General features: G+C 44.6%; 6 protein-coding genes across 17 annotated transcripts; 3 read left to right on the forward strand and 3 right to left on the reverse strand.

The window, feature by feature from the left end:
* The first annotated feature begins 5,747 nt into the window (after nucleotides 1-5,747).
* On the forward strand, nucleotides 5,748-10,976 carry opn3 (opsin 3). Of its 4 annotated transcripts, XM_076169253.1 has the most exons (5): nucleotides 5,748-5,858; nucleotides 6,084-6,143; nucleotides 7,840-8,159; nucleotides 9,896-10,147; nucleotides 10,293-10,976. In XM_076169253.1, exons 1-5 carry the CDS (start codon nucleotides 5,825-5,827, stop codon nucleotides 10,563-10,565), a joined length of 939 nt encoding a protein of 312 aa, XP_076025368.1. In that variant the 5' UTR covers nucleotides 5,748-5,824; the 3' UTR covers nucleotides 10,566-10,976. The 4 variants fall into 4 exon arrangements, with proteins under 4 accessions (XP_076025368.1, XP_076025367.1, XP_076025369.1 ...); XM_076169252.1 differs by having other exon boundaries at nucleotides 5,748-6,143; XM_076169254.1 differs by lacking the exon at nucleotides 6,084-6,143.
* On the reverse strand, nucleotides 10,801-17,209 carry kmo (kynurenine 3-monooxygenase). Of its 2 annotated transcripts, none has more exons than XM_076169250.1 (15): nucleotides 17,086-17,209; nucleotides 16,558-16,627; nucleotides 16,327-16,424; nucleotides 15,797-15,886; nucleotides 15,587-15,635; nucleotides 15,388-15,475; nucleotides 14,535-14,700; nucleotides 14,370-14,441; nucleotides 14,039-14,160; nucleotides 13,439-13,586; nucleotides 13,297-13,354; nucleotides 13,132-13,214; nucleotides 12,413-12,514; nucleotides 12,257-12,316; nucleotides 10,801-11,817 (listed from the first exon to the last, which is right to left on the reverse strand). In XM_076169250.1, the coding sequence occupies exons 1-15, from the start codon at nucleotides 17,146-17,148 to the stop codon at nucleotides 11,668-11,670; spliced, it is 1,419 nt and encodes a 472-aa protein (XP_076025365.1). In that variant the 5' UTR covers nucleotides 17,149-17,209; the 3' UTR covers nucleotides 10,801-11,667. The 2 variants fall into 2 exon arrangements, with proteins under 2 accessions (XP_076025365.1, XP_076025366.1); XM_076169251.1 differs by having other exon boundaries at nucleotides 17,091-17,196.
* Nucleotides 17,210-18,121: 912 nt separating this feature from the next.
* On the forward strand, nucleotides 18,122-38,496 carry ide (insulin-degrading enzyme). 2 transcript variants are annotated; one of them, XM_076169260.1, is made up of 25 exons: nucleotides 18,122-18,247; nucleotides 19,245-19,429; nucleotides 20,139-20,346; nucleotides 21,572-21,741; nucleotides 23,260-23,382; nucleotides 23,579-23,691; nucleotides 23,787-23,949; nucleotides 24,091-24,183; nucleotides 24,337-24,428; nucleotides 24,776-24,856; nucleotides 25,243-25,346; nucleotides 25,534-25,636; nucleotides 25,715-25,837; nucleotides 26,028-26,110; nucleotides 26,454-26,598; nucleotides 29,210-29,320; nucleotides 29,526-29,646; nucleotides 31,100-31,191; nucleotides 31,939-32,050; nucleotides 33,627-33,794; nucleotides 34,315-34,587; nucleotides 35,578-35,639; nucleotides 36,586-36,658; nucleotides 36,756-36,823; nucleotides 37,483-38,496. In XM_076169260.1, exons 1-25 carry the CDS (start codon nucleotides 18,150-18,152, stop codon nucleotides 37,576-37,578), a joined length of 3,060 nt encoding a protein of 1,019 aa, XP_076025375.1. In that variant the 5' UTR covers nucleotides 18,122-18,149; the 3' UTR covers nucleotides 37,579-38,496. The 2 variants fall into 2 exon arrangements, with proteins under 2 accessions (XP_076025375.1, XP_076025376.1); XM_076169261.1 differs by lacking the exon at nucleotides 26,454-26,598 and adding an exon at nucleotides 27,344-27,488.
* A 1,564-nt stretch (nucleotides 38,497-40,060) lies between these two features.
* On the reverse strand, nucleotides 40,061-55,156 carry marchf5 (membrane-associated ring finger (C3HC4) 5). Its single transcript, XM_076169269.1, has 6 exons — nucleotides 54,733-55,156; nucleotides 47,639-47,841; nucleotides 42,212-42,342; nucleotides 41,928-42,111; nucleotides 41,619-41,785; nucleotides 40,061-41,407 (listed from the first exon to the last, which is right to left on the reverse strand). The coding sequence occupies exons 1-6, from the start codon at nucleotides 54,774-54,776 to the stop codon at nucleotides 41,291-41,293; spliced, it is 846 nt and encodes a 281-aa protein (XP_076025384.1). The 5' UTR covers nucleotides 54,777-55,156; the 3' UTR covers nucleotides 40,061-41,290.
* Nucleotides 53,663-86,683, forward strand: cpeb3 (cytoplasmic polyadenylation element binding protein 3). Of its 7 annotated transcripts, none has more exons than XM_076169264.1 (11): nucleotides 53,663-53,719; nucleotides 57,568-58,517; nucleotides 64,092-64,245; nucleotides 70,771-70,827; nucleotides 73,191-73,214; nucleotides 74,328-74,495; nucleotides 75,788-75,877; nucleotides 82,122-82,240; nucleotides 82,318-82,432; nucleotides 82,805-82,986; nucleotides 84,450-86,683. In XM_076169264.1, the coding sequence occupies exons 2-11, from the start codon at nucleotides 57,579-57,581 to the stop codon at nucleotides 84,675-84,677; spliced, it is 2,076 nt and encodes a 691-aa protein (XP_076025379.1). In that variant the 5' UTR covers nucleotides 53,663-53,719; nucleotides 57,568-57,578; the 3' UTR covers nucleotides 84,678-86,683. The 7 variants fall into 7 exon arrangements, with proteins under 7 accessions (XP_076025379.1, XP_076025378.1, XP_076025381.1 ...); XM_076169263.1 differs by lacking the exon at nucleotides 53,663-53,719 and adding an exon at nucleotides 55,768-55,880; XM_076169266.1 differs by lacking the exon at nucleotides 53,663-53,719 and adding an exon at nucleotides 55,768-55,880 and having other exon boundaries at nucleotides 64,092-64,176.
* A 5,104-nt stretch (nucleotides 86,684-91,787) lies between these two features.
* btaf1 (BTAF1 RNA polymerase II, B-TFIID transcription factor-associated) lies at nucleotides 91,788-106,888 on the reverse strand. The gene is made up of 38 exons (XM_076169276.1): nucleotides 106,474-106,888; nucleotides 105,349-105,472; nucleotides 104,864-104,978; nucleotides 104,438-104,581; nucleotides 103,758-103,957; nucleotides 103,196-103,329; nucleotides 102,918-103,047; nucleotides 102,739-102,807; nucleotides 102,489-102,578; nucleotides 102,314-102,409; nucleotides 101,976-102,152; nucleotides 101,719-101,859; nucleotides 101,462-101,586; nucleotides 100,874-100,994; nucleotides 100,669-100,773; nucleotides 100,373-100,519; nucleotides 100,121-100,263; nucleotides 99,723-99,897; nucleotides 99,416-99,619; nucleotides 98,772-99,189; nucleotides 98,463-98,647; nucleotides 98,213-98,369; nucleotides 97,929-98,038; nucleotides 97,536-97,737; nucleotides 97,217-97,365; nucleotides 96,831-96,983; nucleotides 96,054-96,175; nucleotides 95,419-95,586; nucleotides 95,261-95,338; nucleotides 95,053-95,182; nucleotides 94,795-94,936; nucleotides 94,540-94,670; nucleotides 94,280-94,402; nucleotides 93,946-94,098; nucleotides 93,474-93,685; nucleotides 93,220-93,379; nucleotides 92,949-93,119; nucleotides 91,788-92,862 (listed from the first exon to the last, which is right to left on the reverse strand). Exons 1-38 carry the CDS (start codon nucleotides 106,485-106,487, stop codon nucleotides 92,713-92,715), a joined length of 5,568 nt encoding a protein of 1,855 aa, XP_076025391.1. The 5' UTR covers nucleotides 106,488-106,888; the 3' UTR covers nucleotides 91,788-92,712.
* Nucleotides 106,889-110,307: the final 3,419 nt, after the last annotated feature.

Consider the following 110,307-nt stretch of genomic DNA (forward strand, 5'->3'; position numbering starts at 1 on the left):
AAGAGCGTTTGTCCCAGCAGCTCTATTTGCTTCAATGAGAGGCAGAAGCAGAAAGTGTCCACCAGGTGGATCAACAGACACTCTTAGCTGTTCAGACTCATTATAAAATGGTATCAGTTTAACACAACCGGAGGATAGATTTCCTGTGTGCGGACTGCACCTTAATTGATTTTAGTTACTTCACTGTGCCTTCTGTGTTGTTAAAGTTTGACTGTTATTCAAGGGCTGCAGACGCCCAGCCCCCCAATCAATGATTTAAAATGGTCTATCGACAAGAACAATCAAGTGTAACAGCAGGAATAATAAAGATACATTGATACTTCAAATTTGCTGTGGTGGGTGCTTACTCAAACAGGATTTCTATTAGATAATTCAATTGTATTGGGCAGCTTGCATGGAGCAAAGAAGAGTCTGTGAACAGCCCCAGAGGAAATGAATTGGAAGAGCACTGTATTTTTCTTTTCTTTGTTCAAGACCACAGGAATGCCGGTCTGATAGATGTTTGTACATAAGATTAAAGGCTCAGTGCCCTGTAGGCCTTCAGGTTTATACAGTACGAGTATCTACCAGTACCAGTATGTCTCCATTTGTGGTTCAGTCCTCGCTCAGCAAAACTGTAAAGACGGTCACAGAAAAATACCTTTTTAGTTGTAGTAAATGACAATAAATAAAGTAATAAATTCAAATGCATCAGCAGTGCTTTGCACCCCTGATAAGCTCTGCAGAGACATTGCACCTGAACTCTGTACACTTTAAACCCCAGGGTGAGGCCAGTTTGTTGGCCATGGGGACATAAGCTGCACAGGCATGACGCACTACTGTATTAGGAGCCACACGCAAGATCGAATAGCCAGTAAGCTGTCACCATGTGTCCTCTGATCTGACTGTGCGCTCTGGTTTCACCCCCCCAACTGGCTCCGCGCCTTTGGGTCCCTGTGGGGTCCACTGAGAGAGAATGGCTCTGGTGTGCTTTTCATCATCTCTCATCGGCCCTCCGCACCGTAGCCTCACTTTCATATCATATAGCACACTGGTGTCCATTTTGCCAGCTTGATGTAATTTCCATAGCATCTTCACAGTTCTTCAATTCATGATTGTGCAGACAACATTGCAATCTCCCATCTAGTCCCATCAAGTCTGTTCCCAATGGTGCTGTTGAAGGTATATTGAAGACCTTTCAATTTTGCTGTGGCACGGCTGTATTTTTAATGCTTACTTTAAAGTACATGCATGAAGGGATTGTAAGACAAAAGGTCAGAGCAGAACAGAATGGCCCTGCAAAATCATGAAGGGATCTTCCTTTAGAGCCTCTGGGATTATGTCAGTGTCTGACCATTCAACCAGGATTCCAGAGGGAGAAGAAAGACATATGCAAAATCAATTCAGTGAGTGAGGATTTGAAGTTTCAAAAGTCATGCAGATGTCACACATATATTGAAGTGAGACGTGCATAGAATATCTCATCACACTCTGGATTCACTGTAAAGCCTCAGAAGCCTGAAAACCCTTAAACCCAGATGTCTGTAGACCTTTGTAACTTTTATTATTTCAATAACAAACTCAAATCTCAATGCACAACATGTTTGATTAGATATGATATTTCCAGCACATAGGTTAAAAATGTAAAATGTCAGATTGCATTTCTTTTCCCGCAGTATACCACATAACACACCACTATTTTTCTAAACACGGACGGTTTAACTACATATTATATAGCCCTGAATGAATAATAATGAAGTGCAAGGCCTCTAAGGTATTGGTGCCAACTAAGAAAAATAAGTATGTAACCTTCAGATAGCTGTGCTTATCTGTGTACGCAAGGATGGACATTAGAGTTCTGCACGAAAGCACAGGACCTCTGAGGGAGGACACTATATGCAATGTGTGTGTGTGTATGTGTGTATTTGTGTATGTGTGTGTGTTAGAGATAGTGCTGAAGTAGTTGTGTCTCCTGAGCCAAATCGTTTTTGTCAAAGAGCTGACGTCAAGGGCCGAAGCAGAGCGCCATTAAGAGCAATGGTGTAGTGGTTGAGAGGAGAAAGTCCAGTCATCATGGTTTTAGTGCCCTTGTTGTGGTTCTTCTATCGGGAGGCATTAAATTATGACGATATTATCATACTCTTTTTATTTCTCTAATCTTTGTTTAAGTAGTCTGACCAGATTTACCTTGTATCAGATGAAACCTACAGCAACTGCAGTGTTATCTAGAACCGTCTGACATGTGACTCTTCCTTAATCTACTGCTCCTTAATCTTCTCCTTAATGTGATGACTCTGCTTGTGCCTCCTCGTTACCTCGACCATGTCTCTCTCATAGGTGCTTGGGTGTTTGGGCATCAACCTATTATGAGGCCAGCGGTCAGACAGCCCCTGAAGCAGAGTGGAAGACGGCAGACAGACAGCTGTGGCGAGACAGAGGGTGGTGGTGGTGGAGAGGACCGAAATCTGTGAGCAGAATCCTCTTAAGACTGCAGCTCCATCATCTCTTCCTTAATGTGGTGACTCTGCTCAGCTTCCTCATCGTCTCATCTCTCCTTTCGCAGAGTGGAGGCCAGGGGGACGGGCTGGAACAGAGGGGAGAGAGACAGACTGCTGTGAGGACAGAGTAGGGAGAGACTGTTGCAGTGAGTGAGGCTGGAGGGAAGACCGATGGGTCATGAGGCTGCATGGCGAGTGAGACGGTAGGGGAACTCAGGGGGGGACAGCTGGTGCACTGGTGGGGAATTAATTTATCAATGAAGCATTTACTTTGAAAAAGGAAATTAACAAATGATGCAAATAAACAATGTGAAGGAATGAAACCAAATTAATTGAATTTTACAGCACATTTGATTTCACATTTCACAAAGTAGTAAAAAATTCATTCTACAATTCTACTGACTGAACCCTCTTAAGCATCCATCTATGGAGTGTATCCTAGCATCCACTGGGTTCATTGATAGCAAAAGTCACACCCCTGACAATTACGTTCCCCCTCCGAATTAAATATTTAGCATTTTGGAAATTACATCTTCATCCTTCTGCAAGGCCGTGTCCAGGGTGCAAAACCAGACACCACCCTGACAACAAAGCCTTTTTGGATGCGTGCCTCAGATGAAGGAGAGAAACCTGCAGGGGTGGAAAACAGATACGTAGAATTAAAGAAAGCCTCCTTCTCTTCTTCGGTCACCCAGAGAAAACCAAACCCCTGCTGCCAAGAATGAGCTTTTGTGTGTTTTAGTTTGGCGCGTCAACATTAAATTGCCTTTCAGTACAGCTTAATGTCCGACTACACTGCTTTGATACTGCTTTTCTTTACCTGTAATTACCTTGAATGTATTTTTATGGGTCAAACAAGGTGATGCCGCAGAACTCAAAACACATTTTTATGCCTCAAACACTTAAGGTACTTTGAATTTCACTACAGACTATTAAAAGCAATGTGAAATATTCAGCATAACAGTGAAGGTCTCCATCAGTGAGCACCAAATGTGATAAAGCCAGAGTTGCTATCCTTAATGAAAATTGTTGACCTCTTAGATTTCGGTTCTGTAGATTTCTTGGCATTATGAAACAGCTTGAATTTAGTAGTAAAGCTGAAAAACAGCAGAGACAATGGATGACATTGAGATGTGCAAAGTCCAAAGCACACTGAGAATACTAAGTGCTATTTTGGAATTTAAACTCTAAACTCTGTTAAATGTAGTTTGATGAGTATGATAATGAGTATTTCTCAAACAGCTGCAGCATCACATGATTTTAGTACATATTGTTCTCTCCTTTAGTCCATCAAAGAGAGCAAAGAACCACGCAGCACAGAGCTTTTTGGGATGCATTAGTTGTTTGTGCTGTACATTAAGCTGGCTTAATGTACAGCACATTGAAGAGGGAATGGACAGAGAGAATGAAGAGAGTATGGGTTTCAGTAGATGTAGCAATAATGCATGATAGCTTTGCATCGGGAGACCTTTGACAGCTTCGATACACTTGAGACGTGTCGAAGCTGTGTGCCTGAGTGAGGAAATCAGAATATGTGCTTTCAGAATAACATTAAAAAATGTTTTATTGCTATTATCATGTGACTGATTTAAGGTAGAGATAATTTGAAAAAACCTTTTGCATTTAATACTGTGTCAATCTACCTCACCGCGCACTATAGAGGAGTGCATATTTAAATTCCATGTTGTTTTCCTGGTATAATTTGACATGTCATCATGGGTGAAGAAAAAGTCAATGTTCATAAATCAGCACACCGTCTACCCTGCAGCAGTGTGGCCATGCATTAAAATGGCTCTAATGTTTGAATCGACTGGGAATATTCCCTCTGTGTTGGTCTAAACCACTGTGAGCCACAAGCTGCACAGCATGAATGGAGAATACCACTTCAGCTGAAATACCAAGCAAATGAAGAGACAAGTGTGTAAATGTTTAAGGGGTTTACAGAGCTTTGGTGTGTCTGAAGTGGCAATATTTGCTAGTGTGACCTTCAAGCGTATCAGCGGGGCACAGACGTGTGTGTGCTGGCATGTAAACAGAAGATAGAGGGTGGCTGGTGTAATTAGGGATGACCTAAACTCCGCCCTGCAGAATCTATAGTGTTAATTGCCACTTATTAACATAAAGATGAGATGGACAAATAAGGATAAGCAAAGACAGCAGGGGAGGAGATGCAACTGCGGTGAAAATCACTTTGGATATGTGACCTACTTTCAGAAAGTCAGATCACGGATGAATGGCATAAGGAGGGGATCTGTTCATACCTGTGTCAGCAAAGGCTTAAGTATTGTATGGTGGTACATGGTGGAATACTTTAGGTAAGGATATATGGATGACAGTGACCTAGTTGTCAATTGCTGTGGTTAAAGTGTTACTGGCATGGCCCTGTTCTGCTACTAAAATCGTTACACTCTCAGGTCAATATTCATAATAAAAAAGTGACAAATGAGAAGTTCCTCTGGCAAAATGAGACATTGACCTCAGCACATACATAGATCTGAATCTCGCAATGTCCTTGAAGTAAATGGGCATGGCTGGAATGCCAGATTAGGGGAGGACTGTGTTTGAAAATGAAAATGAAGTTAAACCTTTATCTTTAATTAAACATCTTTAAACTATGAATGAACTGACTCTGTGCCAGACTTGAACATACTGTTTCAGTTAATTAGTTGATGGCTCTATATTCCTTTGTTAATAAACATGTGGGCAAATTGTGAGTCACCTGAAGTACTTTGATTTGACTATGTTTTGATTTTCCACCATGTGCTGTCTTCCGTGTTATTTCCATTCATTTATCATTTTTGCTTCTTTTCAGCCAAGTAAATCACTGGAATAGGTCCAAAATGCCACAATTAAATGTATGTCACAATTTAATGTCACTAACAAGGTTGCTCAAGTTGTCTTAGCCAGATGTACAGATGATGAAGAGATGTCATTATGACAGACAGAGGAGCCTGTCAGCTTCAAGTTAGCCATAGTTAGTCAGAGTAAAACCGGAAATGAAAGGTTTTCGGCTTCGCAAGCAAATAATCAAATAAATTACAGAGGATAGAATATTTGGAGTACAGGCAACATAAAATCAAAATTGAAACACTGCTGCATATGTTGTTTTAGTAGCATCTCTGGTTCACATGCTGTATTTTTGAAGTGTACTTTGTCTTACTTCGCCAAACACGTATGAAAAAGGGCTTTTACTTTGAAAGCTTACCCAGATATGTGATATTATATTCTGGCTGACTTGACGCTGGTACATTGACCCACTTTCATCACACATCAGCTGCAGGTTTATTTGAATTGACGGCGGCAGCAGCGAGCATCACCATGCTGGAAAACGAGTTAATGTCCGCGCAATGAATCCTGTCAACGAAACAAGAGCTGACAAAAGTACTGAACAATTCATTTTTACTGTGGGCACCTACAAACTTCTTGCTGTCACCATTGGGGCTATTGGAGTATTTGGTTTTTGCAACAACGTTATCGTCATCGTACTTTTTTGCAGATTTAAGAGACTTCGGACGCCAACCAATTTGTTACTGGTTAATATAAGTTTAAGTGATTTTCTGGTTTCTGTCATCGGAATTAATTTTACGTTCGTTTCGTGCGTCAAAGGCGGCTGGATTTGGAGCCCGGCAATATGCGTCTGGGACGGATTCAGCAACAGCTTATTTGGTGAGCTAAATAATAACGAGGCAACATTTAGTTTATGATTATTTCAGCCTTTTCGTCAGCTTTCCTGTGCCATTTATTGAGAATTCTACCTTTAGAAACAATTTAAATGAGACTTTTCAAAAGGTGCAAAAAAATAAGCAATAAAATGAGGTCTTTATTTAGATTTTTTATTTTTTTATTTTAGATAATCGTGCATACAATAATTCCCAAAGTTAACACATCCTCTTATCAAATTGATTGCTGTACCAGGCATGGAGCTTTAACATATGTAACACTCAATTTGGAACATCATTTTTTTAAATTATAAAGTCTATTGTGCATATTTCTTCTGTATATTCATGGAAAACTCTTGATGAGTGAAAGGGGACTTATTCAAATGATATTAATGGTTTTTCCAAATACTGTTTAGCATCATTTTTCACACCAGATTTGTTATTTTAACTGTCACCATAAGAGTTTTCAGCATCATTGCACCCACAGCTTCCGTTTTGCAATTATGTTATTATTCCTGTATTGCCAATTTCCTCTGCAGTGATGTGTTACAAACTACTCAAGGATCATTCTCCAGGTCACAGTCCTGCTGGAATTTTGTCTGAGAATGAATATCTTATAATGAGCTCATTAGATCTCATCTTCCATCTGTGGCCACTTCGACACAAGGATGCATTGATTTGTTTTCTATATATAACATGGACAGGTGCAGGTCCGCATCAGCAACAAAGAACAATAACACTGTGGCAATGCTACAATTCAGCAATGGTGTTGAATTGTGCATCATTGTGTTTTGATCTTCTGTCTAAATTTCACAATAATGATGGATGAGAAGTTAAACTGGAGGTTCACAATGTTGACCCTAATCAATCCAGATTTAAAGTTTATGATTTGTATCCCCAGTTTTGGAATGACTGACTGAAATGGTGTCCAGACTGAGATAAGCAGAACAACAGATGACAATGACTGTGCACTGCTGCATGACCTTCTCACATGTTAAACCCCAGCCCAAAGCCCCAAAGCAGGAGTTGGGATCAGCTCACACAATATAAACACAACAACTCTGGTGGTAGCTATTGTTGTAAAATCCCTGGATCACCACCCCCCTGATGCAATGATCAAAAATAAATTCCATGACAAACACCCACTCTCTGTCCTCCGCAACAAACAAAATGTCCTCTGCAGAGGAGTGTGCCATCGTCTTCACACCTTTAACACTGACGCACGTTATTCTCAGTGGAGTTTAGTGACCGTGTGACTGACGTGAGCACGTGCCACATAGGCTGCGGTGATAATAATAATTGGCAGCTCTGCCCAAGCAAATCAGCCCTGCTTAGCACTTGCTGGGCTGCTGGGGCTGAAGGTGAGCACGTACACACTGACACAAGTCCCTGTTTCATGTGTTTATGTGGTGCATGTCAATCATTGTTACTCTCCTTCTCTGTTCCTCTCATGAAACAAGAGATTAATGCATGCAGAGCTGAAGATGATATTGGAATATGTAATTGCAGCATAGACTGTGTGTTTACGTGTGATGTTTATCGACATTTAAGACTCTTGTTTTGTGAAACGGCATTCATTACCATCAAAATGCTTCCATTTGAGAATACTGTTTGTCTAGAGAGCTGATGAAAGAGCTGCTGAGTACCTACTGACCCGGATCCTGCAGTGATTGTTCTGATTGTCTCTCTCCCTCCACTGCCAGGCATTGTTTCCATCATGACTCTGGCAGCCCTGGCTTATGAGCGCTACATCCGGGTCGTCCATGCCCAGGTTGTGGACTTCCCCTGGGCCTGGCGGGCCATTGCCCACATATGGTTGTATTCCCTGGTCTGGACGGGGGCTCCTTTGTTGGGGTGGAACCGCTACACTCTGGAAATCCACCAGCTGGGTTGTTCCCTGGACTGGGCTTCGAAGGACCCAAACGATGCCTCCTTCATCCTTTTATTCCTCCTCGCCTGTTTCTTTGTGCCTGTGGGTGTAATGATCTACTGCTACGGGAACATCCTCTATACAGTGAAAATGGTACACTTACATACTGTGGCTTGTGCTTGATTATTGCTCGTGTGCAGAATGAATTCTGAATGGATTTGACTGAATACTGAACTGAGTGAACTACATAGGCTTGCTGCTCACCTCACATAGCAGGGATATTTTTAGAAAACCATCAAAAAGAACTTTCACACTTTTGGCACTACAGGGAGTTTCACTTGCCATCTTAAGCCTCATTCACACATGTAGTCTTTGCTCGAAATGCCCTGGGACGCTTCCTGCACTGGGTCATGTGTGAATGGGAAAAGGGATCAATATTCAGTGAAATCTGCACCTCCAATTTCCCACCATAAGACCAAATATTCCAGGGGAGATGTCTGTCAGGCCAACGGATGTAAAGGTCCATCTATTGCCTCCTCTAGTCAGGCATTGCTGTGCCATGTGTGACAAGGCGCAAGACAGCAATGTTCTTGAATGTAGCTGAATGTATAAATACTGAAAATCAGTCAAAGTACCTGAAAGATTATCCAAGGAATTTACGGGGGAACTATTTTTGAGAAGGATTTGACCTACTTTTCCACAGCAATAAACTTTGACTTGACATTTTGAAAGCGCGCAACAGTAGGACATTACAATGGAAATAGATCTTTGCTGAATAATAAATGTAGGTTATAAATTCTGAATGAGAATAAAAGCTTGTAGCTATTTGATCAGCTGCTGTTGCTTTATCATCTCATCATTCTAACTCACCCACTCAATCATTGTGGAAATGTCTCATGACGTATTGAATTTGTTGTGTGAGTAACTTGTACGAGTTTTCGTGTTAATTAATGAGGGTTACATTTTGCCAAGGCTGAACTAAGGTTTGTGACACAGAAATGCGTAACATACAAAACACGTGTAGGTGATGGAGTAAGAGCCAAATATTTGAGTTATGTAAATATGAGCTACGGAACATCCTGTAGCAAATACAAATTTCAAGTGTCCATAAAAACACAAGATGAAGTGGTTTTCCCAGATTTTCTTTGCAATGAAAAGACACTTCACCAAATTTTTATTATTGTGAATGCTTGTCTCCTAGTTATTCATGTTTGTTCCCTATCTAGTTCCTTATCTACAGTTGCTTTTGCCCCAGACCATAGTGCATTGGCCAAATGATGTAATTCTCACACACACTCTTTGCCCTCGATCAAACATGGTTGTTGAGGTATAAATTGCCTATTCGCACATTTATAAAGTTTCAAATGAAGTCTGACTGGTGCTGCCCCAAGTGTAAGTATGAAAAAGGACGAGTTTTGTGTTAGAGATCTCACTTCTTAAGCCAGTTTCTGTGCCCCATATTCCTCACAGCCCCAGGGAGACAGCTTTGCCCCTTGTCTGGCCAGACATCATTAATTCTCCACCCAAACACTGATGATAAAATGAGTAGAGTAATAAACCTAAAACACCTCTGTCAATGAACATGGACATAAACATCACTAAAACACCAAGTATAGCTTTAAAATCGATGCTCTTTGCTCTCCATTAGTGCAGAGTGTCAATGATTGGACCGACTCCTCCCATCACCACAGTATTCTGGCTTGTTGGCTTTAAATTGTGTCAATAGTGATGTGAACTTTGTGCCTGTTTACTGATTGATCTACCTTCCTACGGTCACCTCGGGTCATGAAGTCATGGTTAGTGACCAAAAGAGATTGTAAAAGAGAAGAAAGAAATTGTACATTAAAGCAGTCCCTGTCTTTTACTCTGTACTGTTTACATTCTTATAGCTGCGCTCAATCGAGGACCTCCAGACGGCACAGATCATCAAGATCCTGCGATATGAGAAGAAGGTATCCGTGACGTTTCTCCTGATGATCTCCTGCTTCCTGTTGTGTTGGACGCCCTACGCTGTCGTGTCCATGCTGGTGGCCTTTGGCAGGAAGAGCTTGGTCTCGCCCACGGTGGCCATAATCCCCTCGTTCTTTGCCAAGTCAAGCACAGCCTACAACCCCCTCATCTTTGTCTTCATGAGCAGGAAGGTTTGTTAAAATGTGTTTGAATAAACTTCACTTTCAAATGCTGTCAGTAGCTGTAATGTTTGGGGCACAAGGTGTAACAGAGGATTTTGTTAATAACCAGTTTCTTAACTAACTAGTACTTTTCTTCCATCTCATCCTCTGACAGTTCCGTCGCAGTTTGCTGCAGCTGCTGTGTTCTAGGCTCTCGTGGCTGCAGCAGAGCCTCAATGAGCGCCCGCTGTCTCCGGTCGATCGCCCCATTCGTCCTATCGTCACATCCAACAGACGTGGCGGCAAGGACCGACCCAAGAAGAGGGTCACCTTCAGCTCTTCCTCCATTGTCTTCATCATCACCCGTGAAGACGTCTACCATCTTGATGCAGCCTGCAAGCCCAGCAGCACCTCAGAAGGCAACATCATTAAAGTGAGGCCGTTGTGATGCGGGATGACAAACTGACTGAACTTTTCATTATGCCTTAGAGCCCGACATGCAACTCCAAGCCAAAATAAAACTCTCTGACCTCCCAGGACATCGAGGCTGTCTTTTACAAATGTGCCTCTGTTACAAACTTGTGACAACAAACTCCTTCTGACAGCAGCAGATTAACTTAACGCCTCAATTTAACATTTTTCGTGACAGTGTTTAATCCAAGCAAGTAGTTTGAACGCTGATCTAACTTGAATTGTGGTGATATTTATTCATTGTTTTGTAGTTAAATGTTGTTTCTCATACACAAACACACATACTATGGTAATGGTAAGAATACATCCAGTGATTAGAGACCAGTGTGTTGTGGACCTGATTTTGGATTAGTTTGTATAAGCTTTTTAACAGGTTGGTACCCAACTGCAGTGTGTGAAATGGAGGGGAAAGCCTTGGTGTCCAAGCCATAAAACATAGTTTGCAATCATTATTGTGTATAGATTCAATAAAGACATACTATTTTAAACTACCTGCATGTGTGCTTTCTCTCATTTCATCTGAATCAGCAATGTAATGAGAGCGGTCAGTGTAAGATGCAATTAAGAGGAAGTTCCTGCACGAAGTGTATATAATTAGGGGAGAGCTTAAACACTTATTGTGTAACCTCCCTTGCTAATTACATATAGAGTTGATGAAAGGAACATATAATAGCTATAATGGCTGCTTGAATAGCTGATAACAAGCTCATTCAGTGTTGATGTACCAGAGATCGAGTGATTGTGCTAGTGGCCCTCCTGCTGATCCTGTTTTGTAAAGTACTTGTTAATTAAAAGGTTGTGTTTGAATTAGCCTAGAAGATCAAAAAGAAAACTGACAGAAACATAAAGGTAATGGAGAATCTAAGCATGCACCAAAATATAATGGAACATTTCTATTTCGTTCTTCATGAACAATCAGTTAGCAAGAACCACTTTCAGTGAGAACTTATTCATATAATTATTTCAATCACCATGAAGGGTTTGTGACAATTAATATAATTTTTCTTTTTTAGAAGATTTATGTAATTTCAGATCAATCTGGTGTGAAATACTCAATGCGTTGTACAAAGCCTTCCAGCTCAGAGGGTGTATAAGGCTCCAAGCCTGTCCCAGATTTTCTCGACGTTGATGCTCAACATGTTGGATGAGATGGGATATTTTATCATGAGGAGGTAACAGCCTCCAAAAACAGCTCCTGTGGCACAACACAGCAGGCCACTGTTGATCACCTGTGGAAAATACATCAAAACTTCAAACACAAATACACACTCTTAAGTGGGATTCGAATTGTGTGTCATCGGTTTTACTATTTAAAGGCTGGACTACTTATTGATCAAAGTTTCACATAATGCTTTGTAGCTGTGAGGTGCATCACATATGTGTTCATCACATCTGCAAATAACGCATTTTAATATTCTCTGATATTGATGTCAGAATTTGTCATAGACACTGAATGTGTTATATGTGAAAGGAACCACATGCTGAACATTTCCCTCAGGTACCTCGGGAATTTTCAAAAAAATTCTATAGGTTTTAAAACTCCTTACTAATGCATCCCTGTGAGTAAGATGCAGTGAGGGCTCTGTAGGTCCATCTGACAGTGAAACATTGCAATGGTTAAAAGGAAGAATGAAATGGATAAATACACATTTTATGAAAGTGTCTTACTCTGTTTTGCCAATGCCAGCGCTCTACTGCTTTGTGGTACCTTGTCCTGGTGAAGGTGACCTAAAGACAGAGAATGACAAAATGAAAGGAAGTTTGTCATAGTAACAGTGCTTACAAAACTAATACTTTTTATTGTTTGCTTGTTTTTAAACTTGCCATGGTATAGAGAGGAATTATCTTCTTTGGCATGAGGAAGTGGAGGAAGTTATCAACATGTTTTCGGAAAAGGAACCATTTGGAGTTGACGTGTGCTCGCATCTGCAGAATAAAGTAGTTGCTGTGTTTCATATCAGATTTACATGGAATGAATCTCAGTCATAGGTACTTTCAAGTGCTCTTTCCACAGAAATAACACATATTTCACTTCTGCGCTTCATAAAATCAGAAGAAGTAAGAGTGTGTGGGCGCAAGTGATTTTCTCAATCAGGTGATTTAAACGACCTAATTTGACAGTGATTTGTAAGGACAGCCAAGAATAACCACCGGGCTGAGACCAATTAAACTGTAAAGTGTGCATGTGCAATTTAATGGACAGTAACTTATAGTTAAAGAACCATGAGCCTAAGAAAGTAAATGTCTTAGCTAAAGTGTGATGGTCAGCTGTCTACATACTTCTGGCCATGTAGTGTACTGTGTCACTCTCAAGCAATCTTGTCCTTTGCGTGCTGGGCAGTAAGTGGACAATAATTAACAATTAAGCAGAGCGTCTGCTGAAGATTGAGACATTAACTAAACTGCGTCGTGATGGACAGAATGTCATGCTACATCAAAAGTGATGACTTGAGGGACTGACCAGGTACTTCAGTCCACAGATGGGTGATGCAATGAAGTACAAGTTTAAATAGGATACTCTAAGCAGGTATACGGTATATTACTTCAATATAGTTGTACATGGCCAAGTCTGCAATCGCGTGGTCGTCTGGAACTCGCACTCTGGTATACTCGGGCAGCACAGCAGCTGGGTAGATACACAAGAGAAGTTAGCATCATATAATGGTACAATGGAGTACTGTCAACTGGCTCACGTAGCGTGTACTTACAAAAATCCTCATTGAACTGATCCATAAGTTCCTCAAAGACAATGCAGTCCTCAAAGCCCTACAAGGAATACATTGGATGGATAAATGTATGATTTCTTTCTGCGTTCATGAGGTTTCTCTTGCTGTATTTAATATTACTCACAGCGTTCATCCCTTGCCCATAGAATGGCACAACTGCATGGGCTGCATCACCCATGATGACACATTTGTCGCCGATGTGATAGAGGGAGCACTTGACAGACACCATAGCCTGTGCAGGCAATCGGAAATAATCCCTCTTGAGAGCATCACTGCAAGGAATAAATGGAAAAGAATAATTATAGAATCGTGTGAACTTTTCATTGTGACACCTGCACTTTTCTTTACAGCATACATGAAGTTGTTTATACCAAATAGTCAGTCAGGCGGAAACAAATGCGTCAGAGAATCGAGCGTTTCTACACATTACACCTCCCTAACACGCCGTCACGGTGAACATGTGGTTCACCTCGAATTAAAACCACACAGCACCAAGTCATGTTACGGCAGATCTGTAATTTCACACTTCACAGACCACGGCATTGGATGTGGCAGGAGTTGACAGGGTGACAGAAAATGAGTTGAGAATGGCTTGGGAAGTTACATGAAGAGATAAAAGAGGAAGAGGGGAAAAAGGCAGAGGCAGCAGTAATACACAGCGGAGAGAGGCAGAGGAAGGGAGAGGTGAAGGGGCGGGAGGGGGGAAGGTGAGAAAGTCACTCACACTCCTATTAATGGTATGGCGTCAGGGAAGTATTTCTGGAAAAATTCAATGACTTCGTCGCCTGTGGTGACCTTCTCAAAGTCCTCAAAGGGCATGAAGAGGGTGCAGGTGAACGTCTTGTCCTACAGGGGGAGAATACAAACTATGTGGTGATCGTGTCTACTATTCATTACCGCATGATTCATTTCAAGTTAAATCTTTTATTTTCAATATACAGTATATTACCTCAAATTCAAAATGTTACAGCTAGACAGTCGAACAAAACAAGCACCAAGATCACATTTGTCAGATGACACAAGACAAGAGGAAGTCAAAGAGAATGCAGACTCACCAAGTTGGGCAAGGCGATCATCATGAATGCGTTTCGGGGCCAGATATGCAGAAAATTTGGCTTCATAGCAAACTGGGGAAAAGGAAACGCACTGGTCGATTAAAGAGTGGTACTAGGGTTTGTTCATAAGCCAGATGTGAGGTCCTGGGCAGATGTTGGACTGACCTCCCCATTGATGGGTGGCATGGTGAGCTCCATGTAGCCGTGGGGGATGTAAGTCTGACTATAGTCGAAGCGGCTCCGTCGAAGGAATTGCTTGCGGATGGCAGAGAAAGCTCCATCACAGCCCACAATGAGATCTACTGCGATCTCCTCCTTGGTCCCATCAGGCCTGAGACACAACATCCACACAACAACAGTGAATTTTACATTCTGAGCAGACTATGACTTGTCTTGACCTGACAGGTAATTTTCAGTTTTGGTCTGCTATGCCCAAATATGGAAGTGCGGGAGTGAGCGTGAGCAAAAAGATCACTCGCTCGGCAAGACACACTTTTTAACCACTGCTGCAAAACACGTTGGATTGGTAAAAAAAACGTTGTGTAGCAGGTTCAATCATTTTTAGATTTGTGTTTTGACTATTTAACTTGTTTTGCCATGTACAACATCTGAAAACAACGAATGAGAACTTGGTGATCAGAGTTAATTTATTCACTACTCACATTTTAATCAATGTGTGTAAAAAACAAAATAACGTAAAATAAAGTACAATAATCTATAGTGCAATTATCTAATTTGATTTAATTAAAAGCAGGGCTAGTTTTCTAGTTTTCAAAGAGTCTACAGTTGTAGATGTAGTAACTTTGCCTTCTTAATCTCTAAAACATAATCTCTTCTGTTTAATATGTTAATATTTCAGCACACTGCTTCATTAAATCCCCCAGACTCAAAGTGTTTCCTGTTATTTGGGTTGTAAACTGTGTCATATTTACCTGTGTCATTTATTAACATGTGTTTTATTACACATCTTGCCCCTCAGACATGTCAAAATGAGTGTGTAAGATCAGTAATTATTTACTTGACAAAGGTCATCATGCCCGTTTCAGCATTCCAGTCCTTCAGTTTGTGGTCGAAGTTCAAGTTTGCGTTTGGATATGTGCCTGCCTCTAGGAAAACAAAAATGACAAACACAGGCGTAACATAACAGTTTGCTGTGACAATGTATTTGCCAGTGCAAATATTACTGTTGGCGCTCTAAGGCACTCAGGGGGTGTTACCTGTTAGAAGCTGTTTGTTAAGATTTGCTCGGTCCACTGACAGGATGTACTGAAAGGACCAAAACACACAATATTGCAACAGGTATTGCAGTTTGCAAACTTGCCATTGTTAATCAGAGGCTGTAGGCTAAATGTCTTGAAACGGCAACTGCCATTTTTGGGTGACTTCTCAACTTTGAATATATTTCTGTGACTCAATCATAGGCTTACCTGGCCTGTTTTGCCATAAGGGATTGGAGACTGTTTCCCACTGGGAGAATGGATCATTCTTGCATGCATAGGGATTCCCTGTGAAATAATCTGAGAAGAAACAAATTATTATTATTGATAAGTGTGTACATTAGATAATATGGTTCTGTAAGATCTTAAGAGTTGTGATGGCTTTGTCACTTTATAAGACGCATTGGGTAAAATGGGAATCATGTCTTAGCCATGGAAGGACACCATGTCATACAAACGACAAATATTGCAAAGACACCCTGTTCAAAGTCAAGGCAAGCGTTAAAAATAAATAAGCATCCAAGCGTGAATAACATGCCCAAAGGAGCAAATGTGGGTCAAGAAAAAGTATTGCTGACCCCAGATGCACTGAAAGACAGAAAGCAGGATGGATCACCTGAAACATGGCCACATACTTTTAGTATTAAGGTAAACAGATTGTCTACAATATAAACCCCAAAAACATATCAGACAACATGTCACATTTCTGGCAGAACTGCAAAAGTAAACATGTCACATACCTTTTCCTCCATTCCAATCCGCTTCAGGGCTTGTCGACCCCTGTGGGACAAAGCCAGGTTGATGCTTCTTCCCTTCACAAGTTTGGCTTTGCGGATATCTAATCAAATACAGACAAAATGCTCAAATAATATGTTCCGTTCATTTAGAATCTCTGTTTACTTGATTAGTTACACACATGCTTTTACATATGCCAAAATAACCACTGTGAGAAAAGTACATTTGAATACTACCTTCTCGTGTCTCAAAGACCTCCACTTCAAAACCCCTCTTGGCAAAGTAGCAGGCATTCAAGGCTCCCACCTAAAGGGAGGTAAGGTACAAGCTGTGTTATTGGAGATTTTGTTCAAATCAACCTTACTGCTACTGGAAACTTTTACAGTCATTAATGTCAGTGACCCATTGTAGTCACAGCATTGGCTCAGCTCCACCACCAAGAAGAACAAGTCTATGATCTGATCCAGGTTATACTCAGCAAATCAGTCCCCAAGCAATAATTTCAAATATGGATGGTCGATAAAAATGAAATTCTGATCATTTTCTTCATATACCAACTCACATGGACAATTGAATTCTGTGACACAATAGCTCAACATTACATGATGAAATGACACAAGTAAGTCTTCAGATTTTACACAAGACACTTTAGTTTGACACATGTTTAAACAGAGGTGCTCTATGCATATACATAATACTTCATGCCCAGCCTAAGGTTGAGATATCACTGATAAATCTGATGAATTCTTGTATTTTTATCTTACCAAACCTCCGCCCACGACAGCTACAAGTTTTTTCTTGGCTGGTTGTTTGCCTAAAGTCTCCATTTTTCACAGCTCTCTTCCGATCTGCGCAGATCTAAGTGAGCAAGACCGGTTAGCTAACCTGCAGAGAAAAGGAGGAGGAGCATGTCTGCACGTTTTGTTTGTGTAAATTAGTTAAGAGGTCAGATAGGTCCTACTCTTTAGTCGACCTTTGGATTAAGATATATATTTGTGGTACTCATTGCTTATACTGCTTACCTGTTAAACTAACTAAGATAATTTAATAAATATATATTGGTGGGGGGAATATATTGTTGCTGAATTAATCATTGTTATTATTATTACTCCTAGTATTACTGCTACTGCTACTACTGCTAGTTTCTATTTATTTTTTCAGTGATATGCGCAGCAATAACTCCATATTATTATTGACATGCCTACTACAAAATCTAAATACATAACGGCTGGATTTATAATCAGTATTAGTAATATCATCGTCAATCTACGCATGCAGCAATAACTATAACTATACAATTATTATTTCCACGTCTACTTTCAAACATTATTAACGGAAACACAAGTTCGTAAGTTTAGTAAATGAGTTAAAAAAAAACTATATTTAATGTAAACCGTAAAGAAAATGGTGTTAATTAAAACTTTGAAAGTCTGGACGTGGATGCTAGTTCGCGCACGCGTGGTCCAGATCAGGTTTTCGGATCCAAATCGGGTAGCGACCCATTCGTACTTGTCTGTCTCCATCTAGCGGCCGTTCAATGTCAGCAATTATTGCAACAAAGCATCACACCAAATTGGACAGACAAACTTAATCAATAACAGAACTGATTCACAACGCAGTTATACTACATACATACATTGTTTGCATTCTGTTGGTCCTCTTTAATTTAAAACATCAAGCTATCTTATAGAATTTCCGTTAATAAAAAGTGTAATCGGATAAATTAATTAATAGGGAAATTATTACAATATTCCACTAAGTCTTTGTTCTGAGCTCGACTATCGTGTCTGTTCAAAGATGGCGTTGTAAAAGCAGGGGTTTGTTTTTCATGGGTGCAAAGTATGTTTCGTTCTTTATCCGAGCGGCCCAGTTTAACAGGTACCTCCGGTCAGCAGGGAAAGGGTTCTTCTTTCAACAAGACTTAAGGTGCGCATACTTAGGAAAACCTTTTACTGTTTTTGTTCAATGTTATAGAAATATTTATATCTGCGTTGTCTTCGCCCGAATCGACGCGCTAGTTAGCCACAGCGAGTGCTCCGGTTAAAGCCGGCTTATGTTAGCTTCGCTGCTACATTAAGGGCTACACAAGCGTGTCACCCGAGTCTGTAGAGGCAATTGCCCTTAAAATTATCTTCGCGGGTGGCTGTTAAACCTAATGAGACAAAATATAGTTAGCCGCCAACTCTTTAACATGAATTATTACTAACTTTTCAAATATGTTGCTCGGACTGCTAGCCGCCTACTAGCTAAAATAAAATAAGCTAACACCGGGTTTATTTAGTTTGATGTCATTTGCTTGTCATCGGTAGAAAATCAAATCTATAGCTCTGTGTAAAACAGCGAAAAGTTGTCGCGTTCTCAGACAATTAGTTGGTAATAAATGGCGGAATTAAGGATGTTAGGACCGGATGCTTGTGCTCCTATTTGACAGCCATAGATCGCAGGATTGCTTTTAAGCTCTATTAATTAGTTTGATTTTTTTTTAGTGAAACGTATATATGCCTGCGAGCATGGCGAAGGGTTGAAAACCATTCAAACCTACGTCATGTTCGCATAGATACACATAAATAATCATACATGCTCAATACAAACAGTTAAGATTGATCTTTGACCAGAGACGACCTGGTTTCGTCAATATAATTTTATACCTAATATGGTCGAATCAGCGAATCTGTAGCATCTGTTGCAAGTGTGAGCATTAGGGTGTGTGTCTGTGTGTAACTGTTAAATGACTTCAGCTTTTTGTCTCTGCTCAACCATGCAGAGACATTGGAGTTGGACAGCTTTAAAGAGAGAGACCTTGAAAGAGACCATGGCCAGTCTGAAGTGTTGAGACTTGATGGAATGTGAACTTGGCTGGAAAGACTGTTCGATAAATCACACAATAACACTTTGATGTCACGTTTGAATCCCTCCTCTGCAGGTTCGTGTCATCCTCGCCCCTCAGAATGACCGATCCGGCTGAGCAGCGGGTGGTGAGTGAAATAATCCGCTCTCCAGAGGACAAGCGGGTTTACAGGGGACTTGAATTTTCCAATGGTCTCAAGGCCATGCTCATCAGTGACCCCACAACAGACAAGTCCTCAGCAGCTCTGGATGTCCACATAGGTAAAGTGCTTTCTTGACAATTCTCTAGCCAGCTGATGGTGTGTATTTTTGCATTGTTACATTCCTTCAGGTGTCTCACACAGCTTTGTAAAATTCAGCTATTCAGCACAGGATGGACATTTTTAGTCCGTATGTTGTGGGAAATGCATATTCTAAGAAACATTGTGTTTGGATACATGTTGACTATTCTGTGGCTGGCTGTGTGTAGATGCACAGGAAAAAGTCTGAACGTAATGTGAAAATGTATGTATTAGTATAAAAGTGAAAGAGAAACCAGAAAGCTGTGGCTATGTGAAATGCTCTTTCTCGTGTTCTGCCTCATCAGAGTTAAAGAGTGATGCAAATTACCTGCTTAATTCAAAACACAGCATAAAAAAAAAAAAAAGCATAGCCTCAGCCTTAAGAAGCTGCTGCGTTGTAGCAGTATGTGTGAACATTATCTGAGCGTGTACCCTCTCCAGCTGTTGGCGGATGATATAAATATGTTGCTTAACTAAACAGATAAGTCTGTAGACCTGCTTCTTGCAACAGACCTCAATTTCCCAATCGCTTATGAAGTTGTTTTGGCTTTGACATGTTCACAAACAATTGACTTGCAGACACATAGCATGTGCATGCCATTGAGGTGTCGTTGACTTACAGAGTCTTTAGAAACTACTAAGCAAAGTCAGAAAGTATACTTCTCTCAAATGTAAACTTGTATTCACAGGTTCATTGTCGGACCCAGTGAACATCTCAGGTCTGGCACACTTTTGTGAACACATGCTGTTCCTGGGAACCAAGAAGTACCCCAAGGAGAATGAGTACAGCCAGTTTCTCAGTGAGCATGCAGGCAGCTCCAATGCCTTTACCAGCGGAGAGCATACCAACTACTACTTCGACGTGTCTCATGAGCATTTGGAAGGAGCACTAGATAGGTAATTTTTTCCATCTTTATTGGACTTTATTGTAGAAAGCACTTTCATATCATCCTTTACCCATTAGTGCATTCTTGTACAGGTATATTTTATACTTATGTATGTCCTTGGCTGTGCACAGCTGGACCCAACATTTGGTGTAAGCTTCTCTGATGTAGACACATAAGTGATGTAAGGATTTGAGCCACTGTAGTAGATCGAACCCGATTTCTTTTCCACTATTATGTTTACTTACAGTTAACAGAGGTACTTAAATGGTCCTTAATACATAGACATACATATATGGTCTGGTTTACTAAGATTTAGTTAAAGGTGTTAAAGCCACCAGAGCAGAAGATCATTTTCTTTGTTCGGTTGCACACCCAGCCTCAATGCGCTTTGTTGTGTAACCATGATAGTATTGCCCTCCCTGAAACCACATGCATAGGTTGAGACTGACGACCTCAGCTTTGCATGGGGCTCAGTTCACATGTCAGCTGCGGTGGCTCGGAGAATACGGTGGGGTGGTGTCAGAATTAAACCTATTGAGATAAGCTTACACCCTTTATAAATGAATTATAGGCCAGTGAGCAGCTGCTTGTGCCATAGGATAATTGTTTTCCTGTCTCTGTGAACTGTGTAGACCAGCTGAACTTAAATGGCAGGAAAGGACAGTGCAGAGTGTGTTGAAATATTGATGACGTTGCCCTTTTGAAAATACTAATTAAGAGCATTGTGTCTTTGGGGATCATCTGTGTCATAGCTTGGCAAGGCTGGGCTGCAAGAAATACTCAATTTTCAATATATATATATATACAATTTTCACCCAACATATTAGTGGTATCCCTCAGGGAGAACTGACATTTCAACTAACCTCCTATTATAAGGAGCTTTTTGTAGGCAAATAATATATGTTTGTCTTTCCCTCCTTTGCATGGCAGTTGCACACACCCGACACTCATGCAAATTGATTTGCATCTCAGCTTCTTGTCCTTTTCATTTCTTTGTCCTCCATAGGGTCAAGTAGACAAACACGAACAATGAAGATATACAGACTGTATTTTTATTCTTACCTTTAAAGATGATATAATTTTGCTCAATGTCGCCACCAAATCCTACATCACTTTTAAAAAATTGCACAGATATGAAGAATGTATTATTATCATTGTGCGTCTTATATGGTTTGACTGCCTAAACTATATTCAAGTGTTTGTGTCAATCAACAATACTTTGTATGTCTCTGTAGGTTTGCTCAATTCTTTCTGTGTCCACTGTTTGATGAGAGCTGCAAGGACCGGGAGGTGAACGCTGTAGATTCTGAACATGAGAAGAACCTGATGAACGATGCCTGGAGGCTGTTTCAGTTGGAGAAGGCCACTGGCAACCCCAACCACCCTTTCAGTAAATTTGGAACAGGTATAATTCTCAAAGTGCTATCATCACTAAAGCAGCAAATGGGTCATCTCATATGATCCAAAGTACATTTTGTATCGGCCTGCTGTCCTTATTTGCATATTAATGTTGAAAGTGGGATTTGTTGAAGCTACTATCACTATTTTTTGTTTGATGTGCACTTCACATGAACTATTGACACTATAAAGTTAAAAAAAATATGCGGACACCCTCCCCAAATATGTAGGTCAGCTGTTCCAGCAACACCTATTGCAAACAGGTGCATAAAAAGGTGCAGTGTACCAGCCACTGGACTCTGGAGCATTGTAAACGTGTTCTTTGGAATGATGAGTCACGTTCACTGTCTGGCAGTCTGACAGACGAATCTGGGTTTGGTGGATGCCAGGGGATTACTACCAACCGGAATGCATAGTGCCTACTGTAAAGTTGGATGTGGAGGGATAATGGTCTAGGACTGTTTCACTATGAATGACACATTGGGCTAAGCTGGTCTTCTGTATTCGTCCCTAACAATGTTGTTATATAATGTAAACTCAAAGAATCTAATGTTGTGAGATCAAAGTGGTCCACAGCTTGTTGAAAGCTGGCTTTCTGTTACAGTGAATTTTCAGACTTAGGCGTAGAGCAGCTCCTACCTCAGACTTACCAGTTGGTGGCAGTCTTGAGTTGTATAGTCTTAGACTTTTCACCCTCCAGCTAAGAGTAGACGAGGATCACACAGACCTGAAAATCATTCACTCTGGCAACTAGAGAGAAGTAAAATTGAGCCTCATTTGTACCAGATTCAATTTGTAGAAGTAGGTACATAATCATCTCCATATTGTATACTTTGCTTTTTCTTGCGTGATTAAGTGAAAAGAAACCGAAAACCAATTGGAACTCTTTTTTCAGAGGTGCTAGATGTAGGCTGTGGTTGTATTCGATAGGAGACACATTCAGAGAGAGCAGGCAAGCAGCCCAGTCATATGCCTGACAGGCTACTGATAATGTATCATAGTAAGCTCTGGTTCAGTCTGTGTACTGACAGCGTTCTCAGAGAGCGATCCAAGACGCTCTCAAGAATATGCTGGCATTGTTCTGCAGCTCACAAAAGAAGAGAAAATCAATGAGCAAGATGGAACAATTGTGCTAACACGACACTCACGATAATGCACTATCCACCGGCTGCACAATAAGATCCTCATATTTGTAAATCTAATATGAAATTGATTTTGTGTTTTGTTGACCTATGGCTTTTGTGGTCATGTGGAACTTCAAGGCCTGAAAAATTTTATAAATAACTCCATGTTTTATTTCATTGATGTATTGTAACTGTTCTGTTCAAACTTGCTTCAGTGGTGTTTTTAATTATTTATTCCTAATTATGGCTGTTGGTCAATGTTTGATGTATGATGCATCTGATTGGTTGTTCTGTGTTTAGAAATGGTGTATACTGGAATTATAAATAACAATAAGCACTAATAAGTACACATATGCACTTCTACCAAACATTTCTTTAAAGTATATGCTTTTCTTTCCAAGGTAACAAACTGACCCTTGAGACCAGGCCATCCAAAGAAGGGATTGATATCCGTCAAGAGCTCCTGAAATTTCACTCCACATACTACTCCTCAAACCTCATGGGACTCTGTGTATTGGGAAGAGGTATGAGTTCATCAGCCACAAATGTAACATGATGAAGTACAATGTCGTGTTACTCATTCATCATGAATTGTTTGCACTTACTCAGCTTCTGAATGGCATTGAGCTTTGCCATGCACAGCAAAAATGTCTCTGTATCAACATCAAGTCAAATTAAAAGTGTGTCCATATGAACCCCTTCCTCCCTCTTTTTCTGTAGAATCACTAGATGACTTGACCGCCATGGTGGTCAAGCTATTTGGAGAGGTGGAGAACAAAAATGTGCCTATCCCAGAATTCCCTGAACACCCCTTCCAGGAAGAACATCTCAGAGTGAGCCACTGACTAATTTCACACACAATTCCTCATAGTTGAGCTGTAATGAAAGCTGTAATTGTATGTGATTATGTTCTTGTTTTCTTCCATAGCAATTCTACAAAGTGGTTCCTATCAAAGACATCAGAAACCTCTACGTGACGTTCCCCATCCCAGACCTACAGAAGTACTACAAGTCTAATCCGGGACATTATCTGGGACATCTTATTGGTCATGAAGGACCAGGAAGTTTGTTATCTGAGCTGAAATCTAAAGGTATTATGTTTATCAGACTCTTGCAACTTTACATGACATGTTAGAATTGTCTTAGTAGCATTTATGTAAATGTAATAAGAACCAACCAATTGCTTACCCCACCCTGTCAAATTTGATCATTTTCATAACTGCTGTTTTCAGGCTGGGTAAATACGCTTGTTGGTGGACAAAAAGAAGGCGCCAAAGGATTCATGTTCTTCATCATCAATGTGGACTTGACTGAGGAGGGCCTCTGTGAGTACTGCATGTTATTACTTTTGCTTGGTTATCGTATATAGCTGTGATTTGCACATCATTGTGAATATTTCAGTGTAAAGAGACTTTTATTTGTTGTTTAATTAAGATTTAAATTATGCCCACTAAGATATGATTTTCTTGTCGCTGCAGTACATGTGGAGGACATCATCTTTCACATGTTCCAGTACATTCAGAAACTGCGTACTGAGGGACCTCAGGAGTGGGTGTTTCAAGAGTGCAAGGTAATTATTACTTTTTGCAACACTGGATAGAATCTTGACCATTTTATTCATAGGCAAGACTATTTTTTTTAATCATTAGCAACAGAGGCTGATGGAGTCCGTAATACACCATCTTCTGCCAATCATAAACCAAAGACCATTTAGCTTGTTGATATATTGTTGTATTTGTCTCCCTTCACTGAGCTGATGGAAAACTAAGGGATCAAAATCATATGTGGGTTTTTAAGTCCATGACATTTCCCTCTTTAGATTTTAAATCTGCATTGCAGACAAATGATTCCTTGTGACTTGATAGATAACCTTTTCTTTTCCACGTGCTGTCTTGGTTTCTCTGTCCTTCACTATAGGATTTAAACAAAGTGGCCTTCAGGTTCAAGGACAAGGAGCGACCCCGTGGCTATACATCAAAAGTTGCTGGTTTGCTACATGTAAGTCCCGTCTCCATATGCAAGGGGGTCACACTGTCTGTACTCATCATCAGGCTGCATGGTGGGGATTGAGGGGATGCAGGCACAGTGAAGATAAGGCTGTCATCATACTACAGTCTCTGTAGTGCTGCCCTCCAGAGTTCATGTATAATCTGTTTGGGTAATACTGATGAGAGGAATTCTGTTGTATACATTGACGATAATGTTACAAGATTTCGCCAATCAAAGATTGCAGTAGAATATCTGCAGACCAGGTCCATATTGTGAAGATACAAGTAGATTTTGTAGTAGTAGAAGTACAATTCACCCCTTAAACCACTTCTCCAATCCAGTCACAGTGCCCTCAACTGCATCCAGTTTGATGATGAAAATGTTGTCCGTTTCAGTACTACCCCCTTGAAGAGGTTCTTGCAGCAGAATACCTTCTGGAGGACTTCAGGCCAGATCTGATAGAGATGGTGCTGGATAAGCTTAGACCAGAGCATGTCAGGTCAGTGTGAGATCATTCTCTCCTCAGGTGCAGCTCCTGAGGTGAAAGTATCTCTTAATTTCAGTATCACAGTATTATTCAACATCAATCTGGACATGTTTAATACCATGACAGGCTATCAGACTGCTTCTGAGAGGATTTTCTATCCATATAAGTTGACCTGGTTCTATCTGTACTCTTCCTCCAGAGTTGCAGTGGTGTCCAAGTCATTTGAAGGACAAACGGATAAAACAGAAGAGTGGTATGGCACACAGTACAAACAGGAGGCCATCGCTGAGGAGTCCATCCAGGTGACTGACCAGTATCATACTGCTCTGTATATGTGACTACTGCTTAGATTTTCCTGCTGATTGTGTGCGTGTTTTCAGAAATGGGGCAATGCAGACCTCAACGGAAAATTCAAATTGCCTATGAAGAACGAGTTCATCCCTACCAGCTTTGAGATCTACCCTATTGAAAAAGACACTCCAACCACCCCAACTTTAATCAGGGCAAGTGTTTGACGTTGGAGCAGCTTAACCAAAATATTGTCTCTCTTGATTACATGGTAGCAATGGGCAGTCATTGGTCAATTGCTTTTTGTTCTGATTTTGATCTTTGCTTTTCATTGATCATACCAGTTTACATTCCAATTTCTGAACTAGTTAATTTAACATATATCATATTGGCTGTCTTTCTCAGGACACTGCAATGAGCAAGGTGTGGTTCAAGCAGGACGACAAGTTCTTCCTGCCCAAAGCATGTCTGAACTTTGAGTTCTTCAGGTGAGTAACTAAGAGTGACTTTTTTTTACGTAGATATTTTGGCCACAACTAGCACTAGGGCTTGTAATCCAAAAATGTCTTCATTAATTTATCTATTAGTTACTTTTCCAATATTAATACTTGAATTGGTTGAATGAAATGGTGTTTTTTATTACAATTTATGAAATATTGAAAAGCTATTTAAAAAAAGAAGCTAAATTGAATGTTCGTAGATGACGTCATGTGCCGGCAAAGACCCATTAACGACACGGTGCCATTCATTCCTATTGGAGTAGAATCGGTGCAAATTCTACCTGTGGTTGTTCCATTATGCCTTCTGTGACCACTGTAATTTTTCCTGCAGCCCGTTTGCGTATGTGGACCCCTTGCATTGTAACATGGCATATTTATACCTGGAGCTCCTCAAGGACTCCCTCAACGAGTATGCATATGCAGCCGAGCTAGCTGGCTTGAACTATGACCTCCAAAATACCGTCTATGGGATGTATGTAAGTATTCAGTGTCTCCCCCCCATCGTTCTCATGCTGCATCCCAAACCTCAAGTCCCCTGCCCTTGTTCATCCTCAAACTGGGTCAGCTTTGAGTTGAAAGGGTGTGAGCCACACACCGTATGGGACTAGATTGGAAAGGTTTGTCACATTGGACAATACAATGTGTGAACAAAAATTCCAATAACAGACAGAGAATGTTACTTGGTCCATCACTGTAATAGTTATCTAATGTGGTAAAGCTCGCCCACCTTGGTAGTGGGTATACATTATAATAAATAACCTTAGAAACCATCTGACCCAGATCTGACTGAACGCCAACTACCCTTTTTTTTCTGTCCACATTTTCCTCTTCATTCTTCATCGACCCTTTTTTCACCTTTGCTCATCCACCTCCTACAAAACTTCGGGAGTATTCGCGAGGTGTTAAGTTTCTGTTGCCTGACACCTATCAGATTGTTCTTTCCAGTCCTTCAGACTGTTGGAATTGAATGGAGACCTCTAGTCACGGGGTGAAGCAGGCGTTGAAATCTGATTTAAAGCTAGTTTCAAAGAATTCAAAACTCATTGTAGAACAGCGATGGCACGAGTCCTATAGTTTTGCCACTGCCGACGGGGTAGAAAGCTGGTCACAAGGCTGCATATACATACTCTTATCATTCTTATTTTGTCTTATTTATTTTTATACATCTCCAACAAACATGTCTTTTGATATTTGTTCTTTTTTTTTTCCCCCCTCCATTAGTCGCTACCTATATGCAGATCCCCTGCACTGCAACATGGCCTACTTGTTATTCAGGTTACTTGAGGATGAATTAAAAGAGTATACATATGCAGCCCGCCTGGCTGGGCTGGTGTATGGCGTAGCCTCAGGGATGAATGCCATCATCGTAAGTAAGCCCTTTGTACCCTGAAGGCTGGTGGGGGCGCCGGTGATGGCCCGTCTTGAGGCTTTGAGAGTGCAGGACACTGGCTTGCTTTCCTATGTAATCGTCTTTCTATCATCTTGATTGTGCAAAAATCCTTTGAGCCCTGCATGACAAACCAGAGGGATTATAAGGAAGGTTCCACTCACACCAACTTCATTTGCGACTTACAATCACTGAATGCTGCCCAAATTACCTGTATTGATATTTTATTGTATTTTATCTATGTTTTACCTCCTTACCGGAAGATGATCTGGTAATTTCCTGGCATATCAGAAGCAGGTGTACCCCTTAATATAATTTAAATATTTTAATTTATTTTTGAGATATTCTTTCATAAGAAAAGGAGGCACATTTCTGATGCCTTCAAGCATCTGTGAAGCAGACTTACAAGTTTGATCAGACTTGATAAAGGACAAGGACAAAAACTTATTTTTTACTGACTCACGTACCAAACTCATTCAAGCTAATGCATTCAGATGGTGAACGTGAATCTATTAGAAATGAGCCGGAGAAATACTAGCTGGCAGGATTTCACATACACTAAAGATTTATTTTTCCATTCCCTTGAATGCCTTTTTGTACCTTCCATTGTTTCAGTTGTCATACGGATGGTATGTAGCGTCTATATCCCAAGATCCAAGCCGTGCAGCCAAATTATTCAGATCCTCTTGACATTTATAGTCGTACTGCTGAGTCAGGCGCACCAAGCAAGTTGGAAGTGGAGCTCTACCCGGAAGGTTTGTTAGGCGGGGTAATGCCTGATTGAGCAGCTTTTATGCCTGTCCACGTAACACAGAAGCCTGTTCTTCATTTATGGATACAGAAATCTGTTTGTGTGTTTGTCTGTCGGGGATTACATATTTGCTGTGGTTTGCTCTCTTCTTTCAAGGTTTCTAACTTTGGCACTAACTCCTAAACCCTTTTCATGTGACCTAGTAACCTGAATGCATTGTCCTGCCATAGATCTTCTTATCATTGAGCTTTCTCTCGCCACTGAAAATTCATGATTGATGGTCTCCCCTCCGAGCCAACTACTCCACACACTGTCTGTGTAGTTGTGTGATATACAGGCCATAATTGACTCGAGTCAGCAGTATTGGTGTGGCTGACCGGATATTTGTCAAGGTTAATGATGTTAGGAGAGATTACTTGTAGCAGGTGTCACCACAGGGAGCTTGAGACGGGGAGAGGGAAAGAATGGGATGGGCATGAGAGTGTAGCCGTGTAGCTGCAGCTTTTGCTGAATCATGAAGGGCTATAAGGTGTAGATGACTTTGCAAAAATTAGTCTCTAACCTTGATTCCTCTTGTCCATTTAAAAAAATATTAATTTACATTTACAAAAAAGATGTAATTTGCCGAAGCCTGATAAAGCGTATACCCCATGACAAAGAACTTCATTGCTGACCCAGAACTATTAAAATGCTTTTAAAAGCTGTACATCTGCATTGTATTATGCATTTCAATGAACACAGCCATTTTGTTGTCATTGTATCTCCTCTGAATACTCTGACTCTGAAGCTGATAGCAATATTCACAGTAGAAGAAAACATGCTTACAGGCCTTATTAGCGGAGTTCTTATTTTACAAAGAAGAAAGGTAGCTGTGTAAAGGTGTAGGAAGAGCATAATAATGTCAGGCTCTGTTTTTTATTTGTTGATAACCTCTCACACTCTGCTGCAGCTGTCTGTCAAAGGCTACAATGATAAGCAACACATTCTGCTGAAGAAGATTGTGGAGAAGATGGCCACCTTTGAGATCGACGAGAGGCGCTTTGACATCATCAAGGAAGCGGTAATTGCCCAGTCACTACATCTCCAGTGACGAGACATGAATCACAATGCACGATTATCCCTACCTACACACACTCTGAGAACCCCTTCATTCTCTAACAGCACAGATGAGCAATACAGTATCTCTATCTTGAATTGATTTTCCTTCCTCCTCCACCTTTTTTAAAGTTTTGGTGTTGAACTAACTTTGCCCCATCTCTCTGCAGTACATGAGGTCTTTGAACAACTTCAGAGCTGAGCAGCCGCACCAACACGCCATGTACTACCTCCGTCTACTGATGACAGAGGTCGCCTGGACCAAAGATGAACTCAGAGAGGCGCTTGATGGTGAGACGCTCCTCTTTCATCGCACTGTTTCTCATTATTTCTGACTCAAAGCCATATTTCTGTTTCCCAGCCTATTTCCATTTAAAACCAGGTTTATACTTGCAGTTAATTTATAAATGTTGCCTATATTGGCGGGGTGATGCTTTCTTTTGAAGGCTTAGTTGTGCACGTCTTCTAGAATTAATGTGACATGTTTGCAAGATGCAATTCCTATAACAACAAATCACAGCAACATCAGCTAATTTCGCATCAGCAGCTCCGTGACAGCGACAGCCAGAAAAAAGACCGATCAAGCACGGCCAGTTGGTTTGATTGTCTAGCATGAATCTATATTTTCTCTTTGATTGTTGCAATCTTTGTTTGCAAAGTTTATAAGAATTGGAAGTTGTGTTTAAGGTATTCTTGAACAAACAAGGAACAATTTGTTAAATGATTGTCCCCTGGTGAATGAAGTATTTAATCCTTCAGAATGGAATAAATTATTCAAGCAAATATCTGCATATATAGAGATAATATCTACTATAAACCTGGCCTAATGAAGCTAACTCCTCTTCTAACTAGAAACAAACAAGAGAAGCTTATGTAAAGTGGTGAGCTGTGTCTGAAACATTTTGGGCCCTATAAACCAAGCACAGTCACATGGGTTTTAGTCTTAATTTAGTCTTTTTAGTGGCCCCACACCTGCTATTTGCCACCGCACGCACGGGAATTACATAAGTTGTGGTCCACAAGTTTGGGAAGAGTTGAAGCACCAAGACTGTATACACGGCCTTAGGTGCTTTACTTTCTTTTGCTTCACTCACTTTAGTGCTCTCTTGTCTGCTCCTCCCTGCTGCTCTCCTCCTTCAGTCCTCATTTGAATGCTGAAGCTGTGCTAGAACAGATGCCTCCCTAGCTGCAGTCTTTTCTCTCTGCAGTCTAGTCTGGAACCTGAAGGGCAGCTTGTTATATTTCTCGCCGTGGCTCTTACACACACCAGCCTCAGATTCACACGAGACTCAATTAACCTGCAAGGTCGAGGCCTGTAGCCCGGTCACATGGGTCTGGAGTTACTACGGCTCGTTCCCTTATCGGTGTCCTCTGCCTCCTCCTGTCCCCTGTCTGGAGTCGCACAGACACTTTGTATCTGTTATTTCCTGGTTAATATATGCAGTTGAGTCTGTGGACAAATGGCCGTTTAGATTAATTGCATGTCCGTGTGTATCGCTGGTGTAGCTCATCCTTGAATCTGGGTCAGACGTTGTTTGAATTCAGAGTGGCCAGCCTACACTGAAGCAGACCTCATTTTTCTTTTATGTCTTAACTGAATGCGTGCCGTATGTATTTTTGCTTTGTGGCAGGAAAGCTATGATAGAATCTCTGCACGTAGTTTCACTTGATTCTGTTCTGTTTTGTTAGCGGTTTGGGAAATTGCTCCTTGATTGATTGCTATTGTATGTAATCTTTATTCCAGATGTAACTCTCCCACGCCTCAAGGCCTTCATACCGCAGCTGTTGTCACGGTTACATATTGAGGCTCTTCTCCATGGCAACATCACCAAGGAGGTTTGTTCAAAGTTGCTGCTTTCCTTCTTTTTTTTTTCCTTCCCGCAGAGGAAATTTTAATTTTGTTAGTCTTCCGCCTTGATGTATCTACAACGTCACAATGGTTCAGCTTTCATATATTATCTGGCAAAATCAATCCTCCTTTGTCTCTGAATATTCACCACTCACCTATTACGAGACTCTCATCTCAAGTCGCACATTACTTGAGGTCCCAGCTGCCACGGCGTCTCCATTTTGCCACGTAATAATTACACCGACACAGTCTGGCGGAGTCGGAATTGGATTCTCCAGCGAGCGCAATGATCCTTTGTGTCATCATGGAGTGTAACTTTAGTGCACGAGCCAAGTGACATTGTAGCGCTCTTCCATCCGTGTCCTGCGATTCTTAGATTTGATGGTAAATTTAAATGATGTATATGTCAACAAAGAAGGTAATGTCTTGACTGTCAAAAACAACAGATCAAAAATGTGTTGCCCAACCCTTTTTCAGGAAACCTTTCACCAGCAGACTCCTAAATCATTCCCATTTATCCCCCACATACACACTCGCACTCCTACTTGCTGGTTCAGTCGCTAACATGCTGGACTTATGGATAACGCAAAATGCACACAAATTTTAATTGCAAAGAAATGTAACGGCAACATTTTCGGAAAGTGTGAAACGCTTCTGCATGTCTTATCAGAGGGGGTTAATGGTTTCAATTGATTAAAATGCAATATTATTTCTCCCTGCTGTCGTCTCTCTAGTCTGCTCTCGGCATGATGCAGATGGTGGAGGACACACTCATTCAGCATGCTCACACTAAGCCCCTCCTCCCGAGCCAACTGATTCGCTACAGAGAGGTCCAGGTTCCAGATGGTAGGTCGCCGCCCACCCCCCACCCCACTATAGCACAGTTGCACACCAGTTAAACACTCTTAATCATCATATGACTTTCATTCGGGTTGCCATGGTGACCCAGTAGTAGTGTCCAACGCCGTTGCCCTCGTCATCTTTGACGCCGCAATGCGTTTGTGTTGACTTGATTAAATTCTGCCCTCATTTCCTTTTTGGAGGAACATAGCAGTCATTGAGTAGGAACAGACGTCAGCGGGCAAATTACACGCACACTTTTCCCTTGAACTCACAGATGCGTGCACACATGCAAAGCAAAGCACCTGCACCGCCTCTCTGATTACATTAGGAAAGTGTAGCGTGGAGAGGAAAAGCAGAGCACTGTGGGTCCACCTGGAGACATCCTGTGTCCCACCGAGGGAGTTTCCAGACTGCCAGGCAGACGTAGAACAGCAGTACAGCAGAAGGACCTGAACGATGTAAACACAAAATTAGCTCATCAAATGACTGGATGGCTGACAGTCTGTCCATCAAACACATTACAACATTATGACTGTAGTGGCGTACACAGTAAGTTAGGTTGTGCAGGTCCCTTTAGTCCAAATTAAGATAGGCAGTTGTTTCTCTCCTTTTTGCTTTTAAGTGAGCAGAACAGCATCGTGTACCGGAGAAGTGCTCAACTTAACGGTAAAGTGTTATGACAAACACTAATACACGGGGAAATTTCCACCCTGCACATGAGAGCTGTGAGTGACCAGGAGCTTAACTGGCCCAAAAAAAACACAATCTTTTTTTCTAAGTATAATTTCTCTGACACCTGACACATGCTGAGGAGAATGCAAAGGGAAATATTGAACTGTTGCCACGGTGACGCTCCCTCAGTGGAGAGCCAGTGTATGCATTACCCAGCCTCCATTCAGTGTGGTCGATCACAAGACAAACAATGTTTCCAACACTGCTGTTCCTCCTCATGTGAGGCTGAAAAGAAATGTAAAAAACCCTTTCTGAGTTTGGAAGGTGAAATTTAGACTAGACGAGTTTCTCTAAGCTTTCTAGCAATTAAGGGGAAAATGACTTTAAATTGAACTTGTTAAATCGTCTAATAAGGCTTAAGCTTTCTCATCTGCTCGTAATTTCAATGCTGGCTCGATGGTATTGATTTGATTGACAGCTGAAAATCTCCCAGATTGACAACCATTGCAGCCAATTACTATGAAAGATTGTCACAATAGATTACCTACACACACACACACCAGATATTTTTGAAGCAGCAGTTTTAACAGCACAATGGGCTTCATCCAGTGCTATCTGCCTCTTTCTACAAGTAAGAAACAGAGATCTTCTGACAGAGATGGCTACATTCTCCCTTTAATTATCCCTCTGCACACACACACACACACACACACACACACACACACACACACACACACACACACACACACACACACACACACACACACACACAGTACATTCAGATGTATAAGTTTTGGACCAAGACTGAAAATAATGGAGCTTTCACTGTTCCGATGTTTTTTCTCCTCTTGCATTTGTAAGTGAATGTCTGCAGCACTTCAAACAGCAATTCTTCTTCCCCTCTCAGGTGGCTGGTATGTTTATCAGCAGAGGAACGAGGTGCACAATAACTGCGGCATCGAGATCTACTACCAAACGGAGATGCAGACGACCCACGACAACATGCTGCTGGAGCTGTTCTGTCAGATCATCTCTGAGCCCTGCTTCAACACGCTGAGAACCAAAGAGCAGCTGGGTGAGCACACACACGTGCGGACACTAAACATGGCTGCAGACATGACATGAGAAATTGGTTGAAGTGAATCAATAAGCTGCCGTTTCGGTACTGAAACAAACATTGGGGAGTCATTTCTTGGCTCCTCCTCCTCCATCGAAGGTTCTTTCAACAGATCAGCCGCAGAAACTGCTGCTCTGACCTCACAAGGCCAAACATGGCTAATGGCTCCAGACCCAAGCTTCTCCCAGCCCAATCAAGCAAACAACTGTCATATTTAAATTGATTATGTACACAGCAAAACGGCAATTAAGATGTTAAGACTTTTCTTTATGGAAAAATAACGACTGGACTGACGGGAACATGCGAGCTTCCTATCCAGAGAGCCCGAGAGAGTGGGGTTGAGAAAAGATACCTACAAAAACTTAAACCAGTTTCTTTTAATGCAAAGCAAACCCACTCCAGCATCACCTCATTATTTAACATAAAGCCCGTGCGTGCTCATGGAGTTCATGCTGCCTCTCTCACTCTCTCTCTCCAGGCTACATCGTGTTCAGTGGGCCCCGGCGGGCAAACGGAGTCCAAGGCCTGCGCTTCATCATCCAGTCGGAGAAGGCGCCCCACTACCTGGAGAGTCGCGTAGAGGCGTTCCTCTGCACCATGCAGGCGTCAGTGGAGGAGATGAGCGACGAGGCCTTCCAGAAACACATCCAGGCGCTGGCCATCCGCCGCCTGGACAAGCCCAAGAAGCTCTCTGCTGAGTGTGCCAAGCACTGGGGAGAAATCATCTCCCAGCAGTATAACTTTGACAGAGGTGAGACGCTCTTATTATTCCTTTAGGGAGTTAAGCAAACGGAAGGTCTTTAATTATAATTAGAAGTAATGTTTTCTGGTGACGCTGGTATAATGAAGAGCTTGTATTACATGCATGGTCAGAGATAATGTGATATTGTTGAACTATAGGCAGCCCAAGTGGGTGACAGGTTCACTGCTCGGAGCCAAACAAATTGGCATTGATTAGTCTTCCATAATGTGCATCATCCACCTCTGTCTCGCCGCGCTCCCCTGGTTGCCATAATGGATCGTAATGGGCTCCGTTCACACAGGTAATCTGCCCAAAGCCCTGAGCTATGGCACGCTGAAAGGCAGCCGAGGGAGTGGCGGTGATTAGTGATAGTAGCAGTGCGAGAGGATCAGAGGAGGGAGTACTGAGGGCACGTAAACGCGTTCAACGCCAAGGGCACAAAAACGTCAAGGATTAGCCCAGGCTCGCAGACTGCCCGTTCAGCTTTAACGTCGTGTTGCTCCCAGCCTTTACTCGACTTATTGGAAAGGGTTCGGCTCTGTTTGGTCTTCACGGCGACATCATTTTGAATAGAAGTATTGTCTCACTCGTGCTTGTGCGAGTTCTGCCCGTTTCCTATTGACACAATTTTCATGCCTTGCCTGCCTTGCTTCAGCAGTGATGTTTATGGAGGACAGGTTTACCCAGAGTTACTTTGAAAGACGGCCTGGCTACACTGATTTAATCATCCGCTTGTATGTTTATTCATACAGGCAGCCATGCTTTGAATCATGTTGGACATAATGAAGTAATGCAGGTGGATTATTATGGATTTAGTAGGAAATCTGATTGGTTCCCGGTCTTAAGTCTGAGATGTTGAGGGTTCTAACAACCTGCTGTAGACTGAAAGCAAGTCACAATCCACCAAACTAAAAAGATGTACTATTTATAATTGTAAATGGTCTTTCACCTTGTTTTTGTGCAAAACTGACGGCTTTCACTTCCCCCTTTGTTTTCCAGATAACATCGAGGTTTCCTATCTGAAGACTTTGACAAAAGACAACGTCATGCACTTCTACAGAGTGAGTAAGACAAATCCATGTGGCTGTAACATGTCGGCGTGAAAGAATGAATCATTAACAAAACAAGTGGACGCCACCAAATGGAGGATTGAACGTGGCATGATTGGTCTGACGTGTGTGTGTGTGTGTGTGTGTGTGTGTGTGTGTGTGTGTGTGTGTGTGTGTGTGTGTGTGTGTGTGTGTGTGTGTGTGTGTGTGTGTGTGTGTGTGTGTGTGTGTGTGTGTGTGTGTGTGTGTGTGTGTGTGTGTGTGTGTGTGTGTGTGTGTGTGTGTGTGTGTGTGTGTGTGTGTGTGTGTGTGGTAGTCATAGCTGCGGAGGTGACAGTGACAGGATGCTGGCAGCATATTCAGCTGTCACGATGACAGGTTGCATCACAGGCCCACCCGCCCATTACGGGGGGATTAAGGGCCGGAGTGACGCGTCGTGGAAAGGCTTGGCTTTATCTCAGCCTGGCAGAAGCCATTACCTCACGCAGAATGAGCCTAATGCATTTCTAATGCGCCTCGTATCGCCGGCCATCACATAAGCATTTTCACGCATTTTCATTTTTTGTTTGCCCCCGTCTCGAGTTTACACCGTCTGAATTCAGATGAGCCATCTTCAGTCTAACGTAATCCGTAAGACTTCACCGTTGTCTTTCTGCTTCGGTCTCTCTGCTTCAGTCTCTCTGCTTCGGTCTCTCTGCTTCAGTCTCTCTGCTTCAATCTCTGTCTGCGTCTAAAAAGGCCTCAACAGCGACTCATCTCTCCATTTGGAATTATTTATGTTTACCCCCATTCAACTGGTGCAGCCACACGGAGTCCAATTTCTAAAACATGACCCGATCCTTAATTCCTGGCTGGAGGAGTGAAAGTCAGGGGTTGATTAGCAAACAGAAAAATAAGGAATTCTGTAGGTTGGCTGTGACCGTCTGTACATTATCCTAACTGTCCATGTGTGTTACAGGAGCGTCTGTCAGTGGAGGCGCCAAAGAGGCACAAGGTGTCCGTGCACGTCCTGTCCAGGGAAATGGAATCCTGTGAGTACCTGCTGCTCTCACTCTCACTCTCACTCACCGCTCCTCTCTGTGCCACAGTGATCTGAACTTTCCCCCTCCCCCCCTGTCTCGTCCTCAGGTCCCATCGTGGGAGAGTTCCCGGCTCAGAATGATGTCAACCTGGCCCCGGCCCCGTCCCTGCCCCAGGTAACAACCGCTCTATTTAGGTTATAATACATTAAACCAGGCGACTGAGACACGTTCACTCTTCTGATAACTTTTTCCAAATTGCCAGCGACCTTTATGCCCCCTTTTATAATTAGCTCCAGGCAGCTTGTTCGATCCAGAAGGCAGGAAGAATAACTGAAGTGCTTGTTTTCACTTCCTGTGACGAGCCAATGAGATTTCCTTCCATTCAAACGACACAACACAGCGCCGTGCGGCTCTTCTGCCCTTGTGGCCACAGTCGATACTGCAGCTTCTCATTTTGCCCCCGGAAAGAAGAAACTCGTCTCACACTAAGAAGAAAATTCCACGCATTCAGAAATCGCTCACTCAATTCCCCCCTGTGCATGCACAGGAAGTGAAGGAGGAAGCGGAGGATGTTTCTCACCATTTGTGCAGGATGAGCAGCTGTTAGTGGCATGAATGGGTTGCCATGTTTGGATTCGCCATCCATTGTTTAACACATTCACGTCCCCCCCCCTCCTGTGTTGCGCCTTCACCCGGTTCACGCTGCCAGAGGGTTAAAAATAGATGGGAGAGGTTTTGGCAGTCGTGGCTGTTTTGATAAGAGCACTGATGGTGTCGTTGCCATGGAGACGGCTTGTGTTTTTTCTGTTTCCTGACGCTCTGTTCTCTTGCAGCCGTCACTGGTGCAGGACATGACCGAGTTCAAGAGGAGCCTGCCCCTCTTCCCTCTAGTCAAGCCTCACATCAACTTCATGGCCGCCAAACTGTGAGCGAGGCCGGCGGGACGACACGCCGCAGCACCCACCTACCCGTCTCCCCTCTCCCCCCCCACCGTCAGGAAGACACCCATCTGACTGAGCCTGCATGAGCGTGTAGAGCATGTGGAGTGTAGAGTGTGTGTGTGTGTGTGCGTGTGTGTGTGTGCGTGTGTGTGTGTGCGCGTGTGTGTGTGCGTGGCAGGCCGGAGCCACTAGACCAGATGCTTGGAAACAAACGTATGAATCCCAAACTTTATCCCCGGTTGTCGCCGCAGACCGTGATAACGATAAGAGGCCACACCAGACTCACCTCATGTCAAAGTCTTAGGAGATTGCGGAACTTGGCACGCACTCGGCGCCGTGTAGGCGGATAGAAGAAGCAGTTAGCACCTAAAAGAAGAAGAAGAAAAAGGGATCTGACCCTTTAAGAGTTCGCCTATCCTTAAGATGATGCGTTTATTTGAATAATCCAGAGACTGAGCGCTGCTTGGACGGCGCTCGAAGTGAAAGCCAGGCGCCCCATGAAGGTTTTGTTTTGTTGTTGTTGTTGTTGTTGTGCTGGACTTATAGGTCGTCGCTCCGTCACGAAACGCGCGGCGAAAACGAAAAACGATCCGCTGCGCGTTCGTTTTCGCCGCGCGCCCGCTCGATTGTACATGTATGCATTTCTGAACGGCCTCACAGTCGTGGTTTTAATCTGCACAGGTTTTGAAGTATCTTCGCTTGTAAGGTGGTAAAATGTTGGGAGCCTTTGAGGAGCTGTTTTTAAATAGCAGGACGGTGCCCTTTGAACTAGTTTTACTTTTTTTAGTGTGTTTTACCGTAGGATTATGATTCAGACATCTCAGGGCTACCTCCACAACCTTTTTTCTTTCTTTTTAACATAAAATTTTATCAGTGATTGAAAAATAAAAGCTTTTATTGGACTCATCTCCATCCCTACTTTGTACATTTCACTACATGTGATGTAACCACTTTGTGTTTGTGAATCTGGAAGGGAATCCAGGCTGCTGAGGCGACAGTATTTATACCAGAGACACTTACAGACTTACTGCAGCTTGTGTCTTTTGTAAAGGGGGTTAGTTTGGATCAGGTGGTCATGATCAGCTGGACTCCAGGCCCCGGTACACTTTACGCTGCTGTCTCCTCTGATCCCTCCCCCCTTTGCTCTGATTGGTCCAGAAATCGATTGAATTACCAGTGAGGCACAAGCAGGTTCTGGACTCGATCCTCTGGTGGATGAACGAGTCTAAACATCATTTGTCATATTAATAGACAATTCTCCATCTTCCTTCCTGCTCTGCTGTAGAGGACAAACGTAACACCTCATCCCCCATCCTAGTCTTTTTATCGCTGATGAACTATAGCCACTGCCAGCTTCTCTCTTTCATTGGCTGTAATCGGCCTTGACCGTCGCCTTGTTGTGCCCCCTACTGGCTTAGTGGGGCGTTAAAGGAACTGTATTTAAGCGTACTGGGGCCTGGAGCTGTCCTGAGTCTGCCAAGCAGTTGGATCTGCTCTGGGCTGGACTGAACACCAGATGATCCATGTGGCTCTTAGAGAGCGCATGAGAAACACAAAAAGCAGCTGTGAGACAAACCTGTAAACATTTCATGATGTCACAAAGGTTCGGAGAAGAGCTGAGGTTTCCTGAATATATGCACTTCTCTCGCAAAGCAATAAACTGAAAAGATGTGGAGCTGTGAACCAGTTGTGCAGCAGCTTCCAGTCGTTCTCCAGCCCGACGTGAGGAGACGACTGGCGCTCTGAGTGGATGGTGATGCATGTCGGCGCCATGAAAGCATGGCCGCCTCTCTCAGGTGCTAACCAGCTTTGCTGTGTCAAAGCGCTGCTGGCAGGAGCTGCCACACCACCAAAAAACCAATTTGATTTCTTGTTTTTTGCTCCTCGTTCCCTCTCATTGCTTATTAATTGCTGAAGGATGGTTTGATGTATTGATGAGTTCTCTAAGGAAGTATTTGTACTAACGCTGCACCAAAAGCTTCAAGCTTCTTCCAGCATTTTACTACGTCTCAGCCAGATCAAAACCATTATAATAGGGTTTTTTTAATCCCCCCTCCTGCCCCTTTCATCAACTGCTGTGTGAAAAGGTATTAAATATCGTGTCACAACCCGAAGACGACCAGCAGCAGCCTTAGGTAGAAACCCACTCACACAGCCCGTGAGTAGCGATTATGTGAGTGTTCATTTTCCATGCAGTGTTGAGACTAGAACCATTACATATCAGGCTGAGGAGGGGAGGAGGGCCATGCACTGTTTACAACGTGAAGTAGACGACCCGATGATGGATTTACATTTAGGAAATCATTTTTAATTTCTGGACGTCTTTGGAAACAAATGGCGGATGACTTATTTGCAGATGTTTTTCTTTGTTCTTGTCTCCTGTGTGCTTCTAATTAATAAATGACTGAATGGAACCATTTGTTTGTGTAAATATTGAGCCGCTTCTTGCCCCCAAATCACTCTGAACACATTCAACTTTTGGAAAAATACATTTATTCACATGACTGACCGTGTAAGCCATTAACTCAGAAGCAAAGGTCTGTACAACAGTTAACACAAATGCAATGTTTGGCAGAGTGGCGTTATTACAAAGAATGTACAGGGACAAACTGTTTACATGTGCAGGTTAAATATTCCGGCTGTGGCCTCTGCATGCTTTTCCCACACAGTCATCACATAATCCGCTTCCTATGTCATCCGGTTCCAAGTAAAGTTCATAATCACAATTGTGAGCGAGAGTCCTGTGAATATCACCTGCTCCCGTTCCAATGTACTGCACGGTAATCATCACAGATCTGAAGTAACTACATGGTTCACACTCCAGCAACACATCCAAACTCCAACAGCAAAGAAAAAAAGGTTTCTGCTTCCACGTGTTCAGAGCCGCCCAGAGCGTTCCAACTCATCTCGTATCGTCCACCTGTCTGATCGCCCGTCTCTTAGCGACCGGTGGCGTTCCGAAGGCAATGAAAGCGTCAATATTTGTCCCGTAAAGCTGCAGACGGTCACAGAACACTGCCAAGGCATGTGAACAAAAAGAAAAAGTCCCCCGTGTAAAGCTCCTGGGGTGTGAAGGTGTGGCCAGCGTGTTGGGTTTGTCCCGTGTTAGGTTGGAGTCGTCAGGAGCATTAAGTCTTAAACCAGACGTTAAAGCTGGATTGGCCTCAGGTGGAACGATGCGACTTTACTGCCACATCCACAAACTGTTTACATCTTTATTCTTCACTAATACATCCATACACAACTTAGGCAATATAAACCCCTGACGTTGGCAAAGGGCAAAAATCTGCAAAATAAACGTTATAAAACAATCATTTATTATTATAAAACTTTCTAATTACACATGCCCCGCACTTTCAATCATCTTAAAATACGGTAAGTTTACAATAAGTAATGGTAATGTTATGACTCAGACCTCACTGCTGCCTCCTCCGTGGGTTCACTGTTTCAGTCTTCAGTGTGTTCACCTCCTGTACGTTCCCAGAGTGTCATCCGTCTTCCTACGACAAGCATCAAAAGTTTAAAACCAAATGTGCGATGGAGGCGGCGGCGGGGATTCTCTGCACAAAATGCCGGCGGTGCTGCGATGATCGGGAGGGGAAAAGTAATGAGGCGACACTGATCCCAGGTTTGTTCCACGAGTGATTCCTGACGGGAGCGCGGCGGGGTTTTCCGGTTGGCCGGTGCGCTTGGTCCGCCTTCAGGCCTCCTCCTGCTCGGGGAAGTTGAGGATCTTGCGGTGGGCTTGTCTCAGGTACTGCTGCTGTTTGAAATAGACCTTGAACGCACCCTTGATTGCCACAAAAGCGATTCCACCCTGCAGGCGAACACATGAGAAAGATGCAGCTCAACACGAGAGGAAAACAAGAGAGCGGCGGCTTTACAGAAGAAAGAATAAAAGGGGTTGAAAACTGAATTAAATAACTAAATATGATGCTTTTGAATCCAACTCGTCTAAGACTCGTCCTGAGTAAGCCTTAATCATTTACTATCACTTGGTACATTCCATCTCGTGTGATGTCACCCACCAGGATGGTCCTCTGCAGGTTGGAGTTGACGCTGCTGAACATGAGCTTCCCCACGATGGTGGCGATGGTGGGGAAGACCAGGGCGCCGCAGAGGATGCGCGTCGCCGACACGTGGTCGGCCAGGGGGCTGGCCTCCGCCGGGATGCGGGGCACCGGGTAGCCGATCCCTGCAGGGGGTGAGGAGGAGAAGAAGGCAACACGTGGGTCATTGGGAGCACTGAACACACTGCAGATGCCCTGATGAAGGGAAAGACTGAAGCCCTGCCAACGTGACGAGCGGCGGACGGCAGGGACTTCCTGTTTGCTGACCTGGGAAGATGCTGTTGAGGATCTGGAGTTTGTTGGAGTACTTCCTCCACAGGCGCAGCACGTAGTCCTCCCAGCGGATCATCTTGCCCAGGATCAGCATGACGGGGATGGTGGGCAGGCCGATGAGCAGGAAGAGAGGGTCGGCCCGCTCCATCACGTCCAGGCCCTCTTTATGGCCCACCACCTGGGGAGGGGACACACAGGAAAGGGTTAAAATAAAAACCTTAGACTCGAGCGTGGGTGCAGTGAGTGACAGCAGAGACGTGGAGGAGGATCAGGCTAACCTGCATGACCGTGACGGCGCCGTAGGTGACGGCGGTCCAGTAGATGGAGCCGACCATGATGCCGGCGGCAGCAAAGGGGCCGGCCTTAGAGATGAGCCGGTCTGCCAGGTCCAGAACATAAACCACTGGACCTGAAGGAGAACAACAGAGGGGGGGGGGAGACAGTTTAGTGCCATTAGTCAACAATTGCAAATTCAATGTCGTCTCAGTCTGACACCACTTTAACATCTGAACAAATAACTTCAGTCCACATATAAAACACAGGAGTCTGCAGATATGAGACACTACTGAGGGGAACACACACACACACACACACACACACACACACACACACACACACACACACACACACACACACACACACACACACACACACACACACACACACACACACACACACACACACACACACACACACACACACACACACACACACACACACACACCCCAGAGTGTGTGTGTCCAGCAGGGGTCATGAGATGACTGTTGACCTGCGTCTCTGTTCCCCACAGTGAGACACAGCAGCCACGACTGACTGAACTTTCCGCTCCTCTGCTCTGCAAATGTTTCCGTCTTGGCCTCGGGGTCGAGCGGTGAGAGGAAAACGTGGTGAGGACGCTCACGCCAAGCACAGGAAGTGGGTCGAGTGGACGAGGCCCTGTACGGCCACGCTCCTTTATTAAACAGGTACGCAGACGTCACAACGCCAGAACAACTCAGGAGGTTCTGCTGCTGTTGCCTCATCCCGGCTCCACTCCAGGGAAAGCATGCAATATTTACAGGCAGGCTGCGTGACTTCCTCGCTCCGGCCCACCGTCCACTTCCTATTAATACACCCACGGGGACCGGGAGTCAGAGGGAGGGAGGCAGGGCGGGGACGCGACCAAACACAGAGGACGGGGGACTAAACCCATTACTGCAGGATTAGAGCCAAAGAATGACATGAAGCACAAACCAGCACCAGGCTGCATTACGTCATGATGTCGACCAGCCCAATACAAATATGAGTAGAGATCATTTAACACCTGGACGCTGCAGTTTGAAGTTGACTTGTCCGGTTTTTTGCCCCTCACTCTGCTCTGCCTGAGGCCAGAATAAGACAGCAGAGCTCTGTGTGTGAATCAGTAATCGATCATTAACACAGAGGTCCAATCATTGATTAAGGAAACTTCTACAAATAGACTTCTGCCTGAGAATGCAAACATTTAGCGTTGAGCTTTGAAATGGATACATGCAGACGCATCTCATCTAGGGGTGTGTGTGTGTGTGTGTGTGTGTGCGCGCTGAGTCATTGGACACTACAGCAAGACTTGGTTTCCGAGCACCTCTGGCCGCGTCAGCAGCAGACTGACAAATGTACAATCCCGTGTGTACAACGTACGTGTGTGTGAGTGTGTGTGTGTGTGTGTGTGTGTGTGTGTGTGAGAGAGAGGGGAAAAACATGACCACGGGCCGACCTTGGCCCAACCACAGCTGGACTGTTTTCATCACACAAAGTTAAGGAGACTCTGCTACAGTTTGGCTCGTCGGCCTCGGAACAGATCAAACTCTATTATCTGATATGAAGGCGGTGGAATCAAACTGTAAAATGTGCGACTGCATTGTTGACGCCACACTCAAAGGCAGCTGAACTTTCCCTTCACATCAGTGTGTGTTAATACGTCTTAATGCGTCACATTTGGATGACGGCGTCGGCATCCCCTCCTCTCTCCTGTCTCTCTGGCCCAGGCTGCCCTTAATGGCTGCTGGCAGGAAGGAGAGCCCAGCCCTTCATCACAGGGGCGGTCTGGCAGCAGATTTCATAATTAAGATTATTAAAGAAAAGGAGGAGGAGGAGGACAGGAGAAAGGGGAAGAGTGCACGTCCGTCCCGATTCCTTCCGCTGCGTGACATGTGCGTGTGTGGGCGTGTCGCCCCTCTCTAGGCAAAGTGACAGTAATGGAGGAGCAGCAAGGACGCGTCGCCCTCTGCGTTTCGCTGCCAGGGCGAGAGCCGCGTGACGGCCGAGCTGCGGCTCTGCGGGGCGTTTCTAGCCTCCCACGACAATCGCAACCCCCAGACACCCAGACTGAGAGCTGTCCACGCATACAGCAGCAGGGCGGGAAATCACTCTGAGGCTATTTTACAGAAGGAGAGGTCTATAAGTCAGGTGGCGTTTCAGCAGGCCGGCTCTGAGGCTGTGAGAAAGGAAGCAGAGCGGATAAAAGTGGAAACGTAATGCTGCAACAATGATACAGCAGAATCACTCTGCAGCGCTCCTGCCCACTTGGAAGTGCGCTCATGTCCTGAGCATCCTAAATGTAGAATCACTCAGACAGCAAAAAAAAAAGAGAAACATAGGAACACTTCTGTCATCTCTGGTTTAGTTCAGTTACTTCCTCTTCTTCCTCTTCTTCTTCTGCTGCTCGTCTGGTTTGAAAGCAGCAGCAGTTCAGAATGCAGATGCGGTTTGTAAATCATTCAAATGTAGAGAATTACTCGCAAATGCCACCGGGGCCGGCCGTTCTGACGGAGGAGCGGCTTCGTCAACCCTACAGATTTAAATGCGCGAGGTGATCAGCAAACTCAGGAGGCTCAAAGGCTCGAGGGGCAGAATCGCACCGACGAGCTGCGTCCCTGCGCTCCGTCACCCCGAAAAACGCCGCTGAGCAGAGCTGTAATGATGTGTGAATGTTATGGAAAAGTCAGGGGGGGGGGGAGGAGGAGGAGGAGGGGACAGAGAGAACAGAGGAGAGGAGAGGAGAGGACAGGTGGAGGAGGTGAAGCACAGGCCAGACAGAGCGGCCGGCTGCTGATCCAGGGCAACGCGGCTCTATTTTTGGAAGCTGGCGATTTTATGGATTCAACCGCAGAGCAGCAGCGTCATTCATCCCCCGCACCCCCCCTCCTCTTCCTCCTCTGCCCCCTCTCCTCCCTGCTCTGTCATTCCCAGATGAGCTGCTCTTTCAGCTCTGCCCGTGAGCCGTGAGCCGCCTCTCCGCTCCCGCAGATACAAGAGGAGCCTCTAGGGGAGAAAACAACCCTCAACAGGCTTCTCTACTTCCTGTTCGGACGCAATCGTTAGAAACATTGACCTTTATGCGTCTTCAAGGACACAAAGAGTGAATCTGAAATCATTGCAGGACGCATTAGTCACAGCCAAGCAGCACCAAGTAGATGATGATGACGATGATGTTCTAACCTTCCCTTCATCACCATCACCACTCTAAACTCCATCTCAGCATTGTTTGGTCGAGCAAAGACCTGACTTTTGGATTGACTTTGCTCAGTGGGTTGATATTGGTAGATAAGTCTGTCTCTGTCTTTATCCTGTTAGACTTCCAGTCCACTTCCTGTCTAACACTTATATAAGAGCCTCCATAAGTGATGGAATGGCGAGCTTACCGTACTCTGATTCTCTAAGGGTGCCGTCACTCAGCTGATCACCGGCAGCATTACATTACATTACATTACCAGACTCTTTTATCCGACTAAGCGACTTACATTACATATGTTAAACATATCTGATGTTATGGGTGGCAAAGTCATGTTGAGTGGCACACACAGTGACGTTATGTTGTTGTATTTTATGTTATGACGTTATTTTTCTGTGGTGACGTGTGTGTCTGCGAGCACTATTTATACTGCGTGCATGCGCAAATAAACGCTCTTAAGTTCCCAGACGGTGTCGGTCTGTATTTGTTCTCCCGTGAATATTAGCCACAAGAGGGTGTGAGCTAACCGTACAACATACCACCCTTCGCAGAGGGGGGAGCAATTGAGTGTTCGGTGCCTTGCTCAGGGGCAGGGACTCGAGCCGGCGACCCCCCGGTTCCCAAGCGGAAGCTCTACCCACTGAGCCACTGCCTGAGGCAGCAGAGGAAGAAGCTCCCTTTTCTAAATAAACCCGTCACCGAGCTTTACTGCCGCCGGCCGAACTGCCGGAGTGTCCAGAAGACGTGACGAGGAGGAACTGATGAGCCTGACAACAAACGCCAGAATAATAGTTTCTCATCGGCTTGTTAGAAAGTCTCGACGGCTCAGATCGGCTCAGGCTCATCTGTGTGCCTGAACACTCGAGTCCCACAGAGATATTAAACAGGAGCGATGTGTGGGGCTGAAACCACCTGAGTTCACTTTAGAGTCTCTGGATGGACCTGGAATTAGAACCTGGAAGTTGATTAAGGTTGTACATGGTGTGTGAGCTCCTTTCCCTCCTCCCATTCAACAGCATTGACTTGAAGACTTCACAATGTCCAAATCTCTCTAACCTGTTTACCACATAGGTGCCCACTCTCTCTGTGGGAGGGGAAGCGACCCAGTGACCTACCAGGTGCAGCCAGAGGGTTATTCATCAGGAGGTAGAGGCCAAAGAAAGGGGAGCGTTGCTTTATTTGCTTATGGCTCCGTCCTGAGTGACAGCACAGGCCCGGCCACTATAAATACACTTTGAACCTGTTTACCAGTTGGGCCAGGCCTCCTACAGACACACATTGTTTTAAGGCCAGCTCCCGTCTCAGATTGCAACGTCTCTTTTAGTGGAGGACCGGAAGGTAATGAGCCGACAGCTGATGGTGAGCTAGTAACGCCTGTGTGCCGCCGCCGCCCCTAAAAACGTGCAGCTTCCGCATTTAACAATAAAAACGGGCAACAAATGGACAGAGGTGACTTTCTTCTCCTTCCTCTCGTGCGCAACATATTTCTGTCGTCATCTAAATCTGTGCAGCAAACGCACAGAGGGGGAAATAAAAGGCGACGGTCTGAGAGCGACTGGAAGAGTCAGCGAGATCCGGCAAAACAAACACGGCGGCGTGCGTTCGGCCTGATGAGTCATCGCCTGCGTTCGCGTACGGCCCGCTGCCCGACGTGTCCGGGTGATTAAGGCGGCCCCCGGAGCTCTGCCTTCTGGTTCTCATCGGGGCTAAAACGAACTGTTTACCCAGATCACCGCAGAACCTACGCCGGAGCTCTGGAGTAAATAAACATGTGCTCTCGGGGCTGAAGCTTCAGTTACAGACGGTAGCCATTACGCTCCGCCTCGGAGGAGAGTCTCAGCAGGCTGCTTACGCGGACGTTTGCTCTGCGATGCTGCTTCTTGGACAACTGGAGGAAAGCCACGTTTGTTTTTTACGCCGCATGGAATCTTAAATCGGACGCCTGGGTCGTCTTTAGAGCGGCGCCCGGCAGAGATGCGAGCGTTCTCACTTTCTTCATAGTTTCAAACAAACGCCTCGAGTGAAACGCTGCAATGCCAAGAGATTACATTAGAGGATAGAAGTTCTTTACAGCTTTGGCAAATTATTATGCAGAAGCTGTATCTGAGGGGAAAAGCAGCAACACTTGGATCTGCAGCAAGACTATGGTCACAGGAAGTGAAGCGGAGGTTTTCTTTTTGTCCCTGCAACACTAAACTAAACTCTCGTCAAGGTCGTCTCGCTCACCACCCACCCAGTTTGGGGAAGACGATGAGGTACTCGGCGTTGCACTGCGGGCACGCCACCCGGGCCGTGCTGTTGCCCCGCTGCTTCTCGTCCACCCAGCGCTGCAGGCAGGCCTGGTGGACCCACTTGGTGGAGCCGCGGCAGCGACACGGACGCACCCACTCCGCCGTCCGGTCGTCCTCGTCCGTGGCGAAGCACACCCAGCAGCCCCTAAGACAAACACACACACACACATAAGCCAAAGGTCACGCGGGTTCACAGGCTGGCAGCCGGTGTCTGATGGGTGAATAAACACAGTGGGTGATTACAGTCTAAAGTCATTGTGTGCACTGTGCATCCGTGTGTTTGCACATGTGGGCGGGCGGAGCAGGGGAGTGAGAGCGAGAGCAAACACCGCTAATGTAAGCGCTCCTGTCCCCTTTGCAAGAAAAGCGGGCCGTCAGCAGAATAAAGTCACTCTAAACATGAATTAAAGGTTTCAGCTTGGATCAGGATTATTCAGAGTTCTCACCGGGGGAAAAGTGTGGGTGAGGCCATTTTTCAGCATTGAGGGAATGATGATGATGATGATGAGGCAGTGATCAAAGTCTCTCAAGTAACTCCAGACTAAATGCTCTAGATGGAACACGGACACACGCACGGACACACGCACGCACACACACACACACACACACCCACGCAGCATCACTCCAGGCCAGTGACTCTGCACAAATCAGCAAACATCAATGCATAAACTTCTATAGGCGAACACGCCGCCATGCCAGCTCCTTGTCACGCACGTCTGACGGCACGGCAGGACCGCCTCAGTGCAAACGGGCCAGCTCAAACAAACCGCCGGCCATCCTCCTGCCGTCTGGTTTCCTGGAAAAGAACCTCCATCTAATACTCGAGACCACTTCACAAACGACACTTTGAACGTCTCCCCTCTGACCCCCGAGCCTCACAAAGACATCGTCCTGCCTCTCCTCCCTAAAGGTCCCAAACCAGAGGCAAATGAGGGCAGGAACTCCACTACACTCTGAGGACTGCAGTGGCCCAACAATGGCTTCATTCCTCCGACTACCTTCCCTCCCTCTTAACCAGTTCCTCCCTAACATCTGGGAGACACTCCAATAGCCGTGTTCCCACATCTGCAACTGTGACATTAGATTGTTTTCATATTCAATCATCAGCGTGCGACAGGCTGGAGGGCTGAGACGTCCTGTGTCTCACTGCACTTGTGTCTGGATTTGGGACGATCCTCCAGAAGGAAAACACTAAATCATACCAACCTGAATCTAAAACGTGAAGACACTCCTTCAAGCCTCATTCACATTCAAATACGGCGTGGGACCAGCCTGTTGCTAGGAGATGGACTGGATAAGGGACCGCTGATGTCGACCCATTGTCAGCCATCTATCAGCGTGTGGCATTTAGGTTCAGTCAAATGATATCCAGTGATTGCGGTCACCACACCAAACTATACCGTCCGTCAATCACCGACAGTTTTTAGAGGCAGCCTCCTAGTGGCCGTTAGCGGCGGTGCATCTTGATATACTTCCAAATTGGCATCGACGTCGGGCAAGTACTTGAGTCAAACATGGCTAAAATGAATCTTATGATTGGTGTTGTACACTTGAGCCGTGCTGCTTTCATTACTGAATAATGGATGTCAAATCTGGGGCCTCCTGTCATCGCCGTCGCAAGCCTCAGGTGTGCTCTGTTACTGCGGCCACAGGGGAGTCGGAGGCGGGGAGGGGGGCTCCTTTGTGAAAGGCCACGGAGGACCAGCTTGAATTATTTGCTCAGGTTGCCGCCTGCCTGCGATGGCTGATTTTTCCAATACTCCCCTGGCGCTGAATAAAACATGACGACGCAGGAGAGGAGCCTCCGGGTCGATGTGCTCGGGTGACACGGCCGGCTGAAGGGCCACGATGGCATATACGCACGCAGTCAATCTGAGTCTGATGGAAACTTTAACCCCCTATTCTCTCGGCTACTCTCACCGAGCTCATCCTGTTTCGGCCCACCCGTCTCGTCTTTGCTTCCGTCAGTGAGCTGAACCTGCGTACTACACAAAGCTTCTCAACACCATGTGGCGCTGCGTACAGACTCAATCTATCTGTGTTTTGACGAGCTATAACATGGTGTGTGTGGTGCTGTTATGGTGCATGTAGGCTTCTCTAAGTCGGGGTGTATAGGATAGAAACTGTGAGCTACATGGTGGCACCGGGATCCAATCGGCAGTCGGGATAAAACATGAGCGATATGCTGACTGATGTAACGGGCAGCTGTCCGCACGGGAGCGCGACAGTTTAGAACAAAACCCCGGCGCTCCCTCAGAGTTGATGGCTCCTGTTCCTGTAACCCGGCCCTGCAGCATGACAGGCCCCAATACAGCGGCACAGACATGCTATCCTCCGTGCGAAACCTTAATCTCCACCTCACCATCGCCTCAACCCTGTTAAACAGCACACTCACACAGATAACGCACACAAGGGTACAGGAAGAACCTACATATGATTGCAAACGTATGAATTGTAATCAATGGACTGTAATAAATCTAATATTCAGACCTAAACACAACAGCTAATCGCTTTTCCTCTCGATTCCATAACAAACAACACAAGCCCAGTTTCTTGATGCACAATACACAAATGAAAGCTTCCACCTCCGCTGCCACATTCTGCCCTCGCTGCTAAATAAAAATGTGGACGATTTCCATCAAAACGTCACTGGACACCATGAGACCTGATGGCTATTTGCCTGGAAGTTGATGAAGCAAGGTGACCTACAATCCCAACGACTTATTTACATGTTAGACAGGCAGACTGAAGCGGAGCCTGGTCGTTTCCACAATGACCTATCAACCACATGCTGCTAGCCCACTTTTGTGTAACTTCGAATGATATGAGAACGGTTCAAAACTTTCGTGTGCTGCCCAGCGATCGCAAAATGGTAACCGCAGATCTTTCAAAAACAGACGAGCCTCCTGCGTTGCGCTTACGGGTGTAACTTTCACCATCTCACAAGGCGACGGCATCATAAAGACGCCGACGGGATGATTGACACCGAGCACAAAGGTGAGAGAGACAACACGGCCACTTTCTCATCATCTCACAAGTCAGGCACCGGGTTCTTTAAACTCTCCTAAGCCGCTCCACAAAGGCTCCTTTCACTCGCCGGCGGTCACGTGACTGTGGGAAAACGGGACAAAAGCGGTGCGCTGGAGCGCCGGATTCTGGCCCACAGTGATTTTGAAGGGAAGGTCAAGGCCAAGGACATTTTTTCCACTTCTGCTCAGTCACAAACTAGTCATGTCAGATTCCGTTAATGACCAATGATTCCCTCTCCAGTGAACAATTCAGTGACCTATTACCTTCTGTACCTTTTAAGTCCATGCAGCCTCAATTATTCCTTTATTACACAACATACCAGTGTCAACATCTTTGCTTTATCACAACATACTGACCACATAATTACAGTTTTGACATTGACAACGACGCTCGCAACATTTTCTATTTGAGCAGATAATTCATGTTTTTAAAGGACTAATCAAATCTCTAATCCAACCAAATCACATCGTACCATTGTGGAGCTCCACTGTGACGTTTGGCGAGTTACCTCTTGCGAATCACACGCACATTCGGCATATATTTACATAAGCAGTCGCAGAGGGAGCGACCGCGTCAGCCATGTGGACGACAAAAAGGAAGACGAGAAGAGGGGAAGGAGGGTGGAAACAAAAGGTCGTGCGAGAGCCAACAAAATGGTACGGCTGGATTGAAATGTGTCTCCTCCGTCTATTTGTGAAACACTGCATTGCAGGGGTAGGCGGCTGGCTTGTGGCAGGGCCCAGATAAGAGCCTGTGGAGCCTTGTGTTTGTCACCGATAGAGGCTGGGTACACAACCGTCTAAAGCGGGAGGACATGACATAGTACATCTTGCTATCGGCTTCTCAAACACAGTCGGGGGGGTTATTGCCTCCGTCACACCGCCGCGGTCGCCTGAGCAAAGACACGTTTCACAAAAAGCTCACATAAACCCCCGCTGTCTTTATGCTGCTGCGCCACACGCATGGGAAACCTTCTCAACATCCAAAGTTCAATATTGACAGAAAGTGCCACGTCAAATGCCTGCAGTGTGCCACTTTTAGCGCGCAGCATTACGTACGCTATCAAATACCAACCACTATTAAGAGGGAAAAGCATTTAAAGCATCTAATGTCGGCGCTTCTGTTTACCAGCACTCACGCAGGAGGAGAGTTCTAGTCAATACTGGCAGCGTGACGTGTGGAAAGCAGCCGACCGAAACGTGTCCGATTCCAAGAAGGAAACATCGCATTGATCAAACTGTTGATTATAGCGTTCAAAACATGCTCAACATTTTAGGGTGACCTTTTAACGACCGCATCATTAGGAACACCTGTGTAGCGATCATGGCCTTTAATCAGCATGTAGATAGGCCACACCTGTGCAGGAGCCGAACTTGGCAAAGCAGAAAATGAGGGCTCACAGTGATAAACACATTTTTGCAGGACCGCCACTATGAATCAAGCTTTAATACAACATTAAAACGTTGAAGGCAACACTGCGGCTTTACTCTTACTCTGGGGTTTTAACAGAAACAGCTTATAACTTGTTAGTGACTTGGCTGAAGCTACATGCCAATAAAAGTTAACTACCCATCAATTTTAAACCCTGTTTAAGACCCAAGCCACATCATGGCATAAATTGACCACATGTACAATAAAAGGACAGATAATTAGCTCCACAACAATCGGGGCAAATGTGCCTGTTTAGATCGGAGCCTAAAGTTTGCATCATACTGAACTTATTGAAAGTTCTTTTATGGATTAAAAAGGTCACTGAAAGGCCGCATCACTCGTCCCTTTAAAACCAGCGTGAACACAGAGATGTTCACAAATATTCCAGCCAAAGAACACAGGATCCCCAACACAAACCTGCCACCAGGCATCTGAGGAGGCTGAGGATGGCCATAAAAACACAAACAGAGGACACTTTCACAATTAAAGTTGAGCCCATGGCATTTGGATTTCTGCCTCGTGAGCCTACCAAACTGCCGAGGTAGCTTTGAGCAAGTTTCAGGATCTCAAACACCTCCGGGGGACCTGCAGAATTGCTGAATATGTGCCCTTGCATCCTTGATGCAATGTATACAGGGTAGGCAGAGGTGTGTTTAGAGCTCACTTGCCAAGTCTGGAACATATTATACAGTCTATATTATCCTCTTCAATGTGCCAACGCTACTTTTTCAGCAGTGCGTACAATAAAGGCCTAATTAGAGTTATTTGCAGAAAACTTGTCGCTCTAATCTTTTGGTGCATGTAACAAAATGTATTGGTGAGCTCAGTGCTTAGCTCTTAATTTGTTTCAGTTTACCATCATTTACACTGTTTCCTTGTGTACTCCTACCCACTAAAGACAAGGAAAAGACACAAGGAAAAGACTCGAGGACAGAGGAAGGATGATTTGAGAATGAGACGTTAAATCCTCAACAGAAGTGACATCACCGAACACCGCCGCACAGCTGGATCAGCCATCAGTGTGTGGAGCTGCTCTGTGCGATTGTTTTTATTTCCCACTTGGCAATAAAAAGGAAACATATTCTCAGGATTATTATGACCCTTTATAAGATAAGACTGACAAGCTCTGACACATGGACCACCAGCTGCAGCCATTACATCTACCAAAACATACCAAAGCCATCTCCACAGAATGAGCGTGTCAGTTCTACAACAGCTTATGGCTCCTAAAGCAAGCCTCATCAATCCTCACTCCTAAGGGAGGAAATACAAACTTTTGAAACGTCCAAAAAGATGATGGAACTAATTTCAGGGAGCCTGCACAGAACAATCAAAGAGCTTCCAAACCCCATGCTGAGGGGCCCTGTAGAAAAATGTATTTACGTCCAACAAATGGTGACTAAGGTACTGGCCGCCTTCCTCATCACCTTCCATGAAAGCTTTCACAGTGCTGGCTCTCTGTCTCCTGCAGAAGTCTGTAGAGAGCTGCCGTGAGCAAATACAGGCCGAGGAAGACAGATGCCAACTCGCTCATTCAAGAATGTGAGATGATTGGACGAATGGTGAGCCTTGCAATTCAACACAAAAGTACACACACACACAACATTCTATTTTGGAAAGCTATCAAAACTTTGACATCCTTCATGATGTCATTTGCGAGGGTCAAATCATTCCCGATTCTCAAAGTAGTGTGTGCGGGTCAATTATGCCATTAACAACTGTGGCATCATTTATGACTCAATTCATGTCTCCCATCTCGCAATACTATAATTTGGTAACGCAAATAATGAAACAAAAATGTAAACGAGATGAAAAGCACCCTATGCAAATGCAGAAATCCTGAACAATGTTTTTGAGAGGATTGGTGCTGATTGGAGGAATGGTGGTGGTCGTATTGACATGCAAACAGTAACTCAACACGAACATACACATGCTCAGATTCTAGATGTATGTATAGTATGTATGAAAACTGAATAATTTTTATTTATAAATAGAAATGCTTCAAATGTTTTTGCACAATGGACTCTGGCAAACTAATTAAACTTGGATTGAAATCTTGGACATGACCTAAATGATTACAAACTACAGTTGGTAGATGAGGAAAGTAAATAGATGTAAGATTGCACCTTATTTTTGATTGTAACTACTAAATATCTAGGAGAGATGGTGCAAACTTACAAAAGATGTCAGTTACACAAGAAAGGTCACAAAATGATTCGTATGTTAGTAAATTATTACCGTAGTAAGTCAATCAATTAAGGAAAACTTGTAAACGCTGCATGACCTTTACTACACAACCGACGGATGATGAATTAATAAGTGTTTTATAGTTTGTAGATGCAATAACATAATTCAGTTTTGATTATTATTGTTGACGCTAATGTAATTAAGACGTTCTTTATCATTAATGCCAACTAAACGACATAATAATGGTGTAATCTTAAGTTTGAAGTTGCGTGTTTCGTGTAACGATTCTCCTTAAAAACACAAACACACCATCCCCACTTTGTCAACAGCTGTGATTAACTGGAGCTGCGTAACTTCATTAGCACGTTAGCTTTCAACTTGAACTCACCTGTCCAAATTCTGCTGCATTACAACTGCACCCTGTTCCTCCATTAGTAGCGACGCAAAAAATAACCAAATGATATCTTAGTTAACGCGGTGGATTAAATGTGTTGCAGATAAAACGCTAAAATGGCACGCGCCTATTAAGATGTTGCAGCTGAGGATGGCGTCAAATCGCTGGCTAGCTAGCCGAGAAGCTAACGAGCGACATAGGCCTTTGTGTTGACACGGCACGTCAGCTGCAACTTAGCCAAATATAAAGCGTCTAAACAACTATTCCTACGCGGTCATGGTAGTTTAAGTGATATGAACTGACGAGCGGTGCACCACGTCGTGTAAAAATCCACTTTACATCCACTGAGGCTTTGCTTTTCATTGCATCGGCGTGACCGCTTGACTCCATTGACTGGCCGTCTCTGAGGTAACGCTAAGTAACGCGCGACAGTACGCGACTACGTCATGGGCAGCGACGTCCGAGGCGCAAGGGGCATCGTCCCGCTTTGAATCATGGGAAAAGTAGTTTAATAAAGCGTCCCTCCCTGATATGCTCCCAAAATATGAGATAAAGTATCACATCTGATCTGCCTAAAAGACATTAAGGCGTCGACAGTCATGAAGATGCATTTGTGGCTCCAGAACTCTTCCGAATGCGGTAAGATGTTGTTGTTAGCGCTTCTGATAAATCCATTTGCCTAGTTTTTGGTAAATATTTTTCTAGAGTATGGATTTCAAGATTTCTTTTAATAAAAAATATAAGCAAAGTACATAAATAATCGTAAATCTGCTGGTTCTATTGTGTTCTCATGCATGTCTGAGTTTTCGAGAGAGAGAGTGAGAGAGAGATTGTTTTATATAATGTTACCTCTCGATTTAAGCTGAACTGCAGACTGGCTCGGTTGGTACAGTTCACCTCAGCAATCTAAAGAAGAAAACGTATATTCTTCGTCTATATAGCATATATACCGGCACTCTGCATTATTGAAACTACAACTCCCTGCAGCCTCTTCTGCATCATCCATGCGCCGTAGTCAATCAGCTGTTGAGGCAACTGCTGACTATCTCGACACAAGGGTAGCTCGTTTGTCATATCTAAACCCAGACGTGGCAAACAGAAATAGCTTTATTTACAGGGTCCCAAAAGGGTGAACGATAAAGGTAATTTAAAACTTGACGATAGAAAAGAAGTGACCACGGTGTGTGCGTGCATGTTTGTTTTATGCCTGCATATGGATTTAAAGGGGCTTTTCAAGGCAAGACAGTTCCATGAAATGTATCGGATGCCTCATCGGCTCGATTAATGGGCATTTAATGGGTCATGTTTTGCCAGTGCTTTTGCTAAAGGGTCGTTGAGGTGCCCACCACTGGTCTGCTGATTATGCTGCTTTGGTGACCTTGGAAGCGCAGCTCTGGAGGAGAAAACACGGATTAACTGGTGGGGTGTGTGCAATGCGGGCTATTGCGATTACCTTGAAAGTCCTACTTGTATCACTGCCATCACGCTGCAGCCATAATCTTCGGTCATGTCTTCAGGAAGTGTTATTTTCCTAAGTCTACTAGTTAATTTGCCTAAGATATTGAGAGGCCATAGCCAAGTCTGCGTGTTAGCTCTCTAGCAACCAAGATCAGAGAAACAGGTTCACTGTCATGACAGCCGGTGCACTATCTGTGTTTATATGGGCTTTAATTTAGCTGTATTTTAACCTTCGGTCGTTGTCAGTGTAGCATAGCCTTTGGTTGTGGCTCGGTTGTCAGAACAAGCTCTGTGCTCACCGTAGCATAATGGAGCATAATGTGGTCAATAGGCTTAATGTTGTATGTTATAATGTGGTTGGATGGCTTCCCCATCCAAGTCTTCTCAGCCTGACAAGGTGCGCCTGTTATTTGATCTTTTGCAAAGCGTCGTGTCTCTGAAATGTGAAGGGTGATCTCTTGTGACTGCATTACAGCTTCTACGGGTGAAGAGACGATGAAGATTGAAGTGTCAGTGGTCATATTATGTCTTATATTGGCCCGATTACTTTATGTATCACTGCCAATACACTGTCTGTGTCACCTCGGTTCCATAATGCGCCATAACAAAATGTATACTTAGGATAAACCATAGTTCAGACTTGGTTTTTAAGCTATTTTAATCACAACAATGCCCGTTAGATAAGCTTTAAAAAGTTAACCGTCTATAGTTTCTCCTGTTTATCGTTCATCGTTTATCTTATGACAGCTTTAGACCACAGTACGGTGCTTTAAAGGACTGGCCGGTTCATGAGAGATCTTTGAGCTATAACCAAATACTTCAGGTGCGTCACATTCCACTGCGTAAGAGCTGGCAAAGTGCGCATTTTGGCCGGGAACCGCTTTGTGTACAAATATGATGCATTCACGGATGTTGAGCTACGTGGGTGAATACAAAACTGTCTTTTAACCTTGTTGAAGGACAGCTGTATTTACTGACGTATGTAAATGAATATAGGGGAGGTCCTTTGGAAGAAAAAAAAAACACGCACAGAATCAGTTTCACATTGCAGCTCCGGAGTTCCTGCGTGGAAGGAAAAACGATACGTGGCGAAAACTGGTGAATATCTGTCGCCATATGCTCCCGGATTCATTTGTGGCGGATTTCTGAATCACCTTCGTAAATCTTAAATAGTGTTGTTATTCCCTTTATTATTTTTCGGCTAAATGAATGATCAAGCGTTCGCTTTGCCGTTGCCCGGTCCATCCATCATATCATTATCGGAGTTGTCCCCCTTCATCAAACACTACGGCAGCCGAGGGCGCCTGGTGTTTGAGATCCTAAATAACAATCATAACAGTAACTCCTCGTCTCTGTTCTCCCCCGTTGCAGCTCAGCAAACCATGCAGGATGATTTACTGATGGACAAAAACAAAGCCCAGCCTCACCATCAGCAAGATCCGACGCAAGTAGACCCTCCTCCCTCCACCCCGACCCCGTCATCGGAACCCCCTTCCAGTTCATCGGAGTCGGAGAGTCCGTCGACTGGGAGCAACCAAGCGGCTTCAGCGCTGAATAGCAGCAGCAGCAGCAACAGCAGTAACAGCAGTCAGGACAAAGTGCCGATGGAGTCGCCAATCCTGCCCGGGTTGAGCTTCCACCACCAGCCGCAGGAGACCGGCGGCCCCCTTTCCTCTCCTTCCTCCTCGTTTGGGAGCACTTGGTCCACGGGAACTACAAACGCCGTGGACGACAGTTTTTTCCAGGGAATACCCTCGGTGAACGGGACGATGCTTTTCCAGAACTTCCCCCACCACGTCAACCCGGTGTTCGGGGGCAATTTCTCCCCGCAGATCGGTCTGGCTCCTCAGTCCCAGCAGCAGCAGCAGCAGCAGCAGCAGCATCAACACCAAGCGCAGCAGCAGCAGCAGCAGCAGCAGCAACCCCAGCAGAGAAGATCCCCTGTCAGCCCCAGCCAAGGCCCCTTCCCCCAGAGAAACGCTTATCAGACCATCATGAATAGCACCAAGGGGTCTTCTCCGTCTTCTTCTGCCTCGTCGTCCGCTTGGAATAATCATCAAAACGCTGCTTGGAGCACAGCCTCCAACCCCTGGAGCGGGCTGCAGGCAGGCAGGGACCCGCGCAGAGCAGTGGGCGTCGGGGTCGGCGTCGGCGTTGGGGTGCCGTCACCCCTGAACCCCATCTCTCCCATGAAAAAGCCCTATAGCAGCAATGTTATAGCCCCCCCGAAATTCCCACGAGCTGGTCCCCTCACCCCCAAACCCTGGATGGAGGAAAGCGCCTTCAGGACGGACAACAGCAACAACATACTGCCTTTCCAGGTAAACATCAATGCTTTCATTCAGATGTAATATAACAGAATTAAACCTGTGCTGAACGATAATACAGACGCACACATACGATCGTTTTAACTCTGATTGACCTCTAAAATCAATTAGGCCTATAGGTTATATTAAATCCACGGAAAATCATCATTACCGAGTAGCATTCTAAATAAAGAAAACGCAGGTGGATAAAAGGAGAATCTTATTTCACTCCACAGATTAAGGGATCATTTAATTAATTGCGTGACGTTGTGTTTTTATAAAGCGACCATCGCGTACTATCTATTGTTATTGTTATCAGTGTTGTTATTATTGAACATATGGCTCTCTGATGAGGATCCGGGCTGCGTTACATCACGACAGTTTGCTTAGATAAATAGAAAAGCTGACGGTCATATTATACCGGCAGAGCTGTAACCTGTAATGGGGGTTTTATATAAATAGCACGGTGGTTCGAAGAGGTGGATATGGTTAAAACGTTGGTATTTGCTTATTTTTACACATGCAAATGTCTGCCACACACGGATTCAGTCCATTTGAAACAGATGGTTCGTTGTGCACGATTTATTGCAGTAAATGGTTACATGTATTCATGTAGTCATATTGCCAGCTCACCCTCGTTGGGGCACATGACGCATTCAGGTGCTCTCGGAAACGGAGAGGGATTCTAATTCCGAATGACAGTTGTAAATATGTACATTTCACGGTCCAATTCTGATGTCAAGGTGATATACCAACCTGCTCCGTTAATGAGACATGATTTATTGAGGTGGATTGAAAATCCACGATGCGTTAAGACAACGCAGTGAATTCGACGTCATCGTTATTAACAAATGATGCTAAATACTGACATATATTGGTTTAACCCCAAGCTTTTAATACTAAATGATCAAGAAACCTCATTCTTCTGTCACTATTTCATGTCTTGGTCGTATTTTCGATGGGTTTTGAAGGCAACATCAATACTTGCATTTGATTGGCTTGTGGCGATTGGTGGGCGGGGTTTAAACCTGATCTCTGTAGACAGACGGAAACGGAGCACAGGTCCAACCCGGAAGTGACAAGATAAGCTCCCATTTCTTAACAAGTTAAATTTTCACACATCCAACTAAACTGCCAGAGCTTTTTTTATTAAGAATTCCAGCCAGGTATGTTTGTGTCACTGCAAGATAGCAGCTGTTTCATAAATACTAGCCTTATTTAAAAAAGAAGCTGATTAACAAGTCAAATTAGGCATTTATTAGCTTTAAGTGTTTGTCGTCGTGAATATGAATTGTGTCTTGCAATAAGGACTGTAAAGAAGACTGTGTGGGAGGAGGCGTCAAGCGGGAGACTTTCTGTACATTATGTAGTCTAATATTAGATGTCCACGTCATCTCTGTGGTGCTTGAATCAATCCACGCTGGTTTAAATATATTTAAAAGGGCCATCTTGCCTTGTTTAACACGTCTGATTCCAAAGTTGGCCAACAGGAACAGTCCCAATACTGTATGGCTGTTTCACATGGCCAGTCATGTGTTCTCCCTATGTTTAGTCATGGTGCCTGAAAAACAAGCCAGCATCAAAAATAAGCCGGCTGAATACTCCCTCTTAAGTCACCCGCTTACTTAAAAAAGGAGTACTTGTTCACCCATTAAAAGGAAGGACCCGGGAGAACGGAGCATGTGCCAAAATGTTAACCTATTACTGCAGAGAGAACTGCGTGTGCCGGGCAAGCGCGGCCCAGAGCGGGGTGAAATTCCAACCAGCTTGAAACGTATAGCCTTTTGAGGAGATAATGATTGTGTGTGTCAGTCTGTCCTTCCCCGTCTTCACTACTCGGTTTCCTCTCCCGAGCCCCTATCTCCTTTTTCCTCTCGACTTTGCTCCCTTACAGCACTAGTTAGCGCAAGGCGACAAGGTCAGGGGGCCACATGTCAGGCTGTATAGTGTGGTCTGTTTACTGAAGTGAAAGTCAGGCAAACAGCACAGATGACGTACCGCAGTCATCTGCTGTCACACAGACAACTGGTTAGACACGGAGCTGTACCAGTTCACTAGGCCTCTGCCAAAACTGATACAATGTGGAAAATCTGCCCCCGTCCAAAAGGAAGTCAATCACCATCTTAAACCCTAACACAGAAATGTATACGTTACATTTTAGGAGTACAGAGACGATGTTGCATCAATATCCTGTATATGTTACGTTGTTCTCAAAGTGTTTGAGTAGGAAGGTGTTGTGTTTTCCTGTCACAGTATCCATTACAGGGCTAAATGTAAGGTTCAGGTTTTGGAGATTTTAGGTTCTAGCGTTCTGGTGTTTCTTTTTTTTGTACTCATACATATATATTACCAAAATATTCTTCTTTTAGAGACCGAAAAATGCTCTGTTTTCCATTCATTAATTCCATTAGATAATTGTATTGGGTGTTTTCTCTTAAATGATTTTATATGAAATTAATTTCATCAACCTGGGACTTAGGTTTTATTTACCATCATAGTTCATGTGTCGTCCTTGGCGTGAATAAAATGCTTCACAAAATCCTAAGCTCCAGTATTTTGTCAGGATGGAACTTAGTGTTACTGTAAAATATCGGCTCATAAAATGTATATAGTGCAGTTAAAGAATGTTGTAGCTCAGCAAGCCTTTATGGTCACTGAGTAATTATCTATTACACAGAGGGGGACATTTTGCAAATGGTGATTCGATTGGCTCCCGGCTGTAGTTCACACCTAGCTGCCTTACAGTCGCACCCATAATTGGAGAAGACTTATCACCAGGACGCAAGGTCAGGGTGCCACATGTCAAGTGGCCTATTTACTGAAGTGAAACTCGGGCATATCACTGCTGTTTTGCTGTTTGCATTTGCTGCACGAGTCCCACGTGCGGGCCATCTTGTGACAGGTGTTACCGCTTGATGTTCTGTCGATCTACCTGGGAAAAGCTTTACATGTCCCAGATGAATTCAGGGTGAAGTGCCCACGTGCTCTGATATGTGCTCATACTCGCCTGCTGTCGGCTGCTGCTTTAAAGGCAGAGGTATGCGTGGAATTCAACCCAACGTGTCAGTGTGAGGCTTAAGAAACAAAGTCACATGTGTGTATCGGGAGACACCCTAATTTGAAATGACGTTGGTCGTGATTATTGTGCGCTCCATTGTGATTCTTATCCCGTCAGATCAGATAAGGGTGCGGGTGTTGGAAGACTGACAGGCGAGTCCCACAGTCAAATGTTGTCTTGATGGACATGCAAACCGGCATGAGTTTCATTAAGTTTGAGGGTGCAACCATTTGCATCCTTTCATTTGCAACCATATAGGTTTCCCAGCACAGGAAAGCTATCTGTTTGACAGTCAGTTGCCCCTTCATGTCCACTCAATGGTGTTCATGCATTGGACTTTTCATAGATGAGTCATGTTCATTTTTGCATTCATTTTAAGCCAATAAGCCAATATCAAATGTGTTGTATAAAATTTAGCTCTGTTGGGAAACACGTACAGATTCCTAAATCTGATCAATACGTTAGTTAGGACAGAACGAAACACCCAAATACCACAGGGACCAGAGGACGTATGTCCACTGGCAAATATGTCAACTGGCAACGTCGTAAAATGTTACAAGAACAGGTTTATGAATTTATGGAGGGCGTGAGTAATGGTTCTATACAGGGTGACCTACCTACCTCAGTAACAGACCTAGATTCATTTTGCCATGTAAATATCATAGTTGGAGTAAACCACCTCTGCTCTCATTTCCTCAATAGGAACGTCACCTCGTGTATTCAATTAAGAAGAAAGTATTCAGTCATATTTCACTGTAGTTTCTCAGTCTTCTTCTAGTTATGAGCTCCACCATAGAAATGCTTTCTGGTGTGAGGCTCATGAGGAAAGATACGTTTCAGTATGAGATAATGTCAGTCTGCATTCCACCCACTGCATACGTATGTGATGCATTAAAGCAACAACCAGTCTATATTATCTCCTCTAGTCATTTGACTACAGTGAGCTTTCCGCTCCCCTGCCCCCCACCCCTCAGTGGGCTCATCCACATGTGTCAGAGTAGAGGGGAGGAAACGAAAAGCTCAGCGTTTTAAGTGTTTACCATTTGTACCAAGTGGACAGATTTTTATCTACGTGGCGCTGTCAGGTCCAGAGTAGGGGGCAATAACACTTTTGAAGGCTCAGCCGAATGGGCAACAATGGCTTTGGTGTGCAAACAATGTGGCTCCGGAATCGGGCAACAGCCACAGGGCACAGCAGCCAAGGCTCCAGGCTGCAGCTCTAACTAGACTCGCTCCCAGGGTTTACCTTTGGCACACATGTTGTCCTCGCAAATTCTTTCTGCCAGACTGGGGGTTTCAAACATTTCATCAACTGTGAGGAGTTTAACCCTGTAGCTTTTTGAAGTGATATTGACTGTACAGACCTGGATTCACTGCGTCCAGCCTGCCGAGTAAGATCAGGAAATTGGTTTGGAGAGGTTCTGTACATCATTCAGCTAAACAAATATAATAAAATGACCCTCTTTGTTTATTACAGCAGCCAGTGTGGGATCACTTGGTCCATCCCTGCCGTATCACCCAACTTTATCTCCTATTTGTTTGACACGTCCCCTTCAGCATGGGGACACACAGAGAGCCCCGTAGATCGCATTAAAGGGACATTTTAAATGGTTTGCTGGTCTCAGAAGTTCCTCCTCTAACAGACACACACAGACATTTGGCAAAATGAATGATACACAACATGTGCGGTTTCCCAAGTTGTGACACAGAGAAAGATCCTCCAGAGAGTCAGCAAACAGCAAATTGGCAAAAGAGAAGTACTGCTGATTCAACGATTGCTCATTTGCCCTGTGGGGGACCATCCTGGAATGGAATCTTTGATCTTTCATAGATTCTATTTGCTTGACAGTTCTAAATTGCATAAATCAATATAATCCTTTGACAGACAGGAGAGGAACCTGTCTTAAAGTTTCAGTATATCTGTTTGACATGAAAAGACTTGGAACCCTCAAACTAAGATGCATATCACATTTTCGGTGTCAGATTAATTAATCAAATGCCCCAAACTGACACCTTCCTTCATTCTAGCTTTCTCTCAACTCTCAAGTCTCAGCTCCACTTTATATTAGCGTAGATAAACCAAGAATGTGTTCTAGCCTGTTTCGCTGTTTTAACAAAAACTGGAAGCTGTTAGTACACGCACACGTATGGCAATGTTCTGCCTCTGAGCAAGGTAATTGACCAGAATTGCAACAGCAAAGTTAAATGTGTAAAATCAAGTCACCAGTTATTGGAAGCTGGTAAAGGTTCATGTAGTGAATGACTTTTTCAAACTAGTCGCCTTGGTTTTTAGGACAGACTACATTTACATGTTGTTGTGGAATTCCTGGCCTCCTAACAGAATGTGGGTGTTTTGGTTTTTACTTGTGTGTTATTTGTGGTGCGTATGATATGTGTGTGTGCTGGAGTCAGTTGCTACATATGCCCCTGCACCTATAAATGCAGCATCTATAATAGGATAGAAAAATATGTGCTCCTTTTGTTTATGATGCTTCTAACCCTTCATCTCTTCCTGTTTTGCTGTGTTGCAGGACCGGAATCGGCCCTTTGATGCATTTAGCTTGCACTCTTTGGAGAATTCCTTAATGGATATGATAAGGACTGACCATGACAAAGGTAAACCACACCCTGCCGGTGGCCCACCAATGACTATCGCTGATATTATATGGAGGAATCATTTTGCAGGTTAGGAATATTCATACATCCATGCTTATTTGGGTTGTTTTGGCTTCATGGGCATATCATTTCTCTGGATCATCATGTTCTGTCATTATTAACAATTGACCTTACCTGCAAAATCTTTTACATCATTTTACTTTGTGTATATGTGTGTGTGCGCTTGACCGTACGTGCAACAACGTGCACCGAAACTGGTCTGAGTTTCGCAAAACTGCGTCTCCTCTGCTGGTTACTGTCACATGTTCTGTATATGCTGTGAAAGTAAATACCGAGTGATGGATTACAGTTGTAGTTTACATTCCATTGTTTGGTTGGAGTGACGGGATGCTGTAATTTGCCTTAGTTGACATGATTTGTGATGCGGTTCCAAATCACCACAAACCATAATTTAAAGGTGGGTGGAGTATGTAGAAAACAATGTTGCGCTAATTTTATGGAAAAATGTCTTTACACCCCCTTTTTAAGCTTCTCCAGTTTCAGAATTCCAAAGCCAATATTTTTGTTACATATACGATCACGTGTGTCTATTGTAAAAAACTTTAGCAGCAGCCGACCAGATGGGGCCCCGGTCAGGTTGGATGCAGGGGTTTTATACTCCCCGTCCTCCCATCTTAACAATGGAAAGATTGGTGGGAGGGGCACACAATGAACAGAGCGTGTTGCTCGCTCATGCATGGAGTCTGTTTTCCCAATCTTGTGCTGAGGGAGCATTGTTCCTGCAAAATGGTCATCCTGACTTCACTGCAGAGGTGCTGGGGTCTCCCGCACGCCCGTCTTTTTGTGTTTGTTTATCAAGGCAAGACTGAGGGACAGACGGGGAACACGGGGGCACATTCCTTTCTCTCTCTTTCCTTGTTTACCTTTCGTCATCACCTACTGTCTATAAAGGGCTCCACGCCTCCGCCTGACCTCCAGCTTCTGCATTCACAGGAAATTAATTATGATAAAGCAAATCGGGATTTTTTATTCATGAAATCCTCCAATTTTTTTTCGAAAAAAGCTAGTCGTCTGCATTTGGGAAGGTTTTATCCCTGTGACCTCCATATGAGGAAGATTCAACGTCACAAAGATGACAATGCATGTAATACCCCATCAGGTCAACGCACCAATAATCACCATCATTAATCTTCAGTCATTTACTAAAGTGCTTGCAAAGTCAATTGTACAGGTGTGACCTGATTTTCAACAGCAGATTAACCTCTACACACCATTTGCATACAACATACTCAGCCTGAGATGTATGTATAGAATCTGCTTTAGGTCAGATGTTTGAAGGTGGACTAACTCTGGAGCCCAGGTTTGCTCATGTGCCTGATTGATCCACATTGTTCTCTTATCTCTCTCTTATATTTTTTGACTGGCTTCCCACTTTGAGGACAACACACCCATCAGACAAGAAGGCAAAACGAGTTATCCCAGGAGGCACATATTTTGCATTCCCAATCCCTCGATCCCATCACGCACACACACGTATGAACAGCTCAAATGTTTGTACGTCACCGTGTGTGTGTGTATTTTTCAGTTCTTTGATGCAGATCAGAAAGTGCGTGAGGTGACCGCACCCACTACTCCTCCCTTCCTCAAAGGGGGGAAAAAAGGGGCGAGGTCATCTCCACGCAACTTGTTTTTGTCTGAGCACTTGATAGAAGACGAGTCCAGCTTCAAAGGGAGCACATGTGGGTTGGGATGGAGTGTGTATATGTGTGTCTCTGTGTGAGACTGACATTCTCACCGTGGCCTCAGACTTGCTAAAAGCTTGTTACTCCTTTGGGGGTGCAACATACATTCAGAGCTGAGGGGGACGGGGCTGTGGGGATGTCCTGAACAAATAGGTCCTTTCTGCATCGCCACACACACACACTGGTCAGCGTGTAGTTCTGAACTGGGTCAGCTGAGCTCACACACGGGAGAGCTAGGCACCACCACCACGCCACATGATGTTCAGCCCCTCCGGCCCTGAAAACGGCCACCAGTTCGACCAGATCCATCCCGGGCGCCGCGAGCAGTGGTGTGACACACAGGCTCGCACATCCAAATTGTTCTGACATGTAAATCATCTGTGACATTCCATGCAAAGTACTTTCACCTCGCACACTCTCCCAGGATGTCACTCATCATTTGCCACATGTTCCCTGTGGCACTAACAACTCAACAGACATGACAGGGTTTCTTTAGCACACAGCCACTCCTCACACACATTTCTTAATGTTGTCACTAACCACTCAAGATAAGTCTTAATAATTCCCTCTAGTCCTCAAGGATTCTGTGTGAGGATCCTACCCCACCCTTGAGCTCTTCCCCCCCCCCCCCCCCCCCCCCCTGCTCTCTCTCATGAACAAACACACACATTCTCTCAGCTGGTGTGGCTCACATGATCTTACTCGTGTGTCAGTTAGAGATAGCATTGTGTTTTCGCACACGAGCAGGTTTTATAGGTATGAAGTCCATACTCGTGTCGCCTACGGTGTCTAGTAGCGATTGTGATGAAAAATTGTCGTTCCCCTGTCATGTGCAGGTTGACAGCTTGTATGAAGCACAATGCTGCTGTACCAGTTGTGAAGTCAGTAGTCTAGCTAGAGCAAATACTGCTGATGTTTGCCTTTGTTATGTTGACAAGAGCATTGGTCAGTGGATAAGAGCTGACAAATGAGAGGAAAACAAGAATTGCACACACAGTACAGGTCAGCTTCTTTAATCTGCTTCTTTAATCTGCACAAAATCTGCACAAAACCTGGTCAAGGCAGAAACCTGTTTACCTGATTTCTCCTTGGCAAAGGGAGTGATATATAAATATATATAGTATTGGGTGATTTAAAAAGTCACCGTGATCGCAAAATGTTGTGGTCTTTCGTCTGGTAACTCCTCTGCTTCATTATGAAAATGAATTTGCCATTTTCATGCACTTTCCATCTGAAGGTGTAGTAACATTTCAGCTTAAAGCTTTTCAATTTGTTTTACTATACGCTAAGGGTCATTAAATGTCTAACTGAAGGTTCAGCTGATGTCCTCAAAGACCACATTTGATTGGCAGTGGAGGTCTGGGTGCACTCTTGGTTGCGTTCAAGTTCAGAGAGAGGGTCACATCAGCTTAACCTGAGTTGAAAGGTCAATGTAAAAGGTATGGTGGCAAGGAAGTGTGTTTTGACCAAATGGAATTGACTTTTCAACCCTTGTAGTTGGCTGATCCTCACCTGCAGGATGCCCCTGTACTTTAAACAGTAATGACTGAGGAGAGATAAGATGGTGTGTTTTGTTGGCTGTGTTAAAGGTTAAGTCACACCTCGCCTCCAATTAAGTGCAGTGTAAGTGTGTTATGTTTTGTTATGGTGGAAAGCACATGACTCCTGGCCAGGCAGAAACATGTCTGGACTTGTTTTGTCTATTAAAGTCATGGATTATTCAGGTCACACGCCACTGCTAACTGTACAGCAGGCTTTACAGGAACCTGAGACGCCTTTATGATGTTATGGAAGGCATTACAGTTCACGCTATAGTTTCCTGATTATGACTTACCAAACATTCGCAACTCGTAACGTTTATGGGGCGTGGGTTTTTATTTCTTGCTTAATCCACCCTTACATTGTGTTCTATGCGTTCTTATGTATACATTTACACATACAGACTTGAATGCTTAAGGAACTTTGGCCCCACTGGAGTAACCAGCAAGAACCAGCTGGTCTGAAGGGGGGGAGGGAGAGGACCCTGTTAACAAACACTCAATTCTCTTACTTCTTTGCAAACTCTTTTTACTCATCTGCTGGCTAAACATTTCCAGTAGCCTCACTGGTCACTGCCATCTGTGACACACCAATTATTCGCTTTTTAGACTGTAGTAGAGTTGGAAATTGAAGGTTTTGGGTTGTCAACAAGAGAGCAGCCTGGGGGCACACTGCTGCTGAGGTGATTTTTGTCAGGAGGGCTAACATTTCCACACCTCACTGTTGGCACACCCACTCTCCTCTCATAACTTAGACTGGGGCTATTTCCTGCTGCAGTTATTGGGGGTTTAATGTTTGCTGTAATGCAGACCAGAGGGAGCTAATCGTGACAAAAGGCAGCTGAGAAGAGCTCCAGGTGGAACGCAGTATGTGAAGATCAACCGTATGGAATCCAAACAACTTTGGACTCTGAGGCACAAATGTTACCCTCAGTGGTTAATGTGTGTCCGCACAGACCAGAGCTGCCAAACCTAAGCGGTTGATGAGATCTCTGTTGTCCGGTCCACAGCACCTGCACCAGTCCAACAAAGTGGGCTTTAGTAGATGATAGAGGAGTGATAGAATTACTTTATTACTTGAAGTTATTCCGCTGATGTGGCTGTTATCAGACAGCTCGTCTTGTCTTGGCTTCTTGCCATCCCTTCACTCTGACTGCTCAGCTTAAACTTGTCTGAGGCTCCATACTTCCCTTCCAGAGCTTAGGAGCATACCGACGGAGGCACCAGGTCCTAAATTGAAGACCAGTACCCATGTCCAGAAAATCCCGCCCTTACTCTTTTTCTCATTTCCACCTCAGCGGTCACGACGAGGTCACTGTCCAGTCTGCAGATTGTCAGGCACATGAAGAAGAGATGCTGCTGAAGCGGATGGTGTGTCTCCCAAGGGGCCAAATTGCTGCCTAGTAATCATGCGGAGGTTGAGAATAGCCCACGCTGGTGTTGAGGAAATGTCACCAGAACAGCAGTGGCAGCAGTAGCACCTCAGGGCCCCTCAGGCCCTGCCACTCAACTCCTGTGGGAAGCAGATGGCACATGCCCAGAGCTATTTTAAGGCTTCATGAGGGCAACTGTCCCCTTGTGTCACTCAAAAGGACTAATTTAGATGGGAAGGCAAGCAGAGACCGCAGTGTTTGTTGTGGCTTTTGCCCTCCGACATGACACACCTTTGATTTTAGGCTGAATTCACATAGTGTTTTTGCACAACTAAACGCAATGATACTAGTAACTAGTAACTAGTAACATTTAAAATTGAAGCAAGTCACATAAATGAGACACCTATACCTAGAACACTTTTAGGGCAAGTAGAGGTGACCCAGATACTAATGTTCTAGGTGCTTTGAACAAATATTCAAATGTAAATATCACTGCTATTAATTAATTGTCCCCATGCCATGATTAGCGTAGCCAGTGTATGTTGAGCTGTTTGTTAAGATGAGTGCTAGAGTGCTGCACAGGGCTGGAAGTTTGGCCTGAATCTGACCCAGACTGGTTCATTTAGATCCAATATGTGAGATGAATCAAGCAGTGAACGGTGGGAGAACTTTCCTGAGAGCTGGAAACCCTCAGGACTCGAGATGGAGTGTTTACTGTTCTTTCCAAACATCATGCTCATTTCCTTACTATAATAAGCTGGAAACGGCAAAGAGAATGTGATGCTGGACTAACACACAAAAATGTGCGTGTGTGTGTATATATGTCCGCGTTTGTCACACTACATTTGCCCTGAGCCGCGGTGTTGCCCGGATTATGACTGACTGAAATGAGTGTGTAAATCCACATCTGTTGAGCTGAGTGGTGGTCACCACCAACTGCTGTCTGGTTTTAAACTGGTTCCAACTGTCGGCTCCACTCTTGTTTGCTTGTGAGCAGGACATCCCCCCCTCCAACATACTAGCTGTCTTCTGAGGCTGAATTTTGAAACTTCTGGTGTGTCATCTTGTTTGCGCCACACCACCTTACAACATTGCAGCCGTTCTGTCTTTCAAAGTCTCTTCGATGTATATAAGGATACAGCTGCAGTAAAACGATGGCCCCAAAACTTTTTCCCTAAAACCGCCCTCATTTTGTTGTGTCTGAATGGCTAGTGGTCTGTGAAATCTATCCCCTCAGAGAATGTTGGTTAAGCCTCTTCAAATGACTCAAGGTAGACTGTTTGCTTGCAGTGTGTTGGGTAAAACGCTGGTGTAGGCGTATTTTTTACACAGGGCCCTAATTTTAAGTGGTTAGGGATAAAGGGTGTGCCCCTGTGGCTACAACTGTAAATGATGTTGACAGTGAGTTAGCCAGGTAGGCTATTCCTGCCTCAGTTTAGCTGTGTTTGTCTGGTTTGTTGGCTCCGCGTGTAGGACGGCGGGGGACAGGAGTACCAGGAAGTGACTCCCACCACGCAGTCCTCCTGTCCCCAAGAAAGCACTCGCAAACAAGGCCCCGTCTAACATGAACACATTGTCACAGCGACAGAATGCACAGTCTGTTGAATTCCTAGCATTATAGCTGCCTTTGTTTGTACGTGTGCGCGTGTGCGTGTCTGTGTGTGTGTGTGCGCATATGAGATATGTGACAACAAAGGAATGTGTGTTTCCACCTCGTTTTTCACATCTGTTTTCTGTGGCTGTTTATTCTGCCATTGTAACACGTAGGGCAGACTTGCTGATTATTCATTTCATGTCTAGCATTCCATCATGGCTGGCATTTTCCCATTGCCTACAGTAGAATGGAGCATTAAAATAAAGATCTGTCAACAGGCTGGTTTTTATCAGTCGTGTCCATGTTTCCCCCCTTTTTTGTAAATCTTTTCTTGTTTTCTTCTACAGGACGCATGGGCCTCAACTTTCATCACCCTGGCGCTGACCACATAATGCCATTGAACAGTAAGTCACATTTCATTGTACTGCCATCTTATTAAAACGCAATCAGGTTTGGGAAGTTCAGTTGAAAGCGTCGTCTGTCTTTTGACATATTAAGAATGGGGAAGTAGTTATGGCGTGTTCTCATGAAAACACATGTCTGGTACACAAACACGAGCCACGGCGGGGCCATCCCAGTATAAACTGGGCACACCTGCCTCACCCTTCGCTAAGCCCCGGATTCTCTGCCAAGCCGTCCCTGACACCATAAACCCAGGACAGACCTCTTAGCACATGGGGAAATGCAGATGACCCATGAATAGCGCTTCTAAAAATACCCCAGCTTGTAAGACTAGATTTCCCTCGGTGTCCCACCAGCCAGTAGATGACAGGTCACAGGAGACAGGCCAAGAGAGACAAATCAGCCCTCTGTCCCTTTCGCCCAATGGGTGTCGTAAGCCTTAGTGGTCTTTGTTATTTGGATGAGATCATTTATTCTACTCGTTCGTTTTGGCCCTCGTCCTCTAGATGTCCGTTTCTAGAAACTATCTCTACTGTCTCATCTCAACAACAACGCACAAGTTCTTTGTCTTCATTTAGTTTTCAGCCACGCGTCTCCTTGGGGAAATCGTCTCGGGTCGACGTCGAAGCTGTTGTGTCACGGGATTACGCTCAGGCAAGCACAGATCTGCCCAGTCTGTCGGAATCGTCTCTCTCTCTCTCTCTCTCTCTCTCCCTCTCTCTCTCTCTCTCTCTCTCAGCTTGTGATGTGCGTCGAGATGAAGCGCTTTGGTTTCGACTTGAAAGGCGTTTTTTTACTCGGTGCTTCTCCTTCATTCCGTCCCAATTAGCATTGGTGCTTCCTGCTGTGAGAGCCGGATTGTATAGCACTTGAAGTCTTAACAAAAAAGAGGAGGAAGTCAGTAACCATAGGTCCACGATGTAGATTTATTGGTGGTGTTGTTCATTTGACAGCCTCTTAGAAGCACTTTAGGCCTCCTCTTGGCTGCTTGTGACTTTGAAGCTGAGAAAAGCAGCCGACAACAATCTGGTCATGCCCAGAGGAATCGCCTAGTTTCCTTTCAAATTATCTCTCACTCCTAGACAACACATGGTCTCAACATCCCTCTTTTCCTCTGTACTCTCCCCTCTCTCTCCTCTGGGTTGGTTCTCCCCCACTGAGGCGTCTGACAGTTTCCCTAACACACTACACTCCTCTATTTCTCCATTCTGCCCCGGTTGCTAGGTGGCTTTGTCTCTGCCCAGGCTCGGCGGCGAGAGGGCAGAGCTGCCGAGAGACGGGGCTGGCCAGGTTTTCAGATTGGAGAGGCAGAGCTTTTTAATGAAAACATAGCAAGAGAGAAGAGCCCCGGAGACAATAATCTTCCCCAGGGGAAGCCAGAGGGGCGCGTCGCACAATGAGACTCTCACAATTCCAAAGGCCCATATTGGTTTTTGAGGGCAAGGAGTCGGCTTTGTGTCTGATGAGAGGAGCAAGAGGATCTGTTTAGTTCTGTGCAACCCCCGCCCCCCCCTGCAGTTGGAATGGTGCCACGTTTCGGGCCACATTTTGCCTCGTCTGTGCTTTGCAATTCAGACACAGCAACATTTGAATCGAGCTTGTTCAGAGGGGAAATGCGGAGATTAAGGAAAACGCTCGCATAAAACATAATTTCCAGTTCGTGAAAGATTATTTTGAGACACACATAGAGCAGCTTATTAGCTCGTAAGTGATCAGAGGGTAATGTACCTTTCCCCTGCTGTGGATTGACATTCATTATGCTTTCCTCCCCCGTCCTCATCTGCATGTTATCGTCCCCTTGAGAGAGTTCCACTCCGTGTACCCTGTGGGAAGTTTCCACTCACACCTGACCTACCTTACCTGACACTCGCAGCTACTCTTTATATTTCACCGCGGCCATGATAATGACTAACCGGCTCTCCTTTCGTGCGGCGTGCACTCTTCTTTATGGCCTCATTTGCGAACATTCACAGCAGATTAGCACGAACACTGGCAGTTGCAGGTTCATTAAACTAAGATTACAATCGCCAGTTATGGGTGGTACATTACGCGGCGTTAAAATGCCACGGACGTTGCTGTTGGCTTGAGACTCACCCATCGCCCTCTCGCAGCATCTGCACACGTCCTGTCGCCCAGGCAGGTGCAGCAGGTTCACGGTGGGCCGACGCCAGGCTGTAATAATCGCCTTGCTCTCATTGCTGAAGCTTAGGCGTGGCCATCTGGGGTTTCACCTTAGAGATGTTCCTGGTTTCGTTTATTTTCCACAAAAACCCATGTCTGTGTATCTCTTCCCTACCCTCATCCCCTTCCCCCAACCCTGTGTGTTCTTGTGTCTCTCTCCTTCCCCCACCGTGCTGACAAGCAGCCCGGAGCTATGGCCGCAGAAGAGGTAACGTGTGGCGTTTTCTCTGGGGGGGTTCTGCTTGCCAATGCTGGCTGTCTCTCTCTCCGAGGCTGAGGGTCGGGGCGGGGGTCTTAACGTGGTGCCATTACCTGCTTCTCGTCTGTGCTGTGATTGAATGAAATCATTTTTAATTTGGGCATTTACATTTAATCAGAATTGGGCAAGGATCCACCAAATGAGTCTTGAGTTTCATTTTTGCTTGATGGTGAAAGGAAACAAGTCTGTTTGCCAACTTTCTTTTCTGCCTTTTCTGAGTCAGGGTTCTACCTCTCAATGTTGATGATTGATGAAAGGACATCTCTATGTTTATCGAATCATAATTTCCAGCTTCCTTTCTGGCTGGTCCCTGAAATTTGTATGTAAGGAAGAAACATGATCTATAACGTGTTGGACAGTATTTGACTGATTGAATACGGAGGTCACAAACACTAAACTTTGATGAGGTACGCTGACTCAGAAAGCGATTCATTACCCAAATGGCATCGATGAGTGCTGCCAACATGGCTCATCTGTGATTTGACGTGTCTTAACTCATTCTGTCTTTCTTCAGCAAGGAGGAAAGCCGACGTGTAACATTCATAATGTCGCGCCAATATTTGCCTCGACTTATTCCATTTAGTGTTAACGTGGTAAAACAGGGCCAAGTGTGAGTGTCTAACGGCCGGAATCAAACGGCTTTCACTCAAGGAATGAGTAAACACACACTCTGTCATGAGGTTCTGTTATTGGTATGATGAGGCCTTGGACGGGTCACCATTTTGATGACTCAACCTTAAACTTAAACTTAACCCTGCTAAAGAAAGAGAGAAGCAGAACGCTGCACTGAGACACTGGTGAGACGGTGACTCCGATCATGTCAGTCCCATAATTAGAGGAGGTGTATTTAGACCTCTGATTCATGTTCTGAATGTGCAACTAATATTTCTCTAGAAAATAGAGTCATAAAGAGGTCGAATAAGAGTCATAGTATAGTATTTTCTAGTACTTACTATGTCTAACTCTCTCTCTCTCTCTGTCTCTTTCTCTCTCCTTTACCTCTCCCTCTTCCTCCTGTCGCCCTTGCCCTCCCCGTTCGTCTCTCTCGTGCTCTCCTCCCAGGCCGCTCCTCTCTGTTCCCCTTTGAGGACGTTTTCCTCGATGACGGCCACGGTGACCCCTCCTTGACCCCGGGCCTGAATTCTCCCACCCGCTGTCAGAATGGCGAGAGGATGGAGCGCTACTCCAGGAAGGTCTTTGTCGGAGGCCTGCCCCCAGATATAGATGAAGGTAAATGAATTGTTTACACGTTGGGGGGAATGGAGCACCTGATGCCATATCTATTTTGAGTTCTAGACGCTCAGTACAGCCTTTGTCTCCCGCTACTACGTAATAATTGATTTTACTGAAGAATTTTGGCCTCATTTAATAGCATCAACAGTTTTTGAGGACATTCTGTTCATCCTGCACACATTCCTGTGGACACACTTGGCTCGTGACCGTGAACTGGAAGCAGGCAGAGGTCATTTAGTATTATTGTCGCTGCACCAGCAACTCCTACTGGTCAGTCACGACGCCTGCAGGGAGGAGGGCGTGATCTGGCAGGGGGATAGCGAGAGGCAGATGGTGACTCTGGTGGTGCCACAGCGGTAAAGATGGTCTGCACCTCCCATAGGTGGACAGTGCGGCCAAGCGTTTGGCCGCTTCAAATTGGGAGAGATGTATTGGAAGTCTGTCCATTTCCAATTGTGTTGTCAATTCGTGTAACAAAGCGATCCTGGCATACTGTAACAGCTTCCTCTATTGTTCTATTTGTTACTCCTGCTGCAGTCATTTCTGACCAGAGAATGGAGTGAATTGTCTTTTGTTGCTATTTATTCCACTTGAAAATTTGTCTGTGGCTAAACCAAACCGAGCCGAAGGACAAATGTGGAAGAAAATGTAACAACTCCTTCACTGATTTGGATCAGAGCAAGCAGACTATGGTTTGGGAAATGACCTTTTTGACCAGAGCCAGACGACCACAGATCTTTTTTTTTCTGACATACGTTGCAATTATTTCCGTCCTCCAGAGCAGCTCCGCCTCAGAGAAATGTCCGTGCCGATCTTTGGCTCATGCCTGGTGTTGCAATGTGCCTGGAGATGCGTTAAAGATCTGCCAGTCTTTTGCCACATCTGCCAGCAGATGTGGCAATTGTTTCCACAAAGCCCAAGGCGTGCCTAATGTTATTATGGAATGTTTACTTTCTTTGCGTGTCTGCCCCATTGAACAAGTGCATGTGCTGCCGAGTTGATGCACAATACGTGCCCTTATCTGGTCGAAATATTCATGACTTTCCACAGCGCGGTTGCTCTACTGAATACTGAATGTCCGGCCTGTGCTCCTGTTTAATGCCGTGACTGCTGCAGCGGGAGGAAGGCAGCAAAAAATAGAAACCGTGCCCGTCTCGGCGTTGAGCCTGGCTCAAGTTGACTGCACACATTACCTAACACGCGCATTACATTAATGAATTGTGGCGTTACAGCTTTATGAACAGTCATCCCATTCTGTTTTTTCTCCACCTCTCTTTCCATTTCTGCAGATGAAATCACCAACAGTTTCCGTCGCTACGGGCACCTGGTGGTGGATTGGCCCCATAAAGCCGAGAGCAAATCCTACTTCCCACCTAAAGGTAATAATAACGGCTTCTCAGAACATCGTCTGTTTTTCTATCGGCGCAGCTTCTCACGCAGTAAAAACCTACAACTATAAACATCACGTCTGGTGTGGAGTGTGTGATGGGTTATGTTACGCAGGATGGACGGCTCCTGCTGGGCACCACATCGAGGTGTCTGTTTATCTGAGTTACCCCTGTAGCTTTAGACGAGGACAACACACGCATTCACTCACACATATTTGTATCGAAGGCCGCCAAATGGTTTTGACTAAAGACGCTTTTTGAGTGCCCGAGGAGTGTGAAAGTCATTTAGGCAGGTGACGGTTGCCGCACCATCTCATTCCAGGCCTCTTCATCACTCCCGCTGGCTGCAGAGCTGCCGTGTGTCATATTAGGGAAGCTATTAAAGACGCTGGAAATAACTGACATTCCATAGACAGATGGTAATAGACTGCATCTGGAGGAGCCGCGAACAACTCTGCCAGTTTCTCCCCGACACTCATTTTCCTTTTTTTTTCTTTTTCATAGTTTGGGGAGGAATTTATTTTGAATAGGCCTGGCTGTCGTAATATCCAAAGCCGGTGAGGGGAAAAATGCAGCATCCTTTTAGGGGAATGAATGAGCTTGTGACAGCTAGAGGACGCCGCCATGTAAGGGGAGGAGACAAGGTTGACTCCTGTGGATAATTCATCTCTCACTCTTGCTTTGTAAGTTATAAAACGACGACTATTGATGTCAAGGGCCTTAAAACCCTCTTTATTCTTTTGCCTTTTTTTTTTTACAACATACTCCAAAGACGTCTTGCCTGGAGAGTGTGAGAGAGCGAGTGCGTATCTGTGCATGTGTGCAGGGGGAAACGGCTGATTTATAGACGTGTGATTCCCATTAAAGGGGTCACGGACCTTTCCTTGTGTTAAATGTCCTTCCAAGCTTGACTGAATGGAAGATGCTTGTCACTTTCCGTCCAGCTCACTATTAAACTGTCAGTTATGGGTGTCTGCACGGTTACGAAAGTGTTTTTGGTTTAGCAATGACTCATATCGTGGCTCAGGCTGACTTTAGGGGTATGGAAAGGCCCTTCAGTTGCTGGATGGGGACCAGAGGGAAGTAGGAACTGGAATGGGATCAAGTTTAAAGGGATTCTGACCGTTTCTCCTGTGCGTTGTTATGAATTGTCATATCGATGGCAGCTGAAGTCCGTCAGATGTCGTATACTTTTTAGATGAGCAGAGCCTGTGATGAATCAGCCAGTCCAACCTGTCTTTAGACTGTCAGCCTCTTTGCCTGATCAGAGCAAATCGGCCATTTCCAGCCAAGCGTCTCTCTCTCTCTCCTGGTGCAAAAAGGATCATTAAATGCACGTTAAGTGTGAAAAAGCAAGTCTGGCACGATCAAAGTCAATAGAAATCTTTCCAGCTTTTGAAAACACAAACCCTTTCAGTTCTCCGCTCTATTTCTATCCGCCTCTCCTTTTTTTTGATGTCATGGTAACCAATAAGCCCCGGTCACCATGGTGCCTTGGCTCACACTCGCCGTCGTCGTCACTGTTGGCGACTGCGATGAGCTCGGGAATAGAAGGGAGGGGGAGAGGGGGGGGGGTTTATTCCTGTCTGCCATGGGGACAGAAGCAGGACGGCGATAGTGTCTGCTTACAGGTTAATGTGTCTGTGTGCCGGAGCTGAGAGTGTTGCAATGATGAATACACAGGAGCACGTCACACTGCAGCAGACGGGAGGTTCTCTATAGAATGCGGTCGCTCCTTATCAGTTTTTGTAATGCACGGAATTGAGAGTTTCTTCATATTGGCAGTGTGAACCCACAGACGAGACTCCAGTACGCTGTTGCAACTCGTGAGTTATGATGGGGAAATGAGCGTATTATTGCCTCACTCGCTCGCTCGCTCGCTCGCTCCTCGTAGGTCACGTCTAAATTCAGAGAGACTAAATTAGGATCATCCGTCCCTGAAAAATATTTTTTACTCAGCAACCCCGCCCCCCAATAATGCAGCGGCATCCATTTATCACCTTGCCCTTGTGTTGAAATTACATCCAAGCCGAGATGCTGACCCCTCCTCCTCCTCCTCCTCCTCCTCCTCCTCACTCCACCACCCCATCAATAAGCAACTGTTCCCCCGAATTGATCCGAAGCCTCAGGGTCCATGTTTGCTTACCCTATCGAGCCCTTTCCTCTGTAATCATCCCGTTCACAATGAAAGCTGCTGCTTCCGCGTGGAGGGGAAATGGGAAAACAGCCAAACTTGCGAACCAAGCCTGCGTGTTTGTGTGTGTTTATCCCTTAAAATGTGTTTTTTTTTTGTTTCTATTTTGGGTCTCTGCTCTGATAGGGAGTGGCTGATTTATTCCCCTTGTCATTGCGGTCATGGGAGCTGTGTGCAGGGTCCAGCAGGGCCTGTGGTGAATAAATCTGCACACACTCACACACACACACACACACGTCGGCCCTGAAGTGTTAGATAAAACTGGATTTAGATTTCACTATTAAAACCAGATGCATGCAGATTGTGACATACATTGGTATGGTAAAGTACAAACCAGCACTGATGGATTATATTACTTAGTCTTGACCTATGATGTCTTACATAGGGCCTCCTGCATTAGATTTTTAATGTAATTTCGAGCCGTATCTCTACTTAAGCCCGTCTAGTCTCGGTTTACAGAGGCATTCCTTTTAGCTGTAGTACGCAGTGAGGCAGCAGTTAACGGCCCACACTGTATTAATAGTAATTACCAAGTTAATTTCATTGATAATCTGAGTAATTGTCCGCCGGTTCCCGTTGAGGTAACCTATTCTCTCACCCTGAGTCAAACTCCTGGCCTCCGGCGCTGGAAAGACTTGTTCACTTCTATCCCGAATGAGGTCATCTGTCGGTCTGCGCTTACCCACGAGGCACTCTTGCTATCGTTTGTCTGTAAACAGAGATGTTTAGGGTGGAAAATACTGCGGGCTGTACGTATTTCCTTCCTTCCTTCCCTGGACGCTGCCGGGAGCTCAGCAGAAAAGCCCTATAAATCTCAGGCACGAGCCACTGCAGATCCTTCGCTCTCCTCCCGCCGTGTCGAGCCTCTGCACTGCGCAAGGCTGACGGGAAAACGAGGGGAGATGTCCAACCGTCGTTCAAGCGGCGTCGGCGCTTACCGTCGGCGCTTAACGCCAGGCCGTGTAGGTGTCGAAGCTCGTTAGCGGTAAGCCTCTCCATGTGCATTACACCGTTTAAGCACTGACCCCTCACGCTCTCTCACAGGAGGACTAATTGTGTCCTAATGGAAGCTTGGACCGTATGTGTATACTGTATATATGCACAGAGGAAATGTAAAATGCACAGCTTAGGTCTGGATTGACGTTATGGACGCGAGCATCAGGTTGTTACTGTTGTTCTGCCGTGCTAAATGAAGCCCAGCACATGGAGGAGGCTTCCTAACAGGGTCCATTAAAGTACCTGCCTTCTCCCTCTCTTCCTACCTTTTCTCTCTCTCTCCCTCTTTCCATTTTGTCTTTCCCCCCCCCACCTCCCCTTCTTCTCCTTCTCTCTCTCTCTCTCTCTCTCTCCCTCTCTCTCTCTCCTGCCCTGGGTCATAGAACACGTTGTTCCCTCCTTCAGACCATATGAGCTGCTGACTCGCTCTGCCTTTTCATGCCAGTTTTTTTGTGCAGAGTTGCAGTCGTTTTTAGCTGCCTGTGTATGTGTGTGTGTGTGTGTGTGTGTGAACGCTCAACCACATGATCCCCACCCCCCCCTAGTGACAAACCGTCTTTATGTAATCCAGCAACACAAGGACAGGGGTCCTGTGTTTGGTCGTGAGGCACATGGAGAACGATGACAGGGCACAAAATCCTCATCGCACGTCGGTACACGCTGTTTGGCCATCTTGCAGCTGATCCAAAAAACAAGCCGCTGTGTTTCCACCACAAATAGAAGAAGCAGAGACTCGTCAGACGGTTAAAGCCATTTTTTTCCCCCGGTTAGTTTTACATTCAGGTTATTTAGTTTGGTGACCTACTTTTGCTTCCTGACCTACAAATTAAAGAAGTTCATAGAAAGGTTGTCACACGGCTGCGACTATCTTTCTGTACGTGTTCATTAATATTTATTGAATCTTACAAGAGAATATTCATCAGTTTGCGTCTCCCTCTGTGCTTTTACACACTCGCAAAAAACTATTAAGTAAGATGTATAGATGTATAAAATTAGTCGGGCTCGGTCTTTTGCTGAATAAACATGAGTCTGTGATTAATTGGCCTTCGTAAAGAAGCGGAGAAGGCTCGCGGCTGCACTGTAAGCTGACGCTGCGTTTAAACGCTCGACTGAATAAATGCACAGTCGTATAATCTAGCTTTGTTTTTTTTATGGTTGTTTAATAAGGATCCTCCTCCACAATAAAATGCAAACAGTTGGATTAAGATCCGTCCACATCATTACCGTGCTGTTGTTGTAGATCTGATACACTATAAAACTCGTAAAACTTATAATATCTCAAAAGTCAGAAAACAGCTTTTGTTTCACATCTAAAGCAAAATCCTTTGGGTGTATGCCACACACACGCGTTTCATTCCCGTCTTGCCTTTACTCCTCCCCTCCCCTCCGCATCCTACAGCGTATACACACACCCTTCCGACACACCCACAGACACACACACACACACTCGGCCGCGTACACATACCACAGTCGGCCCGGGTTTGCCGAGTCAGGCCTTTGTCGCCTCTCATCTGCAAGCAGCTCCGCTCAGGAATGTTCAAAAGTGAAACATGACAGTTGCGCATTCCTCGTCGCCACTTTCGCTCGTGTGTGTGTGTGTGTGTGTGTGTGTGTGTGTGCGTGTCTGTTGCTCGCGTGTGTGTGTGTGTGACAAGGGGTGTTTCCCGACAGTTTCCCAAAGCAGGTTTTCTGGAGAGTCACTGGAGCACATGGCTTTCATAGTGGTCTCAAGAGACACTTCAAGGGAAATGATTTGGAGGTGGAGTGTTCTTCCATAGAAACAATCCACTGGTTTGTATGTGTGTGTATGTGTGTGTGTGTGTGTGTGTGTGTGTGTGTGTAACATCTAGCCTCTCCTTTACGCTGGCAGAGGTTCATATTCCACTGACTCATGGGTGCCACAGGCGGTTCAGGCTTTCTGTTCACATAATCACACCGATGCAAATGATGATCGTCCTTCATTGTAAATACGTTTGACCACAAATCTCCAAACATTGTTCTGCCTCATTTCAATGTCGACTAGAAACGCGCCTTTATTCATCGGATCAGAGGACGGTGACGAAATCTCACTGTTGTCGTTCTAGCGCCACCATCAGGTTGACTGATGTCTGATTGCGTTCTTTCACTAAAGGTGTAACTTCTGTCCGATATTCTGTACGAATTCTACTTTGTCTGAGCTGAAATTGAAAGGAATGAATATGAAAAATAGTGGAAGTGGGCGTGGCCTATATGAATGGATAAGGAATTTTGACTCTCTGACTTGTGGCTCACAAATTACATAATAATAATAAACATCAAAGTGCTTATGACAACACCACCATCAGGTTGAAGAAACTAAAACCTCTTGGGTGACCTGAGCTGCTCTCAACCGCCCAAATCTGATGCAAATTGGATTTCAAACGTCCAGGTTATGGCTGTGACAGACGGATGATGCACCTGCTACCTGCTCGGCTTCACGCAGGCGTACGTAGAAACGGTGTCTGAGCTCTCGTTCCTCTCTCAGCACGCAGCGTCCATTTTCTCGGTATCAAACGTCCTCGCTGCCGGACCGAACCCTGTGGCATGATGGGATTGATTGTCTCCTACCAAACTGGTTTTCCAATATCCTCCCAAAATGACTTTAAAGCTTTGGATGGATACGGCCTCTCCTCTCAGCGCTGAATAATTCAGCAGCACACAGTCGATGGTGCTGCTTTGTAAAGACCAAAAATCTCTACCGTGACCCGTAAGATTTGCAGTGTGTCTGGCTGATGAATATTGCATGTTTCCTTTAGCAGCGGAGCACTCTGGGCCTTTTAAGCTGCGTCAGCGCTGGCGGTAAGGTGCAGGGTGTGGAGGAGGCTCTTATGGAAGCAGGAGGGCAAGATGAGGACGCGTGAACTTGGCTGCAAGGTCACAGGCTCTCAAGGAGACGACAGCCTTTAAAACGTTGAGTAATTGCCACAAGATGGGGCTTGAAATGAAAGAGTCACGCTCACAAGGTTTTGATGGTCGACATGAAAGCTGTGTTGTGTTTCTCCTAAAATGCTTGCTTTCCTCCGCCAGGCTACGCCTTCCTGCTGTTCCAAGAAGAGACCTCCGTTCAGGCCCTGATCGACGCCTGCATCGAGGAGGACGGCAAGCTCTACCTGTGTGTGTCCAGTCCCACCATCAAAGACAAACCAGTGAGTGACAGGGACAGATTTATGTCCTCAGCTGTGAAGAGAAAATGGACGCCTTCTAACTGGAGTGTGTTGTGCAGGTCCAGATCCGACCCTGGAACCTGAGCGATAGTGACTTTGTGATGGACGGCTCCCAGCCTCTGGACCCACGCAAGACCATCTTTGTGGGCGGGGTTCCGCGGCCTCTGCGTGCCGGTGAGTGTGTAATCTGATCAGAACATGAACCCCCAAATCTTGCTGGATAAATAAGGGCGGCGCGGATAAAGAAAGTTGTCCCTGCGAGACGACAATCTTCTACTTGGGTTTCAAGGAAGCTGGCCCTCATGTTAAGTATTCATGGCGCGGTGGAGGGTTCAGTCTGTGTGTACTTGGGATAAACATCACCGGCACGTCTGCAGTGCGACATCGAAACAGCGAAGCCCCCGTAGATCTGCTTTCTCTCTCTGTCTGTCACAGAGGGATTCAACTCCAGAACAAACGCAAGGACGAAAGGATCATTAATTCACAAAACACTCCCAACAGTGCTAATCCTCCATCATGTTCCTCCTCTTCCTTCTCTCTCTGCAGTGGAGCTGGCTATGATCATGGACCGGCTGTACGGGGGCGTTTGCTACGCCGGCATCGACACCGACCCGGAACTGAAATACCCAAAGGGAGCCGGACGGGTGGCCTTCTCCAACCAGCAGAGCTACATCGCCGCCATCAGCGCTCGCTTCGTTCAGCTGCAGCACAACGACATTGACAAAAGGGTGAGCGAGTTCATGCGCTTCATTCACAATATTCCTTCGGCGTCTCAAAACCGCGGCTGAGGTTTTTTTTCTCCCGAGTCATTCCTATGGCAGGCTGCAGGCCCAGACTCTCCACGGGTCCTCCTCCGCGTATAATAGGCAGGCTTTTACAGCGCAGTCTACAATAAGGGAAGTCCAACCCCGAGCCGTGTAATCACTACGGCCTCTGGCTGCCGGAGTCCCGACAGATGTTTCAAGTTGCAGACACATAGGGGTGGTTTAATTATAGTACTTCCCTATACATGCAGATCCCGTCGGGCTTTGGCTGCAGCACGGTTATTTTAGGCACGCAGGGCCAAACGCAACGGAACAGATCGTGACCGAGGGAGACTGGTCGTCAGCCAGGAGGCTTCTGGAGGGCGGAGCCGGCCGCCCCAACGCGGTTATCATCCGTCTGTCTTCAGTGGGAGCGAAGGGTGTCGTTATTGTGACCGGAGCTAGACGAAAACAAACGAGGCTCAGAACGTTTGGGAGGATTTTAGAGAACAAGGAGTTAATACAGATCCTCTTGTTTTGGTTAATGATAATGTGAAAGTTTGAGGAATTGCGCTCCATGTTTTGTATCACATCACCATGTCGTTGTCATGGTTATAGTGCAATCCATGGAATTGCGGTAGAGAACAAGGATGCTTGCTCGCTCGTGTCCTCGCCCTCAGCAAACACGACTCCATTTCCTTTCGCCGTTAGAGGTATTTAAGCCGTTTCTGCCTCGTCCAGCTCGTGATTTGTCTCGGTGAAGCTTCTGGCTCACGGCGGCGGAGTTACGCTGAAGAAAAGGCCGAGTCCTCCCGTCGGGGGGGGGGGTTTGATAACCTTTCATTTTGCGGCCGCGCTACATAACAAGGTCGGGATCAAACCGGCCTACTCATGCCGCCGAGGCGTCGCCATGACAACGCAGCTCCAATTTCTCTCCAGGCTAGTGGTCAAACTCATTTCGCTGGTTGACGGGAGGCTACCTGCGTCAATCTGGCCTCCATTTATTTTAGAAAATTGCAGAGAGATTTCCAAGCGCGGGCTTTGTGGTTACGGCTCAGAGACAATAACACACCTGCACACACAAGCCGCCACATGTGATGGTGTAGCGGTGTTTGGATGATAAGGAAATAGATGCAGAAGACTAGTTTAAATAGATGGTAAACAACAGATAATAAGAGGAGGATATTAATGAGGCTGAGTGACTCAGACGTTTCTGTTCATCATGTTTTGATGTCAGATTGCTGAATATGAGTGAGTCTTCTTCTATACGGGCTACAACATTCCAGCTCTGACTTAATAACACAGCTGACTTCACTTACTGGATCGTGCCCACTCAGTGCAGAATCCACAATCATCCAGTCAGAGAGCTCCTGACCGCTGCGTGTCTTATGTGGTGATGATGATGATGACGATGTATAAACGAGTCCTCTGGTCTCCCCGTCCCTCAGGTGGAGGTGAAGCCGTACGTCCTGGATGACCAGATGTGCGACGAGTGCCAGGGCGCACGTTGCGGGGGGAAGTTCGCCCCCTTCTTCTGTGCCAACGTCACCTGCCTGCAGTACTACTGCGAGTACTGCTGGGCCAGCATCCACTCCAGAGCCGGCCGGGAGTTCCACAAGCCACTGGTGAAGGAAGGGGGCGACCGCCCTCGACACGTGTCCTTCCGCTGGAGCTGAGAGCGGGGGGGGCCCACACGATGGCAGCCCTGCCCCGGCGAAGACACCCCACCCCACCGTCAGCCCCCTCTGCTGACCCCCCCTCCTCCCACCTCCCCCCTCCCCGAACATCCTGCATCCCGGGACAGCGCTGCGACCCCCCCACTCCCTCACCCCCACCCAACCCTCACCCCTGACCCTCGCCGACTCCACCCCCCCCTGCTCCCCACAAAACGCCTCATAAGAGGAAAAAAAAACAAGGATACCATCGCACACATGGGACTTCCTTCATCCCACCCGGCTCTGAACTCATCGTCTTGTGTTCCCCTCTGAAAACACATAGTGGGGAAATGAAATGCGAAAGTCTATCAGCTTAGAATTTGCACTTTGGCACAAAATCTGCTCACTCAAACCCACACAGGATGGTTTGTTAGACACCTGGCTACTTTTCAGTTCCCCATCCTGTTGTCAGCCGCCCCTTACTGAGACAGAGGTAGGACAGACAAATATTTAAAAGTATATATTTTTTGTTTTGTACCTATCTATACGTATATAGATAAATTCAATTTTATGTAAAAGGAGCATGCACTTATTTTCAAAAGTTGGTAGTTCTATTGCCCCTCGTAAGAATCATTACCAAAGGCAAACCAAATTAACAGAAAATCAAAAATAGGTGGCATAAAATGTAGCAAGACTAAACAACTATCCAGTAGTGTGGGCTCATAACGCCCTGAGTCAAAACAACTCGGCTATATTCGCTCTCAATTTTCACTCTGAAGATATTAATACCTCATATGCGTAATCAAAATTATTTTGCTTTTCGACTTCTAGGTCTTTATTTTTATAATAACATTATTTTTTAGTGTTATGTAAATGTAATGCTGCAATAGCTTTGCTGCTAAATTCATGGTATAAACACATACCATAAGTACTTTATCCAGGCTAGGGTGTAAAATATTATACAGATGTAGAAGAAGCGCCTGGTGTTAAGAGATTGAAGAGCTGTCGTACGGGGAGGGGGGCGGGGGGGCAGGGGGCGCCCCCAGACGACGACGACGACGACGACAGTGGCTACATTGGTGGGTCGGGGTGGGGGTCGGGGTCAGGGTGGGGGTCAGGGTGGGTCGCCCCTTAACTGCATGTTTATTTCAATCAGGTTGCTGCATGCAATAGACTTTTTCAGTATCATGTCTACTATTTGATTCTGCCCATGTTTGCACAACACTATAGACGTACGTACGACTCGCACGAAACTGGACAGAACACAGGGACAGACAGACAGACGGACGGACGGACAGACAGACAGACTGCTCGAAGGAAACGTGACGTCGCCGAGGCGTCCACGTGCTGCGCGGCAGGCAAGCAGGCAGTGGGGGGTTGGGGGGGGGCAGTCAGAGCAGATGGTTCCTGCGAAGAAAACGAGGCAGTGAACACATCGCCGTGATGATTGGGGTGGGGGGGGGGGGGGGGGGGGCGGGGAGGGCGGGGAAACAACCTTAATAATCACAACTCAAATTAAATGTAGGATTATCACTTAAACTGTCTGATAGGTGAAGTACTTTTTGCAGTGATTGTTGATATAATTGTGCAATTTTTTATACCGTATGTAGTTAAGGTCTGAGTATGCCTAGAACTGTGATTCGCTTTAACTGTCGTTAATGTCCGACATAGAAGTCCTGTGAAACTTCATAACTAGTGTATGCACACGTATATATGTTCTCTTGTACACACACTTGCACCAGTATACACAGAAGCCTCTCCACACACACACGCACACACACCAACACACACACACACACACACACAGACGGCTGTCTTTCTTACGCGCACAAACGGGCCTACAAACGGAGGCGGGTTGGACGAGGAGACGCAGCGACGTGAGCTTAACTGAGAAAAAAACAAACAAAACTGAATTTATTTTTTACTTTTTACCACCACTGAAGTTTCACGACGCAGAAAAACAACCAAAGAGCTCACGTGTTCGACTTTTGACAAAAAAAAAAGCAAACAAACAAAACGAAACACAACACGTACAAGATAGAAGAAGAGAAGGGAGACCGTGCTGCTTCTAAAGGCCTCCTGTAGAGGGCGCTCAAGCTGCGAGAGGGGCGTGGTCACATCCATGAGAGGGGGGGGGCGGGGAAACGTGGAGGGACCGATGTCAAAGAAAACGTAAACTAAACCGTTAAAGCTACTGGAGAGTTGAGCTCCTTCTCAGCCTACGCTCACACACACACACACACGCTCTCAACTACGTGGCTGTGGGTGGGGCAGGGATTGGGGGGGCGTGGCTAGGGAGGACGGTGTGCAAACTGGGCGGGGACAGGGGGGGAGGGGCGGGACGGGTATTTACCATATTTATCCACATTTGTTTTCCTGCAAAGCTTGAAGTAATGGACCTGCTTAAGACAAAAAAATAAATAAATGGATGGACATATTTTTTTATCAGAAAGCCTATGGTTTATGGGGGGGGGGGGGCAATTGGTAATTCTGAATGCAATACACAGAAACGTTTAAGGAAAACAAAAGGTATTGGCTGCTGAGGGAGGCGGGGCTCTGGGTGGGGCGGGGTCAGGGGTAGGGTGGGGCGGGGGGAGGGGGGGAGTGGGGGGAGGGGCTAACGTTACACTGGTTTTTAGCAGTTTTGTGGACAATCCGGACGGGATCCCCACGTCGTCATGCGAGCAAAATATGTCGCCACCCCTTTTTTGTTTTTTGTTTATTTCGTTGTTTTGGTTTTTTTTGTTTGTCCGCGAGTCGTGATTGTCCCACGCTGGCACCCTTCCTCCCCTCCTCCCCTTCCCCCCTTCCTCCTCCCGTCCCTCTTCTTTATCTTGTTTCAGTCGCAAACTGTTGATTTGCTTTAGGGTAGCCTTTTTTGTTGTTTTTTTCTGTTGTTTGTTTTGTTTTTGTCAAAGAGAAAAATCTAATTAAAAACTAAGCAGAAGATACTTTTTTACTGATAGAAAAAGGACTTAAAAAGAGGCTAACCATGAGTAATAATAAGTATCCCTATGAAAGTGAATTCTGGGTGTTTTTGTGACATTTCTTTCCCCACCCAGAAGGGTTTTCTATGTTTGTTCCTTCTCTATGATAGATATTTGTTATGCACTACTCTTTGTATCTGAACAGTTTTCAAAGTCAGCGGTTCTTTTTGTTAGAAGAAAAAAAAAAAAAGAGACGACAAAGCGTGCTTTCTGACTGACAAGATCTTTTTGCAATACCTCAATTTTGAAATATATTAGGAGAGAAACTGATATTTTCTAAGTAAGTTTATTCAGATGAAAACAAATATATATTAATTTAATTCTTTCAAGAGAAATGATTTAACAGATGGTTGAATTTTTTTTTTTTATTTTTTTTATCATGCTTATTTGCTTTTATTTTAAAAATTTATTTTTTTGGAACGACAACAACTGAAGGAGTTAGAGCTTTATAACTAATTTAATGGTGTAGTTAGTGAGAGTACAGTCTACTTTAATGGAGTGAGTGTCCCACTGGTCAAAATTGGTCGAAAAAACAAAACGGCGAGGAAGAGCTCTTAAGAAAAATCTTTATCAGGTGCTTGGAGAGAAAAACACAACATATTTCCCACATTTTTGTATATTTATATTCAATCATTTACTATGCTGACCAGAGTTGTGAAAGAGATCTTCTGTTCGTTATTTTTTTAAGAGATGTTTTTTTATGTTTCCTAAAGGTATCTGCTCCCTTTTTTGTTTTTGTAAAAAAGAAGCAACATGACCCTGATTTGTTGGCCTGACGTTGTTTTTTGCGAGAGACTTGTGAGAGTCAGCGAAGAGTTTGGAGAGGAGGCAGAGAGAAAAGAAAAGAATGTTATTGTTCAACACACAAAATACAGACGAGTGTTTCACCTGTAACTTGATCGAAAGCCCCCCCCCCCCCCCCCACCCCCAAGGTGCATCAATTGACTGGTGGCCTTCTATTCACGTAAGACTTGAATTAGTCCCATTTTTTAAGGCTAAGAACCTTGATTCTTTGTTGTAATGTGCAATACTGTTTGTACTGTTTGTAGAAAAGAAGAAAACAAGAAAAAGAGGCATAAATCTTTATTGCAGAATTATTTTCATTGCAAGCATTGTGATTCACTAAAATCATTTTCTACTGTGTATTTACCTACTCTACCTGCTAGTACCTTCCAGTAGTAATGTAGCCTTTGTACTGAGAAAAATTTTCATTATTTTTAGAAAGTTTTGCTAAAAAAGAAAAGAATTTAAACATATTTACATATTTTCGTTTTTATTTCGTATTTTTTTCTTTTTCAGACTTATTTCTCAACCATTAATAGTTATTTCTGGGGGAGACTTTCATATCTGGTCAATGTCATTAATATTATTTTGTATTTTTACTTGGAATAAATTAATTTTATGATGCTAATTCTTTTTAAAAAGTTTATTTTTTTCCTTTTGTTGTTCACCTTTTTCATTTTTGAAGCCGAAAAAAAAAGAAGAAGAAAAAAACCTTTGTAATATTGTTACTAAAGTGTCTCGATTCTTGAAATTGCTTTATGTGTTCACTCGCTGATGTTGCTTTACATTAGTGTGAAAATGATTCACGTAGAGGGGAGGAGAAGAAGAAGAAGGAGAAAAAAATAATATACACACAACTGCAGAGAGGTGGTCGGTGATGTTCAGTGATCGGCAATGTAAACAAATAAACGGGCAATAAAATGAAATGGCAGAATGGAGCATAAAGGCGGTTATGTTGTGATGTAATTGCGGAATCTGGTTAGTCCCTTTTTCACATCGCTTCTGCTACTGCAAATACTACAACTAACAGTAAGTCATCGTCACTTTGTGTAGTCGAGCATTGTATACGACACAAGTTCAGCTATATGAAACACTCGACATCTCCTCTCAACAATTACAACAACAACGACAACAATCCAGTTACTTCACATGTTCTGTCTTTACGCAATCAAGTTTGGACAAATGTGCACCAGTGTGATTGTATTTAAGTATGAATGTAAACGTAGAGATGCACTGTGTAACGTTTGGATTTTGCAGAGCATGTGTGATTTGTATAATCCTGATTATCCAGAAGAGGAGACGTGTTTTCCTTTTGTTTGGGGGGGATTTCTTTTTTTCGTGTTACATCCGAATAACTGCGATGCACATGTGCGAATGTTAACCTCTGACCTTTTCTACCGACGTTATGCAGCAGTGCCCATGTCTTAAATCAGCGGTTCTCAAACTGTAGCACGTGTGCCACTGATGAATCGAAAACAATTCTGGGAAATTCTGTGGCAAAGATCTAACATCAAATGGGTTTCAATAGGAGTTTGACCCAATTTGCCCAATTCGCACTATATACTTCAATTCTACATGATGTCAGCTAGTTTTCAAGCTCAATTCCATTATAGCACACGTGCATGCATGAGGCGGTTTTGGTGGCTTTTGTTGCTGTAGATCAATAAGTTTGAGAACCACTGTCTTAAATCAATCCCACACTTTTCTATCACCCAGGGCTCAGTATTATATAAAGGAAAACGCCGAGTATTTATCCCCCAACCACCTTTTTTTTTTTTAAATATCTCTCTCCCTAACAATACAACAAGTGTATGTGAAAATGAATAAGACGACTCGAAAAGAAAAAAAAGAAAGAAAGAAAAGATGATTTGGATGATGGCAACCATTTTATATATTCCTCTCTATAGATATACGTATGTATTTCATGTAAACTAGACTTGGATAGTATTCTGTATATTCACTTCTGCTTCATGGGCGTTCTCTGGGTAGGTAAACACTGTAGGTCTTCGTCATTGTTGTGATCTCAAAAATAGAAAAAAAGAGATTGGTAATGTGCTTTGGTATTTTTGTTTTTCACAGACATCCCACTACTTTTTGAAATGTACCTTTTTTTTGTTTGATTTTTTTAAGACATCTGTGCTTTTATTTTCTAGGTTTCTATTCCTGACTTGAATACTGGCGAGGCTTTTCCGATTGTTGACTTGGACCTTTTTTGGTTGTCTGATCTTTAGCAGTATAACTGTGATCTGAAAACATGGAGCTCAACGCTGCTAATGCTTACTACTGCTTCAAAGTTTGTAGTTCCCACGTTCATTTTTCCCTTTTTCTGTACTAATAAGCAAATCTGATTAAACGTAGTTGTATGACGCTGTGAAACCTTGTTGTCTTTTGCATGGCCTCCCCTCAAACGCATGAAGGTCACTGTGATGCCACTTGTATGCATAAAACCTGGCGTCGGCCTCACGCACGCATCACACACACCAAACACTGACAATACTAACCTGCACTATGTATTGGAAAACTCAAGTCTTAAGATTGAGGGCTTCACAGTCCCCCATTTTGCCAGTTTAAAGCTAAATTCATATAATAAAGATGTATAAATGCCTGCATGGAAATGTAGTGCCCCTCTTCGTAGATCCTCGTTTCCAGCCTTAATCATCAATATGCAGCATATCAGGGTTGATCTCAGTCGTCATCAGTAAGATGTCTTGGAGGTTAAGTGCAATCAGAGTGCTTTACAACTTGTGGAAGTCACGTTCATGTACTTGAAAGCTACTCCCTCTACTCAGCCGTGTCCGCATCAGCACCAGGCTGCAGTGTGGGGACTGATAAAGCATCGTTCTACATTCGGTGTCTCGACTGTCCACTCCTGTTCAGAGAACGATTCTCCAGTTTGACACAGCAGCATCTCGTACTGAAACAATCTGTCGCCTCTGTCCAGGAGAGGAATCCTATTTGTAATCGTCCTGATCAGATTAATATCCGTCTTAGTTTTTGAGAAGTGGGGCAAAAATGTCACGTCATGATCATGCAAATGAGGCTTCAAGACCTCCAAGCTAGATTTGAACCCAGGACCTCTTACTGTGACATGACAGCATGTCTGTCACTATGTAGAAACATGATCCTGCTACCAGTGGAAGCAAACACAGGTTTTTAAAATCAAGAAAATCAGTTATCAGAAAACAAACATTTAGAATTTTCCAAATCTGTTGATTATACCTTTATATCCTTACCATAGAAAGCATTTAGCTTCTTCACAGACATCAGGTTCATCGTTATTTCTGAATGTACAACCACCCCATCTACTGGCCACAAACGCACACTGCATTCCAGGGAGAATAAAGGAGAAGCACACTTCAAAAAAAGGTCTGTAGAATTTATTACAATTCCACAATCATTAACAAAAAGCAGCAACTGCAGAAATATGTACACATCTATTCTTTAAAATACTTGTGACAAGTTTCAGGTACCAGTTTCAGCTTGGCCCCATAGTTTCAGTCTGCATTGCTGCTTCAGTGCACTGCATTTCTGGGTCAGTTTTACACTACACTTTGTTACTATGTGAACGTTCCTACAACAACGTCTCCTGTAAATGAACCCAAACGTTTGCCGTCCCGTGTCGAGTGTGAACCAGCAGCGTGGGGAGGATGGCGGTGGTGTCATCCTCTCACGGCCACTGTTTACTAAACTCTCCAAACAAGCTCACCCGGTCACCGGTCTGCTAGAAAACGCCAGACTTGACAAAAACAAGTCGGAGAAGTGTTGACGGTTGTGGTTTGTTATGGGAGTGCTTTAAGACTTCCGTGATGGGAGAAGTGCGGGGCGGGGCGGATAGGAGGAGACGATGCTAAGGCTAATGCTGTCTGAAGCACTTAACACTGTGTACTCTGGCAGGAGGGTGGCAGGCTGAGAAGTAGCCGCTGGCACCAAAACGGTAAAGGATAAACCACACATACACAAACTTTGTGTATGAGTCAGAGACCGCACCGATATCGCTCCGCGTCGTATCGGTGCAAACGGAGCGCTGGGCGTGTTTTGTCACAAACCTCGCAGCAAAATGATTCCCTCATATTCTGTTAAACAGGTCAGGAGTCCATCTTGCCAAGCAGTGACTTCGGTCTTATTGTGTCTGTGGTTTCATTTATTGCTTTGGGACACAATAATAAATGTAATGGAAATCTTGGTAGCTACGGTCCGAGTTGTGGAAGGGGCGGATAACAGCAGCTGTTTGAGTTATGGGTGGGGGGTCCCTGTAGGGGTCTAGGGGCCTACGGAGTCATTAAGTGCTACTGCAGTGAGTGCATAAAGTTGTCCAGGTTGTATTCTGTGTCGTACTGCTGCTGGTCCCATAAGTCTCCCAGGCCGTCCAGCACAGACTTCATGGAGGACTTTCCTGAGGTGGACGGCGACTGCTCACCCCTGTCGCCCTTGTCACCCTGAAACACAGGTTCAAACATGAGGATTATCCGGGTCTGAATGTGGAGGCCAGAGACGGTACAAGCTCAGGATTTGGAGGCCTCACCTTATCCAGCGTGAAGAGGTTGAGCAGCTGGTCCGTGCCCATGCTCTGTAAGCTGGCGTTCTCTTGGCTGATGATGGTGTTGGCGATGCTCATCTTGAACTTCTGCAGGCCCATGATCTTCTCCTCCAGCGTGCCTCGTGTGATCAGCCGGTACACGTTCACAACGCGTTTCTGCACAAAGAAAAGAACAGAAGCGTCAATGTCGACCATTTGTACTCTGGTTTCTTTCAAATCTTTGAATTCTGCTGGATGATTTTGACAGCGACCATACCTGTCCTATCCTATGGGCTCGATCCATCGCCTGTAAGTCCCTCATTGGGTTCCAGTCGTGTTCCACAAACACCACAGTGTCGGCGCCCGTGAGGTTGAGACCAAGGCCTCCGACATGAGTGGTGAGAAGCAGCACATCAATGGATGGGTCATTGTTAAACCTGATGAATACAGACAAAGGAACATAAGAGATTAAACTTTTGTGTAACACTTTTACTAATTTGAATTAAAGGTCTATTTAGTCAATCTGCCGACCTGGAAACGATGGAGTGGCGCAGGCCTGCTGGCACGCTGCCGTCCAGCCTCAGGTAAGTGACGGTGGGTAGTTTGGGCTTCAGCAGGTCGTGTTCCACAATGTCCAGCATGCTCTTCAGCTGGCAGAAGATCAGCACACGATGCTGGGCCACGACCGCCTCCGTACAGCCCTCAGACGCTCCACTGCCACCAAGACCACAGTCCAACAGCAACTGGACAACATGAAACACACCAGACGGTTACTACAGATTCAGATGGTGGATGGTTAGTCGGGTAGTTTAGTAGTTTTGAAAAGGAAAGGAAAATGGACGGATGAAGCACAATGCTCCACTGGCCTTCCTATATGCTACATTCTCCAAATCCAGCAACTACTGCAGAAAATCCACTGATCCCAAACGATTACAGATAAAATATTCCAAAAGCAGAACTTAGAGGTGCAGTGGACCTCGGAGCAGATCTCATAGCTGTGTACCTGTTTGAGAGCGGAGAGTTTGGGTGCGTGCTGGATGTCCCGCAGGTTTGAGTTTTGCACTGCCAACTGCTCAATGATGCGTTTGTACTCTGGATGCTGTGTGGTCAGCACCAGGCTGGGGTGGTTGCACAGCTTCCTCAGGTACTGCAGGGCCTGAAAGCACATCAACATGTAGGTGTGCATCACTGAATATTCATTAAAGAATGCATTTGTCCTTTTTAGTGTTTAATGATTCAGTGTCGGTAAGCAAACTCGCTGACAGCCCCAGGGTCAGATTGAACCACCTCACCTATAAACTGTAAATCTGGCATTTCAGAATAAAGGCCTCAAGTACCTGGAAGACGTGGCCTGTGGCCTTCAGCTTGGGCTTCTCCTCCTCTTCTGTAGAGGCCAGGGAGATGGTGTCCTCCACACTGGCCTTAGCTCGAGACTTGGCAAAGTCTTCATACAGCTGAACCTGCAGGTGACAGAGACAAGACAGCAGGTTATCACACTGACAATGGGACAAGTGGCATTGGTGGCTGTAGTACACAGAGCCACATTAGTTTCAACTCAGCATAGAAGCATATGGAAGGTTGGTAGAAGCCTCTGTACCTGTAAAGGACTCAAATTGCAGTAATAGTCCTGAATAATTTTAGGAGGAAGATCCTGGAGGACGTCCTCCTTCATCCTCCTCAGAAGGAACGGTAGCACCTGCCGATGTAGCGCCTCCATTGCCAGGACACCTAGAGGAAGGGATTGTGTTAATATCCTAGTCGGCTGCCTGTTATGATTGTCATTTAGAGATAGAAAATAGAACCAGTAATGTGTATCCATGACCCTGTAAGGACTGACGCAGCGTTGCCATACCTGCCTCCTGATCCCGGGAGGAACTTTTGGCATCGCGGCTTGCCAGGATGGGTTTGCCGTATCGAGCCGCAAACTGTCGCTCTGTTCCGAGGAAGCCGGGCATGAGAAAGTCAAACAGGGACCAGAGCTCCAGCACGTTGTTCTGGGGTGGGAGGAAGGAGAATCATGAAAGGGAAGGGAGATGACCTATAATACGTAGATACAAAGGACTACTGACAGCAGCTTTATGTATTCTGTGGGAGCTGAGGCGTCGCTGACCTGTATGGGTGTTCCTGACAAGATGATTCGGAAATTGGCTGCCAACTGCTTGATGGCTTTGGAGAGTTTGGTTTTGCCGTTCTTGATGACGTGACCCTCATCCAGGATACAGTAATTGAATTTTATATTTCTGTGTAATAAAAAAACAAAGCGAATAAGAGAGCATCTACTACCAAAACAAAGATGTGTGAACTTCAACGGTACTCACCTAAAAAAGTCGATGTCATTCCGTACGACATCATAAGAGGCGACTACGAGGTTGTGCTTTTTCACTTGATGTTGCAATCTGTGGGGGGAAAAGGTTTTAGGAACACTTTTAGGAACACTGTAAAACCTTTAGACGTACAGACCCGGACCCAGTCTTACCGCATTCGTTCAGTCGGCGGCCCTGTGTAGTGCAGCGGGTTGAGGTACTCTTTGGCACAGAACTTGCTCACTTCATCCACCCAGTGTCCGGTCAGGGTGGGAGGACAAACCACCAGGGAGGGCAGGGGGCTGGAGTCCGCTGCCTTGGTCTTGGCAAATTCCTGTGTCCTGAAAATAAACACAAAACTTACATTTTAGACACTTACAAATATACAGATTTTACAGATGATGGCAACAACGGTCTGAATGTTTACAGCAGAAGAAGATGCTCATTCTGATGTAAAATGGCCCTTTTATAGGATCAATATAATACAATTAAATTGAACCCAATGTAATAATAGAGAATTAGGATTGAAGTTCTACATGGCTGCATTAGACTGTAATGAGATGACTGCCCCATTGATTTCATTTAACCCAGTAGTAAAATGGCCCCATATTACACTGCACCAGTTTGTGTTGGACAAAGTACCAAGCTACTGTTAAACCTATCGCCATGGTTCCATCCCTTTCATTGTCCTACAACTGCTTAAATAGATTTCTACACAGATATAGATGTTCTACACTATAGATGGATGCACTTTGTTGGTCTAGTTGGTCAGTGAGGCAAACGGGAGGTTGTTATAGTAACGGTGTACCTGAGGTAGTGATCCCCTGCCAGGATGCAGATGGACTGCAGCGTCTTGCCGAGGCCCATGTCGTCACACAGGATCCCGTGCAGCTTGTATTTGTTGAGGAAGGACAGCCAGTTCACACCATCCTGTAAAAAAATGTTGGTATATTAAAGTTTTGGTTTCATGCGGTCATTTTCACAGGATTGACAGGTTGTATTTTTTTGTCATTTGAGATTTTCATGGGATGGCATGAAGAATTCCAATTCTTGAGGTAGAATCATTATCGTAGTGTTTTATAATGAACAGGTTCAGATGATGGATAATTTATTACTGTTTGGTGGGTTGTGTGAGTAAAGGACAGACGGTGAGGACCTGCAGCTGTGTGTTGACTAAAAGCAACACAGGTAGTAACATTTTAATTGGATGGCTGCACATCTCCATTAGAGAGATGGATGGCGGTTGTAGAATAGCTGCCAGCAACCAACGGTACTAGAAAAGAACCAGGACAGCTTAGATTTAAAGCAGCGCAATGGATGTGGGGTCTGTTGGGAAATCAATTTGTTGTCGGCCTCCCTACGTTTTCTGCGTCGCTATCCTGCAGCAGTAAAAAAGGCAGGAACGCAATTTCTGATGCTGGAGGAGAAATGATGATGCGAGGTGAAGACGCAGCTGTGAAACAAATCGCTGACTTGTTCCTGAAGTTGTGTAAATGTTTAAGTTGCAGGGCGGGGCCATCTTTCATCTGCTCCTTGAGGAAGTACAGAGAGTCAGCGGACCCTGAAAGCATACGCACACACACACCTGCTGGTACTTTCTGAGCTCGGCCTTAATGGGTACGGGGATTTTGTAGTTCTCCAACTTTCTGCCATCTAACAACTGCTCCAAGAAGTGGCGTTCTCGGGCCTTCTGGCGAATCAGGTCAGCGGACATGGCTGGAGGGTCTGGGATACCTGCCTGGTAGACAAGAGGGGACATAGGATTAAGGAACAAGCATTCAGTATTCATATGTTAACATTCTATGTGTTCAAGTGATTGATACAAGGTTGTTGTGATTCATTAGTTGTCACAAATCCTCGGTATTGATTCGAGCAAATTAACTTGTACAATAACTGCTGGTTGAATACATTTTGCTGGAAACTCACAGCAGAAATGACATTTGCTTTTATACTTAAGTTTGTGTGTCTCACCTCTAAAGGCAGCAGACGGATGAGTGTAGCAAAACACTGCGTGGCCATGAAACGAATGCTGTCACTGGGGTCGCTCATGCGGCCCAACACTGGCACAACCAGCAGCACAATGTAGGGGACAATGTCCACATCCAGCTGCTCCATGACACCTGGGCAGATGTTGCGTCAAGGAGAGTCTCATCCAGTTATAAGACAGAGCCGACCACCCTTAATCCTAAATCAATATCCTGAACATTTACATTTAAAGTAGATGGCACAAACACATCAACTACACTAAAGCATTTATATTAAGGCCATTTGTGGCACACTGACAGGATACAGGCCAAGGCCTCGATGGAGCCCTCCTGTTTGGTGCAGTCATCGATGGCAGCTAAACAGGGCAGAACGCACTCGAGGAACTGGTTCATGGTCTCCAGCATGGCTATCTTACAGAGCACGCCCACACAGCGAGCTGCCATGTGACGTACTGCCGTGTATGGGTGCTGTAGGCAGGTGAACAGATGGGGTAGGTGCTCCAGTAGCTAGAGTGCACAGCAAAGTGAAGACAGGCGTTTAAGTCAGAATCGTTCACGACTTCACTTATGCTTCAAAAATGTTATTTAACACTTCCTTATCAACTCCAAGTACAAAGGCGTTATTTTCATAAAATGAGTGTAGCAAAAGAATTGTGTTAAAGCACAGTAGAGCCGTGTTGGTGTGTCAGGAATCTTACTACGGGTTTGAGCTCAGCAGCCATGGCTCCAGCCATGACCTCCAGCACTTGTAGAGAATTGACTAGTTCTTGGGCTGCAGTGTCCCCCTTCTCCAGATGACCCTGTCTGTCTACAGCAGGAAAGATGCACAATAATTCAATGACCACAGTAATAATAACTATATACAGCAACATTTTTAAAAGCTCATCATACATGCGCCAACTAACACTTGTTTGCCCTGATCTGGTAAACTAGCTGGTATTTAACAGTTTTCGTCAACAAGTCTTTAAACTGATCAACATACCAATGCATTGGTTTCCATCTACCACGGTCCTCAATGGTCCCACGGTGTTCTCCCATAGGTACGGTAGAGTCTTGGTGAGGTCTGGACCAAAGTGTCTGGCAACAGTTGTTAGGGAGAACTCCGCCCCTCGTCTCTGAATGAGAAATGGTTTCTTGCTCTAAAGGAACCAAGCAAAAAAAACAAATGCATCCAGTTGTCCACCCAAGAGCTGAAATTTAATAAAAAGTGTTTGTCATAAAAGCCTCTCTACCTCGTCGTTATCTGCACTGATGGTGCTGCCAGGAGGAAGCTCTGTTGAGGGGGTCTTTGGGTTTTTGGGGACGGGGCCCCTCTTACTGGTGATGGCAAAGGCTGCCCTTTGGTGACGGTACAGAGTGATGATGCCACGGGTTTTGCTGACCATGTGATGCATGGCATCTTTCTCCAATCCAATGGCTAGAGAGTTAAGTAATGAAACAGGAATGTAGTCACTAGCAGGCAATGCACATACAGTGTTTACACATCCATCTATACTGTATATCTCAAGCTCTTCTGCCGTTTTTATGTTGCAACTGCTTACCCTTAATTTCATGTGTAGGGGGTACAGGACAAGCGGAGGAAGGAGTGACTGTAGAGTCCACACAAGCTGAGGCACAGAGGTTTTTGATGATCTTGGGGTTGGGGCAAGGCGAGCGTACAGCACACTGTTGCAGAAGCTTGGCGACGAAGGAAGCCGCATATCCCTGAATTAGGGTGTTTTCCTCACGCTTTATGGAGTCCATCAGAGGCCGGACCAGCGGGTTGAGCTTGTCGGGAAGCTCTTGCAGGTTAATTACTGCACAGGCGTTGAACATATGGACACGGAGATGAAGCTGCTGCCATTCGGTGCTGGTCTCCATCACCGTTGCCTGAGCCTGCTGTCGTTTACTCTCCAGCGGCTGCCACTGTTTAGAATTCACATTCAGACCTGCTGTTGACTCTGCAAAGATGGTGGTTACCTGGTAAACAAACAGGAGGAGAATGTGAGTGATCTACATCTGGAATCTAAATGTGAAAGTCAACTGAGTAACATGCAATTACGAAGGCTGGTAGTTCAGGAAGAGAGGGAACAATATGGGTCAAAATAGGGGGCTTGATTTCTACCTTTTGGATTCCACTTATGCGATGATTACAGTGACTGCTTTTGGCTTGTATCAGATCATGTTTGTGTGTGGCTGAGCTTACCAGTTCATTGGCTTGCTCAATGGTGAAAACACTGCAATTCAGTCTGTCCTGGAGGTCTATCTGAACATCGGCCAGGGAGGCGATGAGCTGCTTGCACTCGTTTTGCATGCGTGTGAAGGGGATGGCAATCTCATCGTAGTACAACTGCTCTGACAGAATGGCCAAGAGCCTGGGGCGCAGCATGGATGACACCACTTGACAATCCTTGAGTCAGAGAGAGGGGAGAAATTAACTAGGGACTCGAAGCTCCATTTTTAACAGATGCCAAACTCTAGAATCAAATCAAACAGCTGTGGAAGCCGCTTACCTTCTGCAGTGTGGCCCACTCACAAAGCACCAGAGCCACCGCTATGCGCTGCAGTGCAGACTTGGAGTTGAGGTGGAAGAGCAGCAGCTGGCCCAAAGATTCGGCTGGTCGGATCTCCTGAGATGCAGCATTGAGCTGAGGGTCACAGATACACCGACACAAAGCGCCCAGCAATCTGGTTGGAAGAGATATAGACACAAAGGAGACTGTTGGGACAACTCAAAATAGAGGCAAACTGTTATCACTTGTGCAAACCTACACAATACAATGACTTCCCTTTTTCTTTTTCAAGAAAAGGGAAGACATGTAAACCTAAACGACAAAAGTATAAACCGAGACTCATGAAAGAACATGTATGTTGTCTTTTTTTAATGGTAGTACAAAACAAAGTGACTTACTTGGCAGACATGAGGCGAGCACGGATCACCACATAGTCCCTGGTCCCGGGGTCATCAGTCACCGTCTCCGCACCTGCTATGTAATCCTGGACGGCCTCCTTCACCTGAATGGTCCCTAGATGGGCCTTTGCGCCTGCTTTATCCTGTTGCATCAATCAAGCAACGGTATGAGTATCCAACATGACACCATCGACAAAAGATGGAGCGTGTTTGAAAAACTGAAACTCATTTAATAGGGGAAAACGGTACAACCTTGCGGGCCTTGACTTCGAGCAGCATGTTCACGTCTATGGGAATGTGTGAGGCTTGCATCATGAGACAGAGCCAGGCGCCCATCCATGGACAGCTAGCGGCTACCACATACTGCTGAGGGGCCTGAGCCAACAACTCCATCCAAACCTGCACATAGGGGACACATGTTAATAAAAATAAAAGAAGCTAAATCCAAAAGTGCTTGGCATGTCTTTTCATGATTAACTGGCAGAGGGGCTGCACTACTGAGAAAGAAAAAAAAAAAAAAAAAAAAGAAGTTTAGATCAACAACAAACCTTTCGAATCAGTTCAAGGATTTCCTCATTGCTCTCTAGTATGCAAGACTGGAAGATGTGCCGCAGCATGTCTTGTAGGATAGGGTTGATCCACAGTGCAAAGCTCTAATCAACAAAAGAATATCAGCCAATATTCAGAGCTGCAGAAATTAATAATTACCACCATTTTGCAAACTTTTACCAATTGCTCAATATCAAAATTTACCTCGTCAGATTTGGACAGCAGCGTGAAAAGTGTTTCCAGTGCAGCCCGCCTGACCGATGATATAGTGTGTCTCAAGAAGGGCCAAACCCGAGGGACCAGGACTGTTAGAGACTGCTCTATGCTAGAGAGGAGAAGAGATGACGGTTAACAGATATACACATTGGACAACAAATTCAATAGACCGTAAAGGGCATACAATTAGCCTTTGCTTAACCGCTAACGATATTCACTTAACTGTCACTTTACTGACGTCAGATGATTTAACTCAGCCTCAACTAGAGACAAAGAGCTAATCAATGACTTTAGCTGGAGAATCTTGGGCCTTTGAGGCACAGATTGACACATTTAAGTTGGTGGCTTTACAGGTCAGGAGTGAACAGGTGTCACAGTTCTGCTCCTGGAGTCAGAGATCATTAATACTTTGTGAAAGAGTACATTAAAGCTTTGTCTTCTGTCTCTCCCTCCGTCCTAGCACAAACTTACAGACTTAATGTTCTTACATGCAGTCCAACTGTGTGTCTGTATGCAAGGGAGCTTGCTCAAATGTGGGAGCAATCATGTTGTTATGCAAAATGGGTCCAAACTGACCTGCACTGGCGGACCTGAGGGTAGGTGAGCAGTGAGGAGAGCAGGGTCATGATGCTGTTGGTGGAGGCCGTGAGGTCATCCAGCTCCAAAAGAGCATCCCACAGCGTGTTCACTATGAAAGATACCTGCAAGATAAAGTTCATACTTGAATAAGAGTTGCAATGCAATATATATGTGACAGATTTCAACAAGGTATGAAAGTCGGTGAGAAAGCATTGTTTTTACTGATAAAAAGGCAGCACTCATCCCTCTCTGACCTTACTAGGCAGTAGCTGTACCAAGCCTTCTACCACAGGAATAAGGGAAGCGGCTGCTACAGCCCTGACATCATCATCTAGATCCTGGAGACCCACAGTGATGGCCGGCAGCACCCGGGGCAGCAGAACCGAGATCAAGTCCTGAGACAAAAACAGACAAACGCAGGAAGGTAAACTTTGATGCAAGGCAAGGTAAAAATGGACTCAACAGCAACTACTCATTTAAGAGCAGAACACATAACCCACTCAGTTGGTACCTGTCGAACAGCCAGGGCATACTTTATCCCCAGCAACCCCCCATGCCGGACCTCCCACTGGTCTTCCTTTAACAGCTTTAGCAGGACGTCCACCGTCATGGAAACGGCATTTTCAGTCATATGGCGAAGTGCCACACCGAGTGTTTGGGCACACGTCTCCCTGACAGGAGCCACCACCTGGCACAGGAGGAGATGGGGTGTTTAACATAGAAAGTGAGGCCACAGTTATTGTCATAGATCAGTGTTTTAATAATAGTGGGGTAGTATAAAGAGACTTTCAGTGTTCTCACAAAGCTTCATTATTTCTCCAGCAATAACTAAAGAAGTGAAGCACCCACCTCGTCAGAAACAAAATCCCCAAAGCGGTCTAGAGCGAAGACACAGAGCAGTCTGATGATGAGGTCCTCCAGCCACTCCTGATGCTGCCGCAACATCTTGTCGGGACATGAACTCAAATTAGTTTTGCAATTAATAAAAATAACTCACAAATGTTAAGCCACTATAAGGACGTACCTGCTCTGCAGTGTATCCCACCAGCTTTCCACCCTCAGATCCATGCGACTTGACGATTTCTCTAAGACCTGTGCCTGCACCGTGACGGATCTGTGCACAACATCATCATTTAACTGGGGCGGAACACACTATCCAACAACTATTTAAAACATAAATGTTGTTTTTCTCCCTCCGGAATAGCAATGTTGGCCTCAAAATCCAAGTATTGTTAAGATCTAAAAAAAGAGGAAACTAAATGCCATGGTTTTACCTCCCATGAAGGATTGAAGAGGTCATTGCAGAGCTCCTCACAGAAACTCTCCATGGGCCACTCTTGAATCTACAGACAAAGCAGCCAGACATCAGTGGGTCGTTCAGAACTTTTTTTTTTAACAAAACCAAATTAGACTGATGATGCCTTTTTTTTCGTTGTGGCGGTAGCTTCCTTACCTCCTCTAAAAGACTAGAGTTATCCGGAACGTTATCGATTAAGACCTTGTGCTCTGTCGCTGGTTGGTCAATGACTATGTTGGTGGTTTTCCTTCGCTTTTCTTCAGGTTCACCCTCAAAACTGTCATTACTAAAGGGAAGAAAGGTCACTGTGTCAGACCTCCCTTATGTTTTACTACACTTGTCAACAGTTAAAATCTGCCAGAGAGCCAAAAAATGCATGTTGAGGGCTAAAAACATAAAGGGCAAACATTTGTTATATTAAAAAAAAAAATTACCTCTTTTCATTGGGATCCGTGTCTCTGGATTTCTGTTTTGCCACCAACTTGGCAATCCTCTTAGCTTTATTCTTTTGCCGATTGCTCATGCCGGGACGAAATTCCGAGTCAATCAACTCGGCAGCCTGAAAGGGCTGAAAATAAAAACAGTGGAAATGATTGTGTGTGTTTCCAAATGGGAACACTTGTACCATTCAACTGTAAAATGGCAAGTGAGTCCCATTTGCGACCGGGCACTGGACAGCTCTGCACCATCAGCCACTTTGTTGGAGTATAACAAGTTCACCGGTTGCCTCCCTTTTTTTCAGTCAAGTCTAGTTCAAACATGTCAGGCCATAAATTCTGTGTCAGCATTTAACTGCTCCAGGAAGCAATGACAGCAAGCTCCAAAATGTAATTATGTCCAGGATGCTAGGATCAACCGAGACTCATACAAAGCAAAGCTACAGGAACTGGCCTAAAGTGAGCCAACTAATGAAATTGACCTCTTTTACCATATACAGTATCAACTTGTTCATGCTCAAAGTTCTCAATAATTAATACGCAGATGCTCAGGACCTACCATATAGTTGCGGCAGCTGGGTCCGACTGCTGCTTTGCTCCCGTGGGCTTTGGGCCCACTAACCTGGCAGGTGTAGTCCAAGTCCTCATCATTAAACAACTCCTCTGTATCCATGCCAATTGCAGCACCCATGTCCAGACCCAACTTCTTCTGGAGGAGCTTCCTCTGATGGGCCAGACGCTCCTTAGGGTCCATGTCACCTGAGAATAAATGACAGGAGGGGGACAATTTTCAAATAGGACAACACCTGTACCAGTAGACGGCCTTAAATAACACTGAAATAAGGTCACTAGACAGCAACAGCTGGGAGTCCGAAAACAACTCAAATGAAACCCAAAATAGAAGGAAAGGAAAGTCACTGTGTGGAAAACTCCCTTAACTGCAGCACTAAAACAAAAACATCTTTCTGTGCACACTGAGCCCTCCAAATATAATGTTTGCTTACGTCAAATGTCATGACAGAGTCCCTGAATTCTGCTTTTAGTCAAAGCTGGAATGCTGAAAGGTAAAGAATCCCCACGGCATCCCAGAGATTACATTCAAAAAACGGCGCTGTGTTAACCGTCTCATAAGGGAATAACTGAGGCTCCCCAACACTAGTATTTTACATAGGCAAATGGTTTGTAACTTCAATGTAATAATCAATGCAGCAGAAAGAATGGAAAGGAATGAGTACATACTGGTTTTGTCATCTTGCAGCTCAAACTCAGCCCCAGCAGATCCAAGCAGAGAGGCCCCATGTTTGAGGAGGCGGGAGATGTCAAAGTGGTAGAAAGTCAATCGGTCACCAGAGGGTTCCTCCGGAGATAATTCACCATCAAATTCTGAAGGAAAACAACACACATGTATCATAGCTATTCATTTCAAAAGCAGGTGTGAGTCTTTAACGATTTTAAACATTTTGTCCTAAATGCATACCCGTTTGAACAATGCACACGTACCACAAGACTACACATATCCTACTATGGATTATTAACTACACCTAAGGTAAACATTTGCCAGTGTGATCAAAGCCTTTTTAAATTTACACAATGATGATCAAGAGAACAAACAACACAAAGCTGCTGTGTATAATATGACATATGCATGCCTCAGCTCGACTTTACCTTCTTTTGGCTTGGGGGCAGGGTCCCATTTAGGAATATTTTTCACAATGGCTTCCACAGCTTGGCCTGCTGCTATACGAGTGTCCCAGTTGGGACTCCTTAGGTAGGTCAACACCTTGAAATTGACAGAGAATAGAGACATTATTTCATTAGATGGGAAGATTAAACCCGTCTGACCAACTGAGACCAGTCCACATTCATAGGAAGTAGATATTACCTATGCAAAAATGATACAGATTACACGCTGTGATACAAAGGAAACACTTCACCGGTAATATATTACACATTCGACTGCAAAGACAGATTGATAACTGGCATGAAATCAATCAAAAGCAAAACAGAAAACCCTGAATACATTTCATTCACTAATATACAAGAGAGGAAATGTTCTGTCTGCAATGTGATTTTATCTGTGCAGATGGGAGTTGATAAGATCTTGCAGAGGCTGGTGGACAAAATTTTTTTGACAGCGGCACCAGCGGTACCTTTGACAGGAGAGTGTTGAGTTCGTGTGGGTGGAGTTTGACCACTTCCCCTAGCTGCTGGGCTGCTGCCTTCCTGGTTACTGGGGTTGTTCCGGTGTCAAGCAGAATAAATAAGCGATCAAGCCTAAAGAGAGATGAGGAGAAGGGACACTTGAAATATAACATAATAATAATGGTTACACAGGAGTGCGCAAACATCTTTATCATTACATTGTGAGGGGCACAATATGAGGATAAACCTATTTAAATAAAAATGATGCGATCTTGTCAACATCCTTTCCATTAACTTTTAACCCAATAAACACAGTTTTTAAACGAAAACGTTCCAATTCTGTTACAATTTCATTACAGGGAAGTATCAGAAACATCCAGACAGAGCATATAAGTCATAACAATCATATGAATATCATCAGGATGTGTTAATGCACTGCACGAAGTTAAGCTTTTTAAGCATCTTGGAAAGCACTTAGGTCATTAGCAGTCTATTAATACAACATGGTGGCTTAGGGATGGATGGGGCGTGACCCCAGGTTCCGCTAAAACAGGTCCACTAGATAAACTACAGATTACTTCACTCTGCCGTTTAACGCCACGTGGAAAAGTCATAACAGATGACAAACGTGGAATTGCACTAACTGGCATTATACCGATCGTAGCATCACTAAAGGACCACAGACTTTTTACGTTTGACAATCTGGCGTAGTTGCATTAAATGTTGCCACTGGCTCCTCAGCCTTGCCTGCTTATCCTTGCTTCGATTGGCAATAATTCCAAACTTCCAAAGCTGACGTTAAACGGCCCAAGTTACTCACGCTAACAGGCTATCCTACCCTACAACTTAATAATACTTTGTGTGTTTTTGCTTTTAGAGCATCAACAGCAGCCCCGTAACATTAAAAATAGGACGTTTCGCATTTCTCCGGTGAACAACAGTCCAAGCGGAGTCATTCGTTGAGTTCAATAACTGCGCCAACCCAAGCGCCACGACTGATAACTATCTTATTGTTGCATTGTGTTAGCGAGCTGGCTAACATGTCAGCCGTCAGCCATGCTATTCTTTAACCAAACCAACGGTGAGCATTAGCATTAGCGGGTTAGCCGACAACACAAGCGTAGCAGCCTTACCTTGACATAGCCATTGTCAATGATTGTACAAATTCCACATTCAACAGGCAGCCGGAGATTTCAGACTTCGTCCACTTCGCCACTGACCGGTTCTAAGACTAAATAGAGTCATTAGCAGCTCAGGCTAAGCTAGCTGAGGCCCCGGTGTGCTTCTTCTTCTTCTGTCTGCCGAGTAGAGTTCACCAATTCATGGCTTCAAACTTGTCCCTCTTCCCTCTTCGGTATCTTCTCCCATGAAATGCCGCAGGGAACCACACGCATATCAACCTGTAGCTCCGGTTAGCCCTCAGAACTTCGCGTAGACAAGTACTTCAACCTAATTAGATGTAAAGAGTAATTTTGTTGCACGTTGTGAGCGACCCAGAAGACTGTTTTTATATGAGGAGCCATCTTGCATTTATTCCTTCGTCCATAGCAGGTGGAGGCTGATTGGCTGGGCACTTCTGGGGAGAGCCAATCAGAGTGCACGTTAAAAGAGGATACAAATGCAAAGGGATAGATAGACAGTGAAGGGGAGCGGTAGTTTCCTTTATGTATAGTTTGATTTAAAATACATAGTTCTTCCTCACGTCACTGTATTTTACTTATTGTATGTATATTAGTTATGTTGTCCTGTTGTGCGTAGCTGTGTCCTAAGCAGTGTAAAGTTGCCAATTAAGTAGGCAATTTTGAAACGCTGAGGCACAATTTCACTCATATAATTACTAAATACAATGTTATACCTATACACACGTTTGTAAATCTTTTGCTTTACAGAAAATAAACTTTTCAAGTACACAAGCAATAGAATAGTGAGCTGACCGTGGTACTGAACGGTCAAGGTTTGCCCATAATTTTGAAAGCTATGTCGTTTTTCAGCCTTTAAATGAATGATGTAAAAAGATGTGTTGATGGGCAACATGATGAATAAATAAGCATATTGCTGTAGTTTATGATGTCATTACTTCTATTATACTTCATCATATTAATTAGAATTATGTTCAGGCATCAATCAATAACATGCCTGGATATCATTTTGCATGGACACCCTGCAAATAAATTCTGTCCCATCTTGAGACGTCAATAAGACGACAAGGTCTCAAGCCTGGCTTTAAAACGTTGTTTTCAACAGTAATTCACCAAGTCCATGAGACTAGAGTTTGCTAATGTTAAACAAACACAAAGGAAATGGAAAGGAATGCACAATTGTATTAGTGACATTTGTTTTGCCCATCTCATAACATGTCATGGTCCTTTGATTGAATGACTTCATTAAAGGTTTTATTTCTTTTTTAGTAGCACATCAATGCAATCAAGATCAGATTTATTTCTGCCATAAATCAGATGATGGTATGTCACAAGAACAAGGTGACCTTCATAATATGGATGGAGCAACTCCTGTTCTATCTATTACTTTATCTAATCTAATGCAATTCAAGACGAAACATGTCTTTCTACAATTCTAAGTGGGTTACTAACACATTGTAATAAAATAACGTCATCAACAATGGAAACTGAAGTTATTTTGTCCTTGTTGAAAAGTAATGACATCATACCCGGAAATTATCCAACTAAATTTAATAAGAAACATAAGGAGAACCACACTGAAATATCTGAAAGCCTATTAAATAGAGAAAGGATAACTCTGTGAGTGAACGACCACAGATTGTGCAGCTGATTGACAGCAAGGGAATGAATAGAATAATAAACATATTTTCTGCCGCCATATTTTGTATACTGTAGTATGAAAGCCTCACTCTGTAAAGCTGCAACAGTTATCCAAAATGATTTAATCCCATAATGAGCTTTCTGTATCTTTTTTCTTGTGGTTATGAAATATTGTTATGCAATGTCTAAAATAAGCACAGGGTTGAGCAGTTTGGAGTACTCCGTGTGCTCACAGTGTGCATACAGTAAATACCGTCTTAACACTTTGAAGCTTTGTAAGAATCTAAATTGGTTAGATGTCCTATACACATCATTTGACCAGATATGTCTGTTTAAAGATCACCAGGTTATTTTTACATAAGGAAGAAACACACATGATTCACATATGTGTATTCCCTGAAATATGAGCCAAGCTGTAAGACTTCAGTATTGCATGATACAAGTACACAGCAAACATATTTAGCACCTTTTATTGGAAATTCAGCACTGACATACGGAATCACAGTGCTTATCATAACACTTCTTCACACATCTTCACACATCTTTTACAAAACTGTAGGTATTATATAATCTAGATGTATGAAGTGGATTTATTCATCAGCTTTCAGAGGGTGATGGTTTTCATGATAAATTTGTGTTTCATGGGCTTGTGAATCTGCAGAAGGAGTGCACAGGTCTTTGTAGAAGACAGAAATATGATATTTTCCCTCCATGTACAATGATCTGATTTGATCCCTGTTTAATCCTTGATTGGGGTTTTCACTCTCACATTATGCTGTATTGTGAAAAACACAATAGAAAATGACGTATAATAGGTGCAGTGGGTAACAGACACAACCTGTAATGTTTATTCATCATTTCTTGTTGAGAGTAGATTGGAGATTCAACACCACATCTGTTTTTGTATCATTTAAAGACTGTCATGTCTGGTAGTGTCTCTACGGTCAGCAGAAATATACAGTCCAACAAAGAAAATAGTCCAATCTTACAAAGAGGACAAGGAAGAGAAGAACTGGGAGGAGAAGTAGCCAGTAGAGGAGCAGCCAGAGGAGGACAAGGAAGAATGACCAAATTAAGGAGGAGTCAGAGGATGAGGCGGTGAAGGACGAGGCGGAGGAGGAGGAGGACATTAGGAGATAGCAAGCCTCTGCTCCTGCAGCAGTCTGTCTACTGGCCTCTATTCACTCTGTCTGCATACCTCCACCTCAGCAGCAGCTTATCTTCTAGCTTCTGTCCATGCAGCACTCTGCCCACCATCCTCCACTCGGCTCCAGCAAAGAATGACACCCAGAATCCAAGCACCTAAGTTGACAAATTGATAAGGAAGCTCGTCTGATTGAACAGAGGGAACCCAACAATAGGATTGGTGACAGATTGATGGTGAGTCTATTCACCAGGTCAAACCCTGCAAACAGTATCTCCACCTCATCGCTGTCAGGTTCCCCACAGGCTGCCTACCTTCTGTTATCTCTGCATGGCTCCTCCACTCCTCCTCTCAGCTGTCTGTCCTCTAGCCCCAGTAGAGTTGTGCATCCAGATTCCAAGCAGCAACAAAAATGCTCATTGAGCAATTACCACATTAAACAGGACAAGTTAATGACATTTTGCACCTCTGCTCCATCTCTGCTCCAGCAGCGGCGTGTCCGCTGGCCTCCTTTCCAGCAGCCGTCTCACTGTTTGTACAATATGTCCACATAGGTGCCGGGTTCTTCCCACACTCTCATCAAAAATCAATAAAAATATAAAACAGTTATAACAGTTCTGTTTTTGAATATCTTTGTTTCTCTAGATAATAGTTAAATGGTACAACAATGTTGGAGACTAAACATTCCAATTGTGTTGGGTCCTATGGTCTTAATAGGGTCTTACCTATCCCAAGTAGGTAAACTCAACAAAAGTGAAGCATCTACTTTGTACGTTTAAGTTACTTGTGCCTCGGCAGCTCCACAAAATATTTCATTTAAAGGCTACAAATCCAAACCTGTGTACTTTCTGAATAAGGGATTTCTGGTCATCTGTCAGACTCACCACACTTGACAATGTGCGTCACCAAACTAAGATAGGGTTGCAGTTTCTCTATGATCGTAGTGTTTTGTTAAACTATTTCAACAGTTACCAAAAGACAGCTGGTCCTTTTGGTGACTCACTAAGCAAATATTAATCTAGTTTGGTACAACGATTGATGAG

Source organism: Genypterus blacodes, unplaced genomic scaffold, assembly GCF_046128005.1.
Source record: "Genypterus blacodes isolate CSIRO-AG114 ecotype Tasmania unplaced genomic scaffold, CSIRO-AGI_Gbla_v1 ptg000195l_1, whole genome shotgun sequence".
Taxonomy (NCBI): domain Eukaryota; kingdom Metazoa; phylum Chordata; class Actinopteri; order Ophidiiformes; family Ophidiidae; genus Genypterus; species Genypterus blacodes.

Coding starts and splice junctions, on each gene's coding strand:
- opn3 (XM_076169252.1), top strand. CDS start 5,825: ATGAATCCTGTCAACGAAACAAGAGCTGACAAAAGTACTGAACAATTC. Junction 6,144..7,839: donor ATTCAGCAACAGCTTATTTG/GTGAGCTAAATA, acceptor CTCCACTGCCAG/GCATTGTTTCCATCATGACT. Junction 8,160..9,895: donor TCCTCTATACAGTGAAAATG/GTACACTTACAT, acceptor ACATTCTTATAG/CTGCGCTCAATCGAGGACCT.
- kmo (XM_076169250.1), bottom strand. CDS start 17,148: ATGGAGACTTTAGGCAAACAACCAGCCAAGAAAAAACTTGTAGCTGTC. Junction 16,628..17,085: donor CTGTCGTGGGCGGAGGTTTG/GTAAGATAAAAA, acceptor ACCTCCCTTTAG/GTGGGAGCCTTGAATGCCTG. Junction 15,887..16,326: donor GGATTGGAATGGAGGAAAAG/GTATGTGACATG, acceptor GTTTCTTCTCAG/ATTATTTCACAGGGAATCCC.
- ide (XM_076169260.1), top strand. CDS start 18,150: ATGGGTGCAAAGTATGTTTCGTTCTTTATCCGAGCGGCCCAGTTTAAC. Junction 18,248..19,244: donor TTCTTTCAACAAGACTTAAG/GTGCGCATACTT, acceptor CCTCCTCTGCAG/GTTCGTGTCATCCTCGCCCC. Junction 21,742..23,259: donor TTTCAGTAAATTTGGAACAG/GTATAATTCTCA, acceptor TTTCTTTCCAAG/GTAACAAACTGACCCTTGAG.
- marchf5 (XM_076169269.1), bottom strand. CDS start 54,776: ATGGAGGAACAGGGTGCAGTTGTAATGCAGCAGAATTTGGACAG. Junction 42,112..42,211: donor GCGCCGTCACGGTCATGCAG/GTTAGCCTGATC, acceptor TCCCCTCCCCAG/GTGGTGGGCCATAAAGAGGG. Junction 41,408..41,618: donor ACCTGCAGAGGACCATCCTG/GTGGGTGACATC, acceptor GTTCGCCTGCAG/GGTGGAATCGCTTTTGTGGC.
- cpeb3 (XM_076169262.1), top strand. CDS start 57,183: ATGAATATAGGGGAGGTCCTTTGGAAGAAAAAAAAAACACGCACAGAA. Junction 64,246..70,770: donor ATGGAGGAATCATTTTGCAG/GTTAGGAATATT, acceptor TTTCTTCTACAG/GACGCATGGGCCTCAACTTT. Junction 73,215..74,327: donor GAGCTATGGCCGCAGAAGAG/GTAACGTGTGGC, acceptor CTCTCCTCCCAG/GCCGCTCCTCTCTGTTCCCC.
- btaf1 (XM_076169276.1), bottom strand. Junction 98,039..98,212: donor AGATGGAAACCAATGCATTG/GTATGTTGATCA, acceptor TTCCTGCTGTAG/ACAGACAGGGTCATCTGGAG. Junction 95,183..95,260: donor AATGACATCGACTTTTTTAG/GTGAGTACCGTT, acceptor TTTATTACACAG/AAATATAAAATTCAATTACT.